General features: G+C 40.1%; 3 protein-coding genes and 2 long non-coding RNA genes across 9 annotated transcripts; 3 read left to right on the top strand and 2 right to left on the bottom strand.

Annotated features, from left to right (window-relative positions):
* Positions 1-29,780: 29,780 nt before the first annotated feature.
* On the bottom strand, positions 29,781-74,141 carry LOC118019896. 3 transcript variants are annotated; one of them, XR_004681779.1, is made up of 6 exons: positions 74,099-74,141; positions 70,666-70,736; positions 55,647-55,787; positions 52,495-52,644; positions 51,657-51,781; positions 29,781-31,014 (listed from the first exon to the last, which is right to left on the bottom strand). It is a non-coding gene; the product is annotated as an uncharacterized LOC118019896 (long non-coding RNA). The 3 variants fall into 3 exon arrangements; XR_004681776.1 differs by lacking the exon at positions 74,099-74,141 and having other exon boundaries at positions 70,666-71,033; XR_004681780.1 differs by lacking the exons at positions 70,666-70,736; positions 74,099-74,141 and adding an exon at positions 56,330-56,652.
* Positions 74,142-74,215: 74 nt separating this feature from the next.
* On the bottom strand, positions 74,216-96,143 carry LOC118019855. The gene is made up of 6 exons (XR_004681767.1): positions 95,948-96,143; positions 95,322-95,480; positions 82,719-82,808; positions 78,292-78,464; positions 74,790-74,932; positions 74,216-74,248 (listed from the first exon to the last, which is right to left on the bottom strand). It is a non-coding gene; the product is annotated as an uncharacterized LOC118019855 (long non-coding RNA).
* On the top strand, positions 85,864-86,193 carry LOC118019795 (60S ribosomal protein L35a-like). Its single transcript, XM_035019360.1, has one exon. It carries the CDS (start codon positions 85,864-85,866, stop codon positions 86,191-86,193), a length of 330 nt encoding a protein of 109 aa, XP_034875251.1.
* Positions 96,144-125,129: 28,986 nt separating the features above from the next.
* On the top strand, positions 125,130-127,470 carry TCEAL4 (transcription elongation factor A like 4). The gene is made up of 3 exons (XM_035018971.1): positions 125,130-125,284; positions 125,869-125,938; positions 126,269-127,470. Exon 3 carries the CDS (start codon positions 126,296-126,298, stop codon positions 127,292-127,294), a length of 999 nt encoding a protein of 332 aa, XP_034874862.1. The 5' UTR covers positions 125,130-125,284; positions 125,869-125,938; positions 126,269-126,295; the 3' UTR covers positions 127,295-127,470.
* Positions 127,471-134,152: 6,682 nt separating this feature from the next.
* TCEAL3 (transcription elongation factor A like 3) lies at positions 134,153-139,346 on the top strand. 3 transcript variants are annotated; one of them, XM_035019155.1, is made up of 3 exons: positions 134,153-137,145; positions 138,023-138,092; positions 138,458-139,346. In XM_035019155.1, exon 3 carries the CDS (start codon positions 138,486-138,488, stop codon positions 139,086-139,088), a length of 603 nt encoding a protein of 200 aa, XP_034875046.1. In that variant the 5' UTR covers positions 134,153-137,145; positions 138,023-138,092; positions 138,458-138,485; the 3' UTR covers positions 139,089-139,346. The 3 variants fall into 3 exon arrangements, with proteins under 3 accessions (XP_034875046.1, XP_034874963.1, XP_034875123.1); XM_035019072.1 differs by lacking the exon at positions 134,153-137,145 and adding an exon at positions 137,379-137,493; XM_035019232.1 differs by lacking the exon at positions 134,153-137,145 and adding an exon at positions 137,379-137,505.
* The last annotated feature ends 4,833 nt before the right edge of the window (positions 139,347-144,179 follow it).

Here is a 144,179-nt window from a genome sequence, read left to right as displayed (position 1 = left end):
GTAGGAATCTCTGCCTTTCATTCCCAGGCTGGTTTTGCCATGAATTGTTCCTTCTTTTCCTGAGTGGCCTCCTGTCTAGGCCTGTGCCCTTCTCCAGGGATGCAGACAGCTCCCTTGTCAAACCACAGTTCTTCCTGTGGGCAAGCCCCCCCCCTTCCCTCCCCCCCCCCCCCCCCCCCCGGCTCCTGCAGCTGTAGAACTGTCCACATGCATCCAGGTAATGGGGTGACTGAAATCCTTCATGCGTCTTTACTCCTGTTGACGGTGGGAAGAAGAGATGCTTCAGAACCTTAGGTTCTTCAGTTTGAATCTTTAATAATATCTAAAAAACTTTTCTAAAATACCAGCTTTACATAAGTGACTGTTGACCCTGCCCTGTTTCTGACAACCTTTCTAGGAAAAAGTCAGTTGCTCAGGTACAACCAAGCGGAAGAAAGTTTGCTTAGCTGCTCTTTATAAAGCTTTGCAGAACCTCTGGACCATACTCAGTTTCCAGAAGAAACCTGGAGACATTGGCCCAGAAAATTAAGTAGTTTGACATCGAAGTCTCAACTAGCCAATTCCATGATGCTTGTCGGCACAGAGAACGGGCTGGCCAGAGCGCTGTTGCTTCGGTCCCAGCAGGCAGAGTCTCTCCTGGTTGGCCCTACAGGGCTCAGTCTCAGACCTTGCACCTCACTCGTGTTGGACCAACAGTTAACAGAGGACAGGCTTCAGATCGGGGTACATTTTGGTGTGAGAGCCTACAAAGCCAATGCTAGGTACTAAAAATACGTGCATCATGACTGAAATTTAGAAAAGCAACAATGCTGTGTTTCATCGTACCCACAGTGGCCTAGACACTTAAGTGCCTGCAGGAGTTATCTGCTGAGCTCCGCCTCTTACACCTGGCACACTGGGGGGAACTGCACGTGGCTTTGTCAACCAAAGACCGTTTGTTTTCCCCCTTTCAACTGCCCTGTTCACTCAGGAGGCAAGAAACTCTTTCCATGTGACTCTCTCAAGTACTTCCTGTGTCCACCCTTCAAATGGCCACTTATAGGAAAGTTGTTTGGAATTCAGAGCATTTTTTTCCCCATTAAAAAATGTCATAAACGGTAGTTAGGGTTTAAGCCCAAACACACTAACTTTTGTTTAATGCAATGTTCTCATGGTAGAAGTGAACTTCCATTTATGACTGTGTTTTGTTGTGGTTTTTAGTATGCAAGAAAATGATCCGTGCATGCCAAATTGGATTGCCAGGAACCCTGACATTGTACTGCTGGGCCCTGTGGCTTCACCCCTGCCCTCGCTGTCCACCCAGTTCTGTCCATCAGCAGGGATATTGGGTGGAGATGGGGAGCAGAGGTGGGGATGCAGGCAAAGGAGAACTGTAGCAGGAGCCTCTGTGCAGTGCAGAGAGATGCCCTGCCTTCCTTCTCTCCCCAGCCTTCCCTCCCTGGGGCTGTAAAAGTGGGTTTAGAGTGCCTGGTAGTCTGGTCACTGGGAAAAGCAGGAGAGGACTTTCTGCTCCTGTGAGCTGGATGGAGGTGGCCATTTATATTTGGAAAATGCTCTATACATCAGGGACTGCCTGTATTTGGAAATTCATTAACTCAGCATCCTGTTCTCAACCTCTAAGCTGCATTTTGAAATTATTAGTCTGTATTTTTATTAAGCCTTAAAACTTTTTTTATGTGCATTTGGTGCCAAATTTTTTCTAGAGCTGTATCAAAAACAAGAAGCCTGTACTCACATCAGAATGTAGTTTTGATAGGGGCATTTTGTTGTTTTTACAAGGCAGGATTGGGTATAACCGTTGAATTAAACTTAGCAATCATGTACTCGGAAAAAAAAAAGTGTATCCTCTAAAAACTCTGCTAGTTATGAAATATCTGATAAAAGATGTAGTGAAGTAAGTTGGTTAACATCTGCCTCCAGCTCAGGTCATAATCTCAGGGTCCTGGGATCTAGCCTTGGGTCGGGCTCCCTGCTCAGCGCGGAGTCTGCTTCTCCCTCTGCCCCTCCCCCTGCTCTCTCTTTTTTTCTCTCTCAAATAAATAAATAAAATCTTTAAAAACAAGCAAACAAACAAAAAAACAGTGAACTAGGAAATTAACCCAGTTTATAAAAATATTTACATTTCCTTGTTTCTTCCCTGGAGATAGTCACTAACTAGATGAGATGATTATCATTCCCGCACATTACTTTGTCCTTTTACTCCAAATGAGAGTTTCCCTGAACAAAATATAGTATTGCTTTGTATGTTTACATTACACAAGCACACACACATACACACACGTAAACACAGTAGGTGTCCTCATCCTCCAACTTCTTAATTTAACATTGTGTATACGTACATGCATTCATATAAACACATATAATATATAACATGTGTATATATATAATGTGTATGTGGGCACACTATGCCTATAAATAATGTATATCTCTGTAGTATGTATACACAAACAGAAACACAGACACACAAATGTACATACACATACACAGAAAAACCTGATCTTTACTGTCAAAAAAGCTTTGTGAGGCGTTCAAAGGGAACCCTCCCTCCAGATCCTAGCACAGTATTTGGTGCATCACTCACAATGCCAAGTTTTGCTTCTTTTACATCCTGACTACTGTGAGCTTTAACAGGAATACTATTTCTTAACCCATTTATTTACCGTTATATATTCTTCCCTTCTCTTTCTCATAGTTTAAATTATGATCCTTTATCATGCTTTTTTTTTTTAAAGATTTTATTTATTTTTTGACAGAGAGAGAGACAGTGAGAGAGGGAACACAAGCAGGGGGAGTGGGAGAGGGAGAAGCAGGCTTCCCGCCGAGCAGGGAGCCCAACGCAGGGCTCGATCCCAGGACCCTGAGATCATGACCTGAGCCGAAGGCAGATGCTTAACAACTGAGCCACCCAGGCGCCCCTATCATGCTTTTTCAATTGAACAGTTAATTCATTTATTTTCATTTTTATTTATGTAGGTTTTGTTTCATTTTCTCTAGTTTATTGGGATATAATTGAAAGATAACATGTTAAGTTTAAGGAGTACAACATAATGACTATATATATATATTGCAAAATGATTACTAGAATAAGTTTAGTTAATATCCATCACCTCACACAATTACAATTTTTGTTTTTGTGATGACTTTTAAGATACGCTCTCTTAACAACTTTCAAATATACGCTACAGCATTGTTAACTATAGTCAAAATGCTGTGCAATACATCTCCCAAATTATAACTAGAAACTTGTAACTTTTGAACACATCTACTCATTTCTTTTTTTATTGAGGTATAATTGACATATAACATTATGTTGTTTTTGGGTGTACACCACAATAATTCTATATTTGTATATTTTGCAAAATGATCACCACAATAAGCCTAGTTAGCATCAGTCACGATACGTAGGTACAAAGAATTTTTTTCTGATGCGAGCTTTTAAGATCCACTCTCTTAGTAGCTTTCCAATATACAATACAGTGTTACTAACTATAATCACCAGGCTGAACGTTACATCCCAATGACTTATTTGTTTTATAAATGGACATTTGCAGCTTTTGACCCCCCTTCAGCCATTCTGCCCACTCTTCACCCTTCATATAGGTATCTAATGCTTCAAAATATCTTCTGACAGTTGCTTTACCCAGACTCTGATATGTTGTATTTTCATTATCATTATCCTCATCAAATTAGGCCATTTTAATCTCTATGTCCATTTAGACCCAAGATTTGTTCAACAGTCTCTGATTGAATAAATTTTCATGAATGTTCAATGTTCTGAAAAGTGTCTTGTCTAATAAGGTTCACAATTCAGAATCTCTATCTGTAAGATCTGTCCTTGGGATTATGTTGTTCAGTTCTTCTCTATAATGACTAAATATTTCTCCACTTGACCATTTTGGATTAAGGGAAGTGTGTTAGAATCATCTTTATTAGTGTGTTTCTTCCTGTTTCTCCTTGTATCTAATGTAGTTTTTGCTCTATGAATACTTTTGCTATGTGATTGGGTGTATAAGTATTATCTCACATCTTCCTTATGAATTTTAGCCTTCAGCATAAGAAACTGTGCTTTTTCTGCTTGACTCATACATGAAACATAAGGAATAGCATGGAGGACCATAGGGGAAGGGAGGGAAAACTGAAGGGGAAGAAATCAGAGAGGGAGACAAACCATGAAAGACTCTGGATGGACTCCGGGAAACAAACTGAGGGTTACAGAAGGGAGGAGGGTGGGGGGATGGGGTATCTGGGCGATGGGTACTGAGGAGGGCACATGTTGTGATGAGCACTGGGTGTTATATGCAACTAGTGAATCGTTGAACACTACATCAAAAACTAATGATGTACTATATGTTGGCTAACTGGACATTAGAAAAAAGAAACTGCTTTTTTGGTCTTTTTAAATTCATTTTGTTCTCAATTTTACTTACTAATATCAAGGTTATATATAACCCTCTTCTTCTTATTGTTGGCAATTGCCTGATATATATTTCCTTATTTAAAAAATTCTAACCTAACTGAACTATTTTGTGTTATGTATATGTCTGAAAAAGTATAGCTTTGGATTTTCTTTTAATAGGCAATTTGGAAATATTTTTTTTTCTTTTACTAGGTAATTCAGACATATTTACATTAACTTATATAATCAATGTATTCTGTCACTATGGATAAATTTTCTTTCCTATAATTTTATGTGAATGGGGCGCCTGGGTGGCTCAGATGGTTAAGCGTCTGCCTTCGGCTCAGGTCATGATCTCAGGGTCCTGGGATCGAGTCCCGCATCGGGCTCCCTGCTCCTTGGGAGCCTGCTCCTCCCTCTGCCTCTCTCTCTCTCTCATGAATAAATAAATAAAATCTTTAAAAAATAATAATAATAATAATTTTATGTGAATGGAATTATATGTGTATTCTTTTATGTCAGTCTTCTTTTCCTCAACCTAATTATATCTAGATTTATCACTTTGTTGCATATATGAATATTTTCTTCTTTTTTATTGTTGACTAATATTACATTATGTGGGTACACCACTATTTGGTCTTTCATTCACCTGGTAATGGATATTTGGGTTGTTTCTAATTTGGAGTTGTTATAAATACAGCTGTATGAACGTTTAGATATAAGTTTTTGCTTGAACATATGCTTTCTTTCTCTAATACTTAGGTGTATTTACCTAGAACTGTTATAAAATTAAACTTGTTAGAAACTGAGAAACTGTTTTCCTCAGCGGTCACATCATTCTTCATTGTCATTAACAGTGTAGGAGAGTTCTATCTTCTACACCCTGCCATAACTTGGTACAGTTTTTTTTTATTTTAGGCATTCTTAGAGGGGCGTAGTGTTATTACATTTCCTTAATGACTAATGATGTTCAGCATCTCTTCATGTGTTTATTTCATGTTTCCATATCTTCTTTAGTGAAGTATCTTCTCAATTGCTCACTTATTTATTAGAGGGTCTGTTTTCTTCTTATTGACCTTTGTGAGATTTTTTTTTTATTCTGGATACAAGTCCTTTATCAGATATATAATTTACAAATATATTCTCCAAGTCAGTGGCTTGTGTTTTAATTCTCTCAACAGTGTCCTTGGAAGAACTTTTTTTTTTTAATTTTTAGGAAATCTGGTTTTTCAATTTGTTTATTTACAGTTTGATTTTGACATTGATGTCATATCTACAAAATATTCAGTTAAACTGAGGTCACAAGTTTTTTTCCTGGGTTTTCCTCTAAAAGTTTAATACTTTTAGGCTTATATTAGGTCTGCAATTCATACTGACTTGGTTTTTTTATATGGTGCAATACCTGGATCATAGTTTGTATTTGTGCATATGGAGATCCGCTTGTCCCTGCACTGTTTTGTTGAAAAGACTATCATTTATGCACTGAATTGCTTTTGTACCTTTGTCAAGATCCAGTTTTCCATATATGTGTGGGTCTGTTTCTGGACTCTTCATTTTGTTCCTTTGACACACATTTCTACCTTCATCCTAATACTACACTGTTTTGGTTGCTGTTAGTTTATAATGAGTCTTGAAATAAGGAAGTGCTTATCCTTCAGCTTTATTCTTGTTTTTCATTTGTTTTCATAGTCTAGGCCCTTTGAACTTTTCACATGACTTTTACAATAAAGCTGTTATTTTTTTTTAAATATATGGTAGGTTTTTTACTGGGATGGCATTGCATCTATAGATCAGTTTGGGGAGAATTGACATCTTAACAATATTGAATCTTCTGATCCCTTGAAGATGGTATTTCCCTTCATTTATTTAGGTTTTTTAAATTTCTCTCAGCAATGTTTTGCAGTGTTCAAAATACAGGCCTTGCACATCTGTGGACATAGATATGATACATAGATCACTTCTGTGTAGTTCATACTTTTTACGCTATTGTCAATGGCAATAATTTTTATATAATTTCCAGGTATTATATTTTCACTGAACAATCAGTAGCCAATTGTTGCTGTGAATCTTTTTGTTTGAAAACACAAGTTACCCTAGGATGGAAAAGATAATTGCTGCTTAACACCTGTATTAGTCAGTGTTCTCCAGAGAAGCAGAACTAATAGGATGTTGGCATATAGATAGAGATTTATGTAATTGACTCTTGAGATTGTGGAGGGTTGGCAGAATCTGATAGGGGAGGCTAGCATACTGAAGACTCAGGAAAGAGTTACAGTTGGACTCTGAAAACTATTTTCTAGACAACCACAGGGGCTGATGCTATAGTGGAGTCAAAGGCAATCTACTTGAAAAATTCCCTTTGGCTTAGGGGAGATAATCCCTCCTTCCTAATAAGATCTTCACATGGTAAGATGAGGCCCACCAACATTATAGAGAGCTAACTCATTTACTCAAAGTCTACACATTTGAGTGTAAGTCTCATCCAACAACATTCTCACAGAAATATCCAGAATAATGTTTGATCAAGTATCTGGGTGCTATGGCCTTGCCAAAAGGATTCATATAATTTATCATCACAATATTCATTTGCCTAGACTTTAGATATGATTGGCACTATACTAAATCCAGGGATGAAAATGACCTACAGAAAACCCTACAGGTCATCTTCAGAAACCCACTCATTGTAATTGTTTAGTAGCTTTCAACTTTGTGAGGTTAGAATTGAATTAGGGATTTTTCTTGTTTATCCTTAAACAAAGGTACCTCAATGAATTCCTGGATTTTTTGGTGGTAAGAAACATTGAGAGAACATGTTTGAGTGTGTGTGTGTGTGTGTGTGTGTGTGTGTTGGTGAAGCTCTGAGAAATATTTCTTGCGAGGAATATGTGAGGTGAATTACTGTGGGTTATGTCTGTCCTCCTCAGTTCCGAGCACATGTTAGGAGACAAGTCAGAGTGGTTGCTGTTTGTTTTCTCTCAGCTTTCCTTGGCCAGCCAGCATGTTTACCATGGTGACTCAGTGACTGCTGTGAAACTTGGTACAAACTGAAAATCCATTTATAATTCTTGCCTGACTCACTCATTATTCTGATAGTTGTTAAGTGTTGTTTTTATAATGCTGTCATTCCTTCTAGATTAAAAAATTGACATTCAAATGTTGAATAGAGCTTTTCACTTCTCCCTTATCATTTACTTATTTATTCATGTATTATTTTATTGGTATGATGCTTGGATTCCTATTTTGCTCAAACATTTACCATCTGACATTATACTTATGTATTTTGATGCTCAAATTGTCACAGACAAGTGGTATACACACACACACACACACACACACAATATTCATTTGCCTAGATTTTAGATAAGATTGGCACTATACTAAATCCAGGGATGAAAATGACCTACAGAAACTTCTACAGGTCATCTTCAGAAAACCAGTCACTAATATGTAATAGCTTAGGAGACAAGTCAGGATTGTTGCTATTTGTTTTCTCTCAGCTTTCCTTGGCCAGCATGGTTACCATGGTGACTCAGTGACTGCTGTGAAACTTGGTACAGCCTGAAAATCCATTTATGATTCTTGCTTGAATCACTCATTACTCTGATAATTGTTAAGTTTTTTTTTTAATAATGGTGTCATCATTCCTTCTAGATTTATTCATTGGCATTCATGTTGGGTAGAGATTTTGCCTTCTCCGGTATCATTTATTTATCTCTTCTTGTAGTTTTTATTTAAATTCCAGTTGGTTAACATACAGTGTAATATTAGTTTAAGGTGTACAATATAGTGACTCAACACTTCCTTACAACACCCGGTGCTCATCACAACAAGTGCACTCCTTAATCCCCATCACCTATTTCACCCATCCCCCACTCACCTCCACTCTGGCAGTCATCAGCTTGTTCTCTATAGTTAAGAGTTTCTTGGTTTGCCTCTCACTTTTTTTCCCTTTGCTTATTTGTTTTATTTCTTAAATTCTATGTATTTATTTTAATAGTATGACTCATGGATTCCTATTGTGCTCAAATAGTTATCATCTGACATTATAATTATGTATTTTGATGCTCAAATTGTCACAGAATTGGCCAGTGTTAGCCCCCTCAAATTGGCTTCTGTGTCTATTGTCACCTCCCTAAAATTCTTCGAGCATGTACTTTCCTCTGTGAGCCTGAATATCCCCAAAACTGTATAAGGAAAGTAATGTTGCGAGCTTCAGAGCAATGCTTTGAGGGTATAAAGGAAAAAAGTCTGAAAATAACAAACTACACTCTGTAGCATCTAGAAAGCTCTCAACATGTTAGCTGCCCATTCTAGCTTTGCCTCCTTCATTCTGTCAATATGATGCCTCTGACATGAACATCATAGCATAATTACCAGAGAGAATACTTGGACATGAACAACAAGAAGGGGTGAGCCCCCATTTCCATGATGTGAGCTTCAGTGTCACTGCTGTGTGCAGGAGGGGACTGGGAGATGGACATAGGGAAGAGGCACAGTGTCATTGCATAGCTTCCAGTGACCTGAGTAGGGACAGGCAAGCACATGCTCACCCTTTTCCCCTGTGTTTCATGTGTTTTCCCTTCCTCTCACTTTCTACTCTATTCCATGTGCTAGCTGATCTTCTGACTCTCCCTTGTAGTGGAACAGCAGAGAAGGTGTGCACTCTAAGCCGCAGAAATGAGCCAATAGAAAACCAAGTGTGACATCCAGTGTACTAGACATTTTCCTCAAGCAAGAGTGAAGAAATCAGGGTCCCATCATTTAAGTCACTTCTCTTTTTCCAGTGGGGACACAAGGGGATAACAATACCCAATTCTCTAACAACACAGGGATATTGTGGAGTTTAGTGTGAATCCACAGAGGAAAGCAACCTGTTGTCATAGTGGAGAGGTTAGAATAGCTATAACTTGAGGTGAGCATAGCATAACTTATAGACCAGTCAAATTACTATATTTATACCTGAAACTAATGTTGTGTGTCAACTATACTTCAATTAAAATATATATATTAAATTCTAGTCACAAAGATTTCAAACTGATAATTTGGAAAATTTCTGGCTCACTCAAAAATTTATTATATGATGGAAAAAACCATGGGCACCAGGGAAGAATCTAGTTTACAATGTCAAATTGCTAGGAAGATCTAACACCTGCATAACCACACCCATCTATGAGATACATGGAATTGCAGATTATTTATACAGTGAGAACAATTTAGGTCTATTTATTGCAAACGCATGGTAAAGATCAACTTTTGAACAATGTATTGCTTTTCACTAAAAAAAGGCATCCTAAGATGGGCCTCAAGTGTTACTACACAGGCTGTAGCTGCTAATGGAATGACATTCCACCTGCTGAGCCTCTTCCATGATGAGATCAACGCAGCTTATGTGGGCACCTGGGTGGCTCAGTTAAGCATCTGACTCTTGATTTCAGCTCAGGTCATGATCTCAGGGTTATGAGATTGAGCCCTGTGTCAGGCTCCATGAGCCTGCTTAAGATTCTCTCACTCTCGGGGTGCTTGGGTGGCTCAGTTGTTAAGCGTCTGCCTTTGGCTCAGTCATGATCCCAGATCCTGGGATCGAGCCCCGCATCAGGCTCCCTGCTCCGCGGGAAGCCTGCTTCTCCCTCTCTCACTCCCCCTGCTTGTGTTCCCTCTCTCACTCCCCCTGCTTGTGTTCCCTCTCTCGCTGTGTCTCTCTCTGTCAAATAAATAAAAAAACTTAGAAAAAAAAAAAAAAGATTCTCTCACTTGCCCTCTGCTCCTCCCCCACTGTCTCCCTCTCAAAAAAAAAAAAAAAAAAAAAGCAACTTATGTACTTTTGGGCTAGTTTGTTGAACCTCACAGGAGCTATTCCACAGCATACTTTTATTCAGATCTATGAACTCACTTGAATCAACTTCAGTTCCACTAAGCATGACAAGTGATGGGGTCTCCTGAGAACTGCTGCTCTTGAATCAGGAGTAGAAGCTTCAGCAGCCATTAGGACACAGATCCTCAGAATCTGTCTCCTTCAGGCACTTGATATGAGCTTGGCCACCACCATGAAGAGCTACACAAAGAGAGAGCCATGCTTTACTGGTGAAACTATGTACTCAGTGCCATGTCAGGCACTTGGTTACTGACAATGACACTGAAACAACTGGGTCATGATCATACCAACCACATTAGAATGGACTTCTCACAGGATCTTTTTCTTTTCCTTTCCTTGTCTATCCCCTAATAAAAAAGATGAAAAGGAGTAAGAAGTGGCCTGAATTCATACAGGCATTCATGATCCCACAGTAATCACAAGGCCATGGGCTTGCTCATGTGTATTACTGAGTGTTCTCAGTGATCTTGTGGGTGAAGCATTCTCATCCTAATTTTACAGAGGGGGAAGCTGGAACTCAGAGAGGCCATTACCCGTCTTCCCTCCTGAGTCCCTACTTTTAGAGGAAAGCAGCTCCAGGACACCCCTGGATCTGGACCCCACACTCTCTGGCGCCTGAGACCCCAATGGCTTCTTCACCTCCGAGACAGCCTGGGTACAGAGCTTCAAAACATGAAAGGGGTGTCTAGGATCTGGATTCCTCTGTCTCCCCGTGCCCCAGGGCAATTCATCCCTTACAGTGGGGACCCACACCCTCAGCTGAGACCCAAACACCTGAAGGCGGAATCCTGCAATCCCCACCAAGGCATGCATATCTCTATAAAAAGTCATCACCATCACCATGATGACATCAGGTCTATGGCAACCAGTACGTGTAAGGGGGTCCTCCACACAGAAAGGGCTCTGAACCCTCAACCAGCCCCTGACTTTTGCTGAAAGCAAATAGCCTTGCTCTTCAGGTCACCATGTGATGAAACATAGTAGTCAGAGGTACCAGACTGGGATCCAGGCAATTGGCAGAACTCTGCCCAGGTAGATGCAATGAAGAATGTCCCTGCCATCAGGAATTTTATTTGTTTCAAAGAGACAGTAGGGGAGTATTATCAGTACACAGAGTCCCAGGGAGGTATCCTAGTGTCCATGGAGATGTGCTGTCCCTCAGAGGGTGAACATGTGAAATCAAAGCTATGCTAAGCAGTTATCCATCCATGGCAGAAAATTAAGAGACTGTCCATAATCATGGGACTGAATCACCTAGATACAAACACAAAAAAAATGTCATTTAAGAAGTCTCGGAGTTAATTTAGAGAGGCAGGCCTAAACTATTACAGTCAGGAGGCAGAAACCCAGTCAGTTGAATCATACATTAGTTGTCCTGATGAATTCTATCCTCCATTCCCAAGAAAATACTGGTGTAGGAACACCCATAGTGTAGAAATACCCATGACCAAACACATCTAACCTCTCTCTACACTCACTCCTCTACCAAGAAAGTCACTTACCTGGTTAGTGAGGTTGGAATGACAAATGGGTTGCACAGTCCAGGCGTCTCCCTTCAAAACTCTTGTAGCAAGCTGCCCTCATGGAGCACGTTTTTGTCTGCCCTCAGGGGTGAGTCTAAAATGCATCCACAGTTCTTCTTCCCTCTTCTATGTCTTACTGGATCCCAAACTCTTCCTATCATCTTGCCCAAAAATCCTTGGGCCTCTAAAAGCCCCCAAACACACCCTTTCTCCCCATCTGGTCTTTATTTTTTTTTTAATCTTTTAAAATCTTTTTTAAAGATTTGACAGAGAGAGACACAGCGAGAGAGGGAACACAAGCAGGGGGAGCGGGAGAGGGAGAAGCAGGCCTCCCGCGGAGCAGGGAGCCCAATGCGGGGCTTGATCCCAGGACCCGGGGATCATGACCTGAGCCGAAGGCAGACGCTTAACTGGCAGAACTCTGCCCAGGTAGATGCAACAAAGAATGTCCCTGCCATCAGGAATTTTATTTGTTTCAAAGAGACAGTAGGGGAGTATTAACGACTGTGTACGCTTAACAACTGAGCCACCCAGGCGCCCCAGCCCATCTGGTCTTTAAACCGACTATGAAATATGACAAAAGAAAAAGAAGTAAAGTGCATTGACTTTATTCCTTATAAAGGTGATGTTTGAGAACGTGGCTTAGATTTGCCACAATGCAAGTGGGCTTCCTGTTAGTGAGCCCCAGAGTTGGACAGACTCTGCCACTCAGCAGTGCTGCACAGGGACAGTCAGAAGGGTCAAGGACTGCAAAAAATATGTGTCTGCTGTCTGATGAAATTGTCCTGTTTATGTGGCTTCCTTGCAAGCGTATCCCAGTAGTTAAGAAATTTTGTATACCCTTTTTGAGAAAACTTCTCAAAAAGTATAATATTCCATGTTCTGATTGTGTACACACCAAGCCATCTTCTGAGGAAATGGCTTTCAGTGTGTCTCACAAAGCAGTTGGAAGGAAGGTTCATCACATGGAGGGGGATTGGAGTAAATTTCTAACTTACAGGAGTAGGATGAAAATGACACGTCATTAAAATTCCTCCTCAAATCCCTTTGAGAAACAATGTTTGGAAATGTTTAAAATCTATACCTACACATAAATCCACACAAAGACTATAGCCAGACAACTACAGATAAAATGTGGAAGAGAATAATAGAATATTTCATGTAGGGATACATACATATGTAACAAAGCTATAAAGAAATGTATTAAAATGGAAAATCCATATTCTTGTGAATGGTGACCTCTGGATAAGGAGGAAGCTAATGCAGTTTATTTAATAGGATATAGAAATGTGTTATATTATTTTTATAATTTCTGTCTAAAATAGTTTACAACAAGCAATGATTCTATGAGCTTTAAATCTGCTTTTTAAAACAATTCATATTAATTTAGAAATTGTGGAAAAATATTTAAGTCCAAAATGAAATATGTAATTATTCAGCAATCCTACCTTTTATTAATTAAAATAAGAGAATCACAGTTGTGCCTTTCCTCCCATTACATTTTCTATGGGTACGTCTATAGTGGATATTCATTACATGATACATATGTATTGTGTGGCACATATGACTCAACATTTGCGAAAGATCGTGAAAACAGTATTAAATTCTCCCAAGTTGACAAGCTAGACTGAATCCAAACTCCTTGTCCTTAACCATTAAGTTTTACAGTCTTTGTTCTGTGTTAGGGCTGAATCCAGCAGAGGGAAAGTGACTACCCATAGTACTATAAGCAAGGACTGAATTGGTATTTGGGACCCAGGTCTCTCCTGTACTCTGTTGTACAGCAGACTCATCTTTATACACAGTTATTCTGTACCATCTCCTTTCTGGGGATCAATGGGAAGCTCCTATTCCAATGTCAAAATGGGAGGAAAAAAGATGCGAAATCACATCAAATAAAAAGTAATAATATCTGATAAGAGGTTAATGTCCAAAATATGAACGCAACTCATGGAACTCAATAGCAAAAGAACCCCAAACAGGGCACCTGGGTGGCTCAGTTGGTTAAGCAACTGCCTTCGGCTCAGGTCATGATCCTGGAGTCCCGGGATCGAGTCCCACATCGGGCTCCCTGCTCGGCAGGGAGTCTGCTTCTCCCTCTGACCCTCCTCCCTCTCATGCTCTCTGTCTCTCATTCTCTCTGTCTCAAATAAATAAATAAAATCTTAAAAAAAAAAAAAAAAGAACCCCAAACAATCCAATTTAAAAATAGACGGTAGAGGAGGAGGAGTTAAGATGGCAGAAGAGTAGGGGACCCTAAGTTCGTCTGGTCCCTGGAATCCAGCTAGATAGTTATAAAAATCATTCTAGGGGCGCCTGGGTGCCTCAGTCTTTAAGCGTCTGCCTTCGGCTCAGGTCATGATCCCCGGGTCCTGGGATCGAGCCCCGCATCGGGCTCCCTGCTCGGCGGGAAGCCTGCTTCTCCCTCTCCCACTTCCCCTGCTTGTGTTCTTGCTCTCGTTATCTCTCTGTCAAATAAATAAATAAAATCTTTAAAAAAAATTTTTTTTTTAATTAAAAAAAATCATTCTGAACACCTGCAAAATCAATCGGAGATCTGAGAAAAGAAATGCTGCACTTCTACAAATAGAGAAGCGACCACTTTTTGGGAAGTAGGAGCTGTGGAGACTCGAATCCAGGGTGATATATTGGAGCATAGGGTAGCAGGGAGGCAGCCAGCTTAAGGAGGCTACCACAAAGTATTATAAGCCATGAAGCGCAAAATCAGGACTCTTCGAGGTCTGCTACAGTGGGGGACGTCCCTGGCTTAAAGGTGCTCAGGTGGAGAAGCAGGGTGGATCCCAGGTGGGACAGTGTAGTCTCAGAATTCCTGGGGTCACAAGAAGAATGGGAGGGGGGAGAGGGGGGCTGAGCGCAGCAGAGTTCCCAGGCACTAGGGCGGGGAAGCTGGCTGAAAACGAGTCTAGGTGCAGGCTTTCTGCTCCGTGTTGCCATAAACTACGAACCACTGCATAGTCATGTCACAATCATCCTGGCGGGGCCCTGCTAAATGCAAAAGCATGGCAAGACCCCAGGCCATCTTCCAGGAGGAACAGCGTGGGTCTGCACCACAGGAGTCCATAAAATTTGGAGAGGTGAATCTCAGTAATGTGCTTAAGATAAAAACGCTCGGTCACAGCCTGGGAGGACACAGAGTAAAGACGGAAACGAGGGAGACAAAAATTATTGACTGCTTTTCTGTGAGGGCTCACTGAAGAGTCGGGGGTGCGAACCTTCAGCTCAGGGGACAGAGTGGGGTGCCACCATTTTCATCCCACCCATATGTGCCTAAAGTTTTCAGGGAGCAAAACAGCGCCACATAGTGGAATCCGGAGCCACGTACACTGAGCCTGGCCCCCCGGCAAGGGAGGCGCAATTCCACCAGGGCAAGGGCACCTGAGGATCAGTGCAACAGGTCCGTCCCCCAGAAGACCAGCAGGAACAGCTGGCTAGCACCAATTTACCCATCACAGAGAACTGCAAACCTTCAGCTTTTGGGGAAAAGAGTATAGCATTTATGGGTTTTTCTTACTTTTTAGTCTTTCACTTTTATTTTTTTGTGATGTTCTCATGATAATTAGTTAGGTATCCAACTGTGGTTATAGTGAAAGTTAGTGATTTAAAACATGCATCAGTTGGTGAATAAGATTCAGTTGTAAGATTACTAAGCTTTATTAAAGACGCTTGGAAAACTTTTGTAAAACCATCAACACTGTAAGAACCTGAAATTGCATGTATTTGTAAAAACATCTTGCATTTATTGAGCACTTACTGTGTGCCTCGCCCAGTTCTAAGTGTGTTCATGTATTAAGCAATTATTAATCAATTACAGTTTAAACCTTTCCCAGAAATGTTGCCTTAACTGATTGCTCAGAAATTTTCTGGTCAGCATCGGTAGGGTCGTCTGTCACATGGGAACTAGAAATGCTCATTGCTACTGGTTGGTCATTGTTCTTGTCCTATTCGGTCCATGAAACTTATAAATATGTATTATAATTTTTATGAGACTATCCATCATCTCTTTCCATCCTGAGCAGTACCTGTGTCAACTTATTGATAATCATTTTTATCAGTTTTCATGTTAACCTTCCAGTTTTAAAATATAATCAATTATAACATGTATATTAGTTTTCTCTCCTTTTCATAGGTAAAAGGTGGCATATTCTACACAAGTTCTACACCTAAAATTTGGGTACTGTGACTGAGTAATTTTAATTTTAATTTCATTTAGAATTAAATAGCTTTGTGTGACTATGGCTACTATTTTGGACAGAAGCAGCTCTATACATTTTTCTGCACCTTACATTTTCACTGAACAACGTATCCTGGAGATCACTCCATAGCAGTACAGAGAGGGAGTGCTCATTGCTTTTCTAGCTGCATAGTACACCAGGATGTAGATATGTCATACTACAGTCATCTAGCCTGCTAATGCTGTCTAGATTTTTTCCATCACAAATGTTTCTGTAAGAAATGACCTTGTATTTATACGTTTTTGTCTTTTGCATTATTTCATTAGAATAGATTCTTAAAGAGATGTTACCGGCTTCAAGAGGAAATACATCTGTAATTTTACTAGATAACATCAAATCCTATCCACAGAGTTTGTACCATTTTACATCATCTCCAGCAATTACATGGGAATGCCGATTTCCTCACAGACTAATTGGTAAGAAGAAGTAATTTTTTTTTTTCCTTGCATGTCCTTCAAGAGTTAGGCTGAGGGTGCCTGGGTGGCTCAGATGGTTAAGCGTCTGCCTTCGGCTCAGGTCATGATCCCAGGGTCCTGGGATTGAGTCCCGCATCGGGCTCCCTGCTCCTTGGGAGCCTGCTTCTCCCTCTGCCTCTCTCTCTCTCTCTCTCTCCCCCCCCCCCGCCCCGTCTCTCATGAATAAATAAGTAAAATCTTTAAAAAAAAAAAAAGTTAGGTTGAGCAATTCTCACATCTTTAAGGAATTTTTTTTTGGTAAATATCTGTTTGTATCTAGTGCCTATATTTCTTTCCTGGTGTTTTTTGGGGAGTACTTTTGCCTTCATTTTTTCATGACACTCTATATATTAGAGATGCAACCTTTTCTTTGCGATGTAAGTTGTAAATATTTGTCCTGATTTGTATTTTTTTATTTTACTTTGTTCATGTGTTTTGCTTTTGCCATTTAATTTTTAAATGAAATTAAATACATCACTCTTTTCCTTAATTGCTTCTGGATTTTTAATCATAGCTAAAAAAGTTTCCTCCACCACCAGGTTACAGAGGAATGTTCACTGGGTGTACTTCTGTGAACAGGAGAGAGACGAGAGACAGAGGGATCATACTGGGGTGTCAGGCATAAAAGGAACAGCTGGGGAGGTGACCAGTTTGTGAGAAACCTGTGAAAATCATGTCACTAAGTCAGGAGAATTCGATGTTGAGATCAGGCCTCCAGTCTTGTGCTTATCTTTGAGAATCTGGTCTCTCCTCTCTCTCCCATGGATGTGGGTCCAGTCCCCCACAACCGGCAGATGAGGTCTTAAATGAAGCAGAAACGCCATGTCACCTCAGATGGACTCCTCTGAGGACTCAGTGGGAGGGACAAACCTTTTAGGGATAATACAGACACGAAATCATTTCTGAAATCTATCACACAACCTGGCCATGGACTAAAGAGAAAGTAAAATCTCTAGTTCACACCCATAAAAGAACCAAGACTAAAATTAACCACACATAAAATTAACCATCACTGCTAGAACTAATAAGATGAAAATATAAACCCCAAGTAGAATATTAAGTGGAAAAGACAATATGCAAAAGATTAGAACTGTGATTCCTTTTCTGAGAGACCCTGTGTGTGTGCGCAGGTGTCTATGTTCATGTAACTCTTACCTACAGGGACACATCTTATCGACAACAGGTCAGAGGGTGGCAGTTGGGCCAGTGAGAGATGCAGATTAATTTACAATATACTTTCATATATTGTTTGAAATGTAGTATTCAGGAAAAAAGTATTTGGATAAAAATATGAACACAATATATTTGTGAACAAATTGACTACAGTAATATGCACATATATTTATTAATTTGAAAAACATTCACTGTATTCATTTACGGGGTAATTAAGTAAATAAAAATTGAATTGACAGTGTATCTGTGGGTGTGGGGGAGTATGTGTGGTCTTGTGTTTTTCTCCTCTAGCTAGATCACCCCCTAAATACAAACTCACAAATACAGCTTTATCTTCAGTTTGACAAGGGCTGGACATCCAATTGCAGGTTTAGATATCCCAGAAAATGATAGCTGCAGAGGAGTTGTCCCCTTTGAAGAATAATTCCAGAAAACTGGCTGATACCATTAAACCAAGATCCCAAACTCCACCACTCCTCCTTGCTTAGCCCCCAGGTATGACTCTCTGAACCGCAATCCTGGATATGGCCACTAGGTGGGAGCCTGCTCCATTTTTTAATGAAAAGGAGCACATTTTACAAAGAATAACATGTCTTGTGTTAGATAACAACAAAAATTCAACCACGTAAATTTTTTTAAAGATTTTATTTATTTATTTATTTATTTATTTATTTAAGAGAGAGTGAGAGAGAGAGAGAGAGAGAGAGAGAGAGCGAGAGTGCACGAGCAGGGGGAGGGGCAGAGGGAGAAGCAGGCCCTTACCGAGCAGGGAGCCGGATGTAGGGCGCCATGCGGGGCTCAATCCCAGGACCCTGGAATCATGACCTGAGCCGAAGGCAGACGCTTAACGACTGAGCCACCAAGGCGCCCCTCAACCAAGTAAATTTTAAAGATCTAATTGGCTTTATTAATCTATTCATGAATCAGGCAGTCTCCCATCTAGCAAGTAGAGGGAAATTCCAAAGGGCTACAAAAAAGGGCAAGCTTTGTGAAAGGGAGAGAGAGAGAGCAAAGGAAATTATTAGTGAAAAATGTATTGTTGGGATGCCTGGGTGGCTCAGTCAGTTTAGTGTCTGCCATCAGCTCAGGTCCTGATCCCAGGGTCCTGGCATCTAGTCCCTCCTCAGGCTCCTTGCTCAGCAGGGAGCCTGCTTCTCCCTCTGCCTGCCGGCTCCCCCTGCTTGTTCTCTCTCTCTCTCTCTGACAAATAAATACATAAAATCTTTTTTAAAAATGTATTGTTTTAGGCAAGGTCGTCTTCCTAAGGGAACAGAAGGGGTCTATCAATAAATTTCCTAGTGCTGACCCAGAAATTCCCATGTTTACTGGTTAAAGCTTACCTTTCTGGGAGGTTGAAAATGCAGTTAGGTTAGGTATTAAGTCTTGGTTTACTGACTTGAGACCTTAACCTAAGTGACACCATTTGGGGCCTGTGGTTTTCTTTAATACTTCAATGGTTTATTCACTGTATTACCAATTTGGTGTAGAAAATTCACATGTTTATCGTAGCAATTCCATCTGCTGTTGACCCCACATCTACATCATATTTATTGATTTTGCTCTTCCCTGAAGGATGACTCATCCATTCTGTAGAAGTGGTTTCCTCCAAGAGGACAGGGTATTCATCTTCCATTACCCCACCCCTCTACAAGCTGCCCATTTCTTCTCCCAACCCCGTCTACCATTCCCTGTCCTGGACACAGCACCCCAGATAACACTCTCATGCCCCATCTTTTCTGTCACCTCCTGCCTGCCCTGCACGGCTCTTCACCTACCTGCTTCCCATTGCCAAGGTGCACTATTTCATCTTCGGCAGGTCCCGGAGTATATGTTTTTGTTTGTTTTTTTTAAGATTTTTTTTTAAGATTTTATTTATTTATTTGAGAGAGAGAATGAGAGAGAGAGCATGAGCGGGGGAGAGTCATAGAGGCAGACTCCCTGCTGAGCAGGGAGCCCGACGTGGGACTCAATCCCGGGACTCCAGGATCATAACCTGAGCCGAAGGCAGTCACTTAACCAACTGAGCCACCCAGGCGCCCCGGAGTATATGTTTTTACAGTCTTCTTTTACATCCATCAGTTTTTTCAGAATCATTCTGTACATAGGCTCTTAGGCTGGGTCTTAAGGCAGGTTATTATTATTTTTTCTTTCTTTACTTTTGTTAAAGATTTTATTTTTTTACTCCTCGCAGACAGGGCTTAGAAATTTGATGATGGTAGTGCGTTGGTGCCATCTTGTGACAGAAACCTGAACTGCAGTTTGAACGTAGCAGGAAAGTGGGAGAGGCTCTCACCCAAACCCACCAGACAGAGCCTTCTGGAAGGAAGTATGGGTGGAAAGGGGACATTCGCAGCCTAATGGGATACTAACAGTTTTCTCAAAATCTGGGCGGAAAGGGAGAATTCCTTGGGTACAGCTATACTGATTGGCCTCTTTCTGGTCATATAAATGGAATCATACAATATGTGGTCTTTTGCATATTCAGCTTCTTTCATTTGGCATCATGTTTTCAAGTTTCATCCATATTGTAGCATGTATCAATATTTCATTCCTTTTTATTGACCAAGAATATACCACATTTTATTTATTCATTAATTGGTGGACATTTGGGCTGTTTCCACTTTTGGCTATCATGAATAATAATGCTCCATACATTCATGTACAAGTTTTTATGTAGACATATGTTGTCATTCCTCCTAGGAATGGCATTGCTGGGTCATTTGGTAACTCTCTGTTGAACCATTTGAGGAGCTGCCAGACTGTTTTCATGCCTGTGACAGTGTTGAGGAGTGCAGACATAGTCTGTTATTTTTCTCCTGATTGGACTGTGGCTGTTGGTTTTGAGAAAGAAAACCAGAGTTGAAGTGCCCTTCTCATCACATATTTAGGAGGATGTAATATTCATGTAACATCACTGGGTCATTGGAGATGTTGACCTTCGTCACTGGGCTAAGATGGTATTTGTCTAGTTTCCCCAGTGTACAGTAAGTGTTTTTCATTCACCTACTCTGTTCCTTAGAAGCGAATCACTAAGTATTCCCTGCCCTCAGGTGTGGAAGGCAGAATGTTTCAACTCATGGAGGGAAAGTATTTATACATATCATTTTGAATTGTCTGATAAAGAAAATGTATCTCCAGTAGCAAAATGGAGTAACAAATAATCTGATTAAAAATGGACAGAGGACCTAAAAGCCCATTTTTCCAAAGACGACATCCAGATGGCCAACAGACACATGAAAAGATGCTCAACATCATTAATCATCAGGGAAATGCAAATCAAAACCACAATGAGATATTATCTCAACAAGAAATAGCAAGTGTTGACAAGGATATGGGGAAAAAGGAATACCTGTGCACTTTTGGTGGGAATGTAAATTGGTGTAGCCACTGTGGAAAACAGTATGGAGGTTCCTCAAAAAATTAAAAATAGAAATACCACACAACCCAGTTATTCCATTTCTTGGTAATTACCTGAAGAAAATGAAAACACTAATTTGAAAAGATACATGCACTCCCATTTATTGCAGGATTATTTACGATAGCCAAGATTTGAAAGCAACCTAGGTGTCCATCGATAGATGAATGAATAAAGATGTGGTGTGTGTATATAATGGAATATTACTCAACCATAAAAAAGGACTAAATCTTGCCATTTGCTACAACACAGATGGACCTAGAGGGTATTATGCTAAGTGAAAGAAGTCAGACAGAGAAAGACAAATATTATATTTCATCTATCTGTGGAATCTAAAAAAACAAATGAACAAACAAGCAAAAAAACAGAAATAGACACAAATACAGAAAACAAACAGGTGATTGCCAGAGTGTGGGTGGGGGGGAGTGGTATGGGCAAAATAGGTGAAGGGGATAAAGAGGCACAAACTTTCAGTTATAAAATAAGTCACAGGGATGAAAAGTACAGCACAGGAATATAGTCCATAATATTGTAATAACTTTGTATGGTGACAGATGGTAACTACACTTATTGTGGTGAGCATTTCATAATGTATAGAATTGTCAAATCAGGGGCACCTGGGTGGCTCAGGTGTTGAGCGTCTGCCTTCGGCTTGGGTCATGGTCCCAGGGTCTTGAGATCAAGGCCCGCATCTGGCTCCATGCTCCTCGGGAGGCCTGCTTCTCCCTCTCCCACCTCCCCTGCTTGTGTTCCCTCTCTCGCTGTGTCTCTGTCAAATAAATAAATAAAATCTTAAAAAAAAAAGAATTGTCAAATCACTGTTGTACACCTCAAACTAATATGTTAACTATACTTCAATAAAAAAGAAATTTTTAAAAATCTCCTCTCCCATTTATTCATTTATATTAATATGGATTCATGTATATCTTTATTATAAAGGTATTATTTTACTGAAAGGCTATATCCCAAAAATGTGATCTCTGTGGTGAATGTAAGTATTTTAGAGTCAGGAACCTGCAAAAGAGTTATCATCACTATTATATTTCAGAACCATTATATTGTCTAATTGTGATATATTAATGTTTTTAGACAATACATTTAACCACAGCAAAGTTTGAGACATAATTTTAGATGTTTTTATTGCATACTTGGAAATCAGTTGAGAAAGAAATAACAGATAAGACAGTTTAATAAAGTGACCATAAAAACTTATTGTGACATATATGCAAAATTTTTAATGAAACAAAAATATGGGATGTAAGGAAAAGTTTGAAAAGCTTTTATTTGAAATCCCACTGTCTAAAGCACAGCCTTCACATCATCTGACTCTATGGAAGGTATTTTACAACTTTTTTGGTAACTGGTAGCACTGCAATATAATCCTTGTCTATAAACAAGCAAATGAATTCTGTCCTTAGGATGGAAATACCTCCTGGAGAAGTACCTACTTGTCTCCTTTGAATCTTCATTTCAACAATCTTGATCTATAAATGTGACAAAGAGTGGTTGTTGACCTTGCCAAGGTTAATGTCTGTGGAAGCATGGTGGAACACAGCTCTGTTAGATGAGGGATAAAGATTGAATTGGGGGCAGGAAAAGATTGAATTGGAGGAGAAGTGTAGGGGCATGTGTCAAGATTTCTTTGTAGAGGGGGCACTTGGGTGGCTCAGTCCGTTAAGCATACAACTCTTGATTTCAGCTCAGGTCATGATCTCATGGGTTGTGGGATCAACTTCTGAGCTCAGTGTGGAGTCTGCTTGAGATTGTCTCCCTTTCCCTCTGCATCTGCCCCTCCCCCCAATGCTCGCACGTGCTGCGCTCTCTAAATTAAAAAAAAAAATTCTTTATAGAACTTTGGGGCAAAGGGGAGAATATATGTAAAGGGGGCAGTAACTAGAGATGTAGAGAGGGGTTCAAAGCATTAAACTGTGTTTTGAAATCATCAATTATAGATTTGAGCAGATTGAAAGCTTACTGGGAAGGAGCCATCTTTTCTTAAATTTACCATCTGAAGGGGCACCTGGGTAGCTCAGTTCGTTAAGCATCTGCCTTTGGCTCAGGTCATGGTCCCAGGGTCCTGGGATTGAGCCCCGCATCAGGCCCTCTGCTCAATGGGGAGCCTGCTTCTCCCTCTCCCTCTGCTGCTCCCCCTGCTTGTGCTTTCTCTCGCTGTCAAATAAATAAAATCTTTAAAAAAAAAAAATGTACCATCTGAATTTCCCACTCGACCCTTTCCACATTTTACTTCCTTGTTTCTATTCTGGAGAAGCCTGAAACTTAACCAAAGGAATGGTGTAGAGTTTGGTGTTAATGCCTGTTGGCTGGATGCATGGATGGATGCAGATGTCAAATGTATGCTGGGAAGTTAGAAATTTTTGTCTCAGGACAGAACTCTTCATTCAACTGATAAACCGGTCGTGTTGGGTAGCTGAGCGGATACAGCTTCTCATGACTCTGCAAGTGATGGTGCAAGATGGGAGCCCTCAACTTCAGTGTTCAGAAGCAGATTTAGGCAGACTGCCACACAAGTCCTGGAGGGCTCCTGCCCCAAGCAGGAAGACAGGCTTGCCTTCCATCAAGGGTATGGGATGACAGTCTGCTCAGAAACATGCTGTGGTTCGGCTCTTGTGCCATTCAGAAAGTCTCAAGGAAGAGCAGATCCAGCTCCTCCCCAAACTTGAACTCAACATGTATCACAGGGAGATTTCCTCATCTCCTTCTAGGCATACATGCTGTAATTAGGAACCCCCAGAGGCTACACAAACATGCACACACAGACCCTGGAGCCTACAAGCCCGCAGTAGTCCTAGAACCTGCAGGCTTATGTGGCTGTCACTCGTTGTTAGGCTGCATATGTAACTGGACCTGTTCGCATTAAAAGAATAATGACAATGGCGGTTAACAGAGTCTTTTGTGTGTGTGTGTATATATATATATACATATGTATATATATATAGTAGGAAAGCTTTTTATTTTAAATAACCTTAATATTCAGTTAAATATGATGATGATAGATTTTCCATTTATTATGTTAGCAAAGTATAACAAACTGTTGAGGATTCCCAGTGTGGGTATGCATGTGGGGAAGCCTACAGCCCTGATACCGCTGGTGGGGATGTCAGTAACTACAACCTCTTTTTTTTTTTTTTTTTTTAAGAATTTATTTATTCATTTGACAGAGAGAGATAGCGAGAACAGGAACACAAGGGGGAATGGGAGAGGGAGAAGCAGGCTTCTCGCTGAGCAGGGAGCCCGCTGTGGGGCTCGATCCCAGGACCCTGGGATCATGACCTGAGCCGAAGGCAGACGCTTAACGACTGAGCCACCCAGGCGCCCACTACAACCTCTTTCTAGGTTGAGCTGTCAATGTCCATTCAAAGTCTGTGTACTCCCAGTCTGTATTTGGGGCTTGCTCCTTCAAGTATTAATCCTTAGCATGATGCCTGTCCCTCTATTAGAGAATGCATATTCCTTACCATATAGGTTGCCTGAGCACTCTACCTTCAAGAAATGTCTTAAACATATTCACTTGGGTTTTTTTTTTTTAGCTTTATTAAGGTATAAATGATATATAAAATTTACACACATTTAATGTGTACATTTTCATGAGCTTGGACCTATGCATATACCCATAGCACAATCACCACAACCAAGGGCCTAAACATACCCAGCACTTCCAAAAATTTCCTTATGTTCCTTTCATATTCCCTTGTTTTTACAGAATAGGAAATTGAGGTCGAAATAGCTTCACTGACTTGCAGAAATACAGACAAGACTAGCATCTTGGAATCAGAAATAAAAATACAGGTTTCAGAAGTGAAACAGATTAACAGGAAACCAAGATTTTCTTGATGGTGTGATGTGCAGCTGAGCATCATGTAGTCTGCATTTGCACATATAAGGTGGTACTCTCTGCTTTTAGTCTTAGCAGCAGTGGGACCTCCAACCAGGTTACTTAACCTCTGAACAGTGTCATTTTACTAGGTCCAAAATGGTGTGAAAATCACATCCTCAGCCTCCCCAGAATGTTGTGGGAAAAACATGAGACAAAATGGTAGCTTGCATTCAGGACCACTGAGTCCTCCATGGTTTCCTGAGGGCAGGAGTCCTGCTTTTTGTGAGAGTTTAAGTTCCAACCACTCTATGACCGTGCACAAATGGTCATTCAATTATAAAACACTATGAGAACTTAACTGAGTTCATCCAATACAGAGTATGATAATAGCTGCAGTGAAGACTGGAAAGTAATCACCTGGAAATCACTGCTCCTTCCTTCCCAACTAAGGTCTCAAATTTAAAAAAAAAAAATTTTTTTATTTATTTGACATAGAGAGAGAGAGTACAAGCAGGGGGAGCAGCAGGCAGAGGGAGAAGCAGGCTCCCCGCTGAGCCAGGAGCCCGATGTGGGACTCGATCCCAGGACCCTGGGATTGTGACCTGAGCTCAAGGCAGACGCTTAATGGACTGAGCCACCCAGGTGCCCCAAAAGTGCTTTCCTAAATGGAATTCCATTTACCTCTATTCCCATCTGAAAGGTTTCATCCAAAAAACAGGGGAAATGACTTACCCAAAGAGTTCCCAGTGTTCTATTACAGGGTCCTTTTGCAGAGCCTCTTCTTTCAGAGTTATGTTGTATATACTATTCTTGAGGAACTAACACAGAAGATGGTAAGTGGGATGGGAGGGGCGCCTGGGTGGCTCAGTCCATTAAGCATCCAATTCTTGATTTCTGCTCAGGTCATGATCTCAGGGTTGTGAGATCCAGCCCTGCATTGTGCTCTGCACTGGGTGTGGAGTCTGTTTAAGATTCTTGCTCTCAGCGCCTAGTTGTGTTCCCTCTCTCGCTGTGTCTCTCTCTGTCAAATAAGTAAATAAAATCTCTAAAAAAAAAAAAAAAGATTCTCTCTCTCCCCCTCTCCCTTTGTCCCTCCCCCGCTTCCATCTCTAAAAAAAAAGAAAGGTGGGATGGGAAAGTATATGAAATAAAGTGAAATGGGGTGATGGTTTTGATTTTGCTCTTTTGCTCCTCAACGATGATCTCATATCAGCTATAAAGGCTTTCCATTTTATACATGACAAAAGGCAAACTCAGAAATATTATGTAATTTCTAAAAATCTTGCCATATGTGTAAAGATCACAGAAATTCTAATCCTGAGGTGGTATTCTCCTCATATAACACAATGCATCCTTTTTTTTTTCTTTTTTCTTTTTTTTTTAAATATTTTATTTATTTGACAGAGAGAGACAGAGCAAGAGAGGGAACACAAGCAGGGGGAGTGGGAGAGGGAGAAGCAGGCTTCCTGCTGAGCAGGGAGCACAGAAATTCTAATCCTGAGGTGGTATATTCTCCTCATATAACAAAATGCATCTTTTTTTCTTTTATTTTTAATAGCAGGAAGGGAAAAATGAAGGGGGGGAAATCGGAGGGGGAGACGAACCATGAGAGACTATGGACTCTGAGAAACAAACTGAGAGTTCTAGAGGGGAGGGGAGGGGAGGGGGGTGGGGGGATGGGTTAGCCTGGTGATGGGTATTAAAGAAGGCACGTACTGAATGGAGCACTGGGTATTATACGCAAACAATGAATCATGGAACACTACATCAAAAACTAATGATGTAATGTATTGTGATTAACATAATAAAATTTTTTAAACATTAAAAAAATAAAAAGATTTTATTTATTTGACGGAGAGAGACACGACGAGAGAGGGAACACAAGCAGGGGGAGTGGGAGAGGGAGAAGCAGACTCCCCGCTGAGCAGGGAGCCCGATGCGGGGCTTGAGCCCAGGACCCCAGGATCATGACCTGAGCCAAAGGCAGATGCTTAACCCACTGAACCACCCAGGCGCCCCCACAATGCATCCTTTTTACTTTGTGGCCATGCAAAGCTTAGAGTAAGTATTTCTGAATTGTCTGTAGGTGCTCTCCTTGACAAGCTGTGCATGTATGGATGGGCACTAATACTTTCTCCAAGTGGACATTTCCAGTAAATATAAGCATTCGGATCTCAAATGAGGGATCTGGGACATGGATTTTCACTAGAATTTCTGGCAAATAGTATTCATCCAATAAAAATTTATTGAAGTCAGAAATCCATGAATCAGTAGAGTATTACCCTTAATGCATGTAGAGTTCCTATAACAAAATAGCAAAATGGACAAAATGTATAAACAGTTCACAGATGAAGCAATGCAAATGGTCAATAATCAGAAGAAAATATGTTCTAAATCACTAATAATTTAAAGAACACAAATGAAATCATCTAAATATTCTTTTATTACCTACCATCTGAAATATATTAAATACAGAAAAAAAATCTATACCTCTTAATCCCCTTCATCTATTTTGCCCATCTCCCCATTCACAGTTATAAAACTTCCAGTTATAAAATAACCTAAAGATGAGACAGGAAATCATTAAAATCTTAGAGGAGAACACAGGCAGTAACCTCTTTGACACTGGCCATAGCAACTTCTTGCAAGATATGTCTCTAAAAGCAAGGGAAGCAAAAGCAAAAATAAACTATTGGGACTTCATCAAGATAAAAAGCTTCTGCACAGTGAAGGAAACAACTAACAAAACTAAAAGGCAGCCTATGGAATGGTAGAAGATATTTGCAAATGGCATATCTGATAAAGGGCTAGTATCCAAAATATATAAAGAACTTGTAATACTCAACACCCAAAAAACAAAGAATCCAGTTTTAAAAAATGGGCAGAAGACACGAACAGACATTTCTTCAAAGAAAACATACAAATGGCCAAAAGACACACGAAAAGATGCTCAACATCACTCATCATCAGGGAAATACAAATCAAAACTACAATGACGTTATCACCTCATCCCAGTCAGAATGGCTAAAATTAACAACACAGGAAACAACAGATGTTGGTGAGGATGCGGAGAAAGGGGAACCCTCTTATACTGTTGGTGGGAATGCAAACTGGTGCAGCCAGTCTGGAAAACAGTATGGAGGTTCCTCACAAAGTTAAAAATAGAAGTGCCCCCTGATCCAGCAATTGCACTACTAGGTATTTACCCAAATGATACAAAAATACAGATTGGAAGGGACACATGCACCCTGATGTTTATAGCAGCATTATCAACACTAGCCAAACTATGGAGAGAACCCAAATGTCTGTTGACTGATGAATGGATAAAGAAGGTGTAGTATACGGGCACCTGGGTGGCTCAGTTGGTTAAGCGACTGCCTTCGGCTCAGGTCATGATCCTGGAGTCCCTGGATCGAGTCCTGCATCGGGCTCCCTGCTCGGCAGGGAGTCTGCTTCTCCCTCTGACCCTCCCCCCTCTCATGTGCTCTCTCTCATTCTCTCTCTCTCAAATAAATAAATAAAATCTTTAAAAAAAAAAAAAGGTGTAGTGTATATATATACAATGGACTATTACTCAGCCATCAAAAAGAATAAAATCTTGCCATTTATAATAATGTGGATGGAGCTAAAGGCTATTTTGCGAAGCGAAATAAGTCAGAGAAAGACAAATACCATATGATTTCACTCATATGTGGAACTTAAGAAACAAAACAAATGAACATGGGGGGAAGAGAGGCAAACCAAGAAACAGACTTTTTTTTTTTAAGATTTTTTTATTTTTATTTATTTGACAGACACAGCGAGAGAGGGAACACAAGCAGGGGGAGTGGGAGAGGGAGAAGCAGACTTCCCGCTGAGCGGGAAGCCCGATGCGGGGCTCGATCCCAGGACCCTGGGATCATGACCTGAGCCGAAGGCAGACGCTTAACGACTGAGCCACCTAGGCGCCCCAAGAAACAGACTTTTAACTATAGAGAGCAAACATGGTTACTGGATGGGGGGATGAGTTAAATAGGTGATGGGGATTAAGGAGTGCACTTGTGATGAGCACTGGGTGTTGTATGTAAGTGATGAATCACTAAATTCTACACCTGAAACTAATATTACAGTGCATGTTAACTAATTGGAACTTAAATAAAAATTTGGAGGAAAAAACATAAAAAAATAAAATATAAAAGTCACAGAGATGAAAAGTACAGTATAGGGAATATAATCAATAATATTGTAATAACATTGTATGGTGACAGATGGTAACCACATTTAATGTGGTGAGCACTGAGTAATGTATAGAATTGTGGAATCAATGTTGTATACCTGAAACTAATATAAAATTGTGTGTCAATTATACTTCAATAATAAAAAATAAAAGTGAAAATATATAGAGAAAAATTAATAAAAATTTAAAATTCACATATAAAAATTTGAAAACTGGCTCTGTGTGTGTGTGTGTGTGTGTGTGTTAGAGGGAGATTCAATTTCAGGAGTCAAGGAAATGGAAACACAGAGACCAATATAATTATTAAGAACAAGTATAGAGGTGGGTAAGAAATGAGAACACTTGGGGCACCTGGGCGGCATAGTTGGTTAAGCCTCTGACTCTTGGTTTCAGCTCAGGTTGTGATCTCAGGGTCATGAGATTGAGCCCTGCCCTGGGCTCCATGCAGGTCTGTTTGAGATTCCCTCTCCCTCTCCCTCTGCCCCTAGCCCCTACATGTGCTCTCTCTCTTAAATAAATCTTTTTTAAAAAAATAAGAAATGAGAACACTCAGACACTTTTTGAGGGAGTTTAAACTACTGAAATCAAGTTCCAGGGAAGACCACTAAGCATGTAATGCAGAGAAATTTTTTCATATGTGCAAAAGGAAGCAGGTAAGAGATTATTTGCTACAGCATTGCATGAAATAGAAAAGAAAAATATAAGCAATCTAAATGTCCACCAGTACAGAAAAACTATGTGAGTAAAGTTAACAAACCATTTATACTTCCCTATGGGGTTCAAGGCAAAATGGAAAAACATTTTAATTCCAGAGTGAGCTGCTGATCAAGACATAACAAAGTTATCTCTCTAACTAATTAGACTCCCCAAAGTCAGTACCCTGATCTGAATAATGGTCATAATGATAAGTAACTTGAATAGCTGTTAGGATTAAAGGAAATGAAATATAACGTGTATTTGCCTAATGCAGTTCCGTACCTATCACTTTCCTTTCCTCTAGATCACCTGTCCCACCTGTGCTTCTGACCCAGCCTGATTCAGCACTTCAAGGATTAGCCAATGCATGTAGCCTGACACCCAGATCTGTGGGCACGAGGCATGGGATTTCAACTCCTCCATCATCTTCACTACCCAAAGGGGTTGCTGCTTGGGTTCCCCAGGGTTCACAATAGCAGGAAATTGTGACCAACCATTTCTCCAGCCCTGAAAGCCCATCTTCTAGAGGGAGGCTGCTGCATGTCCTTTAGGGAGGGCAACGAATGGAACGTCATTCCCACCCTGCCACTGATCTGGAGTGACGACTTAGGCTCTGTCAGCCTGAGGTTGGTCATCTGTGAACTGAGACTCATGATACCAGATTCCTTTGTCACAGAGCAGTCCCAAGGGGTGAGAAAACCTGCCCAGAGGATACAGTATGTAGTGGGATTTCTCGGCCCTTTAAATGTTGTGATCTGCCAGTAGGCGTTGGCTGAGCCTCAGGGCTAAGTCAGGCTTCATGAAAAGTTGTTTCTCATTGTTTCCCCTAATGAGGTTACAGACATGTAAAGGAGAGGAGCAAATACCTCTCTGACATGGCCTGAGGTCAAAGGTTTGGCGACAGAAGGTGCTCTACTTCCCCGGATGTTTCTGAAGCTCCTAACAGCTGCTCACCATCGTGCTTGTGAGCAGAACCTAAAGCAGCTCCCCATGCTGGGAAAACAGGCTTGTCTTTGATTCACCTGGTGAGCTCAGGGGGCGATGGCACCAGGGCAGCAAGCTGTGGTGTTTGCCGAACTGCTGCTCCTGGATGGCTCCATATCCTAATACATTTATGGAAAAATTCTGGACCCATCTTGAAGTCACCAGTGCAATATTCCGCCACCCATTTACTGCTTTCCTAGGAGACAAAAATTCAAGAATTATTAGCATTTCTTTGACATACAATTATCCATTCCTCCATTCACTAATAACTAATAAATATATATACTGAGCTTATGAGTATATGAGCAAACTCAAGGGTTAAATCTGAGATGAGATAGCTCCTTCCCATTAACTTTTAAACTTGCTCGAATTTCAAGGAATTGAAGATTTTAAAAAATCCCTCCTTGGTCTCCTCATCAAAGTTCCAGAAAGAGTTTCCTACATTTCTTAACATTCTTTACTTCCCTCTAACTCTTCCTTCCACTGCACTATGGCTCTGTCCCCATGATTGCAGTGAACATGGTCTCACCAAGGTTACAAGCCACTTTTTGTCACTAGGTCCACTAATTTTGTATAAAACTATAAATATATGAATATTACTTTTAATGACCACCTAAAACACTCATGCTTGTGCAAACTGCTTCTGTCACTTCACAAATCTGAGTTTCCAGGCTCTAGACCATGAAGTACTGTACAAACCCAAGCAGTACTACTCCCTAACTGTGCAGGCCTGGGCCAAATCCTTATTCTCTCTGTACCTCAGCTTTTCATCTGTAAAATGGGGATTAACAACATATCTAACTCTTAATAGTTCTGTGACCATAAGTGACTCAATACATATTAAGTACTTGTTACATAATACCTTTTAGTCATTTTAATGTCTTTGTCTCTATCTTTATTGGCCATTAGTATCTCTACTATCCCTATGATATACACTAATGTTTATTAACAATCAATGACCTCAGAGGTACGTAGTTAGAAGATGAGCAGGTCAGGGCGCCTGGGTGGCTCAGTCGGTTAAGCGTCTGCCTTCAGCTCAGGTCATGATCCCAGGGTCCTGGGATCGAGGCCCGCATTGGGCTCCTCTGCCCTCTCCCTCTGACTCATGCTCTCTCTCTCTCTCTCTCTCTCGTGCTCTCTCCCTCTCTCTGTCAAATAAAGTCTTAAAAAAAAAAAAAAGATGAGCAGGTCACAAAACTAAATGTAGGATGAGACCTTTTGTACATGAATACATGCATATGTGCATAAATGTGTAAGTACCAGCACAAGAGAATTTCTGAAAGGATATAATGCAGATGAAAACCTTAGCAGAGCTTTTCTTCTGGTGGTTATGTTTGAGGGTAAAATTATTCCCTTTTTATGTTAATTGTTAGTATTTTTTACATTATCTAATTTTTACCTTGCAATAAATACTCTTGCAATTATACAAAACAATGAAACAGCAGTAAAATTTAAGCATTCTCAGCCCACCTACAGGAAAGCCATCAGCTTAAGAACAGGGACATCCCCAAGGCACAGGACATCCCCAAGGCACAGGATGGGAAAGAAGATACTGGGGGAGCCCCTTCTACAGTAAAACAGGACATAGTTCCCCAAATTCCAAACTATGGTAATTATGATCAATACTTTAGATCTCTGCTTAGTTAACTGAGGAAAAACATGGTACCCTAATTTGTTTCATTTGTCTTCGCCCTGATTAAAAGTAAGGTTGACAGTCTTATCATATGAGAGGCAGTATCGTTCACTGGTTAGATGAAGTGACTCAGGAGCCACAAGCCCGTGTTCTAATGATTTACTAGCCCTATCCTCGCTGTGCCTCAGTTCCCTGATTTCAAAGTCCAGCAACAGTAGCTCTACTTCATAGGTTGTGGTGAGGATGAAATAAGTGAAAGCTTAGCACTGACACCAGTATGGGGCACTGAGGGAGTCAGAAATATTAATCTTTCTTATCATTATTATCATATCAGAACGCAGTAGAGATTCTACTGACATTTTTATTACTATATGGATGTACACCAATTGGCATGGATTGATCTTCGTAATATATTTGTTGTAAAAAAGCAGTTTACAAAACTGTTAAGTAGGATATTCTTTCATTTCTGTTATTAAATATACAGTGACATACCATAAAATTTCTGAAAAAACATATATTCAAATGATAACAGTGGTTACTCATGAGTAGACTTTTAAGGGTTCTTAACAATCTTTTTATCTCCTGCATTTGCATTTTTATCTACAACAAAAATGTCTTGACGGGCACCTGGGTGGCTCAGTCGGTTAAACATCCAACTCTTGATTTCGGCTCAGGTCATGATCTCAGGGTCATGAAATCAAGCCCCAGGTCAGGCTCCATGCTCAGCAAGGAGTCTGCTTCTCTCTCTCTCTCTCCTTCCTTCTCCCTCTGCCCTGTCCCCCATTCATGCTCTCTCTCTCTCTAAAATAAATAAATAAATCTTTAAAAAAAAAATGTCTTGATTTTGGAAGTAAAAGAAATATATATCCTTAGCCCTTCCCATAAGAAAGTGGTCCAGGATCAGAATGGGTAATATCACTAAGCCAAGGGAATTAGGTAATAGGATGGTCTTAGAACTAATTTAGTAATCTACCACATGACAGTTCCAATAGGGTGTCTTTGGGAAAATTACAGATGCCTAGGGGAAAAGCAAGCATGTTACTCATATAAGCCTTTCATTCTACACACAGACAAGGTTTCTACTTTTATTTTCACAACATGCTTCTCTTATCTCCCAAATAAAGCCCCCTGAGTGGAAAGCAGGCCCATGTGTTTAACCTCCCAGTTAGGGAAGCATTAAATAGTAAAAGGAAAGGAAAATATACAGGTGTCCAGCACTTGTAATAGAAATCAGCCCAAGTTCAAAATGGAATGCATCCCTAAACCAACCTAGGGATTTGGTCATTAGTCTGTACACAGGAAAACAAACTCCCTACAATCACTGTCTTCTTTCACCAGAGTGGCCCAGATTAGATTCCGATCTACAGGCCTAGATGAGTAACAGTGTGAATGAAAGCCAGAAAATTAGGCCTGGATAAACAGGAAGATGCTTTGCATTTAGGATACATTCAGGTACTGTTTCACAGTAGCTGGCATCTAACAAACTCTAAGACTTTGAACATAACACACAAAAAAGTAACTGAAAATATTATGTCCGAAATCTATTCATGCTCCTTATAACATATAATCTGAGAAAATGAGTGTGTCTATTTTTAGAAGCTTGGAAAGAAAATACATAAATACATATAGCAAGGAGGCTTATAAGGCAGGTCACACTGTTGAAATGTGAATGTGGATTAGTTTTTCTCGTATTTCTTCCTTTTTACTTTCGATGAGACAGCCAAGCATCTATGGATAAACATATGCAACAATACCATATTTTTTGTAAAGAATATATACATATGTAATAAAACTATAGAGAAATGTATTAAGAATGAAAAATCCAATGTTTTGTTAGTAGTTACCCCTAGGTAAGAAGGAGACTAATGCAATCAGAAAAGAATTCAAATGAGATATGTAATGTTTTATTTCTTAGTATGAGTATACTGAACTCCATTATATAATTTCTATAACTTTTTGTATGTGGGAAATACCATGACAATCACTGTTCGATGAGTTTATATATGCTGTAAGCAATGATCCATACTAATTTGAAAATTTTGGCAAGCACGGTTAATGCCAGTGATACATACGTAATTAGTCAGCAAACCAACCACCCATTAATATAAAAAATATTGTCAGGGGCACCTGGGTGACTCAGTGAGTTAAGTGTCTGACTCTTGATTTTGGCTCAGGTCATGATCTCAGGGTTGTGAGATCGAGCCTAACATCGGGCTCCATGCTGGACATGGAGTCTGCTAAAGATTCTCTCTGCCCCTCCCCCCGCCCTCTCTCGCCCCTCCTCCCTCTCTAAAAAAAGATATTGTCACATTTGTTCATTTCCTCCCATTATATTCTCTATGCATGCATATATAATGTATATACATCACATGTGGGTTTCCTAGATATGAAGACTCATAATTTGCTTTATGAAGATCATGAAACCAGCAATTAAACATGCCCAAGCTTACATCACACTCCACAAAGCCCATGTCCCTATCCATTGGGACATATAATCTTTTTCTGTGTCAGGGCTGAGGTCGGCAAAGAGGAAGTGACTACCGATGGTCCTGTAGGCAAGAATTTAACTGATATTTTGGATGCAGGTCTCCTGTTCCCAGTCAGTTGTGTTGCAGACCCATCTTCATACTCTCTTATTCTGTACTGTTTCCTTTCTGGAGATCAATGGGGCCAGCTATTCCAATGTCAAAATGGACAATAAAAAAGAAAATCAGAAAGTAAAGATCAAATAAAAATTTGATGAGAAGACGAAGTAAAAAGTAAAGAGAAGATGATATGCTTCCTCTTTCCCATCATCCCCAAGTAATTCATCCTACAAGAAATGGTACCAAATCCTACACATAACATAAAGAAAATTAAAAAATATCTCATTACTTCAAAAACCATGAAAATTTCAACTTGAATGAGAAATGACAGTCAACATATAAAAACAAGATGCCACAGATGTTGGAAGTACCTGATAAGGATTTTAAAGTAGTCATTCTCAAAATGCTTCAAAGAGTAATTATAATTATACTTGAAATAAATTAAGGAACAGAAATTCTCAGGAAAGAAATAGAAGATACATAGAAGAATAATATCAATATTTTAGACCTGAAACACACAATAACTGAAAATTTTAAAACTCAGTGGATGGACTCAACAACTGAATGGAGAGGAAAAAGAAAAGAATCAATGAACTTGAAAACAGAACAATAGAAAGTACCAAATTTGAGCAACAGAGAGAAAACAGATTAAAAACAAAAAAAGACAATGACAACTCAGGGACCTGTGGGACTATACAAAAATCTGAAATTAGTGACATGGTTATCTTAGAAAGAAAGGAGAAAAGGTACATGGATAAAAAGTATTTGAAGAAATAAAGGCTAAAACCATGTAAAATATTACAATTCATATTAAGGGGATTTGATACTATCTAGTAAAATTACTAGAATATTTGCTCTTGGAACCAGCAATTTATCTTCTAAGAATCTATCCCAAAGATAATGCAAAAAGACAAAAAAGCGTAAGTACAAGGCCATTACTAGCAAAACAATCATAATAGTAGAAGATAAGAAACAAGACAAATGTCTACCAATAGGGGACTGGTTGAATAACCTATAGTACGTCTACATCCTAGAGTACAATGCAAGTATAAAAAACATGAGGGAGGGCGCCTGGGTGGCTCAGTCGTTAAGCGTCTGCCTTCGGCTCAGGTCATGATCCCAGGGTCCTGGGATCGAGTCCCACATCGGGCTCCCTGCTCGGCGGGAAGCCTGCTTCTCCCTCTCCCACTCCCCCTGCTTCTGTTTCTGCTCTCGCTATCTCTCTCTCTGTCAAATAAATAAATAAAATCTTTAAAAAAAAAAAAAAAAAAAACATGAGGGAAAGATGTGGCATATATATGTATATATAATGGAATATTATTCAGCCATTAAAAAGAATGAAATCTTGGGGTGCCAGGGTGGCACAGTCAGTTAAGCACCCAATTCTTGGTTTCGGCTCAGGTTGCGATCTCATCGTCATGAGATCGAGCTTCTTGTCGGGCTTGTCTGGTTCAGATTCTCTCTCTCTCTCCCTCTGCCTCTCCCATTCGTGCTCTCTCTCTAAAATAAATAAATCTTTTAAAACAAGAATGAAATCTTGCCATTTGCAATAATGTGGATAGTGCCAGAGAGTATTATGCTAAACAAAATAGTCAGAAGAAGACAAATACCATATGATTTCACTCATATATGGAATTGAAGAAACAAAACAAATGAGCAAAGGAAAAAAGAGAGAGAGAGAAAGAAAAACCAAGAAACAGACTCTTAACTATAGAGAACAAACTGATGGTTACCAGAGGGTATATGGGGTGGGTGGATGAAATAGGTGATGGGGATTAAGGAAGGCACTTGTCATGATGAGCACTGTGTGATAAATGAAATTGCTGAATCACTATACTGTACAACTGAAACTAATGTAACACTATATGTTAACTAACTGTAATTAAAACTACATAAAAAGTTAAAATTAAAAATAAAAAGCATGAGGGATTCCTCCTGGCCAAAGGTAACAGAATACAAAGGCCCAGACCTTGTTTCCCCACAGAGACAATAATGTAACAATATGCACTCCAAAAGGCCTTTATGAGAACCCCAGAAACCAGTTAAAAAGTTGTTATACCCTAGAAATCACAAAACCAAGAAGAACTTCATTAATACAGGTAAGAAAAGCCACTGCATTTTACCCACATTAGCCCCTCACCCAAGCCAGCACAGCTCAGAGCAACTGGGGGAAAATACCCAATTTGCAGTTTCTCCTTCAAGAGCAAAAGAGAAGAGTGATACGTACATCCAAGGTTCTGGCGTTTTAGGGGCTTCCCAAGGGACTGATTTCTGTGTCATCTGACCCAAAATGCTGACAGGGGCCAATGAGAGCAAATGAGAGCTCTGTAGCCAAATGAAGAACCAGAGAACCTGCAGTACCACAGACCAGAAGGAACAAGAGATTCCGAGCTCAGAAAAAAAAAAAAAAGCCAACAAGTCACTCTGACTGGGAAATTACATGAACAAGCCCAGAGAAAATGCACCCCCAAAGAAGATTTGAGAGGTTCCCCACAATTTCTAGCCAGGCTGACTGGTAAAGATCTTCCTCTGTAAAAAACCAGTCCATAAAGACTGGGAAAGGAGGCTGCTTTTTCAAATGTATAAATCTCATCAAAAAGTAACAAGGCATACAGAGAAATATGACCCAATCATATTTCCAAAATAAATCTTGGAAACTAATCATAAATACATAAATAGCTATGAATTATTTGACAAAAAAATTCAAAATAATCATCTGAAGGAAGTTCAGTGAGTTACAAGAGAACACAGACAACTAAACAAAATCAGAAAAAGAAACATGATCAAAATGAGAATACCAGTACAGAGACAGAAACTACACAAAAGAACCAAACCAAAATTCTTTGGCTGAAAAACACATGAATTGAATTGAATTGAATTGATTATGGTATTGCATAGATCTCCTTTAATTCTAGTATAATATTTAAAAGATAAAAGAATAAAAATAATTATAACTATAAAACTACATTAATGGATACAAAATATAAAAAGATGTAATTTGTGACATCAGTAACAAAGTGGGGGGGGACATAAAGGAGTAGAGTTGTTATATGCAATTGAAATTAAGTTTTTATCAGTTTAAAATAGACTGTTATAACTATAAAGTGTTTTATATAATCTCCATAGTAAACACAAATAAAATACCTAGAGAACATACACAAAAGGACAACAGAAAGCATATCACAATAAAAAAATCAATAAAACACAAAGAAAGCCTGGGAGAGAGGAAAAGAGGAACAGAATAAATGTAAGATACACACAGAAAACAACAATGTGGCAATAGTAAGTCCTTCCCTATCAGTGATTATTTGTTTAAGATTTTATTTTTAAGTAATCTCTACACCCAATGTGGGGCTCAAACTTAAACCCTGAGCTCAAGAGTCGCACTCTCTACCAACAGAGCCAGCCAGGTGCCCCAGTAATGATTTTAAATGTAAATGGACTAAACTCCCCAGAACCGATTAAAAAAAAAAAATAAGCCCAACTGTATGCTGTCTTTAGATATAAGGATACCCATAGGCAGAAAGTGAAAGGATAGAAAAAGATACTCTGTGCTAATTGTAACCAAAAGGGAGTAGGGATGACCACAGTTAAATAAGAAAAAATAGACCTTAAATCAAAATTGTCACGGGAGATATATAAAGATAAAAGGGTCAACAGGATGTTATAACAATCATAAATATCACAGCACTCAAATATATGAAGCAAACGTTGACAAAACTAGAGGAAGAAATACACAGAAGCACAATAATAGTAAGAGATTTCAATAGACCACTTTCAATAATGGATAGGAAAACCACACAGAAGATCAATAAGGAAAGAGGATTTGAACACTATAGATTAATTGCACCTAACAGATATATTAAGAATACTCCAACCAACAACAGCAGGATACACATTCTTCTCAAGCACATATGAAACATTTTCCAAGACAGATTATGTAGTAGGCCACAAAACAAATTTTTAACAAGTTTAAGAAGGTTGAAATCATACCAAGTATCTTTCCTGATCACAATGGAATGAAACTAGGAATCAATAGCAAAAGGAAAACTAGAAAATTCCCATTATGTGGAAATTAAACAATATACTCCTGAACAGCCAATATGCCAAAGAAGAAATCAGAGGAAATTAGAAGATACCTTGAGACAAATGAAAATGAAAACAAAATGGGATGCATCAAAAGCAATACTAAGAGGGAGGTTTATGGGAATAAAGGTCTACTTCAAAAAAGAAGATCTCTAATCAAAGACCCACCTTTACACCTCCAGGGAATGGAAAAAAAGGAACAAACTAAACCCAAAGTTAACAGAAGGAAAGAAATAAAGATTAGAGCAGAGATCATTGAAATAGAAAATAGAAAAACAGTATTAAAAAATCAATGAAACTAAGAGTTGGTGTTTTGAAAAAAATCAGCAAAGTTGACAAACCCTTAGCTAAATTAACTAAGAAAAAGATAGAGAAGACTCAAATAAAAATCAGATATGAGAGACATTACAACTTATGCCACAGAAATAAAAAGGATCACAAGAGACTTTTTTTGAGAGAGAGAGAGTATGAGCAGGGGTGGAGGGGCAGAGGGAGAGAGAGAATCTTAAGTAGGCTCCATGCCTACCGTGGAGCCTGATGCAGAACTCGATCTCACTACCCTGAGATCATGATTTGAGCTGAAATCAAGAGTCAGACACTTAACTGACTGAGCCACACAGGCACCCTGATCATAGAGACTTCTATGAATAATTATACAACAACAAATTGGATAACCTAGAAGAAATGGGTAAATTCCTAGAAACATACAAACTACCAAGACTGAATCATGAAGAAATAAAAAATCTAAACAGATCTATAAATAGTAAGGAGATTGAATCAGTAATCAAAAAACTCCCAACAGGGGTGCCTGGGTGGCTCAGTCGGTTAAGCATCTGCCTTCAGCTCAGGTCATGATCTCAGGGTCCTGGGATTGAGTCCCACATCCGGCTCTCTGCTCAGTGGAGAGCCTGCTTCTCCCTCTCCCTCTGCCTGCCGCTCCCCCTGCTTGTGCACTCTCTTGCTCTCTCGCTCTGTCAAGTAAATAAATAAAATCTTAAAAAAACAAAACTCCCAACAACAACAACAAAAAGCCAGGACCAGATGGCTTTGCAGGATAATTCTACCAAATATTTAAAGAAAAATTAACACCAATCCTCCTCAAACTTTTCCAAAAAGTTGAAGAGGAGAGAATATTTCCAAACTCATTGCATGAGTCCAGCATAACCTTGACACCAAAACAAAACACAGACACAAGAAAACTACAGAACAATATCTCTGATGAACATTGATGTAATGTTGTTTTGTCCTCAACAAAATACTAACAAACAAAATTCAATAGCACATTAAAAAGAATATACACCAGAGAGGAAAATATATATATATACCATGACCAACTGGGATTTATTCCCAGAATGCAAAGATGTTTCAACATATGATAATCAATCGGTGTAATACACCACACGTTAACAGAATAAAGGAGAAAAAACCTCATGTGATCATCTCAATTGATGCACAAAAAAACATGAGAAAATCCAAACCCTTTCATAATAAACTCTCAACAAACTATGAATAGAAAGAAATCACCTCAACATAATAAAGGCTGTATATAAAAAGCATACAGCTAACATCAAACTCAGCATTGAAAAATTGAAAGCTTTTCCTTCAGTATCAGGAAAAGGCATGGATGCCAACTACTACCACTTCCATTCAACATAGTATTAGAAGTCCTAACCCGAGTAATTAGGCAAAAAAATAAATAAAAGCCATCCAAATTGGAAAGGAAAAATAAAATTATCTCTGCTCACAGATGACATATCTTACATGTAGAAAATCCTAAAGATTTCACCCAAAAAACCTGTTAGAATAAACAAATTCAGCAAGTTACAGGATATAAAATCAACGCACAAAAGTCACTTGCATTTTTATACACTAACAATAAACAATTAAAAGAGGAAATTAAGAAAACAACTCCATTTTAGATGGTATCAAAAAAGAATAAAATACTTAGGAATAAATTTAACCAAGGAGGTGAAAGACTTATACAATGAAAACCACAGGACATGGATGAAAGAAACTAAAGATACAAATTAATGGAGAGACATCTTGGGTTCATGGAGAGGAAGATTTAAAATTGTTAAAATGTCCATACTTCCCAAAGTGATCTACAGAATCAACACAATCACTATCAAAATCTCAATGCCATCCTTTGCAGAAATAGAAAAATTATCCTAAAATTCATTTGGAGCTTCAAAGGACCCGCTAATAGCCAAAACTTGGGAAAGCCTATCTTGAGAATGAAAAACAAAGCTGAAGGCCTCACACTTCCTGATTTTAAAACATATTACAAAGTTACAGTTTTCAAAAACAGTATGGCACTGGCATAAATGCAGGCCTATGGACCAAACAGACTAGAGAGCCCGGAAGTAAACCCTTGCATATATGGTTAAGTGATCTTTGACAAGGATGTCAAGGTGACATAATGAGGAAAGGATAGTCAATTCAACAAATGATACTGGGAAAACTGGATACACAGCTGCAAAAAAAAAAATGCTGGACCCTTACCTTACACCATATAGAAAAATTAACTCAAAATGTATTAAAGACCTGAAACCATAAAACTCCTAGAAGAAACTATAGGGGAATATCTTCATGACAATGGATTTAGCAATGATTTCTTGGACATGACACTGAAAGTACAGGTAACAAGCAAAAATAGACAAATGAGACTACATCAAATTTTAAAACTTCTGGGACACCTGGCTGGCTCAATAGGTGGAGCATGATTCTTGATCTCGAGGTTGTAAGTTCAAGCCCCACACTGGGTATACAGATTACTTAAAAATAAAATCTTAAAAAATTTTAAAAACTTCTGTGCAGCAAAGGAAATAACAGACTGAAAAGGCAACCTACTGAATGAGAGAAAATATTTTCAAATCATATCTGATAATGAGTTAATATACAGAATATATAAAGAGTTCTTATAAGTCAACAACAACAAAAATAACTAGATTTAAAAAATGGCCAAAGGACTTGAGTAGACATTTCTTCAAAGAAGATATACAAATAGCCAAGGAGCCTATGAAAAGATGTTCAACATCACTGATCATCAGGGTAATGCAAATCAGAGCCACAATGAGATATCATCACTGATCATCAGGGTAATGCAAATCAGAGCCACAATGAGATATCACTTCACACTCATTAGGATGACCACTATTAAAAAAAACAGCAATAAAAAGTACTGATACAGATATAAAGAAATTAGAACCCTTGTGTGAATATAAAATGGCATAGCCCCTATCATAAGCAGTATGGAGGTTCCTCAAAAATTAAAACATACAATTAGGGGTGCCTGGGTGGCTCAGCCTGCTTCTCCCTCTCCCTCTGCTGCTCCTCCTGCTTGTGCTCTCACTCTGTCAAATAAATAAATAAAATCTTTAAAAAAACATACAATTAATGTATGATCCAGCAATTCTACTTCTGGGTATATATACAAAAGAACTAAAAATAAGATCTTTTTTTTTTTTTTTTTGACAGAAAGAGAGAGTGAGAGAGGGAACACAAGCAGGGGGAGTGGGAGAGGGAGAAGCAGGCCTCCCGCTAAGCAGGGAGCCCAATGCGGGGCTCGATCCCAGGACCCAGGGATCATGACCTAAGCCAAAGGCAGACGCTTAATGACTGAGCCACCCAGGCGCCCCTGAAAACAAGATTTTGAAGAAGTATTTGTACTCTTGTTCACTGAAGCACTATTCACAATAACCATGAGGTAGAAGCAAACTATATGTTCATCCATAGATGAATGGATAAACAAAATGTAACGTATCCATACAATAGAATATTATTCAGCCTTAAAAAAGGAAATCCTGTCATATGCTACTACAACATTGATGAACCTTAAAGACATTATGCTAAGTGAAATAAGCCAGTCACAAAAAGATAAAAATACTACATGATACCACAGATATGAAGTGTCTAAAGTAGTCAAATTTGTAGAAACAGAACACAGAATGGTAGTTGGAAGGGTGCTGGGGAAAGGAGAAAGTGTTCAATGGGAACAGAGTTTCAGTTTTGTAAGATGAGGAAGTTCTACAGATCTGTTGCACAACAATATGCATATAGTTAACACTACTATACACTTAAAAATGGTTAAGGTGGTAAATTTTATGTGTGTTTTAACTTAACTCAAAAAAATTATTTAAATAAAGCAATGAAGACTCCCTCTCTGTAGGGCTATAGCATGATATCCAAGATATGTCATTGAGTGAAAAAAGCAAGTTGCATTTAGAGCATTAAGATGGCAGAGGAGTAGGGGTCCCTAAGTTCACCTGGTCCCTGAAATTTTGCTAGATAGTTACCAAATCATTTTGAAGACCTGTGAAATCAATTGGAGATCTGAGAAAAGAAATGCTGCAATTCTACAAATAGAAAAGCGACCACTTTTTGCAAGGTAGGAGGTGTGGAGACGTGAATCCAGGGCGATATGTGGGAGGATACTGCAAGGGGAGGGAGCCTTCTTAAGGAGGCTATCGCAAAGTATAATAAGCGGTAGAGCACAAAATCAGAACTTTTAGGTCTGCTACAGTGCGGGACGTCTCTGGCTTAAAGGTGCTCAGGTGGTTAGCAGGGCAGAATACCAGGTGGGAAAGCAAGGTCTCAGGATCCCTGGGGTCACAAGAAGCAGGGGGGGGCAGAGGGGTGCTGAGTGTGGCAGAGATCCCAGGCATCAGAGCGGGGAAGCCGGCTGAAAACAGCGAGTCTAAGCAACAGCTTTCTGTTCAGTGTTGCCATAAACTGCCAATCAATGCGTGGTCATGTGACCACTCTCAAGGCAGGGGCCCAGCAAAAGGCAGAAGTGCAGCGAGATCCCTCCCCTCCCCCAGGGAGGAACAGTGTGGGACTGTGCCACAGGAGTTGTAAAGTTGTAAAGTTTAGAGACTTGAAACTCAGTCACATGCCTGATAAAAATGTTCAGTCACAGGCAGATGAACACAGAGTTTGGATGGAAACCAGGGAGACAAGAGTGATGGACTGCTTTTTTGTGATGACTCACTGAAGAGTCAGGGGCACGAACTTGCAGCTCCTGGGCTAGAGATCAGGGCATCACCATTTGCACCCCCCACATTAGTGCTGAAAGCCTTCAGGGAGCAAAACAGCACCACATACTGCAATCTGGAGCCTCTTACACTGAGCCCGGCCCCCTGGCAAGGGGGGTGCAATTCCACCAGGGCAAGGGCACTGAGAATCAGCACACAGGCACCAGCAGGAACAACCAGCTAGCACCAAGTTTACTGATCATAGAGAACTGCAAAATTTCAGCTCTTAGGGAAAAACAGTATATAACACTCATGGTTTTTGTCTGGTTTGGCCAGCAAACCCTGAGGTGGTGAATGAAAAGATTACTCCAGACACCTAAGCAGAAGACAGGAGAGGGCGAGGGGACCAGATGCTCTAGTGGTAAAAGGTCCCGAACCAAGCTCTGCCTCTAATTTTATTGTGAATGTTATCAATACATCAAGGGAATAAGAGAAACAAAAAGGAGTGCGAAGTTTTAATAATCAGGACAGTGACATAAGTAGTATCTTGTGATTAGAATGAGCTGTGCTCGTGATGCACATGCAGGCAGGGAGTACGTGACCACCAAAGATAAATGTTTCTCCTAAGCATTTACTCCGTGGATGAGTGCATTGAGTCATGACAAGGATCCGGCTGCTTTCAGCCCAGAAACCTTAAAAGAGGCCTAGTTTTCTGGACACTCCTTTGCTTTTCAACTAGTCTTACCCAGGGAAGCATATGCTTATTAAATCTTATCTAGCCAGGCATTACGAATCCCCACAGGTTTTATTATTATTCTTTAGTCTTTCAGTTTTATTTTTTTTTTACCTACTTACTTAATCAATTCTATTTCTTATTCTTTTTTAATTTTTATTTTTACATATACACTATATATATTCTTTTATTTTTGGTTTCCATTCATTATATTTTATTTGTGTGTGTGTATATATAGATATATATTTTTTTTTTCTTTATTTTATTTTCTATTTTGAGATCTAGCTTCTCTTAACAAACAGACCAAAATATACCCAAGATCTAGTTTACTGTTTTGTTCTGTTTTACTTCTTGTTTGATTTTTTTCTTTTCTTTTTTTTTTTTTTAATTTTTTAATTTGAGAGAGAGAGAGAGAGAGAAACAGCATGAGAGGGGATAGGGTCAGAGGGAGAAGCAAGCTCCCCGCTGAGCTGGGAGCCCAATGTGGGACTCGATCCCAGGACTCTGGGATCATGACCCGAGCCGAAGGCAGTCGCTTAACCAACTGAGCCACTCAGGCGCCCTGATTTTTTTCTTACTTTGTTTTGTTTCTGTTCTCTTCTAGTTAGTTTTGTTTCTTTTCTTCTGGTCTTGTTGTTGATATTTTTGTCTTTTCTTTCTCTTTCTTCTATTATTTTCTGGACATAATGACGAGATAGAGAAACTCACCCCAAAAGAAAGAAAAGGAGGAAGTACTCACTGCCAGGGATTTAATCAATATGGATATAAGTAAGATGCCAGAGCTAGAATTCAAAAATTCAAAACAATGATTAAAAAGATACCAGCTGGGGGGCTCCTGGGTGGCTCAGTCATTAAGCGTCTGCCTTCGGCTCAGGTCATGATCCCAGGGTCCTGGGATCAAGACCCGCATCAGGCTCCCTGCTCAGCGGGAGGCCTGCTTCTCCCTCTCCCACTCCCCCTTCTTGTGTTCCTGCTCTCGCTATCTCTCTCTGTCAAATAAATAAATAAAATCTTTTTTTAAAAAAAAGATACTAGCTGGGCTAGAAAAAAAAAAGCACAGACGACATGAGAAAATCCCTTATTATAGAAACAAAAGAACTAATATCTAATCAGGCTGAAATTAAAAATGCTATTACTGACATATAGTCAAAAATGGAAGCTCTAACAGCGAGGATATATGAGGCAGAAGAGTGAGTCAGTGATCTAGAAGACAAAATGATGGTAAATAAGGAAGCTGAGAATAAAGGAGAAAAACAACTACTGGATCACCAAGGGTGACTGCAAGAAATCAGCGATACCATAAAGTGAAATAATATCCAGATAACAGGGGTCCCAGAAGATGAAGAGAGAGAGATTTGAACAAATTATAGCTGAGAACTTCCCTAATCTGGGGAAGGAAACAGGCATTCAAGTCCAGGAGGCACAGAGAACCCGTCTCAGAATCAAGAAAAACAAGTCAACACTTCAACATAAAACAGTGAAGCTTGCAAATTTCAGAGACAATGAAAAAATCCAGAAGGCAGCTTGGGACAAGAGGTCCTTAACCTACAAAGGTAGAAACATAAGGCTGGCAGCAGACCTATCCACAGAGTCCTGGCAGGTCAGAAAGGACTGGCACGATATATTCAATGTGCTAATGGGAAAAATATGCAGCCAAGAATACTATACAGCAAGGCTGTCATTCAGAATAGAAGGAGATAGTTTCCAGGACAAACAAAGACTAAAGGAATTCATGAGCACTAATCCATCCCTGGAAGAAATATTAAAGGGGATCCTTTGAATGAAGAGAAAGCCCAAAAGTAACAAAGACCAGAAAGGAACAAAGACAATCTACAGGAACAGGAACTTTATAGGTAATACAATGGCACTAAATTCATCTTTCAATAATTACTCTGAATGTAAATGGACTAAACGCTCCAATCAAAAGACACAGGGTATCAGATTGGATAAAAAAACAAGACCCATCCATATGCTGTCTCCAAGAGACTCATTTTAGAGCCAAAGACACCTCTAGGCTGCAAGTGAGGGGTTGGAGACTATCATGCTAATAGACATCAAAAGAAAGCTGGAGTAGCAATCCTTATACAGACAAACTAGATGTTACACCAAAGACTGTAATAAGAGATGCAGAAGGACATCATATCATAATAAAAGAGTCTATCCAACAACAAGATCTAACAATTGTAAATATTTATGCCCCCAACTTGGGAGCAACCAAACATATGAATCAATTAATAACAAACTTAAAGAAACTCATTGATAATAATACAATAATATTAGGGAACAGCAACACCCCACTCACAGCAATAGACAGATCATCTAAGCAGGAGATCAACAAGGAAACAACGGCTTTGAATGACACACTGGACTAGATGGACTTCACAGTTATATCCAGAGCATTTCATCCTAAAGCAATAGAATATACATTCTTTTTGAGTGTATATGGAACATTCTCCAGAACAGATCACATACTGGGTCACAAATCACGTCTTCACCAGTACCAAAAGACTGAGATTATACCAGGCATACTTTCAGACCACAGTGCTTTAACATGAACTCAATCACAAGAAAAAGTATGGAAGGAACACAAATACATGGAGGTTAACGAGCATCCTACTAAAGAATGAATGGGTCAACCAGGAAATTAAAGAAGAATTTAAAAAATACATGGAAACAAATGAAAATGAAAACTCGACAGTTCAGAACCATTGGGATGCAGCAAAGGTGGTCCTAAGAGGGAAGTATATAGCAGTACAGGCTTTTCTCAAGAAAGAAAAAGGTCTCAAATACACAACCTAAACCTACACGTAAAGGAGCTGGAAAAAGAATAGCAAATAACACCTAAATCCAGCAGAAGAAGAGAAATAATAAAGATTAGAGCAGAAATCAATGATACAGGGGCGCTTGGGTGGCTCAGTCAATTGGGAGTCTGCTTTCAGCTCGGGTCATGATCCCAGGGTCCTGGGATCAAGCCTCGCATCAGGCTTCCTGCTCAGTGGGGAGTCTGCTTCTCCCTCTCTCTCTCCCCTTGCCCTTACCCCGTTCATGCTCTCTTACTTCCTCTCTCACTCTATCTCAAATAATTTTTTTTTAAGAAAATCAATGATACAGAAAACATAAACAAAAACAAAAAAACAAAACAAAACCCAGTAGAACAGATCAATGAAACCAGGAGATGGTTGTTTGAAAGAATTAATAAGATTTATAAACCCCTAGCCAGATTTATCAAAAAGAAAAGAGAAAGGACCCAAATAGCCAGATTTATCAAAAAGAAAAGAGAAAGGACCCAAATAAAATCATAAATGAAAGAGGACAGATCACAACCAACACTGCCAAAATACAAACAATTATAAGTGAATATTATGAGCAATTATATGCCAAAAAATTAGGCAATCTAGGAGAAATGGATGCATTCCTAGAAACATATAAACTACCAAAACTGAAACAGGAAGAAATAGAACACCGGAACAGACCCATAACCAGCAAAGAAATTGAACCAGTAATGAAAAATCTCCCAACAAACAGGAGTCCAGTACCAGATGGCCTCCCAGCAGAATTCTACCAAACATTTAAAGAAGAACTAAAACCTAGTCTTCTGAAGCTGTATCAAAAAATAGAACTGGAAGGAAAACTTCCAAACTCATTCTATGAGGCCAGGCTTAATGATCCCAAAACCAGACAAAAACCCCACCAAAAAGGAGAATTACAGACCAATATCCCTGATGAACACGGATGCAAAAATTCTCACCAAGATACTAGCTAATACGATCCCACAGTACATTAAAAGGATTATTCACCACAACCAAGTGGGATTTATTCCTGGGCTGCAAGGTTGGCTCAACATTTGAAAATCAATGCAATATACTACATAAATAAGAGAAAGGACAAGAACCATATGATCCTCTCAATAAATGCAAAATAAAGCATCTGACAAAGTACAGCATACCTTCTTGATTAAAACTCTTCACAGTGTAGGGATAGAGGGAACATACCTCAATATCATAAAGCCATATACGAAAGACCCACAGTAAATATCATCCTCAGTGGGGGAAAAACTGAGAGCTTTTCCCCTAAGGTCAGGAATACGGCAGGGATGTCCACTCTCCCCACTGTTGCTCAACATAGTACTAGAAGTCATCGTAGCCTCAGCAATCCGACAACAACAACAACAAAATAAAGGCATCCAAATCGGCAAAGAAGTCAAACTTTCCTTCTTTGCATATGAAATGATGCTCTATGTAGAAAACCTGAAAGACTCCACCAAAAAATTGCTAGAAGTCATACAGGAATTCAGCAAGTTGGCAGGATATAAATTCAATGCACAGATGTCAGTTGCATTTCTATACACTAACAATGAGACAGAAGAAAGAGAAATTAAGGAATCTATCCCATTTACAATTGCACCAAAAACCTTAAGATACCTAGGAATAAACCTGACCCAAGAGGTAAAGGATCTGTACTCTGAAAAGTATAGAACACTTATGAAAGAAATTGAGGAAGATGCAAAGAAATAGAAAAACATCCCATGCTCATGGATTAGCGGAACAAATATTGTAAAAATGTCTACGCTACCCAAAGCAATCTACACATTCAGTGTAATCCCTATCAACATACCACCAACATTTTTCACAGAGCTGGAACAAATAATCCTAAAATTTATATGGAACCAGAAAAGACCCCAAACAGCCAAAGGAATGTTGAAAAACAAAACCAAAGCTGGAGGCATCACAATTCCAGACTTCAAGCTGTATTACAAAGCTGTAATCATCAAGACAGTATGGTACTGGCACAAAAACAGACACATAGATCAGTGGAACAGAATAGAGAACCCAGAAATGGACCCTAAACTCTATGGTCAACTAATTTTCAACAAAGAAGGAAGGAATACCCAATGGAGAGGTGCCTGGGTGGCTCAGTCAGTTAAAGCATCTGCCTTTGGCTCAGGTCATGATCCCAGGGTCCTGGGATCGAGCCCCATTTTGGGCTCCCTGCTCAGGGAGAGTCTGCTTCTTCCTCTGCCCCTCCCCCTGCTCATGCTCACTCTCTCTAGTAAATAAATGAAATCTTAAAAAAAAAAAAAATAAAGAATACCCAATGGAAAAAAGACAGTCTCTTCAACAAATGGTGCTGGGAAAACTGGACAGCCACGCAGAAGAATGAAACTGGACCACTTTCTTACACACAAAAATAAACTCAAAATGGATGAAAGACCTCGATGTGAGACAGGAATCCACCAAAATCCTATAGGAGAACACAGGATAGCAACCTCTCTGACCTCGGCCGCAGCAACCTCTCTGACCTCGGCCACTGCAACTTCTTGCTAGACACGTCTCCAAAGGCAAGGGAAACAAAAGCAAAAATGAACTACTGGGACTTCACCAAGATAAAAAGCTTTTGCACAGCAAAGGAAACAGTCGACAAAACTAAAAGGCAACCTACAGAATGGGAGAAGATATTTGCAAATGTCTTATCAGATAAAGGGCTAGTATCCAAAATCTGTAAAGAACTTATCAAACTCAACACCCAAGAAAACAAGAAATCCAGTTAAGAAATGAGCAGACAGCACGAACAGATATTTCTCCAAAGAAGACATACAAACGGCCAACAGACACACGAAAAAATGCTCAACACGACTTGGCATCATGGAAATACAAATCAAAACCACAATGAGATACATCACACCAGTGAGAATGGCTAAAATTAACAACACAGGAAATAACAGATGTTGGCAAGGATGTGGAGAAAGGGGACCCTCTTACACTGTTGGTGGGAATGCAAACTGGTGCAGCCAGTCTGGAAAACAGTATGGAGGTTCCTCACAAAGTTAAAAGAATTACCCCATGACCCAGCAATTGCACCACTAGGTATTTATCCAAAGGATACCAACGTAGTGATTCAAAGGTGTACATGCACCCCAATGTTTATAGGAGCAACGTCCACAATAGCTAAGAATGGACAGAGGCCAGATGTCTATGGACTGCTGAATGGATAAAGAAGAAGTGGTGTATATATATATATATATATATATATATATATATATATATATACATATATATATATATATACACAGTAGAATATTACTCAGCCATCAAAAAGAATGAAATCTTGCCATTTGCAACAACTTGAATGCAACTAGAGGGTATTATGCTAAGTGAAATAAGTCAGTGAGTGAAAAACAAATATCATATAATTTTACTCTTATGTGGAATTTAAGAAACAAAACAGATGTACATAGGGGAAGGGAAGGAAAAATAAATTAAGATATAAACAGAGGGCGCCTGGGTGGCTCAGTTGGTTGGGCGGCTGCCTTCGGCTCAGGTCATGATCCCGGAGTCCCTGGATCGAGTCCCGCATCGGGCTCCCTGCTCGGCGGGGAGTCTGCTTCTCCCTCTGACCCTCCCCCCTCTCATGTGCTCTCTCTCATTCTCTCTCTCTCAAATAAATAAATAAAATCTTTAAAAAAAAAAAAGATATAAACAGAGAAGGAGGCAAACCATAAGAGATTCTTAACTATAGGTAACAAACTGATGGTTGCTGGAGGGGAGGTGGTTGGGAGGATGGCGTAACTGGGTGACAGGCATTAAGGAGGGCACTTGAGGTAATGAGCACTGGGTATTATACGGAACTGATGAATCACTAAATTCTACCTCTAAAACTAATAATACACTGTATGTTAATTAAACTGAATTTAAATTAAAAATTTTTTTAAAAAAAGGAAGGTCAGAAAAATGTATAGAGACACTGTTGTCCAATACAGTAGGCACCAGCCACACGTGGCTATTTAAATTTAATTTAAATGAAATTAAAATTGACCTCGTTCACACTCACCAGGTTTCAGGTGTTCAAAAGGTATCTAACGGCTACTTTACTGGAAAATGTAGACACAGAATATTTTTTCATTTCCACAGAAATTTCTATTGGACTTTACTTGTGTAGAACATGCCACGTTTTACCTATGAAGTGGGAGAAAAAAATACACGTTATATTTGCTTATATTTTAAAAACTGGAAAGTTAAAAAAATGATAAAAACCTAAATGGAAATGGGAAGCAGCCCAGGATGGAAGCTAATGAAGTATATTCTCTTAAAAATATTATATTTACTGACTTCATGTAAAAATGGCAAGAAACAATGACCAATCAAATAGCAATGCATGATTCTAGCACCCAGATTAAACACTCTAAACACATTTCCCACTAAAAGGGTCCAGACTCCTCTAGAGAAATGACTGATTCTAGCTCCACAGAAGAAATTGTACCAGATGTGTCTGGACCAAACTCTCCTACAAGAAAACATGTCAAAATGACTCAGAAGCCAATTTGAAGTGTCTCCCACAGGCCAGACAGAACAATTTGATGCCAAGTAAAATAAGGACTACAATGGACTAGTTAGTATACATCAAATATACAAACATCTATGAGTCATGATGACATTCTAAAAGGAAAGCAACAGCTGGTTAAGCAGCTGACTCTTGATTTCAGCTCAGGTCATATCTCAGGGTCCTGGGATGGAGCCCTGCATCAGGCCCTGTCCTCAATGGGGAGTCTGCTTGAGATTCTCTCTCTCCCTCTCCTTCTGCCCCTCCCACCGCTCTCTCTAAAATAAATAAATACATCTTTAAAAAAAAAAGGTAAGCAAAACACAAATAAAACCAACTCATTTCTCACCTTTGAAGAATCCTAGGGAAACTCATTATTTTGAAAGGTGGAAATATTGCAAAAGAATTAAACATTCCTCCTTCCCTTCCTGTGCAAACCGTACCTCAGCATAGTGTAATTGTTGATGAAGGGTAAGTTCCTCTTATAGAAGAATTCCAGCTAATAAATGCAGAAGAAATTATAGAATTAGAACATCACCCTTTTACAACATTTAATGAAATGCAGATCTAGGCAATGATCTTCAAGGCTGCAAAAAATATGAGGTGAAAAGCAGATGAAAAATTTTGTAATGGATAGATCAGGCTAATAACACCTGATCTCAGTGATCAATCTTAGTGCCATAAGAGAGACCATTAGACACAATGAGTCTCTTGGTGTAATGTTATGAGAAGTATAATACCACATCTGAGGTACTGTTGCCAAAAATATGAATTAGATCAAGTCCCTAAATCTACTCGATTTAAAGGAAATAGGGTAGAAGGGACAAAAATACATAAACAACACAACAGGGATACAATCAACACAATCTAGAATGAAAACTCCACAAAACAAAAGATGCAGTTTCTTAAGCAGATAATTGGAAGGTTAAAAAAAAAAAGAAGAGGAAGGGGACCTTCGTTACATTAAAAGCCACTGAAGACATCAGAGAATTAAGATTAAAACCACAATGAGATACTACCACATGCTTACCTAAATGACAAAAACGGAAAAGATGGAAGATACCAAGTATGGTGAGATTGGGAATATAGCCTGAAACAACCACTTTGAAAAAGTGTTTGGCAATACTGAGCTCAGCATACACACACACTATGACTCCGAAATGCCTGAAAGGAAAATAAGTATCCATCCAAAAGGTAGGTACAAGTATGAACATTCATAGCAACATTATTAAGTAAAAAACTAGAAAATACCCAAATCCCCATAACAGATATATATATTAGAATACCTACAATGTAATACTACACACCAATGAGAATGATCTGCAACCACAGACAATGATGATGTAAATCACAAACTCACACACACACACACACATACAAACACACACATATTATGTTGATTTGAAGGAGCCAGACACAAAAGAGTACATAACTGTATGATTCCAGAAATTTTTTCTTCTAATCTCCCAACTGAGTTTAAGAAAGAAGAGGAAAATCAACACCTCATTTTCTTTCATTTGAAGGTATTTACTGTCCCCTTATATTACCTTCAGAATAACCTCAGAGAAGGACATATCCTCTGAGCTCTTGAAAAGTGGTTCACTACATATAGTACCATGTCTGATGGACAGAAAACTGAGTATAAGACAGGAGATATACCTGGCCCTGCACCAGACCTAACCCACTAACTCTAGGTGACCTTGGGTAAATCACCACACCTCTGCTTGCCTCACCTGTCAAAAGGGGTCAAATCATATCTGCCACCCAACCGGAAAGGCCTCAGACACGAAATAATGTCATTCTCATCTAAAGAGCACTCTGAGTTCATAAAAAGAATTCATAGTGGAAGTCCAAGGAATTATTTTAATAGACAAGTTGTCTAATGTATAGTAACCGTGATAATTATTTTTTGTTTTTTAATAATTACCTTCTCATTTTTCTTAAATAAATACCCTCTGTATATTAAAAAAAAAATGCATCCTGAAGCATAGCTTTCACCCAAAAAGATATGGCCCTGGGGGTACCTGGCTGGCTCAGTGGGTAGAGCATGTGACTCTTGATCTCGGAGTCATGGTTTCGAGTCCCACATTGGGTATAGAGATTACTTTAAATAAATAAATAAATAAACTTTAAAAAAACACCATATGGCCCTGGCCTAACATCACCCACTGTGGGCTGACATAGTTCAACACATGTTTTTTTGTTGTTGTTGTTTAGATTTTATTTATTCATTTGAGAGCATGAGCAGCGGTTGGGGGGGGCACAGAGGAAGAGAGGGAGAAGCAGACTCCCCACTGAGCAGGGAGCCCGACACACGGCTCAATCCCAGGACGGAGAGATCATGACCTGAGCTGGAAGGCAGGCACTTAACCATCTGAGCCACCCAGGAGCCCTCAATACATGTTTTTTAATTCTTCCTAAGTATAGTGGTTAGGAATGTGGCCTGTGGAGACAGACCAGGGCCAAACCCTAGTTCTACCACTTACAAAGTGTCTGATTGTGAATATTTTACTTCTCCTTACAGTCACTGGATTGGCTTCCGTCCACCCTTTTGACCTCACTTCCTACCATCTGTACTCTGTCTGCCAGGCTCCAGCCACTCAAGCTCATCATCTGCTCCTGGAACAATTGATGCTACACACATCACAAATCAAAAGGGCAGCCTAGGCCAAGTTGCCTCTTGTCCTTCAGGACTCAGCTCAAATGTCACTTCCTGAAAAAGAACTTTATGGACAGCCCAATCTAAGTAATCCCTGGCCCATCATTTTCTATTCTATTTATGTGTTTATTTTCCTAAAGCCCATATGGTTGACCCACTTATGATTTAACTGTGTACTGCCAGTTTTCCCAAAGCTGAATGAAAGCTCCAGGGACTCTGCCTGTCTTGTTCTCTGTGCTATGTTCCCAGCACCTAGTTCAGGGCCTCACATATAAATCACTAAAAACATGACCTAAATGAAGGAATTATTACCTATTTGACACACAGGAGCAGATGCAGATATTTCACAAAGAAATTAGACGCCAAAGATTCAAAATTTTAGGAACACTTTGTTGCAAATCTAGAGTTCTTTTCAAATTGGAATGAGCCAGAACCAACTACTTGAACCAATTTATTCAAAATGTAAACCCTTCCCACCTACCTCCCTGTTTGGGATACAGGAGACCTAGGCTGAGCCCAGGAATCTGCAGTTTCCACAAACACTCCTTGATGATTTTGATGAAGTGGTCCATGAACCACATTTGGCAAAATCCTGACCTAAACATCGGACATTTGTGGAACTTTAATTTAATGCCTACCATGCAGAGTTACATGATATGAGGGGCATCTCCATTAACATAATTACTCAAAGGGGGCACTGGTCCTTCCCTCCCACCTATGACCACAGATTGCTTTCCCACATGGAATCACACTTAAACTCAACAATATTCCTGCATAGTGGAAGGAATTGTGTACCACTTCACTATTGTATAGATGAGGCTGGTGGAAGGGTAGTGACTTACCTAACATTTGCCAATGATGGGAATCCGATGGCTTCATTATTGCTCCAGGAAACTGTCTAGGACACTGGACATTATACTTGGTTCTTCTCTATCAGCTCCTATTTGGAGGGCTCACAGTCCACACCTTTCTCTGATGTTCTCCTAGAAGGGAGACAGAGGGGGATCAGACAATACATGGAATAGAGAGGAAAGAGAGTATGGCAAAGAACATAAACACAGGGAGAAAGGGTGAAGATGTACTTCTCTGTCCCCACCCAGGTCACTGGAAATTGTGCAATGACACTGTGCCTCTTCCCCAGCTCTGTCCCACAGCCCCCTCCCACAAACACAAGTGACACTGAAGCTCTCACATCATGGAAATGTGGCCTCATCCCTGCTTGCTCTTCCATGTCCAAGTATTGTCACTAGTAGTCATACTATGATGTTCATATCAGAGGCATCATCACATTGACAGAATTAAGGAGGCAAAGTTGGAACAGGCGACTAGCATTTTGAGGGCCTACTAAATGCCATCCAGTATAGGTTGTTATTTTTAGACTTTTTTTCCTTAAATCCTCAAAGTAATGCTCTGACATGGGTAATGTTACTTTCTTTCCACAGACTGGGAAATACTCAGGCTCAGAAAGTAAAAAGCCCATGCTCAAAGAACTCTAGGGAAGTGACAAATGGACAGAGATGCCAACCTGAAGGAGCTTCCGATGGTGGGACCTTAGCTTCAGCAGCAGTGGGGGTAGGTCTCATTTTGCAAGCAGACCACTGCACAACTTGCTGCCCAAAGTAAGTAAAGAGAGCCTCCACAGACAACTGGACTAAAGGAAAAAGAGGCCAAGACTCAATAGCAGAGCACACGCAATAGACACAGGAGAAACTCCCTGAAGCGCCAGGTCCTGGGAACCAGGGGACACTACTCTGCAGGGCACTACAGGACCTCTTCTTTTTAAGGCTATTATCATTCAGAACAAGAGAATTAGTGGACTTTCCTAACACACAGAAACAGACAGAGAAAGTCAGACAAAAAGAAGAGATAAAGAAACATCTCCCAAATGAAAGAACAGAACCAAACCACAGCAAGAGACAAAAGCAAAACAGATACAAGTAATATGCCTGATAGAGAATTTAAAGTAATAATCATAAAGATACTCACTGGAATGGAGAAGAGAGTGGAGGACGTCAGTAAGACCCTTTTTTTTTTTTAAGATTTTATTTATTTGACAGAGAGAGACACAGCAAGAGAGGGAACACAAGCAGGGGGAGTGGGAGAGGGAGAAGCAGGCTTCCCGTGGAGCAGGGCGCCCAATGTGGGGCTCAATCCCAGCACCCTGGGATCATGACCTAAGCCGAAGGCAGACGCTTAAGGACTGAGCCACCCAGGCGCCCTGTCAGTAAGACCCTTAACACAGAGATAAAAAAGAACCAGAGATCAAATGCACAATAAATAAAATTAAAATTAAAAATATACTTGATGGAATAAATAGCAAGCAAGATGAAGCAGAGGAATGAATGAAATTAATGACTTGGAAGACAGAGTAATGGAAAATAACCAAGCTGAGCAAAGGAGAGGAAAGAAAATTATGCAAATTGAGAATGGTCTTAGGGAACTCACTGACTCCATCAAGCATAATATCATCTTCATTATTAGGATCTAAGAAGAAGGAGAGAGAGATAAGAGGGCAGAAATTTTATTTGAAGAAATAATAGCTGAAAATTTCACCAATCTGAGGAAAGAAGCACATATCAAGATCCAGGAGGCACAGAGATCCACCCCCCCTACCAAATTCAACCCTATGAGGTCCACACCAAGATACATAGTAATTAAAAGGTCAAAAAAGAGCAATAAAGAAAAAAATTTAAAGCAGCAAGAGAAGACAGTTACATAAAAGGGAATCCCCATGGGGTACCTGGGTGGCTCAGTCGGTTAAGCATCTGCCTTCCGCTCAGGTCCTGATCCCAGGGTCCTGGGATTGAGTCCCACGTCAGGCTCCCTGATCTGTGGGGAGCCTGCTTCTCAACTGCCTCTGCCTCCCTCTCTGTCTGTCTTCCATGAATAAATAAATAAAATCTTAAAAAAAAGGGAATCCCCATAAGCTTATCAGTGGATTTTTCAGGAGAAACTTTCCAAGCCCGAAGGGAGTGTTACGATATATTCAAAGTGCTGAATGGGGAAAATATGCAGGTTTATATGAAAATATTCATGACCACTAACCAGCCCTTCAACAAATATTAAAGGGGACTCTGGGTACAAAGGAAAACCATAAGTGAGAGTATGAAAAGTAAGAAACACAAAAGCAATAAAAATAAATATTTCTATAAAAATCAGTCAAGGATTCATAAAACAAAAGGATATAAAATGTGACACCATATACCTAAAACATGGGAGGAAGAGGAGTAAAGAATGAGCTTAAACTTAAGCAACCATCTACATAATATAGACTGTTATATGCAGAAGATATTATATACAAACCTAATGGCAAACACAAATCAAAAACCAGTAATAGAGACGCAAAAAATGAAGGAAAGGAATCCAAGTATATCACTAAATAAAGCCAACAAACCATGAAAGAGAGCAAGAGAAGAAAGAATCAAAGAAAATCTATAGAAAAAAAACACAAAACAACAAAATGGCAATAAATACATATCTACAGATAATTACTTTGAATGTAAATGGACTAAACACTCCAATCAAAGGCAAAGGGTGACAGAGTGGATAAATAAAACAAGACCCGGGGTGCCTGGGTGGCTCATTCAGTTGAGTGTCCAACTCTTGATCTTAGCTCAGGTCTTGATCTCAGGGTCGTTGAGTCCAGGCCCCACATGGGGTTCCATGCTGGTGTGGAGCCTACTTAAAAAAAACAAGACCCTGCTAGAAACATCACCAAAAGCAAGGGAAGCAAGGGCAAAAATGAACTATTGGGACTTCATCAAGATAAAAAGCTTTGGCACAGCAAAGGAAACAATCAACAAAACTAAAAGACAACCAACAGAATGGGAGAAGATATCTGCAAATGACAATCAGATAAAGGGCTAGTATCCAAAATCTATAAAGAACTTATCAAACTCAACACCCAGAGAACAAATAATCTAATCAAGAAATGGGCAGAAGACATGAACAGACGTTTCTGCAAAGAAGACATCCAAATGGCCAACAGACACATGAAAAAGTGCTCAACATCCCTCAGCATCAGGGAAATACAAATCAAAACCTCAATGAGATACCAACTCACACAAGTCAGAATGGCTAAAATTAACAAGTCAGGGAACGACAGATGTTGGTGAAGATGCAGAAAAAGGGGAACCCTCCTACACTGTTGGTGGGAATGCAAGCTGGTGCAGCCACTCTGGAAAACAGAGTTTTTCAACTCAAAAAGTTGAAAATAGAGCTACCATATGATCCAGCAATTGCACTACTGGGTATTTACCCCAAAGATACAAATATAGTGATCCGAAGGGGCACGTGCACCCCAATGTTTATAGCAGCAATGTCCACAATAGCCAAACTATGGAAAGAGCCAAGACGTCCATCAACAGATGAATGGATAAAAAAGATGTGTTTTATATATATATATATAATATACACACAATGGAATATTATGCAGCCATCAAAAAACCCGAAATCTTGCCATTTGCAATGACGTGGATGGAACTGGAGGGTATTATGCTAAGCGAAATAAGTCAATCAGAGAAAGACAAGTATCACATGATCTCACTGATAAGAGGAATTCTTAATCTCAGGAAACAAACTGACAGTTGCGGGAGTGGTGGGGAGTGGGAGGGATGGGATGGCTGGGTGATGGACATTGGGGAAGGTATGCGCTATGGTGAGCGCTGTGAATTGTGTAAGACTGTTGAATCACAGACCTGTCCTCTGAAACAAATAATACATTATATGTTAAAAAAAAAAAAAGAAGATAGTAGGAAGGGAAAAATGAAGGGGAGAAATTGGAGGGGGAGACGAACCATGAGAGACTATGGACTCTGAGAAAGTAACTGAGGGTTTTAGAGGGGAGGGGGTTGGGGGGATGGGTTAGCCTGGTGATGGGTATTAAGGAGGGCATGTATTGAATGGAGCACTGGGTATTATATGAAAACAATGAATCATGGAACACTACATCAAAAACTAATGATGTAATGTATGGTGACTAACATAATAAAATAAAATTTAAAAAAAAAGAAGCAAGAAAAATCTCAAATAAACAACCTAACCTAGAGCTAGAAAAAGAAGAACAAACAAAACCTCAAACCAGCAAAAGGATGGAAATAATAGATTAGAGTAGAAATAAATGATATAGAAACTAAAAAAGAAAACAATAGAACAGATCAGTGAAACCAGGAGCCAGTTCTTTGAAAAGGTCAACAAAATTGATAAACCTATAGCAAAAGTCATTTAAAAAAAGAGAGGACTCAAACAAAATTACTAATGAAAGAGGAGAAATAACCAACAACACAAAAATATAAACAATTGCAACATAATATGAAAACCTATATGCCAACATATTGGACAACTTTGAAGAAATGGATAAATTCCTAGAAACATATAAGCTACCGAAAGTAAAGCAGGAATAGAAAATTTGAACAGAGGGTGGAAGGGATGGGGTGGCTGGGTGATAGACATTGGGGAGGGTATGTGCTATGGTGAGTGCTGTGAATTATGCAAGACTGCTGAATCACAGATCTGTACCTCTGAAACAAATAATACATGTTGAAAAAAAGAAGAAGAAGAAGATAGCAGGAGGGGAAGAATGAAGAGGGGGACATCGGAGGGGGAGATGAACCATGAGAGACGATGGACTCTGAGAAACAAACTGAGGGTTCTGGGGGGGGGGAGGATGGGTTAGCCTGGTGATGGGTATTAAAGAGGGCACGTTCTGCATGGATACTGGGTGTTATACGCAAACAATGAATCATGGAACATTACGTCAAAAACTAATGATGTAATGTATGGTAATTAACATAACAATAAAAATTTTAAAAAAAAAAGAAAATCTGAACAGAAAGATTGAATCACTGATCAGAAAACAGCCAAAAAACAAAAGTCCAGGACCAGACAGCTTCACAGGCGAATTCTACCAAATATTTAAAGAAGAGTTAATACCCATTCTTCTCAAACTATTCCAAAACATAAAAAAGGAAGGAAAACTTCCAAACTCATTCTATGAGGCAAGCATTACCAGAAACCAGATAAAGACACCACAGAAAAAGAGACTACAGGCCAGTATCTCTGACAAACATAGATGCAAAAATCCTCAACAACATACCAGCAAACCAAATCCAACAATACATTTCAAAAAATCATTCACCGGGGTGCCTGGGTGGTTCAGTCGTTAAGTGTCTGCCTTTGGCTCAGGCCATGATCTCAGGATCCTGGGATCGAACCCCACATCGGGCTCCCTGCTCAGCGGGAGGCCTGCTTCTCCCTCTCCCACTCCCCCCTGCTTGTGTACCCTCTCTCGCTGTCTCTCTCTGTGTCAAATAAATAAATAAAATCTTTAAAAAAAAAATCATTCACCACGATCAAGTGGGATTTATTCCTGGGTTGCAAGGGTGGTTCAATATTCGCAAATCAATCAACCTGATACATCACAACAATAAGAGAAAGGATAAGACCATTACGATCATTTCAATAGATGAAGAAAAGCATTTGACAAAACACAATATCATTCATGATAAAAACCTTCAACCAAGTCAGTTTATAGGGAACATACCTCAACATAATAAAGGCCGTCTATGAAAAACCCAAGGCTAACATCATACTTAATGGGGAAAAACTGAGAGCTTTTCCCCTAAGGTTAAGAACAAGACAAGGATGTCCACTCTCACCACCGTTATTTAACATAGTACTGGACGTCCTACCCACAGCAATCAAACAAAAAGAAATAAAAGGCATCCAAACTGGTAAGGAAGAAGTAAAACTTTCACTATTTGCAGATGACATGATACTATATATAGAAAATCATAAAGACTCCACCAAAAAACTGCTAGAACTGATAAATGAATTCAGTAAAGTCACAGGATATAAAATCAATGTACAGAAATCTGTTCCATTTCTATACAGCAAAAACAAAGCAGCAGAAAGAGAAATTAAGAAAACAATCCCATCTACAATTGCACCCAGAATAATAAGATACCTAGAAATAAACCTAACCAAAGAGGTAAAGGATCTGTACTCTGAAAACTAAAAAACACTGATGAAAGAAATTGAAGATGACACGAAGAAATGGAAAGACATTCTATGCCCGTGGATTGGAAGAACAAATATTGTTAAAATGTCTATTATTACCCCAAGCAATGTACACATTTCATGCACTCCCTATCAAAATACCAACAGCATTTTTCACAGAACTAGAACAAATAATCTAAACTTTGTCTCAAACCGCAAAAGATCCCAAATAGTCAAAGCAATCTTGAAATAGAAAAGCAAAGCTGGAGGCATCACAATTCCAGACCTCAAACTATATTACAAAGCTATACTAATCAAGACAGTACGGTACTGGGGAGCACCTAGCCAGCTCCATCAGTAGAGTGTGGGACTCTTGATCTCAGGGTCATGAGTTCAAGCCCCATGTTGGGCATGGACCCCACTTAAAAAAAAAAAAAAAACCGTATGTACTGGCACAAAAATAGATACATACATAGATCAAAGGAACAGAACAGAAAACCCAGAAATTAATTCACAATTACATGGTCAATTAATCTTCAAAAAAACAGGAAAGAATATCCAGTGGGAAAAAGACAGTGTCTTCAACAAATAGTGTTGGGAAAACTGGACAGCAACATCCAAAAGAATGAAACTGGACCACTTTCTTACACCATACACAAAAAAATAAATTTAAAATGGATTAAAGACCTAAATATGAGACCTGAAACTATAAAAATCCTAGAAGAGAACACAGGCAGTAACTTCTTTGACATTGGCTATAGCAACTTCTTTCTAGATATGTCTCCTGAGGCAAGTGAAACAAAAGTAAAAATAAACTATCAGGACTACATCAAAATAAAAAGCTTCTGCACAGTGAAAGAAACAATCAACAAAACTAAAAGGCAACCAATGGAATGGGAGAAGATATTTGCAAATGACATCTCTGATAAAGGGTTAGTGTCCAAAATATATAGAGAATATATAAAACTCAAGACCCAGAAAACAAGAAATTCAATTAAAAAATGGGCAGAAGACATGAACAGATATTTCTCCAAAGAAGACATTCAGATGGCCAACACACACATGAAAAGATGCTCAATATCACTCATCATCAGGGAAATACAAATCAAAACTAAAATGAGGGGGCGCCTGGGTGGCTCAGTCGGTTAAGCATCTGCCTTCGGCTCAGGTCATGATCCTAGAGTCCTGGGATCCAACCCCGCATCGGGCTCCCCCTGCTCAGCGGGGAGCCTGCTTCTCTCTCTTCCTGCTGCTGCCCCTGCTTGTGCTCTTTCTCTCTCTCTCTCTGTCAAATGAATAGATAAAATCTTTAAAAAAAAAACTACAATGAGATATCACCTCACACCTGTCACGATACATGAAATCAAAAACAAGAAACAAGTGTTGGTGAGGATGTGGAGAAAAGGGAACCCTCCTGCACTGTTGATGGGAGTGCAAACTGGTGCAGCCACTCTGGAGAACAGTATGGAGGCTCTGCAAAAAAATTAAAAATAGAGCTACCCTACAATCTAGGGATCACACTACCGGGTATTTCCCCCCAAAAATACAAAAACAGAGGCACCTGGCTGGCTCAGTCAGTAGATCATCTGACTCTTGATCTCAGGGTCATGAGTTCAAGCCCCACGTTGGGCGTGGAGTCTACTTAAAAAGCAAAAAACCAAAAAACAAAAAACAAAAAAAATCCCACTAATTCAAAGGAATACATGTACCCCCTATGTTTACTGCAGCACTATTTATAATAACCAAACTATGGCAGCAGCCCAAGTGTCCATCAATATATGAATGGATAATGAAGATGTGATATATAGATGCATATACAATGGATATTATTCAGCAATAAAAAGGAATGAAATCTTGCCATTTGCAACATGGATACAGCTAGAGAGTATAACACTGAGCAAAATAAGTCAGAGAAAGACATACACCATATGACCTCACTCATATGTGGAGTTTAAGAAACAAAACAAAAGAGGGGCGCCTGGGTGGCTCAGATGGTTAAGCATCTGCCTTCGGCTCAGGTCATGATCTCCAGGTCCTGGGACTGAGCCCCACATTGGGCTCTCAGCTCACTGGGGAGTCTGCTTCTCCCTCACCCTCTTCTTGTGCTCTCTCTGTCTCTCTCTCACAAATGAATAAATAAAATCTTAAAAAAAGAAACAAAACAAATGAGCAAAGGAAGAAAAAAGTGAAAAAAAACAAACCAAGAAATACACTTGTAAGTATAAAGAACAATCTGGGAAAAATGGCGGAGGAGTAGGGGACCCTATTTCAACTGGTCCCCGGAATTGAGCTGGATATCTACCAGACCACTGAGCACCCACAAAACCAGCCTGAGATGTAAGAAGATCTGGATCTCTACAAGCAGAATATCACAGGCAGTTGGTTTTGAGGTACGAAGCGGGGAGCCCTGATTCCGTGGGCAGATATCGGAGGATAAATGGCAGCGGGAGGGAGCCTGGCTGTAGGGAACCTACACCGCCGGTGAGTGACAGCCTCGCTCGCTGCAGACGGGGCACAGACTCGCAGATCGGTAGCGGTGGGGAAAGGACTTCAGGGCAGCCCCCGGACGGAAACCCGGAGCAGCGGGGTCGCGGGGGCGAACTGCAGCCCCTGGGGCGGAAACCCGGAGCGGCGGGGTCATGCGTGCAAACTGGGAGCGGCTGGCGGTTTAAGAAGCACAAAGGGCAGAGACGTGCCCCGACCTGGAGGCAGGACTGGGGGCGCTGCGGAGGGGCGCACAACCCAGGAGGCTGCAGTTTATAGCAGCACGGACAGAAATGGAGAGAGTGTGGCCTGGAGAGCTCACTGAAGAATAAACTGCGGTCTCTCTGCTCTGAGGCAGAGGGTTGGAAACGGTCTCTTCTGCTCTGACTCGCGGAACAGACGTGGAAAGCTGCCAGAGAAAGCCGCCAGAGAACAAAAGCCCCCAAAACTGATTCCCACTGAGACCATCCCTGCCACAGGGGGGGCAGGGCAACTCCGCCCAAACAGGGTTGCCTGAGTAACAGCACAGCAGGCCCCTCCCGCAGAAGACAGGCTGGGAAAACAAGAGGCCAGCAACCCTAAGGTCCCTAGAAAACAGGCACATCTTGCTTGGGTTCTGGTCAATAATTTGGACTCTATACATTCCCTCAAACACCCATCAACAGAATGACTAGGAGGAGGAGCCCCCAAAATAGAAAAGACTCAGAGATTATGACTTATGCTGCAGATTTACAAACGGATGCAGATATAACCAAGATGTCGGAGATGGAATTCAGGCTAGCAACTGTGAAGACAATGGCTAGAATGGAGAAATCAATTAATGGCAACATACAGTCTCTAAGGGCAGAAATGAAAGGTGAATTGGCAGAACTTAAAAATGCTATCAGTGAGATCCAATCCAATCTAGATAATCTAACAGCTAGGGTAACTGAGGCAGAAGAGTGAATAAGCGACCTGTAAGACAACGTAATAGATAAAAAGGGAAAAGAGGAGGCCAGGGAAAAACAACTCAGAATCCATGAAAATAGAATCAGAGAAATAAGTGACACCATGAAGCATTCCAATGTCAGAATAATTGGAATCCCGGAGGGAGTGGAGAGAGAGAGAGGACTAGAAGATGTATTTGAGCAAATCGTAGCTGAGAACTTCCCTAATCTGGGGAATGAAACAAACATTCGCGTCCTGGAGGCAGAGAGGACCCCTCCTAAGATCAAGGAAAACAGGCCAACACCCCGGCATGTAATAGTAAAACTTGCAAATCTTAGAACCAAGAAAACCATCTTAAGGGCAGTTAGGGGGAAGAGATTCCTTATGTACAGAGGGAGGAACATCAGAATAATGTCAGACCTATCCAGAGAGACCTGGCAAGCCAGAAAGGCCTGGCAAGACATATTCAGGGTACTAAATGAGAAGAACAAGCAGCCAAGAATACTTTATCTGGCAAGGCTTTCCTTTAGAATGGATGGAGAGATGCAGAGCTTCCACAACCGGCAGAAACTGAAAGAATATGTGACCACTAAGCCGGCCCTGCAAGAAATATTAAGGGGGGTTCTATAAAAGGAGAAAGACCCCAAGAGTGATCTACAACAGAAATTTACAGGGACAATCTATAAAAACAACGTCTTCACAGGCAACATGATGACAATTAATTCATATCTTTCAATAATCACTCTCAACGTGAATGGCCTAAATGCTCCCATAAAATGGCACGGGGTTGCAGATTGGATAAAAAGACAGGACCCATCCATATGCTGCCTACAAGAGACTCATTTTGAACCTAAAGATACATCCAGACTGAAAGTGAAGGGATGGAGATCCATCTTCCATGCCAGCAGACCTCAAAACAAAGCTGGGGTAGCAATTCTTATATCAGACAAATTAGATTTTAAATTAAAGTCTGTAATTAGAGACATATATCATTCTTAAAGGGTCTATCCAACAAGAAGATCTAACAATTGTAAATATCTGTGCCCCCAACATGGGAGCAGCCATCTACATAAGCCATCTGTTAACCAAAATAAAGAGTCATATTGATAACAATACGTTAATTGTAGGAGACCTCAATACTCCACTCTCAGCAATGCACAAATCATCTAAGCAGAAAATCAACAAGGAAACAAGAGCTTTGAATGATCCATTGGACCAGATGGACCTCATAGATATTTACAGAACATTCCACCCTAAAACAACAGAATACTCATTCTTCTCGAGCGCACATGGAACTTTCTCCAGAATAGACCATATACTGGGTCACAAATCAGGTCTCAACCGATACCAAAAGATTGAGATTATTCCCTGCATATTCTCAGACCACAATGCTTTAAAACTGGAACTCAATCACAAGAAAAAATTTGGCAGAAATTCAAACACTTGGAAGCTAAAGACCACTCTGTTCAAGAATGTTTGGGTCGGGCGCCTGGGTGGCTCAGTTGGTTAAGCGACTGCCTTCAGCTCAGGTCATGATCCTGGAGTCCCGAGATCGAGTCCCGCATCGGGCTCCCTGCTCAGTGAGGAGCCTGCTTCTCCCTCTGACCCTCCCGCCTCTCATGTACTCTCTCTCATTCTCGCTCTCTCAAATAAATAAATCTTTAAAAAAGAATGTTTGGGTCAACCAGGAAATCAAAGAAGAACTTAAACAATCCATGGAAATCAATGAGAACAAAAACACATCGGTCCAAAACCTATGGGATACTGCAAAAGCAGTCCTAAGGGGGAAATACATAGCCATCCATGCCTCACTCAAAAAATAGAAAAATCCCGAATTCACCAACTAACTCTACACCTTAAAGAACTAGAGAAAAAGCAACAAACGATGCCTAAGCCATGCATTAGAAGAGAAATAATTAAGATTAGAGCAGAGATCAATGAATTAGAAACCAGAAACACAGTAGATCAGATCAACGAAACTAGAAGTTGGTTCTTTGAAAGAATTCATAAGATCGATAAACCACTGGCCAGACTTATCCAAAAGAAGAGAGAAAGGACCCAAATTAATAAAATTATAAATGAAAGGGGAGAGATCACGATTAACACCAAGGAAATAGAAACAATTACTAGAAATTATTATCAACAACTATATGCCAATAAACTGAGCAATCTGGATGAAATGGAGGCCTTCCTGGAAACCTATAAGCTGCCAAGACTGAAACAGGAAGAAATTGACAACCTGAATAGGCCAAGAACCAGTAACAAGATTGAAGCAGTGATCAAAAACCTCCCCAAAAACAAGAGTCCAGGGCCTGATGGATTCCCTGGGGAATTCTACAAAACATTCAAAGAAGAAATAATACCTATTCTCCTGAAGCTGTTTCAAAAAATAGAAACAGAAGGAAAACTTCCAAACTCATTCTATGAGGCCAGCATTACCTTAATCCCCAAACCAGGCAAAGACCCCATCAAAAAGGAGAATTTCAGACTGATATCCCTGATGAATATGGATTCCAAAATCGTCAACAAAATCCTAGCTAATAGGATCCAACAATACATTAAAAGGATCATCCACCATGACCAAGTGGGATTTATCCCCAGGATGCAAGGATAGTTCAACATTCGCAAATCAATGTGCTAGAACACATTAATAAGAGGAGGGAGAAGAACCATATGGTCTTCTCAATTGATGCAGAAAAAGCATTTGACAAAATACAACATCCTTTCCTGATTAAAACTCTCCAGAGTAGAGGGATAGAGGGAACATTCCTCAAGTTCATAAAATCCATCTATGAAAAACCCACAGCGACTATCATCCTCAGTGGGGAAAAGCTGAGAGCCTTTCCCTTAAGATCAGGAACATGTCAAGAATGCCCACTCTCGCCACTATTGTTCAACATAGTACTAGAAGTCCTAGCAACAGCAATCAGACAACAAAAAGAAATAAAAAGTATTCAAATTGGCAAAGAAGAAGTCAAACTCTCTCTTTTTGCAGACGACATGATACTTTATGTGGAAAACCCAAAAGACTCCACCCCCAAATTACTAGAACTCATCCAGCAATTCAGTAATGTGGTAGGATACAAAATCAATGCACAGAAATCAGTTGCTTTCTTATACACTAACAACACAACTGTAGAAAGAGAAATTAGAGAAACGATTCCATTTACAATAGCACCAAAAACCATAAGATACCTCGGAATAAACCTAACCAAAGAGGTAAAGGCTCTATACTCTAGGAACTACAAAACACTCATGAAAGAACTTGAAGAAGACACAAAAAGATGGAAAAATATTCCATGCTCATGGATCGGAAGAATAAATATTATTAAAACGTCTATACTACCCAGAGCAATCTATACCTTCAATGCCATCCCGATCAAAATTCCAATGACATTTTTCAAAGTGCTGGAACAAACAATCCCAAAATTTGTATGGAATCAGAAAAGACCCCGAATCACCAAGGAAATGTTGAAAAAGACAAACAAAGCTGGGGGCATCACGTTGCCCAATTTCAAGCTATATTACAAAGCTGTGATCACCAAGACAGCATGGTACTGGCACAAAAACAGACATATAGACCAATGGAACAGAATAGAGAACCCAGATATGGACCCTCAACTCTATGGTCAAATAATCTTTGACAAAGCAGGAAAAAACATGGAATGGAAAAAAGACAATCTCTTCAATAAATGGTGCTGGGAAAATTGGACAGCCACATGCAGAAGAATGAAACTCGACCATTCTCTAATACCATTCACAAAGATAAACTCAAAGTGGATGAAAGACCTCAATGTGAGACAGGAATCCATCAAAATTCTAGAGGAGAACATAGGCAGTAACCTCTTTGACATCGGCCACAGCAACTTCTTTCAAGATACATCTCCAAAGGCTAGTGAAACAAAAGCAAAAATGAACTTTTGGGACTTCATCAAGATAAAAAGCTTCTGCACAGCAAAGGAAACAGTCAACAAAACAAAGAGGCAACCCACAGAATGGGAGAAGATATTTGCAAATGACACTACAGATAAAGGGCTGGTATCCAAAATCTATAAAGAACTTCTCAAACTCAACACCCAAAAAACAAATAATCCAGTCAAAAAGTGGGCAGAAGATATGAAAAGACACTTCTCTGAAGAAGACATACAAATGGCTAACAGACACATGAAAAAAATGTTCATCATCATTAGCCATCAGGGAAATCCAAATCAAAACCACACTGAGATACCACCTTACACCAGTTAGAATGGCAAAAATGGACAGGGCAAGAAACAACAAATGTTGGAGACATTGTAGAGAAAGGGGAACCCTCTTACACTGTTGGTGGGAATGCAAGTTGGTACAGCCACTTTGAAAAACAGTGTGGAGGTGCCTCAGAAATTTAAAAATAGAGCTACCCTATGACCCAGCAATTGCACTCCTGGGTATTTACCCCAAAGACACAGATGTAGTGAAAAGAAGGGCCATATGCACCCCAATGTTCATAGCAGCAATGTCCCCAATAGCCAAACTGTGGAAAGAGCCAAGATGCCCTTCAACAGATGAATGGATAAAGAAGATGTGGTCCATATACACAATGGAATATTACTCAGCCATCAGAAAGCATGAATACCCAACTTTTACATCAACATGGATGGGACTGGAAGAGATTATGCTAAGTGAAATAAGTCAAGCAGAGAAAGTCAATTATCATACGGTTTCACTTATTTGTGGAAAAGAAGGAATAGCATGGAGGACATTAGGAGAAGGAAGGGATAAATGTGGGGGGGGAATTGGAGGGAGAGATGAACCATGAGAGACTATGGACTCTGAGAAACAAACAGGGTTTTAGAGGGGAGGGGGGAGGGGGGATTAGTTAGCCCGATGATGGGTATTAAGGAGGGCACGTACTGCACGGAGCGCAGGGTGTTATACGAAAACAATGGATCGTGGATCACCACATCAAAAACCAATGATGTATTGTATGGTGACTAACATAACATAATAAAATTAAAAAAAAAAAAAGAACAATCTGATGGTTACCAGAGGGGAGGTGGGATGAGGGTGGGGGAAATAGGGGATGGAAATTAAAGAGTACACTTATCAGATGAAAAAAAAATAAAATGAAATGATAAAAAAGATAAGTCTTACATAAGGTATGAAATTAATAAAATTTAGCTTGTAAAAACAAGGAAAGAAACACTTGATAACTATCATAGTAACAAATGATTCAGGCAACAGACCTGAGTGCATCAGTCTGCACCAAATCCCACAGCAGTCACTGAGTCACCATGGTAAACATACTGGCCAAGGAAAGCTAGGAAAAATCAAACAGCAACCACCCTGATTTGGTTCCTAACATGTGCTAGGAACTGAGCAGGACTGACATACACACAGTAATTCACCCCTTAAGTATTCCTGACAATATATTCCTGGCAGCTTTAGCAATACATACATACGTGCATACATACGTACCCACATTCATATATGCTTCTTCCTCTTCTCTCCCCAACTCAAGATCCCAGGAATTCATTATAGTGCAATAGCTGGGGAGTAAAAAAAGAAAAACACTACAATTCAATGGATTTAATCCTAAACACACATATAAACTTGAAAACTACTAAACTATTTTAGTGATGGATTTTTTTTTTCAGATGAACTGCAGACTTGTCTCTGGAACATTTTTCTCCCTAGTTTCAATACATTGCCAATAACCTCTAAAAGCTGATATAGAAATATAAACAAATGCATGTTATGCATCAAGTACTTTTTCCATTGTAGAGTAAATAGCCTGAACTTTCAACCAAAAAGATTCCTCAATGGCTATTTTTTGACATTCTGGCTGCTGACAATTTAGTGAAAATATATGTGTAAATTGCAATTAAAAAATACTGTCATGGGGCACCTGGGTGGCTCAGTCGTTAAGCGTCTGCCTTCGGCTCAGGTCATGATCCCAGGGTCCTGGGATCGAGCCCCGCATTGGGCTCCCTGCTCCGCGGGAAGCCTGCTTCTCTCTCTCTCCCACTCTCCCTGCTTGTGTTCCCTCTCTCGCTGTGTCTCTCTCTGTCAAATAAATAATAAATAAAATCTTTAAAAAAAAAAATACTGTCATTCATGATAGGACCAAAAAGTACAAAATACTTAGGAATAATCTCTCCACATATGTGTAAGGTAGGTACACTGAACACTATGAAACATTGCTGACAGAAATTAAAGATCTAACTAAACGGAGGGACATACCATCTTCATGTGTCAGAACACTAGTATTGTTAAGATGTCTGTTCTCCTCAAACTGATCTATAGATTAAGTGTAATCCTAATAAAAATTGTAGCACACATTTTGTTTTTGAAGAAACTGAGAGGCTGATTCTAAAATTCATATTGAAATGAAAGGACCTAGATTATAAAAACAACTTTGAAAAAGAACAAATTTGATTGTGCTATCTACAACAACATGGATGGACCCAGAGGGTGTTATGCTAAGTGAAATAAGTCAGACTGAAACTGACAAATACCATATGATTTCACTCATATGTGGAATCTAAAAAGCAAATGAATAAACAAAAAGCAGAATCAGACCTATAAATACAGAGAACTGATGGTTGCCAGAGGGGAGGGGGCTGCGGGATGGACAAAATGGGTGAAGGGGAGTGGGAGATACAGGCTTCCAGCTATGGAATGAATAAGTCACGGGCATAAAAGGCACAGCACAGGAAATACAGCCAATGGCTTTGTAATAGTGTTGTATGGTGACAGATGGTAGCTACACTTGTGATGAACACAGAATAATGTATAAACTTCTTGAACCACTATGTTGTACGCCTGAAACTAAAGTAACATTGTGTGTCAACTTCTCAAAAAATTTTTTTTAGAAAAGAACAAAGTTGGAGGATCAAAACTACCTGATTTCAAAAGTTATGATAACCTTCAGTAATCAAAACACTGTGGTATTGGCATCAAGGTAGACAGTAAGTAGATCAAAGGAACAGAATAGAGCCCGGAGTTCACACCTATATGAACAACTGATTTTTGACAAAACTGCAAAGGCAATTTAGTGGAGAAAGGATAGCCTTTTCAACGAATGGAGCTGAGACATGTGAGCATCCATATGCACAAAGAGTGATCCATGTATCATACCATATACAAAAGTCAACTCAAAATGGATCACAGACCTAAATATAAAACCTAAAACTTCTAAAAGAAAACAAAGGAGAAAATCCTTGTGACCTTGGGTTAGGTGAAGATTTCATAGATGTAAAATCAAAACTATAATTAATAAATAAACAAATCAATAAACTGGACTTCCTCAAAGTTAAAATTTTCTGCTCTTCCAAAGACACTGTTGAGAGAATTAAAAGACAAGCCACTGACTGGGAGAAAATATTTGTAAATCAGAACTCTGATAAAGGACTTGTTTCCAGAATACAGAACATCTCACAAAGGTCAATAACAAGAAAAGAGTTACTCTAACAAATAAATGGGCAAAAAATTTGAATAGACACTCCATTAAAAAAGATACATAAATGTTAAATAAGCACATGAAAAGATGTTAAACACCTTTTCTCAGATATTCAAATTCATTAGGGAAATGTAAATAAAACCTACAAGATACCACTATACCCCTCTAAGAATAGCCAACATTAAAAAAACTGACCATACCACATCCTGGCAAGGCTGTGGAGGATGGAACTCTCATACACTGCTAGTGGCAATGAAAAATGGTGCCAACACTTTGGAAAACAGTTTGGCAGTTTCTTAAAATGTCAATCTTACAACTACTCTATGTCCCAGCCATTGCACTCCTAAGTATTTACCTAGAGAAAGAGAATATATGTCCAAATGAAGACTCATATACAAATATTCATAGCAGCTTTATTTATAAGAGCCCCAAATTGGAAACAACCCAAATATCCATGACCAGGTCAATGGACAGAACAATTGTGGTATACCCATATAATGGAATATTAGTCAATCATAAAAAAAAAGAAGAAACTATTCATACATGCAACAAATGGATAAATCTAGAAATAATTAGGTTGCAGGAAACAAGACACAAAAAATACACACTGTATATTCCATTCACATAAAATTATAAGAAAAGAAAACTAACCCATACTGAAGATCAGTAGTTGCCTGGGAACGGGGTGGGGTGATGTGGAGAGAAAGAGGCTGGAGAGAGGTAGGTGGGGGCATTACCAAGGGGCACAAAGAATGTTTTTTAAGGTGATGGGTATGTTCATTAGATTGACTGTAGTATTGGAGTCACAGGTACATACATATATCAAAACTTATCAAAGCATATACTTTGGGGCGCCTAGGTGGCTCAGTTGTTAAGCGTCTGCCTTCGGCTCAGGTTGTGACCTCAGGGTCCTGGGATCAAGCCCTGCACTGGGCTCCCTGCTCAGCGGGAAGCCTGCTTCTCCCTCTCCCACTCCCCCTGCTTGTGTTCCTTCTCTCCCTTTGTCTCTGTCAAATAAATAAATAAACCTTTAAAAAAAGCATATACTTTAAATATGCAGTGTATTATATGTCAGTCATATATCAATAAAGTATTTTACATATATTTATATATTCATAATTCTCTAATGCAATTAAATAAATCAGGTGAAAGATTCCCACAATTGTGTTCTTGTAGCATTAGCAGATCCACACTATGTCTCATCAAATTGGTCCATGCTGCATATAACCAAAATAGAAATAATCATTTCTAATGACATATATCCAAATATTTAGGGAAAAGTGATGTCTGTTTCCTTCTAAAGTATGGAAATAAAAATATTCTATTCTAGGAAAATAATCATAATGACATTTAAGAGTAACCCATTTTAGGGAATGTAGCTGAGTATCATTATAAGCGGGAAAACTCTGGAGTAATAATTATCTTTTTTATATTAAGTTCTAGGGGCACCTGGGTGGCTCAGTCGGTTGAGTGTCTGACTCTTGGTTTCAGCTGGGGTCCTGGTCTCGGGGTCCTGGGATCAAGCCCCACGTTGGGCTCCGCATTCGGTGAGGAGTCTGCTTGTCCCTCTCCCTCTGCCACTCCCCTTGCTCTCTCTCTCTGGAACAAGTGGATAAAAATCTTTAAAATAATAATAATAACAATAACAATAACAACAATAATAATTTCTTGTCACTGATATTTTTAACTAACACTTGGAAATTTTCTGACTTTTTAAAAAATTTCATTATATAATAGGAAAAAATCATGGGCACCAGAGAAGAATCTGTTACAATGTCATATTACTAGGAAGATCTAATAACTGCACATTTCCACACCCATCTGAAAGACATGGGAATTGCTGATTATTATTTATATGGTGAGAACAATTCAGGTATATTTATTGCAAATGTATGTTAAAGACCAAGTAAGTTTCCTTCCTAAACTGGATGATTCATTGCTTTTCAGGAAAAAAAGAAGTGTCTCTAAGATGGGCCCCAAGGGCTACTACACAGGCTATAGCTGCTGATGAAATAAAATTCCACGTGCTAAACCTCTTCTCCCATGATGAGATCAAAGCAGCTTCTCTACTTTTAGGCTAGTTTGTGAACCTCACCGGAGCTATTCCACAACATGCTTTTGTTCAGATCTATGCACTCACTTCAGCCAGGTACCATATCCCACCAGGGATGTAAGGTGATGGGCTCTCCTAAAGACTGCTGGAGTAGAAGCCATCCAGACACAGAACCTCAGAACCTGCCTCCTTCAGGCACATGATAGGAGCTGGGCCACCACCATGAAGAGCTATACAGGGAGAGACAGAATCAGCAATCAATGTGTTTTACTGGAGTAACTATGTGCCTAATACAACGCTAGGTCCCCTTTCGCCAAAAGCAAAACACCTTCACTCTTCAGACCACCACCACTAGCTGCCTGTGATCACCCTTCCAATGGAGTAAGTCTGGGGATATGAGCAACCATATTAGCAATAAAGACATAAGATGGTAACACCTGGTGTTGGATGAATGGAGGGGAAATAGACTCTCACATACAGTGTTATGTCAAATGGGCATATCTGTTGTCTAAGGCCCATGTTATGACAGCTGAGTAACTTGAAAGGCCTTTGATATGGGAAGTCCCATTTCCCTCAACCAGAGAGTTTCAGGTGAGAGTTTAGAAAAGGATTCCAAGGTGATTCTGACCTGTGTCCAGGTTCAGGGGCCCTATCTGAGGGAGCAGATAAAGGAGCTACCTGAGTTATCTGATCTGGGGGGTACAGACAGCTAGTATTTATGTAGCATTTAGTTAAGTAGGACCTAGGGATAGGTTCTTCATGTTGTTGACTAGATTTAGTTCTTTACCACAAACTTACTATGAGGTGTTACTATCCTCCCTTCGTGGATGCTTGCAATTCCAAGCATGTGTTCCTAACCAGAGACAGATGGCAAAAAAGATAAAAGTTCAGGTTCCTACTCAGCCTCCACTGACATGGGGGAGGTGGGTACGCATGGGAGTGGAAGGGAAGGGGTGCCTTGTTACTGCTTGGTAGAAGTAGGATTTGATGCCCCACCAGGCCTCCATTGACACCACCCTGGCAGGTGGGGAAGACACTTCCTTACTGCCTTCCATGTGGTCTCCCCTGATGCTGTGGAGGGGAGGAGGCCTCCTCCTCACTGGATGGTCATGAAACTTCCAAGAGAAGAAAAGAAGGTACCTCGTGACCACTGAGTGTGGGTGGAAGGTAGGCTCCCACATGATCTCCACTGCCACCATGAGGAGGGGTGCTCATTACCCCCAGGCTGGGATGAAAGTCACTGTTCTACATGCAGTTCTTCTCTCATATCCCCCAAGGGTAAGGATGGATGCCTAATTACAATCATGTGGGCATGGAATCCATGCTCCCCACTCAGCCTTTGCTGGTATGGTGGAGGTAGAGCTATGCTTCAATTCTATGGTGTAAGAGCAGTTGTTGTCTAAAAACTTTCTTTCTTGCTAGGTTTCCCCTTGTCTGGTTCTTTGTCCAGAAAAAGATTTTCTCGGGGCTCTTGTCTTTTCTGGTTGGCATTTTTTTGGTTCCCTACTCCTCCAGCACCCAGTCTGGAGTATATGGTGTATCTGGTGTATATGAGGCAAAATACAACCAAGAGAATTCACTGTGTGTCATTAGTTGGGTCCCAAAGTCCCAAGTCAGTCTGCCTTTTTCCTCTCCACCTTTCAGAGTCTTGTATTGGTTGCCCATATAATATCCAGAGATTTCAGCTGCACCTAGCAGGAGTAACAGGAAGAAGTGTATCTACTCCTTCTGGTCCCCAAAAGAGAAGTCCTTTGACTTTTAATACAAGTAAAACATTTTTACATTTGCAGTCCCCCTTTCCTAGATAAAAAGTACCATGCTATTTACATCTTTATATACACTGACTTTTTCACTTAACATTATATTCTGGAGATCCTCCACAGCCTTATGTGGAGATTTTCATTAGTCTTCTTTATACCATACTTAGTGTACACTTTGTGTGACTGTGTGATAGTTTCTTCATCCATTACACAATTGAAAAATATTTAAGTTGTTCCCATTCTTTTGCTATTTAAATAGTACCAGAGTGAATATCTGTATCTGTATTTATTATTATATCTATATCAAAAATATTTTTGTGTCACTGCCAGTATATCTTTAGGATAGTTCTGAAAATCGGATTTCTGAGTCAAAAAGTAAGGCCATATATAACATTGCAAGAAATTTTCAAATTCCCCACCATAATGATTATATTAGTTCCCTATGGTTACTGCAAAATTTACCACATACTTGGCGTCATTAAATAGAAATATTCTGTCACAGTTCTGGAGGCTAAAAGTCCAAAATTAGTTTTATGGGGCCAAAATCAAGGTATCAGCAGTGCTTCACTCCTGGAGACTGTAGGGAAGCTTCCCTGCTTCTTCCAGCTTTTGATATCTACCAACATTCTCTGGCTATAGCTGCATGACTCCAACCTCTGCATCCCTGGTCACACTGCCTTCCCTTCTTCCGTCTGTGTCAACTCTCCCTTTGTCTCTCCCTTATGAAGACAGTTGGGTTTGCATTTAGGGCCCATTTTGATAATCCAGGATAACCCCCCATTAGGTTGTTCCCATTCTTTTGCTATTCAGATAGTGCCAGAGTAAATAGCTATATCTATATTTATTATTACATCTAAAAGCATCAACTTCATCACATCTGCAGAGAACCTTTTCCATATAAGCAATATTTATAGGTTCCAGGGATTAGGACCTAGTATCTTTGGGGACCACTATTAAGCCTACTCCAGTGATTATACCATCTTGCACCTCTGTGAGCAGGGAGTGAAAGGACATCTTTTTCCACATTCTCACCAACTGAGTATATTGACAAACATTTGGATCTTTGCCAATCTAACAGTTAAGAGATAATATCTTAGTGTAGTTTTAATTGCATCTCTCTTAATTAAAGCAAGCTGTAGACTTTTCATACATTTAAAGACAACTTGTTTTCTGTTAACTGTTAATTTCTTACATGTCTCTGATAGGGCTGTTGTTTTTTCATGCCTCTATATTGATAAGCATTTATATAGGAGGGATATCAATGCTTTGTTAAAGATGTTAGCTGCAAATGTTTCTTCCAGTGTTTTTAATTGGCTAGCATGTTTTCGCCATGCAGAGTTGTCATTGTTTTTTTTTTTATGTTGTCAAATATATCAATCTTTTTCCTTAATGCTCCTGGATACTGATTCATATTGAAGAAACTTTCCTCCATCCAGGTTATAGAATAATTCACCTATGTTTTCTTCTAATACTTGTATGGATTTTTTTTATATTTCATTCAGAATCGTTTGGAATTTATCCTGTTGTTTCAAGATAGAGAAATGGGACCCTATCTGTTTTTTAACCTTCTGGTTATCTAGCTATCTCAATACCACTTCTTAATCATCCATTGTATCTGCACAGATTTGAAATGCTGCTTTAGTCATATTCTAGTTTTTTAAATGTAATTGGGCCTATGTCATATTTTCTATTGTTACTTAAATCTTTCTGTCAATTCATGGGCCAATAAAATAAAAATTAAAAGGATCTTCTACCTCCACTCACATAGAGCTTTTTCTTCAACACAAGAGGCTACACTTTCTGCCCGAAGGTCCTCAGTACCCCCATACCTTGGAAATGTCCCCTTTCCACGCAGACTTCCAGAAAGCTCTGGTTGGTTTGGGGCCACAGGCCCTCCCTCCCACCTTCCTGCTCCGCGAAGTTCAAGCTGCAGTTCAGGTTTTTGTCACAAGATGGCACCAACTCACCACCATCATTAAACTTCTCTACAAAGAAAGGTCAGCTAGGAGCAAAAAAAAAACACAATACCGTCATTTAAAATACAGCCTTTGAATCCATGTTCAGAATGATTCTAATTCTGGGGCGCCTGGGTGGCTCAGTCGTTGGGCATCTGCCTTCGGCTCAGGTCATGATTGGGATCGAGCCCCGCATCCGGCTCCCTGCTCCACGGGGAGTCCGCTGCTCCCTCTCCCACTCCCCCTGTTTGTGTTCCCTCTCTCGCTGTGTCTCTGTCAAATAAATAAAATCTTTAAAAAAAAAATGATTCTAATTCTGTCTGAGAAAACTGATGGATGTAAAAGATTCTAAAAACATACTCCAGGGCCTGCAGATGATGAAACACTAGGTGGCAGTAGCGTGCCTTGGCAGTAAGCAGCACGTGAAAAGGCAGCTGGGGCAGGAGGGAGGAACCTGAGAGGATGGGGCCTCTGGGCAGGCTCTGGACAGCTGTGTGCTGTGTCATGGACAGATGACAGGGGGTGGAAGAAGGCCTGGCAGCCTTACAAGGATGGGATAATGGAGGGTGAATGCCCTGCTCTCTGGGAGAGACCCTCTACAGTGTGGACATGTCAACCCACACTGAGGAGGGAAGAAATACATCAATGAACATGAAGTAGATTTAGGGTCAACTGTGGATGGAATTGTTTTAGGATTCATATGAATTTTCCTAAAAGATTTTATTTATTTATTTGAGAGAGAGATAGAGAGCATGAGCAGGGGGAGGAGAAGCAGACTCCCCACTGAGCAAGGGGGCCGATGCGGGGCTCAATCCCAGGACCCCGGGATCATGACCTGAGCAGAAGGCAGATGCTTAACTGAGCCAAGTGGTGTGTCTTAGTAAATAAACCATCTGATATTTCTTCCCCTTTGCTAAATGCACTCCTTTCCTTAAAAAAGCAAAAAGAAAAATGGAGATGGATGCCACCAGGTAGCCAGATCCAGGATGTCAGCTCTGAGAGTCTCAAACCTGGGGGCTCAGCAAGGGGAAGAAAGGGATGGAAGTTTGAATCTCGATCTAATGGTTTCAGCCAGAGTTTAATGGAATTTTTTTAACCTACGCAGCCATCCAGCTGTATCACCATCATTTTCTGGGCTGTCTAGACCTGAGATTAGCTGTCCAGCTTTGGTTTGAACTGAAGATAAAGATGCACTTGTGAATGTGAGTATTTGGGGTGATACAGCTAGAGAGACCTATAAACACACACAGGTATAGGGAGAAACTCTTTCAATTCTATTTTTTCCTACTTCATTTTTTTAATTTAATAAGATGAAATGCTTTTCCAAAGTAATGAATACATGTGTACATTACTTTTCTGAATCTGTTTATAAGTATATTCTGCTTTCAAATTTTCATCAAATTATTTTTCCTGAATACTATATTTCAAACAACATATGAAAGTACATTTATAAACTGAAACTGTCCCGCATTTCTCACCAGCCGCGGTCCTACTGCCTGACTCAAAGGGGTCTGTTGTCATAGAATGGTGCCTCCTCTCCAGATGTGTCCCTCTAGGTGAAGGGTACATGAAAATAGGTGTTTGCACACGTACACACACATGCACAAACAGGGTCTTTTCCAAAAAAGGAATCACATTTCTCATCTTTTGCATATTATATTTTCCACTCAATATGAATCTAAGTATTTATACTTGCATCTTATTAATGCTTGTGGTTTGGGCATATTTTGACATTTTGACATATTTATTGTTCATTTAGAATTTTACATGAATTTACTGTTTAAATTATAAGCCAATTTTTGTTTGTTACTGTGTTTCACAAACTATGGACACTAATCCAGTAGATGAGTTGTAGCTTGCAAATGATTTCTCCCATGTTTACACACAATTCTTAATGTATTTTCCATTTAGAATGTGTTTTAAATTTCAAAACTATTGTGACAAAAACTACGTAGCACACAATTCTAAAAATTAAGTAACACATAGAGACCATATAAGGCAGCCCCTAGGGTTTAGTCATTCAGAACCCAGGAGGATTCAAGACAAAAGGTGAAAAACTTTAAAATAATACCACAGTTAGCTGTTGATCCTAAGAAAGTAAGTTGTTTGCCTAATTCATTTGAAGTCCCTTAAAGTCAGTACCCTGATTTGAATAATGCATATTTTGAATAGCTATTAAGATTAAAGGAAATTAAATATAAAATACATTTGCTTAAAGTAGCTCTGTACATATTGCTTCCCTTCCCTCTAGATCACCTATCTGATCTGTGCTTCTGCCCCCAGCCTAAGTCAGCACTTCGAGGATCAGCCAACACATGTGGCCCGATACCCAGGTCTCTTAGCACATAGGGTGAGATTTCATCTCCTCTGTTATCTTCATCAACCAGAGGGGTTGCTTAGTGAGTACCTGTAGGGCCACAATAGTAGAGCTGATCTAATCAGTTCTCTAGCCCTGGAAGCCCATCTTCTGCAAGGGAGGCTGTTCTGTGTCCTCCAGGGAGGGCAAGGGATGGAACCTCATCCCATCCTGTCACTGATCTAGAGAGGTAACTTAGGTAGGCTCTGTCAGTCTGAGCTTGGTCACCCGTGAAATGGGACTCACCAGACCTTTGTCACAGAGCTGTCCCAATGAGTAAATAACAAAACCTGCCTAATTAAGGAGGGCACGTGATCTGATGGGCACTGGGTGTTACGCAACTAATGAATCATTGAACACTACGTCAAAAACTAATGATGTACTACAGGTTGGCTAATTGAACTTAATAAAAAAAAAAAGAAAAGAAAAAGAAAACCTGCCTAGAGTATATGGCATGTAGTGTGACTTCAGTGGCCCTTTAAATGTAATCGACAGTAAGACTGAGGGTCAATGCACACTGGTTAAATGTAGGGCCTCAGCAGCCACACCGAATCTGTTCAAATCTTGGTCTTGTGACCTGCTAGCCCTGCCCTCACTTCGCCTCAGTTCCCTGATGTTTAAAGTCAGGCAACAGCAGCTCCTCCTCACAGGCTGCGGTGATGATTAAGTACAGGTTTATCACGTACAATAGCATGGGGCACAAAAGGGGTCAGTAGCAATATTGACCTTTCTTATCATTATTATCATGCCAGAATGGATCAGTAGAGATTTTAGGGCCACTTTTATTATTATGTGGACTTATACTGACTGGCTTGAATTGACTTTAATAATATGGTGTTTATCATAAAAAAGTAATTTACAAAACTATAAGTAGATGGTCATGTCATTGCTAATCTTAAAAATGCATGATTATACATGTATGGTAAAATTTCTGAAAAAAAAATATACAAATGATCACAGTGCTTATCCATGGGAAATAGACTTTCAAGGGTATTTAATGATTTTTTTTCCTTTTGAGCAGTATCCATTTTTAACTACCATAAAAGTGTCTTGGTTTTGAAGGTGAAAAATAATAAGAATGAATAAATTTCCCTAGACCTCCCCATAGGAGAGTGGCTCAGCATCAGAATGGGGAACATCACTAAACCAAGGGAATTATGCACTAGTTGGTCTCAGACTAATTTTTGAATCTACACGACAGTGTCAGGGACACCGCAGATGCCTAGGGGAAGGGCAAGCATGCTGCTCAAATAAATCTTACACTGGAGAAGTCCTCCGGTGTCTCCATTCCCCAGGACTTAGTAAAGGTCATGAGAGGAAAGTAGTTTCACAGCATGCTTCTTTCTCTTCTCTCTAAATAAAGCCCCTTGAACTGAAAGCAGGCTCATGGGTCAAACCTCCCACTTAGCTAAGCAGGGAACCTACAGTGGAGGGAATTTGGGAGGGAGCAGGAGATTGCTCAGTGCTCTCAGCCCACAGCTTCCAGAAGTGAGATGCTTCAACAGCGGGTTTCAGGGGGAAGTTTAGTCACAGGCTCCTTCAGCCCAGGGCCCAGGGCAACCAACACACGTGGATTAAAACACCTCTAACCCTCAATGAACGTAGGGATGTGGATGTTAGTCTGGACACAAGAAAATGAACTCCCTGCAGTCACTGTCATCTCTCACCAGGATGGCCCAGATCAGGTTCCAGATGTACAGGCCTAAATGAGTAACAGTGTGAATAAAAGCCAGAAACTTAGGCCTGGGAAAAAGGAAGATGTTTCAGGTTCAGGAGACACCTGACAATGTTTGGGGCTAGCTGGACCCTGGGAACTCTAAGACTAAACAAAGCTGATTTTTAAAAAAATGCCTGAAAATAATATCCTATCTGCCAATTCTGCTATAGCATGTAAAGTGAGAAAATGGGTGTGTCTATTTTAGAAGCTCTGAAAGAGAATACATACCGGATATATACTTGTAACATATATATTTGCTTCCATGCTCCTCCAAATCCCAGTGGGCTCTATGAGTTGTTCATGGTAAAGTCATCTCCTCTGTTGGGGATAGAACACAGGAGAGATGATATATATATGTGTCAAAGTTTTACAGTATTACATACCAGATACTTCCTGTTGGTTTCTTCATTTCTCCTCACAGCAGCTCTGTGAGGTAAGTACCAACTTGCCCATTTTACAGATGACCAACTACAGGATCACACGCATCTACTTAGAAGCATCGTTCTTCATTTTCTACAGCTTATTTTTTCCCAATGAAAAGACATAATTTTTAGAAACAGAAACATAGATGTTTCCTTCACAGCAGATTACAAAATCAGTAACTGTGTTGTGATCCCAATGCTCCTCGAAAAACATTTATATAAAAACAATGAAAGGACATGCATCATTTTATATCCTACTCATGCCTTTATATCTACATCTCATGTTTACTAAATGTGAATCAGATGTCTGCTGTGTGACAGACACTGTCCATCCAATTCCACATCTGCATCCACATCTTCCCTCTCTTGATATCTAGACTGGAGATCTAGAAATATCCACAGGCCACAAGGTGAATATTAGTGTCAAACCCAGGGATCGTGAGGTATGACATTACAAGCAACTTTAGCCCAACCCTGACCCTGAGTCAAGATGAAAACCCAGCATCTAAGCAGGAAATAAGGTGGTTGAGCAGGGAGATGCTATACCCTGGGAAAAGGCAACTTGTAACACACACCTCCATCATCTTGAATAGCACTAAGAGGCTATGACCTTCTCCTGAGGAGACCTTATTCCCAGAAAGAGAGTGAAGGACAAGGTAACAATTGTGTGGTTTCAGTCTTGGTTCTCTCATGGTTGTAAACTAAAGGTTTTACTTTCTCTTTAGTCTGTGGCCAAGTTATGTGGAAGATTTTGGAAATGATTTTGTGTTTCTCCTTATCACTAGGAGGGTGGTCCTCTCATTTAGACCTGAGAGGGATCCATCTAAGGTGACGTGGAATTTCCACTTCATAAAAGACCTCATCTCCCAGTTGTGTGGGTCTGGACTCACATCCACAGGAGAAAGAAGAGAGACTGAGTTCTCAAGACAAGCCCAAGACCAGGATCCTGACCACCATCTAATTCTCCTGACTTAATGACATGGTTTTCACAGATTTCTCACAATATGGTCACCTCCCCAACTGTTCCTCCTATGCCTGACACCCCAATATGGTTCACTTCTCTCATCTCTCTCCTGTCCACAGAAGCACACTCACTAGAATCCCTCTATAACCTGGAGGCGGAGGAAACTTTTCAGCTATGCCTAAAAATCTAGAAGCAATTAGGGAAAGAGTTATGTATTTAATTTCATTTAAAAATTACATGGCAAAATCCAAAAAAAAAGCAAAGCAAAATGAAAAATTACAGATTGGGAAAAATATTTACAACTTACATCACAAATGGTTATATCCATAATATACAGAGTTATGAAAAAAAATGAAGACAAAAATACTCCCAAAAAACACCAGGAAAGAAAAAGGGGCAATACATACAAACATGTTTTTCACCAAAAAAAAAAAAAGGTGCCTTAAACATGTAAAAATTGCTCAGCCTAACTCATAATAAGACATTCAAAGAAAAAAATAACTACTTCTTCTCACCAGTCTGTGAAGAAATCAGCATTCCCATGCATCACTGAAGGTAATATGAAATGGTTCAAACCCTGTGGATGGGATTTGATGCTATCTAATAAAATTACATATGTATTTCCTCTTAGAACCAGTAATGTCTCTTTTAAGAATCTATCCTAAAGCAATAATACAAAAAATGAAAAGGTATAAGTACAAGGTCATTCCTTAAAGAAAACTTTGTAACAGCAGAAAACTAGAAACAAGACAGCTGTCCACCAATAGGGGGTTGGATGAATAAGCTATGGCACATCTACATCCTGGTGTACTATGCAGCTTAAAAAGCAATGAGAAAAAAAAGAAAAGCAATGAGGACTCCCTCTCTGTACTGCTTTGACTATATTGTTCAGTGAAAAAAGCAAGGTACAGAAAAATGTATAGAACTGTTTCTGTCCAATATGATAGTCATAGACACACAGAACCATTTAAATTTATCTTTTTAAGATTTATTTATTTTAGAGAGAAAGAGCAAGAGCAGGGGGAGGGGCAGAGGGAGAGAGAGGGAAAGCAGACTCCCCACTGGACCCAGTGTTTGGTCCCAGGACCCTGAGATCATGACCTGAGCCAAAACCAAGAGTTGGACATTTAACCAACTGAGCTACCCAGGCGCCCCTAAATTTAAATTAGTTATATTAAATGAAATCAAAAATTCAGTTCCTCAGTTGCAGTAGCCACATTTTAGATGCCGAACACCCACATGTAGCTAGTGACTACCAAGTTGGATAGCGCAGATACAGAACATTTTCATTTCTGCAGAAATTTTTATTACAGAGCACTGGTGTAGAATATGCCACCTTTTACAAATGAACAGGAGAGAAAACTAATATATATATTGTAAATTATTGTATGTTTTAAAATTGGAAGGTTAAAACACAACTGATAAAAATTATTACCTATAAGGTGACAGAGGAACCTATAAGCCCAGGATAGAAGGAGATGATGTATATTCCCATAAAAAATATAATACATATTTACAGGCTCCAGGTAGTAGAAAGGACAATCAACAGTGCAACACAGTAGCAATGAGCATCTCTAGTTCCCAGACTGAATCCTCTAAAAAAATATTTCCCCCTAAAAGAACCAGGCTTCCTTGAAGAAATAGCTGATTCCAGGGCTGAGTAGGGATTGTACCAGATGAGCTGGACCAAACAGCTCATGCCAGAAAGGATATCAAAGACACAAAAGCCAACCCAAATGGACTCCCACAGGCCTAAGATAGACCAATTGAACATCAAAAACATTAATGGCTGCAACAGATCACAACCTCAAGTATATAAACATCTAGAGCTCATGATGACACACTTAAAGAAAAACAACACACAAAACAAACTCACAGTTTGTTCCAGGCGAAACAACTCTTTATTCTAAAAAGTGGAAATAGCTCTTTCTGCCATCTTGGAGCCTGTGGAGGCCTGCTGGGAACAGGACTCCTAAAACGCCAAATAATGTCTGGAAGGCTGTGGTCCAAGGCCATTTTTGCTGGCTATAAGCAGGGTCTCCGGGACCAGAGGGAACACACAGCTCTTAAAATCAAAGGTGTTTATGCTCAAGATGAAACGGAATTCTATCTAGGCAAGAGATGTGCTTATGTGTACAAAGCAAAGAACAACACAGTGACTCCTGGTGGCAAACCAAACAAAACCAGAGTAATCTGGGGGAAAGTAACTCGTGCTCATGACAACAGTGGCATGGTTCGTGCCAAATTCCAAAGCAACCTTCCGGCTAAAGCCATTGGCCACAGAATCTGTGTGATGCTGTACTTCTCAAGGATTTAAACTTAATGAAAAGTAAATAAATAAAGGCATACATTTGTTCTCTTGTAAAAAAAAATGTGGAAGTAGTGAAAAAGAAATAAGCAGTCATCCTTCCCTTCTGTGTGGACCATACCTCAGTGTAACCATGTAGTTGTTGAGAGGAAGTTTGTTTCATAGAAGAATTCTAACTAATAAATGAAGAAATTATAGAATTAAAACATCACTCCTTACAGCTGTTAAAGAAATGTAAATCTAGGCAATTACCTTTAAGAAGCTACAAAAAAACCTGAGTTAAAAAGTGGATTGGAAATTTAATAATGGGTGGATCAGGCCAACAACACCTGACAGACAGCACATGGAATAGAGAGGAAAGTGAGAGAAAGGGAGAGCACATGAAACACAGGGGCAATGGGTGAGCATGTGCTTGCCTGTCCCCACTCAGGTCACTGGAAGCTGTCCAATGATGCTGTGCCTCTTCCCCAGCTCCATCCCACAGTCCCCTTCCGCACACAGCAGTGACACCGAAGCTCTCACATCATGGAAATGTGGGCTCATCCCTGCTTGCTGCTCCATGTCCAAGTATTGTCTCCGGTACTCATGCTATGATGTTCATGTCAGAAACACTGCCTTGACAGAATGAAGGAGGCAAAATTGGGAAGAGGAACTAACATTTTGAGGGCCTACTAGATGTCCCATGCTGTACGTTGTTATTTTCAGACTTTTTTACTTTAAATCCTCTAAGCAATGCTCTGAGGGACATCATTACTTCCTTTCTACAGACTGGGAGATATTCAAGCTCACAGACCAAAGTCCATGCTCAAAGAATTCTAGGGAGGTGACAAATGGACACAGAAGCCAACCTGAAGGGGCAAACACTGGCCAATTCTGTGACAATGTGACGAACAAAATAAATAATTATAATGTTAGGTGGTAACCCTTTCAGCAAAATAGGAATCTATGAGTCATAGTAGTTAAATAAATGAATGAACAAATAAATAAACCATAGGGGAGAGTGGGAAGCTCTACCCAACATTTGAACATCAACTAATAAATCTAGAAGGAATGACAGAATTATAAAAGCAACACTTCATAACGATCATAGTAATGAGTGATTCAAGCAAAATCATAAATGGATTTTCAGGCTGTACCAAGTCCCACAGCAGTCATTGAGTCACCATGGTAACCATGCTGGCCAAGGAAACCTGGGAAAAAGCATATAGCAACCATCCTGATTTGTCTCCTAACATGTGCTGGGAACTGAGGAGGACTGACATAACTCACAGTAACTCACCACACATATTCCTCACAAGAAATACTCCTTCCAGCTTCAACAATACACACATACACACATGCACACGCACACATGCGCACGTGCACACACATACACAGAGTTATACATATGCTCTCCCTCTTTTTCTTACCACCCAAGATCCCAGGAATTCATCGAGGTGGATTTATTTGGGGATAAAGAAGGAAAACACCACAATTCAATTTTAACCACACATATAAGGCTGAACGCTACTTATCTATTTCATTTTAGTGACTATTTTTCTGGAGGTGACCTATAGAATTTTCTCTGGAACATTTTTCTCCCTAGATTAAGTACTTTGTCAATAATATCTAAAAGCTAATATGGAAATCTAGGCAAATGAATATTATGGTGATAAATTTTATGCATCAACTTCGCAGGGCCACTGTGACCAAATATTTGATCAAACATCATTCAGGTTGTTTCTGTAAGACAACTTTTGAATGAGATATACATTTAAATGGGTAGTCTTTCAGTAAAGCAGCCAGCCATAAGGTGGGTGGTCCTCATTCAATCACTTGAAGGCCTGAATAGCATAAAGGGCTGATCTCCCCTGAGCCAGAGGGAATTCTGCCAGGAGACTTGTCTTTGGAATTTATCCACAACATCAGCATCTCATGTTTCTCTAGCCGACAGCCTTCAGACTCCAACTGTAACTCATTCCAGAGTCTCCAGCCTGCCAACCTCCCCTATCAGATTTTGGACCTGCCAAGCCTCCACAATCTCATGAGTCAATTCCTTAAAATAAATCTCTGTCTATATATAAATATGCTATTCGTTCTGTTCCTCTGGATGACCCTGGCTAATACAGGTGCTAAGCATCAAGTATCCTCTCCATCCCAGAGTAATTTGTGCTTTCAACTGAAAAGATTCCTGGCAACATTTGAATATTGACAGTGCAGTGAAAATATAATACTTGAAAAGTATAATAAAAATATTACCACTGGGGTGCTTGGGTGGCTCAGTCCGTTAAGCATCTGCCTTCGGCTCAGGTCATGATCCCAGGGTCCTGGGATCGAGTCCTACATCAGGCTCCTTGCTCAGCGGGGAGCCTGCCTCTCCCTCTGCTTGTGCTCTCTTTCTCTCTCTGACAGATAAATAAATAAAGTCTTTAAAAAATATATTACCATTGAGGGGCACCTGGGTGGCTCAGTCAGGTAAGCACCTGCCTTAGGCTCACATCATCATGATCCTGGGGTCCTGACAGCAAGCCCCCCCCCCGCGTTTGGCTCCCTGCTCAGTGGGGAGTCTGCTTCTTCCTCTCCCTCTGCTCCTCCCTCTGGCTTGTGCTTTCTTGCGATCTCTCTCTCACTCTCTCAAATGAATAAATAAAATCTTTAAAAAAAATTACCATTGAGACAACCTACTGAATGGAAGGAGATATTTGCAAATAATATATCTGATACGGGGTTGATATCCAAAATATATATAAGAACTTATACAACTCAACAGCAAAAAAAAAACAACCAAAAACACATAATTCAATTAAAAAACAGGCAGAGGACCTGAAAAGACATTTTTCCAAAGAAGACATACAGACGGCCAACAGACACATCAAAAGATACTTAAAGTCATTAATCATCAGGGAAATGCAAATCAAAACCACAACACAGTATCACCTCACATCCATCAGAATGCCTAGTATCAAAAAGACAAGAAATAACAAGCGCTGACAAGGATCTGGAGAAAAGGGAACCTTTGTGCACTGTTGGTCAGAATGTAAATTGGTGCAGCCACTGTGGAAAATTGTAAGGAGGCTCCTCAAAAAATTAAAAACAGAACTGCCATACAATCCAGGAATTCCACTACTGGGTATTTATACCCCCAAATGAAAATACTAATTCAAAAAGATATGCATCCCTATGTTTACTGCAGGATTATTTACAATAGCCAAGATATGAAAGCAACCTAAGTATCCATTGATAGATGAATGGATAAAGAAGATGTGGTATACAGTGCTCGCTTCGGCAGCACATATACTAAAAAAAAAGAAGATGTGGTATACAGAAACACACACAAACACACACTCAATGGAATATTACTTGGCCATAAAAAAGAATGAGATCTCGCCATTTGTCAAAACACGGATGGACCTACAGAATATTATGCTAAGAGAAATAAGTCAGAGAAAGACAAATACCAAATGATTTCACTTATATGTGGAATATAAAAAAACAAAACAAATGACCAAACAAACAAAAGAAGCAGAAACAGACCCATAAATACAGAGGAAAAAAACTGGTAGTTGCCAGAGGGGAGAGGGATGAGGGGATAGGCAAAATTTGTTTAAAATATACTGCCACTGACAACAGCATCAGAAAGTATGAACTACACAGAGGTAATCTATGTAGCACAGCTATGTCCAAAGATGTGTAAGGACTACACTCTGAACAGTGTAAAACATTGCTGAGACAAATTAAACAAGGCCTAAAAAAAGGAGGGACATACCATCTTCAAGGGTCAGAAGACTCAGTATCATTAAGATGTCTATTCTTGGGGCACCTGGGTGGCTCAGTCATTAAGCATCTGCCTTCAGCTCAGGTCATGATCCCAGGGTCCTGGGATCGAGCCCCATATCGGGCTCCCTGCTCCATGGGAAGCCTGCTTCTCCCTCTCCCACTCCCCCTGCTTGTGTTCCCTCTCTCGTTGTGTCTCTGTCAAATAAATAAATAAAATCTTTTAAAAAAAAAAAAGATGTCTATTCTCCCCATGGTGATCTATAGATTTGATGCAATTCTAAAAAAATCCTAGCATACTTTTTTTTAGAAGAAATTGACAGGCTTTTTCTAAAACTCATGTGGAAATGCAAAGGGCCTAGACTATGAAAATAACTTTGAGGGCGCCTGGGTGGCTCAGTCGTTAAGCATCTGCCTTCGGCTCAGGTCATGATCCCAGGGTCCTGGGATCGAGTCCCACATCGGGCTCCCTGCTCGGCGGGAAGCCTGCTTCTCCCTCTCCCACTCCCCCTGTTTGTGTTCCTGCTCTTGCTATCTCTCTCTCTGTCAAATAAAAAAAAAAAAAAAGAAAAAGAAAAAGAAAATAACTTTGAAAAAGAAGAAAGTTGGAAAATAAGCACTACCTTATTTCTAGACGCATTATGAATCTACAGTAATCAATATAGTGTAATATTGGGACAAAGGTAGAAATGTATATCAAAGGAACAAAATGAAGAGTCCACAAATACCCACACATATATAGATAACTGGTTTTCGACAAACCTACAAAGGCAATTCAGTGAAGAAAGGACAGTCTTTTCAACAAATGGTTCTGGGACAAGTATGTATCCATATACACAAACATAAATGGTGATCCATATATTGTACCATATGCAAACATCAACTCAAAATGAATCACTAACAAAAGTACAAGAGGTAAAACTATAAAACTTCTAGAAGAAAACACAAGAAAAAATTCTTGTGGCCTTAGGTTAGGTGAAGATTTCCTAGATATGACATCAAAAGCAAAATCAAAACCATAAATGAAAAATTAAAAACTAGAAATCCTCAAAATCAAAAATTTCTGTTCTTTCAAAGACACTGTTGAGAGAATTAAAAGACAAGCTTCTGACTGCAAGGAAATATTTGCAAATCTTATATCTGATAAAGGACTTGTATCCAGAATAAAAAACCTTACAAAATCAATAAGAAAACAGACACTCCAGGGACACCTGGGTGGCTCAGTCAGTTAAGTGTCTTCCTTTGGCTCAGGTCATGATACCAGGGTCCTGGGATTGAGTCCTGCATTGGGCTCCTTGCTCAGCAGGAAGCCTGCTTCTCCCTCTGCCTGCCACTCCCCCTGCTTGTATGTTGTCTCTCTCTCTCTTTCTCTCTCTCTCTGAAAAATAAATAAGATCTTTAAAAAAAAAAAAAGAAAGAAAACAGACACTCCAGTAAATAAGTGGGCAAAAGATTTGAAAAGATGCTCCACCAAAGAAGGAATACAAATGTCAAATGAGCAAATGAAAAGATGCTGAACATCATTAGTCATTAGGGAAATGTAATCCCACTACATCCCTCTGAGAATGGCTAAAATAAAAACAGTGACCATACCAAGTCCTGACAGAGTTGTGCAGGATGGAACTCTCATACACTGCTGGTGACAATGAAACATTGTGCAACCATGTTGGAAAAACAGTTTAGCACTCCTACAAAGTTAATTTTACAAATTCTTTAAGTAAATACACCTCAGTATTAGAGAAAGAAAACATATGTCCAAGCAAAGACTTATACCCAAATATTCATAGCAGCTTTATTTATAAGACTGAAAATAATCCAAATATCCATTACCAGGTCAACAGATAGAACAAATTGTGGTATATCCATAAAGCAGAATATTAGGCAACAAAAAAGAAGGAAATATTAACACATGTAACAAATGGATAAATCTAGAAATAATTTGGTTGAAGGAAAGAAGATTGGCAAAAAAGAATACACAATATATGATTCCATTCATATAAAATTATAGGGAAAAAAATTAATCCATAGTGACAGAAGATCAGTGGTTGTTCCAGGAATGGGGTAGAGTAACAAGGACAGAAATACTGGAGAGAGATGGATGGGGCACTACAATGGGGTATGAAGAAGCTTTTTAAGGTGATGGATATGTTCATTATCTTGACTGTAGTATTGGATTTACAGGCACATACATATTAAAACTTATTAAAAGCAAAAATTTTAAATATGTATAGTATATTGCACATTAATCATACCTGAATTATTTGTAGAATATTTATATATTCATAATTCTGTGATGCAATTAATTAGATGAAAGATTCCCACCATTATGTTCTTACAGTATTAAAAGATCCACACTATGTCTTGTCAAATTGGTCCATGGTACATAGAACCAAAAGAGAAATAATCACTTCCAATGAAATATATCCAAATATTTAGGGAAAGTTGATGTCCATTTCCTCCCAAAATACAGAAAAGAGTATATATTAGGAGAATGATTGGGGCGCCTGGTGGCTCAGTCGTTGGGCATCTGCCTTCGGCTCAGGTCATGGTCCCCGGGTCCTGGGATCGAGCACCACATCAGGCTCCCTGCTCGGCGGGAAGCCTGTTTCTCCCTCTCCCACTCCCACACCCCCTGCTTGTGTTCCCTCTCTCGCTGTGTATCTCTCTGTCAAATAAATAAATAAAATCTTTAAAAAAAATAAAGATCATAATGATATCTAAGAGTAACGGGTTATTTTAGGGAATGTGGCATGGCTGCGTATCATTATAATAGGGCAAACTCTAGAGTAACAAATAATTTTTAAAATATTAATTTCTAGGAGCTCCCGGCTGGCTCAGTTGGTGGAGCATGTAACTTTTGATCTTAGGGTGGTGAGTTCAAGCCCCACCATTGGGTTTGGAGCCTACTTAAAAAACAAAACAGGGTCACCTGGGTGGCTCCGTCTGTTAAGCATACAACTCTTGATTTCGGCTCAGGTCATGATCTCAGGGTCATGAGATTGAGCTCCATGTCAGGCTCTGTCCTAGGGGTGGAGCCTGCTTAAGATTTTTTCTCTCCCTCTTGCCCCTCCCCCGTTTGCACTCTCTCTCTCAAAAACAAAACAAAACACACACAAAAAAATAAAATATTATGTTCTAGTCACTGACATTTTAAACACCTGGAAAATTTCTGGCTTCTGGCCCATTAAAAAATGTCATTACATAATGGGAAAAAAACTATAGCCACCGGGGGAAAAAAATCTATATTACAATGTCAAATTGCTATGAAGATCTAACAACTGCACATTTCCACACCTATCTATGAGGTACATGGGAATTACCAATTATTATTTATATGATGAGAAAAATGTTTATATTTATTGCAAATGCATGTTAAAGATCAACTTCGACCTATAACTGTATGGTCAACTAATCTTTGACAAAGCAAGAAAGAATATCCAATGGAAAAAATCTCTTCAACAAATGCTGTTGGGAAAACTGGACAGCTACATGCAGAAGAATGAAACTAGACCACTTTCTTACACCATGCACAAAAATAAGTTCAAAATGGATGAAAGACCTAAATGTAAGACAGAAAATTATCAAAATCCTAGAGGAGGACACAGACAGCAACCTCTTTGACTTTAGCTGTAGCAACTTCTTACTAGACACATCTCCAGAGGCAAGGGAAACAAGAGCAAAAATGAATAGGACTTCATCAAGATAAAAAGCTAAAGTGAAGGAAACAATCAACAAAACTAAAAGGCAGCCTGCAGAATGGAAGAAGATATTTGCAAATGACATATTGGATAAAGGGTTAGTATCCAAAATCTATAAAGAACTTATCAAATTCAATACCCAAAAAACAAATAATCCAGTTAAGAAATGGGCAAAAGACATGAATAAACATTTTTCCAAAGAAGACATTCAGATGGCCAACACACACATGAAAAGATGCTCGGGGCGCCTGGGTGGCTCAGTTGGTTAAGCGACTGCCTTCGGCTCAGGTCATGATCCTGGAGTCCCTGGATCGAGTCCCGCATCAGGCTCCCTGCTCGGCAGGGAATCTGCTTCTCCCTCTGACCCTCCCCCCTCTCGTGTGCTCTCTCTCATTCTCTCTCTCTCAAATAAATAAATAAAAATCTTTAAAAAAAAAAAAAGAAAAGATGCTCAACATCACTCATCATCAGGAAAATGCAACTCAAAACTACAATGAGCTATCACTTCACATCAGTCAGAATGGCTAAAATTAACAACACAGGAAACAACAGATGTTGGTGAGGATGCAGAGAAAGGGGAACCCTCTTACACTGTTGGTGGGAATGCAAACTCTGGAAAACAGTATGGAGGTTCCTCAAGATGTTAAAAATCGAACTAACCCTGAGATCCAGCAATAGCACTCTAGGTATTTATCCAAAGGCTACAAAAATACTGATTCAAAGGGGTACATGCACCCCAATGTTTATAGCAGCATTATCAACAATAGCCAAACTATGGAAAGAAACCAAGTGTCCATCAATTGATGAACGGATAAAGAAAATGTGGCACGTATATACAATGGAATATTGCTCAGCCATCAAAAAGAATGAAATCTTGCCATTTGCAATGACATGGATGGAGCTACCGTGTCTTATGCTAAGCGAAATAAGTCAGTGAGAGAAAGACAAATACCATATGATTTCACTCATATGTGGAATTTAAGAAACAAAAGAGATGAGCGTAGGGGAAGGGAAAAAAAGAGAGGGAAGCAAACCATAAGAGACTCTTAATGATAGAGAACAAACAGGGTTGTTGGACAGAGGTGGGTGGGGGATGGGCTATATGGGTGAAGGATATTAAGGAGGGCACTTGTGATGAGCACTGGGTGTTGTATCTAAGTGATGAATTAAATTCTAAATTCTATTCCTGAAATCAATACTACACTATATGTTAACAACTAGAATTTAAATAAAAATTTGAAAAAAGGGGCGCCTGGGTGGCTCATTCGTTAAGCGTCTGCCTTCGGCTCAGGTCACGATCCCAGGATCCTGGGATGGAGCCCCGCATTGGGCTCCCTGCTCCACGGGAAGCCTGCTTCTCCCTCTCCCACTCCCCCTGCTTGTGTTCCCTCTCTCACTGTGTCTCTCTGTCAAATAAATAAATAAAATCTTTAAAAAATTTTTGAAAAAAAAGAGCAACTTCCTTCACCAACTAGACAATTATTTTTCAGCAAAAAAAAAAAAAAAAGCCTTCTCTAAGATGAACCTCAGGAGTTACTACACAGCCTGTAGACACTGAAGGAATAAAATTCCACCTGTTAAACCTCTTCTGCCATGAGATCAAAATAGCTCTCTATTTTTAGACCAGTTTGTGAACCTCACAAGAGCTATTCCACATCATGCTTTTGTTCAGATCTATGCACTCACTTGAGCCAGGCATCAATTTCCACCAGGAGAGTGGAACTTCTGTTGGGGTCTCCTGAGGACTGCTGCCCTTGAATCTGGAGTAGAAGCTTCTACAGCCATCAGGACACAGATCCTCAGAACCTGCCTTCTTCAAGCACCTGATATGAGTTGCATGAAGAGCTGCACAGGGAGAGACAGATCCAGCAATCACTATGATTTACTGGCCTAAGTATGTGCTCAGCACCATGCCAGGCACTGGGTTAGTGGCAATGACACTGATACAAACTGCATCGTGATCGTAACCACCACGTTTTAATAGGCTTCTCACAGAGCCTTTTTCTCCTCCTTTCCTAGTTTATCCTCCAACATCAAAGGTGAAAAGGAGTGAGAAGTGGCCTGAATTCATACAGACATTCATGATCCCACAGTAACCACCGGGCCATGGGCTTGCTCATGTGTATCACTGTTCTCAGCGATCCTGTGGGTGAAGCTTTCTCGTTCCCATTTTACAGACGGGAAAGCTGGGGCTCAGGGTCGTTATTTGTCTTACCTCCTGCGCCCCTGTCTTTAAAGGAAAGCATCCACAGGACACCCCCTGGAGCAGAACCCACACTAACTGGGGCCGGGCGAGATCCCAATGGTTTTACCTACGAGACAGCCATGGCACCGACTCCCAACGCGGGTAAGAATCAGCTTGGATCTGGATCCCTTTGTCTGCTCACACCTCAGGGCGGTTCAGCCCCCAGCGCGAGGACCCACACTTTCAGCAGAGCCCCAAACACCTGAAGGCGGAATCCTGTTGTTCTATCGAGGGCACGTCCGTCTCTATTAAAAAGTCGTCACGGTCGCCATATTGACGTCAGGTTTCTATGGCAACCGCGAAGCGTGGGCTACTCCGCATCTGCCTGCTTCTACACACTCCTCCACCCCTCGCCCATAGCTGCAAGCTAGCGCCTGACTCTTCAGGCCGTCACGTGAGAAAGCATAGTAATTAGAGGCACCAGACTTGGTTGGTCTCGAACAATTCGTGGAACTCTCCCCTTGTTGATGGAACAAAGCATGTCCCTGTCTTCAGGAATTTTGCTGCTTTTGAAGAAACACTGGGGGAGTATTATCAGTACACAGAACCCCTGGGAGATATCCTAGGGTTCTTGAAGATAAGCTAGAGCTTGGAGGGTAAACATGAAAATCAGGGCCACGCTAAGCCGTTAGCCATCTGTGGCAGAAAACTGAAAGACTGTCTATAATAATGTGACTGAATGATCTAGATACATATGCCAATAATGTCATTTCCGAAATCTCAGTAATTTCAGGGAGGCAGGCCTAAACTATTACAGTCAGTTAGTAGGCAGACATCTAGTCAGTTGTACCATGCATTGTTTTTCCTGGAGAATTCTTATCCTCCATTTCCCATATTTTCTTCCAGGTGTAGGGACATCTATAACCAAACACACTTGCTTCTGTCTCAAGAGAATCACTTACCTGATTAATGAGGTTGGAAGGACAAATGGGTTGCACAGCCCAAGCCCTCTCCCTTCAAAACTCTTGTAGCAAGCTGCCCTTATGGAGCACATATTTTCCTCTGCCCTCAAGGATGGGTCTAAAAATAGACTCCCAGCTCTTCTCCCTTTTCTGTGTCTTGTCTCTCCAGGTGTTCCTATGGTCTTGTTCCAAAATGTTTGGGCCTTTAAGGGATCTCCAAAATACACCCCTTCTCCATATCTGAGTTCTAAACCACCTAAAAATGTGATAAAAATAATAAGGATAAAAGCATATCTACTTTATTTTTTATAAAGATGATATTGGAGAATGTGGCTTAGATTTGCCACAAGGGAATTAGGCTTCCTATTAATGAACCCCAGAACTGGGCAAACATTACTATCCAGCAGTGCTGCACAAGGACAGTCAGAAAGGGCAAGGACTGCAATGCATATGTATCTGCTGTCTGATGAAGGAGTTCTATGTGTATTCAAGAAGAGTGGCTTCCTTCTGAGGCTCTCTCTGTAGCAGGAAAAAGTATTTCAGGACAGTTTCTTTGAGAAAACTTCTTGAGATGATTAAATAGTCCTTGTTCTAATTACGTACTCACCAAGCCACCTTCTGAGGATATGGTTCTCCATGTGTCTCAGGGAGCAGCTTGAAGCATTACCCTATCATTTCCTTGACAAGCATGATTGCAGGGGAATCTCTTCTTGTAGAAGGGGATTGGAATAAATTTCTAAATTCCAAGAATAGGATGACAATCATACATCATGAAAATTTTTGTTGGAAATCCCTTCAAGAAGGAATTGAGGAAGTGTTCAAAATCTATACCCACACTTAAACTCACACACTAACCATAGCCAAAATTATAACTAAGTCCTACCAAACTTTCAAGAATAACCAAATCCCTGTCATATCCAATGATTATAGACCACAAAAAAAAAAAAAAAAAAAAAAAAAAAAGAGAGTGAGTTCACTAAAAGCACGTTTTGGATATCCATTTCTGTTTAACTAACACCACCAATAGCCAATTTTTATCCCTCAGGATTCTGTGGGCTAGGTTGTTTTCTGCTCCATATGATATTTGTCACCCGGGGCTGCAGTCATCCGGAGGCTCCACTCAGCTGGGACATCCAATCACTCACGTGGGCCATTGGTGTTCATTGTTGCTGGGGATTCAGCTGGGGCTGTTCACTGGGGCACCTTGGTTCTCCTCCACAGAGTCTTACTTGTGCACGGTTGCCAGATAAAATCAGGACACCAAGTTAAATTTGAATTATAGATAACTAACAAATAATTTTTGTGTAAGTATTTCACATGCAATGTCACTTTGTTTACCGGAAATTCAAGTTCAACTGGGCATCCTGTACATTATTTGCTAAATCTGGCAACCCTAGGAGAGGAGCCTATGTCAAATGAGCATATTCATTTTCTGAGGCCCATATTACTATGACTTAATGATTTGAACGGCCTTAATACAGAAGTCTTATTTTTACCAACAAGGGAAATTCGTGTGAGGGTATAGAAAAGGATCCCCACAGTGATTCTGAGGTACAATCTGGTTAAGGGGCCTTGGGTGACAGGGAAGGTCAGGACCAATTCCCTGTTTCAAAGAGGAAAGATAGTTACTATTTATGGAACAGACTGTTTTGAGGGGCCAAGATCCAGGTTCTTCATGTTAGTGGTGGGATTTAATCTCACAATAGCCCTGCTAGTGAGGTATCACTATTCTCTCTTCATAGATGTATGTTATTCCAAAGCACATGCTCCTAAGCACAGACACAGATGACAAAGAGATTGTTCCCCATGCCCACTGCCAGAGTCAGGGATGGGACCTGGCAGTCTGGGCACTGTTAGTCGCTGGTGGCAAGTTTTAGCAAAGGTATCAGGACACATTCTGTTGAGGTGGTTAATCTCTGTTCTCCTGGTGTTTACCCTCCTTGCTGCAGGGAGCCAGGCTTGGTGCCTCTTTCCCCTGCTTCAGGGGAGGTTGGTGAGGGGACTGGAAGCAGAAGCTGTCTGAAGCCTGTGTTTCTTTCATCCTTTGTGAAAAGTTAAATTTATGGAAATGATTGGGCTGCTTGTACCTTGTAGGGAGGAAAAGGCCTGTGAGGACACGGAGAAGGAAGTATTCTCTCAGAGAGGGAAGAGGTTGGAGGTCTACAGGTCTTTTCAGGAGTAGGTACACAAGCTGTGCTCCATAAACACAGGGTGTGACTCTGTGGATGGTCCATCAAGGCTGGGCATCTAGATGTGATAGATTTTTCTAGTATGGATCCAGAGATAGATGAAGAAAAAATGGGATTCCAGCTTTTCTCCTAATTACAATATATCATGCATTCTCAACAGAGGTGACATCACCCCCCAAGGGGCTCAAGATTGGTTCTTGGGGGTAGAATTTTCATAGATATTACAATGGTCTGTGAACCTTCAAGGGACCACAGTATACAAACAGATAAACTACATTTGTGGTCTTAAAAATGTCATATTCCACTGGGGAGTGGGGTTGCAGGTGATTCAGCAAGAAAATGTCTGAAAAGACTCCTTGAGGGGGGCGATAATGAAAGAAGGTTGACGAACACTTCATATACACAGTGACCTTTTATGTATCTGATGGGCCACCAGGAGTTAGGGACAGGTCATTTAAACTTCCCCATGGGTATTCACTCAACAATCACTCTTGGTGGTGACAACGATGGTAACGGTGATGGTGATGGTGATGATGATGATGATGATGATGATTATAGAAATGAAATCCTGCACCAAAGATCAAGAGAATTGGCTATGTGGATTGTTTTTGGTTTTTAAGATGATAAATAGAAAAGGATCAGTCAGAACAGGTGTTTTCTCTGGGAAAGAGGATATGGAGGGTACGAAATTAATGTTTATAAAATTAATGTAAACAAGTGGTATTCTAAACTGTAACCTCCTTTAATCTTTTTTTTTTAAATAGGCTCTACACCCAATGGGGGGCTTGAACTCAAGACCCCAAGATCAAGACTGAGCACCCTGTAGTTTCTCCTTTAATCTTAACACTTATTCAAGTTACCAATTTAATCCTGTAATTCAGATCATGATAAGAAGTTAGGAGAGGTTAAGTAAATCGGGGAAACTGCTCTGAAAGCCTGTTCGGTAGTGGAACCTGGAATTACTCTAAAATTTTCCCCATTGTGTCCTGAAGCTGCCAAGGCTCTGAATGCTCTAATCTCTCTGGGCACTGACATTTGATGCTGCCCAAAGTGTTGTTTAACTTATTAATAACGACCTCTGTTACTTTTAAATTATACTCTTATTGTGAATTTTATTTGTTTTTTTTTAAAGGTTTTATTTATTTATTTGAGAGAGAGAGAGAGAGAACAGCAGGCAGAGAGAGAGGGAGAAGCAGGCTCCCTGCTCATCAGGGAGCCCAACGTGGGACTCTATCTCAGGACCCTGGGATCATGACCTGAGCCTAAGGCAGATGCTTAACCTTCTGAGCCACCCAGGAGTCCCAGATATTATTGTGAATTTTAAACCACTGTGAAAGGCAAGTCTTCATCCCCACTGCTTACTACCCCAATTTGGGTCTCTTGGAGATCTTGGGAGGAAGTGAATGTGGAGATACTGCTCTGTGGGCTTCAAAAAACATGGTAAATATTAGAAAAATACAGCAAAATATAACATTGGGGAGTTTTCAATAACGTAGGTATAATTGATAACTGTGTAGATTTCAGTGTAGATATAATAAATAAAGCTAATATAGCATAAAGGGGGAGGGTAAGGGGACCATTAAGGTGAGGTTTCTATTATCAGTTGAAGTGGTAAAGTATTGATTCTAAATAGATTATGAGAAATTAAGTAGGTAGTTTGTAATCCATAGAACATCCGCAAAAATGTTATACAAAGATATATTCAACATCACAATACTAAAAAGCATTCAAATAACCCAAAAGGCAAGAAAGAGGAAACAGGATAATGAAAAACAGAGAGGACAAAAAAAAATAGAAATGTAATAGATCTAAATTGAAACATCAATAATTACATTATTTGTCAATGGTCTAAATACATAACCAAATGACTGAGACTGTCAGAATGGATTTAAAGAACAAAATAAAGAAGACCCAACTATATGCTGTCTACAAGCAACTCTTTTCAAATATAAGGATACAGGTAGCTTAAAAGTAAGAGGATGAATGAAAATATACCATGCAAACATCCATCAAAAGAAAGCAGGAGCATCTACGTTATCAGACAATTTAGACTTGAAAGCATACACAATTACCAGAGACAAAGAGGGTCAGTCAATTCACCAAGAAGATATAATAATTTTAAATGTGTACTGTATTATATCTAACAACAATCTCAAAATACATGCAGCAAAAGTGATAGAATAAACACATCCACAATTATAATTGGCGTCTTCAACATTTCTCTCTCCGAATTAGCAGGCAAAACATCAGCAAGATTATAGATGAACTGAATACCGCCATCAACCAACTGGATCTAATTGACATTTATAGAACACCCCAAAACAGCAGAATACACACTCTTTTTTTTTTTAAGATTTTTATTTATTTATTTGACAGAGAGAGAGAGCGAAAGCAGGAACACAAGCAGGGGGAGTGGGAGAGGGAGAAGCAGACTTCCCACCAAGCAGGGAGCCCGATGCGGGGCTGGATCCCAGAATTCTGGGATCATGACCTGAGCCGAAGGCAGACGCTTAACGACTGAGCCACCCAGGCACCCAGAATACACACTCTTTTCAAATGCACATGGAACATTCAACAAGATTGACTATATCCTGGATCATAAAACAAACCTTAACAAATTTAAAGAATTGAAGTTAAACAGAATGTGTTATCTGACAATAATGAAATGAAACTCTCGAAATCAGTAGTAGAAAGATCACAGGAAAATCTCCAAAAACTTGGAAACAACACATATCTAAATAACTCATGGGTCAAATAGTAAGTCTCAAGAAAAATTAAAAAATATATGGAACATAATTTAAATGAAAAGACAAAATGAAAACCTACAGCTATCAAATTTCAGGGTCAGAAAACAAATTGTTGTCAGGGTTGGGATGGGGAGAATGGGTGACTACAAAGGGAACAGGGGAATTTTTTGACAAGATGGAACTCTTGTATATCTTGATTGTAGTGATGGTTACACAACTGTATGTATTTTTCAAGACTAATGGAACTGTATACAAAAAGGAGTGAATTTTTTTCTAAATCATAACTTAATGAAAATAATTTTAAAAATAGTCACTGGGGCACCTGTGCGGCTCAGTTGTTAAGCATCTGCCTTCAGCTCAGGTCATGATCCCAGAGTCCTGGGATCGAGCCCCTCATCGGGCTCCCTGTTTGGTGGGATGCCTGCTTCTCCCTCTCCCACTCCCCCTGCTTGTGTTCCCTCTCTCACTGTTTCTTTGTCTGTCAAAAAGATAAATAAAATCTTTAAAAAAAATAGTCATTTGTTAAATGAAGAACATAAGTAGATCTGTGTTAATTCTGTGATTCCAACTTCATATCTGAAAAATAAATCAATTGATGAAAAGAGCAATGTATCTATTCATGTATGTATATTTCAGTATGCATAGAAAAATGAATACCAAGTAAAATCAAATGATAGCAGTGACTACCTTTGGGAAACAGGATGGAGGAATACTGGTCAGGTAAGAGACTTTCACTGTGGCTATGAGGCATTTTAAACTGCACATAAATTATTTCTATTTATAATCCATTATGAAATAGCATATGTGGAAGGTATTCTGATAGGCAGTAAGGGTACTGAGGAGAAGTATAAAAATGGTATTCAAAATACACTTAAAACATATTTGTCTAACACTTTGTTCCACTAAAATTAATGTAGGAATGATAACTAGCTTCACATAGTTTATGATAGAAAAAAATGCAAAAAATACAATGTTCAGTGGATATAGCTAAAATTTAAATAAATGTGCTCTATATTCCTTCTGAATTATAGTTCATTAAGGGAAAATGTTATGCCCTGAGTGAATAATAATAGTATCTTTTAAAGAACATCAAATGATCAGGAACTGTGCCTGAGTATTATTATTATAATAGAAAAAATGTCATAAAGGAATATGGGTCTCTTGTCATGAACATAAGAATTTCTAGGTGTTTCAGGTGCACCTGGGTGGCTCAGACGGTTGAGCGTCCAACTCTTGATTTCAGGTCAGGTCATGATCTCAGGGTCATGGGACTGAACCCCACTTGGGGCTCCACACTCAGCAGGGAATCTGCTTGGGAATTCTCTCTCTCCCTCTCCTTCTGCCCCTCCCCACCTCTCTCTCTCTCTCTCAAATAAATAAATAAATAAATCTTTTTTTGAAAAAGGAATTTCTAGGTGTTTCCGACCCAGACAAGGAAAGTGGGCTGTGTGTCTCAGTGACCTCTGTCCTCCCTTAGCAAGGCTTATAGACTGATGAAGGATCAGCAGCCCCCCAGACCTCTTTACCTTATGCAGTACATTCACAGGGGTGGGAGAATCAGCAGTCTCACTTGCCAGCCCACAGCCTGTCGCTAGCCATACATCAGGTTTCCATAGTAACAGGGACACAGTCCTGTCACCTCAGCAACACAGGCTCTATCCACAAGCCTGCTCTTCATGGCTGCTCTGCTCTGTTTGCAAGGAAGGATGGTATTTCTACTCTCAGAGTCCAATAACTTCCTGGCTACCAAAAAGCAAGTGGACTCTCACCCGGTTCCAAACTCTCCAGTGCCTTGCCAGGGCTCTGCAGGTAAAATGCAAACTCCTGACCATGGCCTAGAGGGCCCTGTGTGCTCTGGCCCCCGCCTTCCTTACTAGTCCTATCTGGGGCCACTCCGTCTCTCACACTCACTCTGCTACACTGGCCTCTCTCCATTCCAAAAGGGCCAAACTACTTCCCACCCTAGGGCCTTTGCACATGCTGCCCCTCCCCGCCTGGAATTCTCTCCCACCCTAGCTCTCTCCTACTCACACTTCAGGTTACCCTTTAAATGTAATTTCTCAGAGAGGATTTCTTTACCTCCTTACCATCTAATTTAGATCCCCAATATTGTTCTTTCACAAGATGCTGGATTTTGCACCATGAAGGCCACTTGAGCAAAAGTGCTTGACAAAAAGGGAAAAATGCAAGTAAAGCAGATGGCATAGTGCCTGGAATATAGTTGTTACTCAATCCAGGTACCATACCCTCTTTGACCTGGCCCCCTGGTACAATTCTCTTTGGTAGCTAAGGAGGGAAGAGAGGCGATAACTCACACAAGGTCCTGTCAACGGTGAAGGCTCAGGCACTGAGACTCAGACAGCGCTTCTGACTCTTGCCCCAGGTCCCTCCCTGTGGATCCATTGCCACCAAATGCCTCATCTTTCTGGAGCTCCAAGAAGGTCCCAGCCTCCCAGCTCATGAATACACCTGAACTGAACCTACTGGACCCAAAAAGGCCACAGCAAAGGCATAATCATTCAGTAGAAAATACTAAGTCTTTTTCTCTGACTCCAACAGACAACTCATTCTATAGCATTCTTTATCACAGAAATGACCCTAAATCTGTTATATAATGTAGCTGAGGGTGTCTGTTTTCCTTTTTCTTTTAACATTCTCAAAATTCTCTCTAAGACATAGTGACAATCTTAAGGAAAATGAAATTTCTCTTAAAGAGGGGAAAAGATGGAATGAGAAAGAAAGAAACATGTGCTGCCAGTCTCTTCTATACATTCTAGATATTCTGATTGGTATCAGGATATCCTTTTACAGATTATAAGAGTGAGGCTCAGAGAGGTTAAGTACATGCCAGGGTCAGACAACTACTAAGATAAAGAAATGCTATCATAATCCCCATGTGCTTGATTCAAAGTCCTGTGTTTGAAACCAGGCACTCCACCTCCTCTTTAGATGGACTATGCAGAGCAATGGGGACTCTCATACACAATTTGTTGGATTATGATCTTGCATCAATTTACAGAGCAATTTGATCATATCTAGCAGATTGTGCCTATCTGATGACACCTCAAAGGGACCCAGAATCACTGTCATGTGTGCCCAGGGAGGCCCGTACAGGAAAGGCCTTTACACCACTCTTTTTAAAAGCACAAATCTGAAAATAACTCAAACATCCATCAACAGGTTATTCTGGATAAATAAATCATGGTACAATCAAAAATGAAATACAATATACCAGTCAAAAATAGAATGTAGGTGAATCTCAGAAACAAAATATGTGGTGGAAACTGCAAGTTATACAATACCTAGGTAAACCCACATACATATGTTACCAAAACTCAAACTCATTTGTACACCCAGTGTGCAGTATGCCAATATTTGAGACACTGGTTTTGAGGTAAAGAAAACTTTATTATCGGAAGGGCAGCCCAATGAGAAGGCAGGGGATCATTCCCAAGGCTGCCTTGCCTTGAGCCTAGGGACAGCTTATATACATGAGAAGAGGGGTTTCTTGAAACTTTGAGGGTGGGGAAAGACCTGGAAACAATCTGGAGGTAAGCATTCTTGCAGACAATGAGATGATATTTGGGACCTGGTATGATCAGATTCGTCAAGACAGATGTTACTGTCCAGTCCCCACTAGGTTTCTACAATCAGTGGGTAAACAGGGACTAGGGGTAAAAAAGGCAAAATTAATGATTGGTTGTGCATGAGGTTAAGAGGTGCATAAAGCATAAGTAGGGAACAAAACAAAATGTGGAGCTAAGTTAATAATGCAACTAATACAACTATAGTTCTGTTTATGCTTTCAAAACAGGTTCAGGAACTAAGCATCAGGTCTCACATATAGTAAGGAACGTAAAGACTTACCTATGAATTTTTATTAAAATATAGATGTTTAGGGGCGCCTGAGTGGCTCAGTTGGTTAAGCGACTGCCTTCGGCTCAGGTCATGATCCTGGAGTCCCTGGATCGAGCCCCGCATCGGGCTCCCTGCTCGGCAGGGGGTCTGCTTCTCCCTCTGACCCTCCTCCCTCTCGTGCTCTCTGTCTCTCATTCTCTCTCTCTCAAATAAATAAATAAAATCTTTGAAAAAAAAATAAATAAAAATAAAATAAAATATAGATGTTTAGGACCTACTCTAGACTTACCGAATCTATTAGACATCCCCTTGATGTATATTCTTACTGCATGCTTGGTATATTCATGGTATATTGTGTATGTTATGTCCTGTGGTTATTATATATCTTTTTTTTTTGAGAGAGAGAGAGAACATGTACACGAGCAGGAGTGCAGGTGTGGGGGAGGGGCAGAGGGAGACGGAGAGAGAGAATCCCAAGCAAGCTCCACACCCATCTTGGAGCCTGACATGGCTTGATCTCACAACCCTGAGATCATGACCTGAGCTGAAATCAAGAGTCAGACACGTAACCTACTGAGCCACCCAGGTGCCCTGGATTATTATAAATCTTGAGATTTTTGTTCCTTTATAAAAATTATGTTCATCTATTTTTTGCAAATCAGATGTAACATTCATTGTCTTCATTGAAAATATGCATAATAAGGATCCTTAAACACATTCTGTCTAAAACTTTGTGAATTGTCTTTGTTATCATTGTTTTGTATGCCACAAAAACAAAATTTCCTTGTCAATTATATTATTCTTGTTATAAGCTCCTCAGCTTTTTCCCTTTAGAAAATTACCATCAATAAATTAACCACAGGGGCACCTGGGTGAATCAGTGGATTGAGCGTCCGACTCTTGGTTTTGGCTCAGGTCTTGATCTCAGGGTCCTGGGATGGAGCCCTGCGTTGGGCTCCTCACTCAGCAGAGTCTGCTTGGGATTCTCTTTCTCCCTCTCCCTCTGCCCCTCACCCCACTCGCACTCTCTCTAAAATAAATAAAATCTTTAAAAAATAAATAAAATGAATTACCACAGCCATTTTAAGCCTCTGTCATGTACTTCAATTCCGACTCCAATTCCCGTGTTTTTTCCACACCATGAAACAATTCTCCAACACCAGCTGGGTGTCCTACATTTCAATTCAATTCTGACACTATCTACCTGGAGTAGATAGCCCCCCCCACCCCACTTCAGACATCAATCTCAAGTCCAGGTTGCCACCTATGCCTCTGACTAATAAGCTATAGATTTGGAGGTTCCAACCTCCAAAGTAACATTTTATTTACTTATTTTACCTACTCATTGTACTTACTAGATTACTGGTTTATTATAAAAGGATATAACGCAGGAACGCCAGATGGAAGAGATGCATAAGGGATGGTATAGGGAAAAGGGTGCAGAGCTTTCTTACCATCTCCAAGGGCACCACCCTCTCCAAATCTCCGTGTGTTCACCAAACCAGAACAGCTCTGGGCCCCATCTTTTTGGGTTTTTATGGAGGCTTCTTTATGTAAGCACGATTGATTAAATCATTAGCCATTGGTTATTTTTTTTTTAAGATTTATTTTTTTTTTAAAGATTTATTTATTTATTTGAGAGAGCGAGAATGAGAGAGAGAGTACATGAGAGGGGGGAGGGTTAGAGGGAGAAGCAGGCTCCTCGCCGAGCAGGGAGCCCGACGCGGGACTCGATCCCGGGACTCCAGGATCATGACCTGAGCCGAAGGCAGTCGCTTAACCAACTGAGCCACCCAGGCGCCCCGCCATTGGTTATTTTTTAAGGTTTTTTTTTTCAGCAATCTCTACGTACAATGTGGAGCTCAAATTCACGACCCCAAAATCAAGAATCTCTTGCCCTACTGACTGAGCCAGCCAGGAACCCCTGGCCAATGGTTATTGAACTCTTATCTCCAGTCCCTCTCCCTTCCCCAAAGGGTGGTGCGGGGTGGGACAGAAAGTTCCAACTCTCTAATCACAAGATTGGTTCCCCTAGCAACCAGCCCACCCTTAGGTTACCTCAGGTCTTTCCAAATTGACTCATTAACATAACAAAAGATACTATTATTGCTCTCTTCACTTAGGAAATTCCAAGGGTTTTAGGAGCTCTGTGCTAGGAACAGAGAGGAAGACCAAATATATATTATAAATCAAAATGTCATATCTGTAAATAGTTTTTTTTTTTAACTCTGATGCTTGCCCAAAGACTCTGAAATCAGCTACAGGCCAGAGTTCACGTCTTCAGGAAAGGACTGCTTCAGAGCTTGGCGGAAATCGATTTCAACACAAAGAGGATGAAAATTTGCCTAGTAAAGAAAACTATGAGTGAGCCCTTTTAAGATTCAGACAGTGCGTTACTTACATAGACTTTAAAAGGATGAGTAGCCAAAGGTAACAGTTCTTCTTGTCCCTGGTATTGGGGGAAAAAAACGCAAAAAGGGGCCAGAAGACTGCAACATGGATTATAGGACACCCTATTTCTGGGGAGTCAATACTGTCCTGCAGCTCCACAGTTTTATAGCCTATAGCTGTACCTCAAAAGAGAGAGGCAGAAAGACTCACACCTCATCAGAATCCAGGAGGCAACAAGGAACTCTTAGGATAACCTCCTGCTAGATAAGAAGGCAAGTGAGAAATGCTGTGGTAACAGCTTCTCAGAAGGCTTCCATGCTCTCATGCTCTGGAAAACCAATAAAACGCATTCTTCCATGACTCAGATGAGCTGAGGTTTGAGTCTTAGCCTACATGGCCGATGTGGATACATGCAAAGTTGTTGTGGTGCTAGAAAGGAGCTGTTTCCCCAAAAAGGACTATTTTAGCCTACTGAGACTTGAAAGAGTACATTTGTGGATATGGACTTCTGAAGTCTTTGTTTCAGCAACTTAAACCATACCAATGGACTGAGTCCTGATTTCCAGAATGCTTTTTTAGTTCAGAAGCAGATGGGTCCATGAGACTACTAACCCAAGATCCAGCAGAACAAGAGTTAATTATATAGGACTGAATGACCTGATGAGGGATGCTTGTAGTTTTTGTTTGGAATATTGTTGATACTGTTTTCATCTATGTTCTGGATATATAATGTGGCCCTACATCTTTCTGACACTATCTATAACCCTTAACAATTTACTACATCCTGCATTTGTAAATTGAAATAAAACATTTGTAAATGACTTTTTTTCTCACTGACCCCCAACCCTCTGTAGAATTTACAAACTTTAATTGGGTCTTCTTACTTTTAATTGCAATATAATGATTTGCACAGATTCAGTAATAGTGTGTGCTCCTTGGAGCATGGTAGCAATGAAGATGAAATAGGACATGCCCCCGCCAGTGGGCAAGGGGGGGATGGGCTATGGCCCCATTGACTACAAGTAGAACCTGTTGGGTGACAGGATGTTTGCTGTGGGCATTGGGACACTGCTCTTAGGATACTAGAGCAGGATGAAGTGGAAACGTGAAGGCAGGTGACTGCAGATTGAGGACTTGGAGGCCTCTGTTGCAAGTAGAGAAGGATGGGATGGTCCTGAAGATGCTTCTGGAGAACCTGGAGAAGGAGGCCGTCATCATGAAGGACGTGCCTGACTGGAAGGTGGGTGAGTCTGTGTTCACACAGTGCACTGGGTGACCCCCCCATGATGGGTGAGCTCATGGGCTGGGCATGAACAAGGAGATACTCAATGCCAACTATGGCTTCATGTGGTACATGTAGGGGCCTGGACCCCTCAGACCACTGGACCCCTGCACCCTTCCTACTGGGAAAGAATAAATGCTCTGGAGACCAGCCAAAAAAAAATGCATGCTTCTTTTTAACAGGATATAATTAGAAACTTTGGTTATGCAACTAAGGCCTTGCCTGAAATACCATATTTGAGAATGATATTCATTTAATCAGGTATGGCCAGCTATAGTTAGAGAATTAAGGTTGACCCTAAAGAACCCACTGAAGAAAACTGGTTTGATACTTGGCTAACAGGGTCTCCAGTCTTTTAGGTAAGAAAGGAACTCTGCCTTATAGGCTGGCCAGGAACTCTGAGATAGTTTGGTAACCCTGAGAAAAGAATTTCCCCCAATTTACACACCTTGGAGGTGAAGTCTGGGGGAGAGAGTTTCTTGGCTTTTCTTGCTAGCCTTAGGATAGGTAAATAATAAGAGGCTTTTAAAAGTACAATGTGGAAACCCACAGCTAACCTTGTACTCAGTGGTGAAAGACTAAAACCTTTCCTCTAAGATCAGGAACAAGACAAGTTTGCCCACTTTCACCACTTCAATTCAACATAGTACTGAAAGTTCTATCCAGGACAGTTAGGTAAGAAAAATAAATTAAAGGGCGCCTGGGTGGCTCAGTCCTTAAGTGTTTGCCTTTGGGTCAGGTCATGATCTCAGGGTCCTGGGAAGGAGGGAGCCCTGTATCGGACTCCCTGCTTGGTGGGAAGCCTGCTTCTCCCTCTCCCACTCCCCCTGCTTGTATTCCCTCTCTCGTTGTCTCTCTCTCTGTCAAAAAAATAAATAAAATCTTAAAAAAAAGAAAAATAAATTAAAAGCACCCAAATTGGAAAGGAAGAAGTAAGATCATCTCTGTTCACAGATGACATGCTCTATTATGTAGAAAAACCTAAAGATTCCACAAAAAAACCTGTTAGAACTAATAAACTAATTCAGCAAAGTGGTAGGATATGAAATCAATACATAAAAATCAGGTTTGGAAGACTTAATATTGCTAAGATGTCAATACTACCCAAAGTGAACTATAGATTGATGAAATCCCTATCAAAATTCCATTGATGCTTTTTTGCAGAAATAGAAAAATTTATCCTAAAATTATTATGGACTCTCAAGGGACGTAAAGAACGAAAATAATCTGGAAAAAAAAAAAAGTTGGAGGTCTCACACTTCCTGATTTTAAAACTTACTACAAAGCTACAATAATCAAAACAGTGTAGCACTGGCATAAAGACAGACCTTTAGATCAATGAAATAGAACAGAGAACCCAGAAATAAAGCTTCGCACATATGATCAATTGATTTTTGACAGGAATGCCAAAACCGTTCAATAAGAAAAGAATGGTCTTTTCAACAAATTGTTCTGGGGAAACTGGATATCCATATGCAAAAAAAATGAAGTTGGACTCCTACCTTATACCACATACAAAAATTAATTCAAAATGGATTTAAAACCCAAATTTAAGACCTGATGTTATAAAACTCCTGGAAGAAAACATAGGAGAATATCTTCATGGCACAGATTTGGCAATTATTTCTTAGAGATGACACCAAAAGCACAAGCAACAAAAGCAAAAATAGACAAATGAGACTACATCAAACTTAAAAATTGTGCAGCAAAGGAAGCAATCAACAGAGTGAAAAGGCAACCTACTGAATGGGAAATAATATCTGCAAGCTAGATATCTGATAAGAGGTTAATATCAGGGTATATAAAGAACTCTTACAACTCAACAACAACAAAAAACAAGTAACCAGATTTAAAAATAGGCAAAGGACTTGAATAGACATTTCTCTAAAGAAAATATACAGATGGGGGCACCTGGGTGGCTCAGTCAGTTAAGCATCTGCCTTCGGCTCAGGTCATGATCCCAGGGTCCTGGGATTGAGTTCCACATCAGGCTCCCTGCTCTGTGGGGAGCCTGCTTCTCCCTCTCCCTCTTCTGCTCCCCCTGCTTGTGCGCGCTCTCTCTCTGACAAATAAATAAATAAAATCTTTTTAAAAAAAGTTTAAAAAAAGAAAATATACAGATGACCAATAAATACATGAAAAGATGTGCATTACAAATCATGGGGGAAATGCAAATCAGAACAATAACAAGATACCACTTCATACCCATTAGGATGGCTATTATCAAAAAAACAGAAAATAACAAGTATTGTTGAGGATGTGAAGAAATTGGAAACCTTGTGTATTGCTTACAGGAATGTAAAATGGTGCAGCTACTGTGGAAAGCATCATGGTGTTTCCTCAAAAATTAAACATACAGGGGCACCTGGATGGTTCAGATTGTTAAGCGTCTGCCTTCAGCTCAGGTCATGATCTCCAGGTCCTGGGATCCAGCCCCGAGCTGGACTCCCAGTTCAGTGGGAAGTCTGTTTCTCTCTCTCCCTCTGCCTCTCTCCCTGCTTGTGCTCTCTCTGTCTCTCTCTCTCTCAAATGAATAAATACAATCTTAAAAAATTAAACATACAATTAATATATGATCCAGCAACTCCACTTCTAGGTACATACCCAAAAGAATTGAAAGCAGGGGTTTAGATAGATATTTATACACTGATGTTTATAGCAGCATTATCCACAATAGCAAAAATGTGCAAACAACCCAAGTATCTATCAAGAAATGAATGGATAAACAAAATGTGGTATGTACATACCATAGAATATTATTCAGCTTTAAAAAGAAATAAAATTCTGACACATAATACAATATAGATGAACCCTGAGGACATTATGATAAGCCAGACACAAAAGGAAAAATATTGTGTATTTGTATACCACTTATATTGTATATTGCATACCACTTATACATGGTACCTGGAGTAGTAAAATTCATAGAGATAAAAGTAGAAAAGTGGTTACCAGGAGCTGGAAGCGGGGATAATGGGAAGTTACAGTTTCAGTTTGGGAAGATGAACAAGTTTTGGAGATGGATCATTGTGATGGTTTTACAACAATGTGAATGTTCTTAATGCCACTGAACTGTACACCAAAAAAATGGGTAAAATGTTAAATTTTATGTTATGTCTATTTTACCACAATAAAAAAATATCTAATGTGATAATTAGCATGAAAACTTTCAGCAAAGATAACTAAAGAAGGGCTACATAGTAAATTAGCATTCTTGCAGCAACTAAGTAAACAATAAAGTCAAATCTAATCAGGTCAGCCTTATTTTGTGATCAAGAATAATTTTTGAGATTATTGTTTATCAAAACTGGAGAGATGATAGGGAAAAATTGTTCTTCAAAGGAAAATTATATGTACACCATTCTGTGTTATTTGACTTTGATTCTATGGGAGCTATTTTATAACTGCCAGCTTTGGGCAACTTAGAGCAGTGGAAATAATTCCTGTCTACAAATATGCAAATAAACTTTGTCTTATGAGGCAGGGAAGGGACAGCCATCTCCTCCTGCAGAAAAAAACACTGAAAAAGAGGCCAGTTATTTTCAGGTGATATGATTACACTGCAAATACCTGGAGCAGTTTTGGTTTCAGAGCACTTTAAGATTTAAAAATTATGGAGTTTAATTTTTTTTATGTGGGTCGTATCTGTCAAAATTTACTGTATTAAATATTAAAATGGAGAATTTTAATGTATTTATTTTGATTAATTTAAAACTTACAATAAAAAACCCATTATGTCATATAAAGCTAAATTGTAAATTAATATGAAAAATATATATCTCAAAAAAAAAGTCATGAGGGGGCATTTTATTTATTTTTATTTGTATATAGTTGACACACAATGATACATTAGTTTCAGGTGTACAACACAATGATTCAACAACTCTATACTTTATGCTATGCTCACCACAAGTGTGCCTACCATCTGTCACCATACAATGCTATTATAAAACCATTAACTAAAAAAATAACAAACCATCAACTATATTCCCTATGCTGTACCTTTTATTCCCATGACTTATTCATTCTCAAACTATAAGTCTCTATCTCCCACTCCTCTTCACTCATTTTGCCATCCCCCTACCTCCTCCCCTCTGACAACCATCAGTTTGTTTTCTGTATTTATAGGTCTGATTCTGCTTTTTGTTTGCTTATTCATTTGTTTTGTTTTTTAGATTTCACATATAAGTGAAATCACATGGTACTCATCTTTCTCAGTCTGACTTATTTCTCTTTTTTTAAGATTTTATTTATTTATTTGACAGAGACACAGTGAGAGAGAGAACACAAGCAGGGGGAGTGGGAGAGGGAGAAGCAGGCTTCCTGCAGAGCAGGGAGCCCGATGCAGGGTTCAATCCCAGGACCCTGAGATCATGACCTGAGCCGAAGGCAGATGCTTAATTACTGAGCCAACCAGGCACCCCTCAGCCTGACTTATTTCACTTATCATAATACCTTCTAGGTCCATCCATGTTGTTACAAATGACAAAAATCTCATCCTTTTTTATGGCTAAGTAATATTCCACAGTATATATATACCAGATTTTCTTTATTCATTCATCTATCAAACCCACACTTATATGGTTAGTTAATCTATGACAAAAGAGGCAAAAATATACAATGGGGAAAAGACAGTCTCTTCAATAAATGCCACTGGGAAAACTGGACAGCTACATTCAAAAGAAAGAAACTGGACCACTTTCTTATACCACACACAAAAATTAAATTCAAAATGTATTACAGACCTAAATGTAAAATCTAAAACCATAAAACTCCTAGAAGAGAACATAGGCAGTAATTTCTTTGACATAAGCCATAGTAACATTACTCTAGATATGTCTCCTAAGGCAAGGAAAACAAAAGCAAAAATAAACTATTAGGACTATCTCAAAATAAAAAGTTTTTGCACAGTGAAGGAAACCATTGACAAAACAAAAAGGCAACCAAATGAATGGGAGAAGATATTTTCAAACAATATATCCAAGAAGGGGTTAATACCCCAAAAATATAAAGAATTTATAAAAGTTAACAGCAAAAAAACAAATAATCCAATTTAAAGTGGGCAGAGGACCTGAATAGCTATTTTTCCAAAGACATACAGATGGCCAATACACACATGAAAAGATGCTCAACATCACTCATCATCAGGGAAATGCAAATCAAAATCACAGTGAGATATCACCTTACTCCATTCATAATGGCCAGAATTAAAAAGACAAGAAATATTAAGTGTTGGTGAGGATTTAAAGAAAATGTTTACAAATATATGTGCATATATCTGATAAGGGACTTGTATCTACAATATATAAAGAACACTTACAACTCAGTAATAAAGTGACAAATAACCAAATGAAATAATGGGCAAAGGATCTGAACGCACATTTTTCCAAAGAAGATGTGCAAATGTCCACTAAGCACATGAAAAGATGTTCAACATCATTAGTCACTGGGAATGCAAATCAAAAACACAGTGAGGGGGTGCCTGGATGGCTCAGTCATTAAGTGTCTACCTTCCGCTCAGGTCATGATCTCAAGGTCCTGGGATACAGCCCCGCATCGGGCTCCCTGCTCCGCTGGGAGTCTGCTTCTTCCTCTCCCACTCCTACTCCTCCTGCTTGTGTTCCCTCTCTCACTATGTGTCTCTCTCTGTCAAATAAATAAATAAAATCTTTAAAAAAAAAACACAGTGAGATAGCACTTCACACCCACTAGGATGGTTACAATCAAAAGCAGAGGCAATAGCAAAGTGTTATTGAAGAGGAAGAGAAAGTGAGACTCTCCTTTGTTGCTGATGGGAAAGTAAAATCGTGCAGCCATTTTGTAAACCAGTCTGACAGTTCCTCAAAAGGTTAAACATAGGGTTAACATGTAACCCGGCAATTCCTTCTGAAATATAGACCTAAGAGAAATGAAAATCTATGTCCACATAAAATCTTATAAAAGAATGGTTATAACAGCATTGTTTATAATATCCAAAAAAGTGGAGGGAAACCCAAATGGCCATCAACTGATGAATGGAAAAACAAATGTGGTATAAATTAAATATTATTCAGCAATAAAAATGAATGAAGTACTGGGGTGCCTGGGTGGCTCAGTCAGTTAAGCGTCTGACTTTTGGTTTCAGCTCAGGTCATGATCTCAGCATCCTGAGATCAGGCCCCACGTTGGGCTCGGTGCTCAGCACAGACTCTGCTTGTCCCTCTCCTTCTGCTCCTCCCCCCCACCGCCCCCCTCGTAAATAAATAAAATCTTTTAAAAAAATGAATGGGGGGGGGCGCCTGGGTGGCTCAGTCGTTAAGCAGCTGCCTTTGGCTCAGGTCATGATCCCGGGGTCCTGGGATCGAGCCCCACATCGGGCTCCCTGCTCAGCGGGAAGCCTGCTTGTCCTCTCCCACTCCCCCTGCTTGTGTTCCCTCTCTCACTGTCTCTCTCTGTCAAATAAATAAATAAAATCTTTTAAAAAAATGGAGTACTGATACATGCTGCAGCATGGACAAAGCTGAAGATATTATGCAAGTGAAAGGAGCCAGTCAGAAGACACTACATATTGTATGATTCCATTCTTATGAAATGTCCGGAACAGGCAAATCCATAGAGACATAAAACAGAAATAGCGGGTGCCCATAGTTGGGGAGATGAGGAGAATAGGGAGTGATGTCTCCATTGCTGTGTTTGGAGGACTGCTGCCCACCTCAGGGACCTCCTTCTGTCCATGGCTACAGGGGGAAAGACAAACTTCAGGTGGATTCAGCAGCAGGCTTGCAGGGGGAGCAAGTCCTTCCGTACCTGGAGTAATAAGCCCCTCCTCAGATGCTCACACTCAGATGAGCACCCTTCAGGCAAGTCGCTTCATCTTCCATCACCCCTGGGCTGGTGCTGATCCACAAACTGTTATCTTCCCACAACAGCATAAACACAGAAATTGGAAGAAACATTTACAAACCTCGACAGCAATCTGACAGAGTGGCTTTATGGCTGCTGAATTTAAGAATAAACAGGTTGAGCTCATTAAAAAAAAACTCGGAGGCGCTTCCCTCTCAATCTCCCAGGTGGAATAACCAAGGAAGACACGTATTGGCTCATCTTGAGACACCTCCTCACGTATAGGGCCAATGGCTGTGGCTCAGAGGCTGCAGGTCCATCAGAGGCTGATTCAGAAGCGTGGGGCTGCACTAATCGGATGCTCCACAATACCCATAGGGTTGTAAGTAACTAAGTTCTGACCTTTCAAGAACAAAAGGTTATGCCTGAAAAGAACAAAGTCAGATAAATCTGAATTAAGAGTGGCAGCCTCAGTTGGGAGGGGTCCTGAATACTTGTTGTTTCTTGAACTTTTGGATTTAGATATTTCTGTACTGAGTTTGGGTCCTTGCTTATGCTTTTCAAAGAATTTCACAATATGAATAGCACTGAAAAGGTTTCATTTGTATATGCCTGTCCTATTACTGCTATTTCCCCCGTGTTGTTGCTTATACTTTGTTAGTGAAGCAGGAGCCATTCCCTTACTTCATCTCGGTAACCACAGCATTACACCATGATTGCTCACTAGGTACCTTTTTCCTCAATCACCAGTGAAGGGAATAATCACATGTATTCAATTCCCACTCTGGTCTTCAACATCGAACCCCACTTTCCTTTCTCCTTCCCAGATTTCATGTGTATCTCTCACACTTCCACTCCGAGTGTCCCATCCACAGCCCAATTATGGTGCATTTTAATGTTGTTCTCCTAGTGCTCCCATTTGAAATCTGAAATTACAAATGCAAAACATCCATAGCGGGCACACACACACACATACACACACACATGCACCCTCCCCTCCCCCCACACATATCCTAATGGATTCAAGTTCTTAAAATGACTTTTTATATAATACAATGTGTATGAGACCAATATGTCCAGATAACTTTGAAAAACATCTGTATGTCATATTGACAAACATGGGCATTTTATTTTATTTTATTTTTTTAATGAGAGACAGAGAGCATGAGAGGGAAGCGGGTCAGAGGGAGAAGCAGACCCCCCGCTGAGCAGGGAGCCCGATGTGGGACTCGATCCCGGGACTCCAGGATCATGACCTGAGCCGAAGGCAGTCGCTTAACCAACTGAGCCACCCAGGCGCCCCCAAACATGGGCATTTTAAAGCAGCAGTAATTAGTATGATAGAAATTAAATGACTTAGTAAAATGCAGTTCTGTTTTTCTTTTTTTAAAGGTTTTAGTTATTTGAGAGAGAGACAGAGATAATGAGAGAGAGCACGGGGAGGAGAGAGAGAGAAGCAGGCTCCCCGCTGAGCAGGGAGCCTGATGCAGGACCCTATCCCAAGACTCTGGGATCATGACCTGAGCCAAAGGCAGATGCTTAGCCGACTAAACCACCCAGGCACCCCAAGTTCTATTTTTGTATGGTCTACAGTTCTTTCTCTGAAAAGGCTATCTTTGTGTGTGTGTGCGTGTGTTCACTGGAGCAATGTTAATAGTGAAAGTATGGAACATTTTTAATGTTAATCGATGGGGGTTTGATTAAATAAAATGTGATAAATCTAAAGAGTAGAATCATATGCAACAATTGAAATGCATAGGTAGTTCTATGTATACTGACATGGGAATGTGCTGAAGATATACTTTTTTTTCCTATAAATACTTCTTAATTTATTTTAAAAAAATGTGCTGTTAACCCTTTTACATGGCAACAAGCTATGTGAAAAGCACAAAACTTTTTGCCAAATGTAATATTGAGAGTGCTTTTGACATAGTTCACTGGTTTATCAGCTGGATCAGTATATACTGTGCAACGGGCAAGGCTGGAATCCATGAACCAAGCTGCAAAGACCTCAAGCTAAATAAGGCGGAAAGATTTTAGAGAAACAAAAGAAGGAAATTCTTTCCTATCCAATGTATACTCTTCAGACTAATGCACTCATTCTATCAAGCCTTCTAAACTATTACAGTAGTGGCGGTGAGGATCACAAGGTTTACATCTAGCACAAACGTAGCGAGCTGCCAATTGTGGAGCCGACAGCACACGTGCACAGTGAACTGTGTGAGCTGAAGATACACTTTTAAGTGGAAGAATCAAGTAGTCGAACAATATATATGGTATAATTCCATTAAATATAGAAATTGTGTGTATGAAATAAGCATAGAAAAATTTAATACATAGCATACAGATCTACTTTCTACATTATATATGTTTATATTTTTCTGAAGATTTTTTAAAAGATTTATTTATTTATTTTAGAGAGAGTGCACGAGCAGGGGGAGGAGCAGAGCGAGAGGGGAAGCAGACTCCTCGCTGAGCACTGAGCCCCACACAGGGCTCAACCTTAGGACCCCGAGATCATGACCTGAGCTGAAATCAAGAGTCAGATACTTAACTGACTGAGCCACCCAGGTGCCCCCTGAAATTTTTATAATTAACAACATAGTTAAATTTTAGCTATGTGTATTAAGAAACCTTAAATTATTCATAACTTTTGATCTGCCAATTCAATTTCTTAGACTAAATCCAAAGATGGGGTGCCTGGTTGGCTGAGTTGATAGAACATGTGACTCTTGATCTGTCGGTAATGAGTTCAAGCCCCAAATTAGGTGTAGAGTTTATTTTATTTTATTTTATTTTTTAGAGTTTACTTTTAAAAAAAGAATAAATCCAAAGAAAATGACCAGAGAAATGCACCAATATATAAATACAAAAACATCCCTAATAGAGAAAAAAATTATGTGAGCTTAATTCAATCTGTTGAATAGAAAATCTATATAATAAAATACTTTGAAATCATCAAAATTATGACAGATTTTTTATAACAGCTTTGATTCTCATAGCATATAATTCATCCATTTAGAGTGCATAATTCAATGGTTTTTAGTTATTCACAGAGTTGTGCCACTATCACCATGATCTATCTTAGAACATTTTCATCACCCCAGAAAGAAACTATATTCATTAGCAGTCACTACTCATTTTCCCCTAACTTCCTCCAGCCAGGCCCTAAGCAAATATTAATCTTTCTCTCACTAAGAATATGCCTAGTCTAGATGTTTCATATTAATGGAATCATACCATATGTCGTCTTTTTATTTTATTTTTTTAGTGTGGAGTGTCTGGGAGGTTATAATTATCTATCTATCTATCTATCTCCAGTATAATTAATGTACAGTGTTATATTAGTTTCAGACATACAATATAGTGATTAAACAATTCTATACATTACTCGGTGCTCATCATGATAAGGTATTCTTTCTTAATCTCCTTCACCTCTGCCCCCACCTACTTCCCCTCTGGTAACCACCAGTTTGTTCTATATATTTAAGAGTCTAGAGGCGCCTGGGTGGCTCAGTCAGTTAAGTGTCTGCCTTCCGCTCAGGTCATGATCCCAGGGTCCTGGGACCAAGCCCGGTGTCAGGTTCCCTGCTTAGCAGGGAATTCTGCTTCTCCTCCTCCCTTTGTCCCTGCTCATGTGCTCCCTCTCTTGCTCACTCTCTCTCTCTTGCATAAATAAATAAAAAATCTTTAAAAAAAGTCTGGGTTTTTTGTTTGTTTGTTTGTGTCTTTTTTTCTTTGTTCATTTGCTTTGTTTCTTAAATTCCACATATGAGTGAAATCACCATATGTAGTCTTTTGTGACTGGGTTCTTTCACCGTTTTCTACAGTGCTTGCACCATTTGACATTTCCACCATCAGTGTGTGATGGTTCCAATTTCTCTACATATTTGTCAACACCTGCTATTATCTGTCTTTTTGTGAGTATGAAGTGTTATTCATTGTGGTTTTGATTTGCATTTCCGTGATGGCTAATGACGTTGAACACATCGTGCTTATTGGCCATATTTATATTTTCTTTGCATAAATGTCTATTCAGATCCTTTGCTCATTTCAAAATTGAGTTGATGGGCACTTAGGATGTTTCCATATCTTGGCTATTGTAAATAATGCTGTGATAAACAAGTGAGTGCAGATATCTCTTTAATATCCTGTTTTCATTTTCCTTTTTTTTTCTAAGATTTTATTTATTTATTTGATGGAGAGAGACACAGCGAAAGAGGAAACACAAGCAGGGGGAGTGGGAGAGGGAGAAGCAGGCTTCCCGCGGAGCAGGGAGCCGGACATGGGGCTCAATCCCAGGACGCTGGGATCATGACCTGAGCTGAAGGCAGCCGCTTAACGACTGAGCCACCCAGGCGCCCCCTGTTTTCATTTTCTTTAGGTATATACCCAGAAGTAGAATTGCTGGATCATATGCTAGATCTATTTTTAATTTTTTAGAAAATATTTGAGGAACTACCACATTGTTTTCCATAGTGGCTGAACTGATTTACATTTTCATCAACAGTGCACAAGTCTTTTCTTTTCTCCACATCTTCACCAACACTTATCTCTTGTCTTCCTGATGATAGCCATTCTAACAGGTGTGAGGTGATATCTCACTATGGTTTTGATTTGCATTTCCCTGATGGTTAGTGATGCTGAGCATCTTTTCATGTATCTGTTGGCCATTTGGGCTTTTGTGAAAATGTCTACTTAGTTCCTCTGTCCATTTTTATTTTTTATTTTTTAAAGATTTTATTTTATTTATTTATTCATGAGAGACAGACAGAGAGAGAGAGGCAGAGGGAGAAGCAGGCTCCCCGCTGAGCAGGGAGCCCGATGCGGGACTCGATCCCAGGACCCTGGGATCATGACCTGAGCCGAAGGCAGACGTTTAACCATCTGAGCCACCCAGGCGCCCACCTCTGTCCATTTTTAAATAAGATTGTTTGAGTTTCTTTGTTTTTGAATTGTATGAGATCTTTATATATTTTGGATATTAACCCCTTATCTGATGGATGGCTTGTGAATATTTTTTTCTCATTCTGTAGGCTATTTTTTCTTTTTGTTGTTTTCTTCTTTTTCTGTGCAGAAAATGAATGGGATAAAGAAGATGTGGTATATTTATACAATGGAATATTATTCAGCCATGAGAAAGAAGGACATCCTGCCATTTGTGACAACATGGATAGATCTTGAGGACATTATACCAAGTGAGACAAGTCAGACAAAGACAAATATTGTACAATATCACTTATATGTGGAATCTAAGACAGCCAAACTTGCAAAAATAGAGAGTAAAATGGTGCTTACTAGGGGCTGGGGGGTGAGGGGATAGGACAGATGTTGTCTAAGGTTATAAACTTACAATGAATAGTAATTAAGTCCTAGAGATCTAATGCACAGTACAGTGAATATAGACAATAATATTAGATTATAATCATTAAACTTACTAAGAGACTAGATTGTAATTATTCCAACCACTAATAAGAAATGATAATTATGTTACATGACACAGGTGCTAATTATCGCCACAGTGGCAACCACATTATAATATATACTTTACTAAATCAACGTGTTGTACACCTTAAATTTAAGTGATGTTATAGGTCAAATATATTTCAATTTTAAAAAGCCTCAAAATCCCCAAAGTAAAATTGGGTTATCTGTTTTCTTATCGGGTTGCAACAGATGTTTATATATTCTAGATATAAGTCCCTTATCAGATATATTACTTTCGAAATTGTCTTCCATTCTGTGGGTTGTCTTTTCACTTTCTTGATGTTGTCCTTTGAATTACAAAAATTTTTCATTTTGATAGAGTCCCATTTATTTATATTTCTTTTGTTGTTTGAGATTTTGGTGTTATATCTAAGAGACCATTGCCTAATCCAAGGTTATGAAGAATTACATCTCTATTTTCTTCTAAGAGTTTAATAGTTTCAGTTTTTACATGTATGACTTTGATTTATTTTATTTTTTTAATTTTAATTTTTTAAAGATTTTATTTATTTATTTGACATAGAAAGAGACAGTGAGAGAGGGAACACAAGCAGGGGGAGTGGGAGAGGGAGAAGCAGGCCTCCCGCCGAGCAGGGAGCCCGATGTGGGGCTCGATCCCAGGACCCTGAGATCATGACCCAAGCCGAAGGCAGTCGCTTAACCAACTGACCCACCCAGGTGCCCCTTATTTTATTTTTTTAAGTAAGCTGTGCGCCCAAAGTGGGGCTTGAACTCAGGACCCTGAGATAAAGAGTTGCATGTTTTACTGACTGAGACAGCCAGGTGCCCCCAGGACTTTGATTTATTTTTGAGTTAAGTTTTGTATATGGTGTGAAGGGGAGGTCCAAATTCATTTCTGCATGTAGATATCTAGTTGTCTCAGCACCATTTGTTGAAAAGACCATTCTTTCACCATCGAATTTTCTTTGGACTCTGGTTGACAATCCATGACTATAAATGTGAAGGTTTATGTCTGGATTCTAAATTCTATTTTGTTGATTTATATGTCCTTATGCCAGTACCACCTTATCTCGATTCCTATAGTTTTATAGTGTTTTAAAATCTGGAAGCGTGAGGCCTCCAACTTTGCCCTTCTTTTTCAAGATTGTTTTGTCTATTCTGGGTTTGTTGCATTTCCATGTGAATTTTGGGATCAGCTTGTAAATTTCTGCAAGCAAGGCGGCTGAGATCTTGACAGAGATTGTGTTGAATCTGTAGATCAATTTGGGAATCTTTATATTAGGTCTTCCAATCTGTGAACATAAGATGTCTTTCCATTTATTTATTTTTTAATTTCTTTGAACAGTATTTTATAGTTTTCAGTGTACAAATCTTAGACTTTTTAATAAATTTATTTCTAAGTGTTTTGTTGTTTTTGATGCTATTTTAAATGGAAATGTTTTCTTACTTTCCATTTTAAATCATTCACTGCTAGCATATAGAAATATAATTGATTTTTATGTATTGATCTGAACTCATTTATTAGTTCTCATAGTTCTTTAGTGGACTTCTTGGGATTTTCTACATACAAGGTCTTGCCATCTGCAAATAAAGGAAGTTTTCTTTCTTTCCTTACAATCTGGATGCCTTTTATTTCATTGTACTGGCCTATAAGAACTTGATAGTATGTCAGAAAATAAGGATCTTCATTTTTCTTTAACTATTTAATTATACAAATATAATTTCCATAATAACCTATTTTTCACTACTGACCAGAGATGGATTCTTATCACATACTAAAAACCTTTATACTTGGGTATGTTAGTGGGATCTCTGTGTTTCATTCCTCCTGCTATGCTTATTCCAATATCACACTGAGTTAAGCTTATAGCTTTATAAATCATTCTGCTTCTTTGAAGTGTGAGTTCCTTTATCAGGTATAAATGAATTCTGCACCAGGTAAGATAAAGTAGCTAACACAGTTCCTGGCACATAGGTGGCATTCTCTAGAGGTCAATGCCACATCCTGTGGTTATCCTTTGTGTCCCAACACCCATAGTAATTGGGGATTATAAATAGTTAATAATTTCCACTGTGTATTTAGAACCCAACATTTTAATTATTTTTTTAACCAAATGTAAACAAATGTATTAATAAGATTATGTAACTAAATTTGTACTGATAGACAATTGTGATATTCCATTTTTTCCATTGTAAACAAAGCCTACATAATTAATACTGTAGCCCTAGTTCCAGCAAAGAATAAATGCATAATAAACAGCTATTATGGGAATTTTTATAATACAAAACATTTTTTAAAACATAAGATTATATTTTAGCACATTATTAATTCTCTCCACGGGTAAATATTAGAAGTGGAATTACTGAACCAAAATATCAAACATTTTTATTTTAAAACAATTTACCAGCTTACTTTTCAGAACACTTTTTTACCATCCCACTCACCAAGAGCAGGGAAGAGTGCATGTGTCCCCAATCCCTTAAGAAATTGGTACACATTTTCAGGTAGTCAAATCTATCAACGTTTTCCTTAATTGTTCATGTCTTTATTATATTTTTAAAGGCCTTCCACACAAAAAACTTAAACAGAGACTACTTATTCAGAACTTGTTATAACAAGGGAGTAGGCCACCATTACTTGTGTTTGGCAGAGACTGAAAGTCTCTGGGGAGTGGAAAAGCTTTAGCTCGGACCAAAGAGAAGACTTTAAGTATTCTCTAACTGGAAGTTGTTGGCGTGGGGAAGCTGGAAGCAGGCTAGCTAAAAGCAGTCCATCTTATATGATTGGTTTGGAGAGGATATTTGGATTTCTCTTGCGGGGTGGGGGGGGTGGGAGGCAAAAATAGGGAGGTTGGCAGTCATTGATCAAGTCCTGAAGATTGCTTCAGAGGCTATGGTTTGGTTTCCTGGCCTGCTTGCTGCAGAGGTTGTGGGTCCCAGTTCTATTGTCATGTATGGTCAGGTCATTGTCCGTTGTATATTTAGTCTCTCCCTTATAAAAAAAATTAATTGTTCCTTTATTCTGCTTCAAATATAATTTTATTTTTAGATTTAAATAATTAGAAAATTTATGTTTGCGCATGTCAGGAAAAAGGAACAATTTTATCTCGAGGGGAACATTTTTCCTAATTTTTTCTGAAGTGTAATATTCTGGGGCACCTGGGTGGCTCAGTCCGTTAAGCCTCAGACTTGATTTTTGCTCAGGTCCTGATCTCAGGGTGGTGCGAAGGAGCCCTTCATGGGCTCGGAGCTCAACCGGGAGTCTGCTGGAGATTCTCTTTCCCTCTGCCCCTCCCTCCCCAAATAAATAAATACATCTTTAAAAAATTAAAATAAAAAATAAAGTGCAATATTCTATGTACCACATTAAAGTTCACAGTCATACGATTTCATTGGCTGGCTCTAGTTCTTTCAATGGAAATTAAGAGCAACACGGTCAAGACTCCTCCCCCGACCGCCCAACCCATTAAAAAAAGCCTCTGTGGTTTTTATTAAAATTATTCCTTTGACCACCTCAAGAAGAGAAAAAGGACAAAAGGGCCCAGAGAGGTGAGAGGGGAAGCGCTCCAGAGAGCGGTGGGGTGACTGGCAGTCGCCGGCCGGTGGGCGGGGCGGCGGGGGGAGGGGGGCGAGCTCGGGTGACGCGGCGCTCACGTGACCGCCGGGGCGCAGATGTGGGCACCACTCCGCGGGCCCGCCCTCTTCCCCTGCGGTCGGATCCGGAGCGGTCTGCGAGCTCCTAATTGTTGCTCCAGGTTCTTTCAGGTAAGTGTGAGGGCCTTCGTCGCCGCCTGCGGAACCCTGGAATGGGGGGTGAGGCACGAACACGGAGAGGAAAAAGGGTGGGGATGGGGTCCGGGTTGAGGGAAGCTGGCCGGAGTGCAGATAGAGATGGCGGTGGGAAAATGGCTAAGGGGGAGCTAGCGACCAATCGGCGGAGGGGGGGGAAGAGTGGACACCCCTAGTGGCCGTGGCCCCTTTTCGCCTCACCTCCTTCTCGCTACCCTCCGTCCATTTTGGAGCCGGAGCTGGTGAGCTAAGGGGCGCCCCGCCGGTGAGACCGTGGAAATAAACCCCCTCTACCACTCCATGCGTAGAGAAAAAAAGTTGACCTCGAGGGTGGGGAGGCGAGTTGCCTCCGGGGGAGAAGGACACAAGAGATCCAAAATTAGTTTGGAAAACATCCTGGTCTGGCGCCCGAGGCGTGAAAAGAAATGGCGGCTGGGGTGCGGGGGGCGGAGGAGGTGGGGGAGGGAAACGTTGGATGAGGGGGGCCGGGATGCAGGAAAGGGGCCGAGTTGCTGTGCATCCACCCAAACGCGCAGCCCCTGTCTCCTGTCTGTCTGCAGGTCTGCGTGTCTGTTCTCAGCACTCTGCAAAGCTAGAAAAGGAGGAGGAATCTGTTCAGAATCCCTGCAGGTCAGTGAAGGAAGGGGGTCTCTGGATAGGGACCCAGAGGGGTGGGGAGTGTGGAGGGTACAGCACCCACAGAATATGGGGCGCCACTGCCCACCTCCTAACGCGTTTATACACATTCTGCCGTGCTGAGCAAACGTAGAGAAAATGGCAGGGCCTGCCAGAGAAATGGTTGGCTCACGTGTGTGAGGGGAGAGGGTGGGCAGAAAGCACACTTAAAGGCGGGCCAGGTCAGGGGAACCCTGACAAGGGGAGAGATGCCTGTACTATCCAGACTTGCATTCCACCCCCAAGCCCTCAGTTTCCCTTGTCTCCTCTTCCTCCCCACCCCAGGACAGGAAAAGGAGGGGAGAGCTCAACATGGAAAAACTCTGCAGTGAAAATGAAGGAATGACTGAGAACGAAGAAAAGATGGAATACAAAGAACAGTCACAGGATGCGGAAAAGCCAGAAGTAGCTTGTACTTTGGAAGACAAGGAAAAGTTAGAAAACGAGAGAATGACAGAAGATGAGGAAATACTAAAGGATAAAGAAAAGCCAGAGAGTATGACAAAGCCAAAAGATGGAAAGCCAGAGAGCGAGGGAAAGCCAGAGAGCGAGGGAAAGCCAGAGAGCGAGGGAAAGCCAGAGATGGAGGGAAACCCAGGGATGGAGGGAAACCCAGAGATGGAGGGAAACCCAGGGATGGAGGGAAACCCAGGGATGGGGGGAAAGCCGGAGAGCGAGGGAAAGCCGGAGAGTGAGGGAAAGCCAGAGAGTGAGGGAAAACCAGAGAGCGAGGGAAAGCCAAAAGAAGAAGGAAAACCAGTAAGTGAGGGAAAGCCAAAAGAAGAGGGAAAACCAGTGAGCGAGGGAAAGCCAAAAGAAGGAAAACCAGTGAGTGAGGGAAAGCCAAAAGAAGGAAAACCAGTGAGTGAGGGAAAGCCAAAAGAAGAAGGAAAACCAGTGAGTGAGGGAAAGCCAAAAGAAGAAAAATCAGAGAATGAGGGAAAGCCAGTGAATGAGGAAAAGTCAAAAGAAGAAAAGCCAGCCATCGAATCAAGGGTTGCAGGAAAGCGCCCAGCTGGGGATGATGTACCCAGGAAGGCCAAAAGAAAAACCAACAAGGGGCTGGCTCAGTGCCTCAAGGAATATAAGGAGGCCATACACGATATGCATTTGAGCAATGAGGAGATGATAAGAGAATTTGACGAGATGGCCAGGGTGGAGGATGAGGTGAAGAAAACCAGACAGAAATTGGGGGGGTTTATGTGGATGCAAAAAAGTTTACAGGACCCCTTCCACCCGAGGGGCCCAAGGGAACTCAGGGGTGGGTGCAGGGCCCCACAGAGGGGCTTTGAAGACATTCCTTTTGTGTAGTGCCCCTGGCAGGTATTTGCCCAGGCCCTGTGCTTTAACCTTATGCTGATACTTGCTTTAGCTATCACCCTGTTATCCAACTGCAGCCTTCGATGTTTCAGTAGCAGATTTTTGTCCATTGCATGGGAAAATGTTTATGGCATATTATAAAATTAAAAAGAAAAAAGTTCACCATATATAGCATCAGTCCATTTTTGTAAAACTACAAAGGTATTTACCTAGTGATTTATGTACAGAGAAAACTCTGAAAGCTATGTCCTGGTGATCTGTGGGTGATTTTTTTTTTCTATTCTTTTTTGTTCCTTGTATATTTTCTCCTAAAAAACATAGATTACTTTCATCATGAAAACAGTATATACCAAGCAATCAAAACAACTGTTCAGATTGCTCATAAATGCAGTGGAGACACCGAAAATTCTTGGTCAGGATATAAAATGTTTCAAACTTGTCTTTGAGACTGGAAGCTAGAAGACTCAACCTGGCCGATACTAATCCATTGCTGTAACAAACAGTCTTGTCATCTGTCGAATGGGGTAAACTTGCCTTCCAGGGTTGTGGAGAAGATCAGATGAGGAAATGAGTATGAGCTGTGTTGAGTTGGCTCCTACCCTTTGCCTTGCACTAGCAGAACCAGAATTCTGTTAGATGTTTGGGGGAGGTATAAGAGGTCTCACTTGTGTCTAGGAATAAGTCAGATAAAAGGTGGGTGCCACTCTCCCCTGGGTAATGCCATGTGTCTTGGGCACTGTGCCCGTTCTCAGGGGCTCTGTACCCTCCTGAAGCCCCCCTGCTACTGGTGGGCTGGAGACCATGATGGACTAAAGCAACACTGTCTCAACAGAAAGGTGGAGAATTCTTCTCTACCTACGGCAGAGTTACCCTAATTCAGGTGGGTAGTACCCAGTTGTCACTGGGCCTTGATATAAAGTTTTTAGAAAACACTCCTTTCCAGAATTTTTGTCAGTTTGTGTGTGTTTTTCCATACAACTATCTTCACTGGATTTTGATACTGGAGATTGAGCCAGAAAAATCTGAGTGGCCAGATGCTGTGCTATTCTCACCTGTTAATCTCTTGTCTGCTGACACTTTTTTCTTAGGAGGAATTGTCTCTCAGGAAGTTCCTGTTAAGCCCTGCCTTACCATTTCAACAGATCCATCTACCTATGTGATTCCTCCCCCCCCCCCCCCCCCCCCCCCCCCTTCATTAGCCTTTTATTTGCTTTTAGTGTTTTTTTTTAATAAACTTTTATTTTAGGAGTTAATGACTTTCAGAATTATTGCAAAGCTAGTACAGAGTTTCTGTATACCCCATTCACAGTATTCTTTATTAACATCTTACATTAGTATGGTGCATTTGTCACAACCAATTTTGATACATTATTATTTACCAAAGTACATATTAAATTCCCTCAGTTTTTCCCTAATGTCCTTTTTCTGTTCCAGGATCCTATCCAGGTTACCACCTTACATTTAGTCATCTTGTCTCCATAGGCTCCTCTTGGCTGTGACAGTTTCTCACTTTCCCTGTTTTTGACACTTTTGAGAAGTACTGGTCAGGTATTTTGTATAATGTTCCACAATTCAAGTTTGCTTGATTTTTTTCTTGTGGTTACACAGGCATTAAGTGCTTTTGGGAAGAGGACCAGATAGGTAAGTGCCATACTCACTACATTATATAAAGGGTACGTGTAAACAGGGTGCCTGGCTGGTTCAGTCCATGGAACATGTGATTCTTGATCTTGGGGTCATGAGTTCAAGCCCCACGTTGGGTGTCTAGTTTACTTTTTTTAAAAAGGGTACATACTATCAATATTACCACTGTGGTTAACTTTCATGACCTGGCTGAGGTAGTGTTTGTCAGGATTCACCATGGTAAAGTTACTCTTATTTCTCCCTTTCCATACTGTACTCTTTGGAAGAAAGTCACTATGCACAGCCCATACTTGAGAAGGACTGAGTGGGATGTTAGGTTCCACCTACTTGAGGGTATCAGTATGGACTCTTTAAGTTTTAATTTTAATTCCAATTAGTTACCATACAATGTTATATTAGTTCAGGTATACAACATAGTAATTCAACAATTCCATACATCACCCAGTGCTCATCATGACAAATGTACTCCTTGATCCCCATCACCTATTTAACCCATCCCCACACCACCCTCCCCTCTGGTAACCATCAGATTGTTCTCTATAATTAAGAGTCTGTTTCTTGCTATGTCTGTCTCTCTCATTTTTTTCCCTTTGGTTTCTTAAGTTCCAAATATGAGTGAAAGCATATGGTATTTGTCTTTCTCTAACTGACTTACTTCACTTAGCATTATACTTTGGTGCAAATGGCAAGATTTCATTCTTTTTTATGGCTGAGTAATATTCCATTGTTCCTCAGAAAGTTAAAATATAACTACCTTACGATCCAGCAATCAATATTTTATACTTTGGATTATAATCTAATACTACTTCACATACTTTCATTGCTCTAATTGTTCCAACTTGGCCATTGCGAGCTCTTTCACTTGGCTCTTGTATTTATTTAACATACCTCCTCCCATCACTGTGTGTGTATGTGTGCAGGCATGCACGTGTATGTGTGTGTTTAATACTTTCTGGCACTACAAGATGGTGTAGTCTTGTATAGTTCCTGTCCAAGTCCTAGAATTTGCCATTTCTTCAAGGGGCCCTGGTACCTTTGGTTAGAGAATGGTATCAAAACCAAGATCTGGGTGCTAAGGGTACTCATTACTATTGGGGTATCATTGCTTCTAGGCCCTCGCAGTTGACAGCAAGGAGATCTACTGATACATAATAACCCGTGTGTATATGTGCATGTTTATATATGTTTTCAGCTTCAATTATTTTTATATATTTATTTATATAGAGACAAATTTTTGCCTTTAGTTTTATAGACTCCACTCCCAAAGTTACCCTATGTCAACACCTTATTCCTCCATCCCTTTCAGTGGGGTTGTTTCATAGATTTGTAACACACTTAGATTCTTTAGGCGCATTCTGCATTTGGGGAGTACTTTTTTTTAAAAAAGATTTATTTATTTATTTGACAGAGACAGCGAGAGAGGGAACACAAGCAGGGGGAGTAAGAGAGGGAGAAGCAGGCTTCCTGCAGAGCAGGGAGCCCGATGCGGGGCTCGATCCCAGGAGCCAGGGATCATGACCCAAGCCGAAGGCAGATGCTTAACGGCTGAGCCACCCAGGTGCCCCTGGGGAGTACTATTTTTTATGATATTTTTAAATTTCAAATTCCAGTTCATTGCTGGCATGTAAGAAAGCAATTGACTCTTGTATATTAGCTTTACAGCCTTACAGATCTTGTAGCCAGGAGTTTGTCAGTGCTGTGGCATTTCTACATAGACAATCATGTCATCTGCAAAGAGACAGTATTATTTCCTCCATTCCAATCTGTATATGTTTTATTTCCTTTTTGTGTGTGTGTTATTGCACTAGCTAGGACTTCCAGGATGATGTTTAATAGGAGCAATGAGAAAAGAATACCTTGCCTTGTTCCTGATATTAGGATGAAGCGTCCTCCTCACCGTTAAGTATGTTGTTACAGGTTTCCTGTAGATATTCTTTATTAAATTGAGGTGTTCCCCTCTAATTCTATTTTGAGAACCTTTATCATAAATGGGTGTTGGATTCTGTCATATACTTTTTCTGTATCAAGTGATAAGATCATATGATATATCTTATTTAGTCTGTTTATGTGGTGGATTACACGGATTTATTTTCAAATGTTAAATCAGCTTTGCATGCCTACAATAAATTCCACTTGTTAGGTGCATAATTTTTATACATTGTTGGATTCGATTTTCTGATACTTTGTTGAGGATTTTGTGTTTGTGTTCATGAGAGATACTGGTCTGTAGTTTTCCTTTCTTATAATGCCTTCTATCTGGTTTTGGAATTAGGGTAATGTTGGCCTCAGAGAATAAATCAAACGTTCGCTCTACTTCTGTTTTATGGAAGGCATTGTGGAGAATTGGCATTATTTCTTACCCAAATGTGTGGTAGAATTCCCTAGTGATCTCTAAATGTTTACTGGTGATGCTTAAATGTTTGGTAGAATTTGGTCTTGGTGATTTCTATCTTTGGGAGGTTATGAATTATTGATTCAATTTCTTTAATAGATACAGGGCTATTTAGGTTATTGTTCTCTCCTTGTGTGAGTTTTAGTAGTTTGTATCATTGAAGGAGATTGGTTCATTGTATCTAAGTTATCAAATTTGTAGGCATAGAGTTGTTAATAGAATTCCTTCATTATCTTTTTTTTTTTTTTAAGATTTTATTTATTTGGGGCACCTGGGTGGCTCAGTTGTTAAGTGTCTGCCTTCGGCTTGGGTCATGATCCCAGGGTCCTGGGATGGAGCCCCGAATTGGGCTCCCTGCTCTGCGGGAAGCCTGGTTCTCCCTCTCCCTCTCCCCGTGCTGTGTTCCCTCTCTCACTGTGTCTCTGTCAAATAAATAAAATCTTTAGAATTTTCTGTTTTCTTGATTATCCTGGCAAGAGATTTATCAATTTTTTTTATGTTTTCAAAGAATCAGCTTTTGGTTTTGTTGATTTTTTTCCCTATTTTTTCCTGTTTTAGTTGTATTGATTATTAATATTAATTTCTTTTCTTCTGCTTGCACTAGGCTTAAAATTACCTTTCTTTAGTTTCCTGAAGAGAAAACTTAGGTTATCGAAAACAGAAAGGAGATCCAAATTAACAAAATCAGAAATGAAAGTGAGGTTATCACTAGTGATTCCATGGACATTAAGAAGATAATGAAGGGGGGGCGCCTGGGTGGCTCAGTCATTAAGTGTCTGCCTTCGGCTCAGGTCATGATCCCAGGGTCCTGGGATCGAGCCCCGCATCCGGCACCCTGCTCGGCAGGAGGCCTGCTTCTCCCTCTTCCACTCCTGGGGAAACAGTGAGAGAGGGAACACAAGCAGAAGGAGTGGGAGAGGGAGAAGCAGGCTTAGATTATAGATGTTAGATCTTTTTCATTTTCTCACATACGCATTTAAGCTAGAAATTTCCTTCTAAGCACTACTTTTTCTATATCCCCAAAGTTTTGATAGGTTAATTTTATTTTCATTTAGTTCAAAATATTTTTGCATTTCTCTTGAAATTTTCCTTGACTCATGTGTTTAGAATTGTGTTAATTTCCAAATTTTTGTGTTTTTCCATCTTTCTGTCGCTGATTTCTACTTTAATTCCAATGAGAGCATACTTTTATGATTTCTGTTCTTTTAAATTTGCTAAGGTGTATTTAATGGCCTAGAATATGGACTCTTAGTGAATGTTCTATGTGAACTTGAAAAAAAATGTGTTCTGATATTGGATGGAATGTTCTATAAATGCCATTTAGATCAAGTTGATTAATAGTGCTGTTCAGGTCAACTATATCCGTACAGATATTTTGCCTGCTTAATCTGTCAATTACTGACTGGGGGTGTTGAAGTCTGCAACTCTAATAATAGATTTGTCTGTTTCTCCTTTCTGTTTCATCAGTTTTTGCCTCTTTTTTTTTTTTAAGATTTTTATTTATTTGACAGAGAGAGACACAGCGACAGAGGGAACACAAGCAGGGGGAGTGGGAGAGGGAGAAGCAGGCTTCCCGCGGAGCAGGAAGCCCGATGCGGGGCTCGATCCCAGGACCCTGGGATCATGACCTGAGCGGAAGGCAGACACTTAACGACTGAGCCACCCAGGCGCCCCGCCTCATATATTTTGACACTTTCGTTAGGTACATACGTATTTAGGATTATTATGTGTTTGGTTTTTTCCATAATTGATCCCTTTGTCATTATGTAGTGCCTTTTTTTTATCTCTGATACTTTAATTGTTCTCAAGTCTGCTTTATCTGAAATTATATAGCTATTCCAGCATTTTTTTTGTAGGCTCTGTGCCCACTGTGGGGCTTGAATTCATGCCCCCAAGATTAAGAGTCAAATACTGTACCCCCTGAGCCAGCCAGGCACCCCTCCAGCATCCTTTTTTGTCCATATTTCTTTTGATTAGTATATATGGTGGTATATAATCTTTCTCCATTGCTTTCCTTGTAAACTTTCAGAGTCTTTATTTATTTATTTTAAAGACTTTATTTATTTATTTGTCAGAGAGCACAAGCAGGGGGATCGGCAGGCAGAGGGAGAAGCAGGCTCCCTGCTGAGCAAGGAGCCCGTTGCAAGACTTGATCCCAGGACCCCAGGATCCTGACCTGAGGCGAAGGCAGATGCTTAACCCACTGAGCCACCCAAGCACCCAGTCTTTATTTTTAAAATGGGCCTCTTGTCCAAAACATATAGTTGGATTTTATTTGTCCATTCTGACAATTTCTGTCTTTAGTGGGTGTATTTGGAGCATTCATATTTAAAATGATTCTTGATATATATTTGGATTAATATCAACAATGTGTAACTGTTTTCCATTTGTTTCCAAGGCTTCTTTTTCTGCCTTCTCTAGTTCTGAGTATTTTACATGATTCCATTTGTCTTCTCTTAGTGTATCAATTATATTTCTTTTAAAAAAATTTTTACTTATTTCCCTCAATTTTACAATATATATTTTTAACTAGGTTTACTTTCAAAAAACCATCTTCTGCTTCACTTATATGTAGTATAGGTACCCTATTACAGAGTATTCATTATTCATTTCACTTATTCATATGCTATAATCACTAAATATATTGTTAATATTAGTACTTTAAACATTTATCTTTTGTATCACTTAAGAATAAGAAAAAGGAAACAATTTCATTATACTTTCATGTATTCCCTTCCACTGTTCTTTATGAAGATTTGAGTTGCTGACCTATTTTGAGTTGCTGATCAATTTTCTTTTGCCTAGAGAAAAGTTTTTAACATTTCTTTAAGGGAAGGTTTGCTGGTCATCAGTTTTTGTTTGAGAAAAATCTTTATTTCTCCTTCACTTTTGAAGGACAATTTTGCTGAATATAAAATTTTAATTTGGTGGGTTTTTTTTTTTTTCCTTTCAACACTTTAAATATTTCCACAGTTACAGAGATAGAAGTGTTAATGCTAAAATGGAAAATTTATTTCTCCTTGTAGTTCTGTCAAATTTTGATTTATTTATTTTGAGGTCAATCTAATAAGTGCATATAAATTTTAAAATACCATAAAGTGACACTTGTTATGGTTTGTAATGCTTTTTGCTTTGAAGTCTATTTTGTTATTTAACTACAATGGTTTCCTTTTGGTTACTGTTTTCATGTTATAATTTTCTTCTATACTTTTACTTTCAGTCTTTATGTATTTTTATATTTCAGATGTCTTTTGTAAACAGTATAACATTGTGTTTTTTCCAGTCTGAAAATCTTTCAATTGCTTCATGTAAACCATTTATATTTAATGTACTCACTGATATTAATAGATGTAAGTTAACCATTGTAAGCAAGTTCCTTTTCTATGTCCCATCTGATGTATGTTAGTTTTCTCTTCTTTAGGATTATTTTCTTATTTTTGCCCCTCTATTAGCTTAGAAGTTTTACCTTAATGGCTTTCTGGCAATTAGAGCATACAGTCTTGACTTAATCAAAGGCTAATATTAATTTTGTACTTTTACTTTAGCCTTCTTGACTCATATGTCATTTGTTGATATGAATTAAGATTCTAGTTTTATGTAGTATTGATTTAAGTTTACATACATATTTGTCTTTTTAATTGTTGTTTTTCCCTTTCTTATCTCCAGTATTCCATCTGGGATCATTTTCCTGCCACGTGAAAAATGCCCTGTAGCATTCAGTATTTCCTTTGGTTCATGCCTGCTGATGGCAAACTCTCCTTTTTTGTTTATTTGTAAAGGTCTTTATTTCACCTTTAATTTTGAAGGGTATTTTTCCTGGTTCTTAATTTTTTTGGCTGGCAATTATTTTCTTTCAAGTTGCTAAAGATACCATTCTACTGTCTTCATACCTCCATTGTTGCTCTTAAGAAGCCATCAATCAGCCTAACTTTTGTTCCTTTCAAGGTGTACTCTATTTTTCTGGCTACTTTTATGATTTTGTCTTTGATTCTCTGAAAGGTCACTATTATGCATCTATGTGTGAGTTTCTTCTTATCCTGTTTGGGATATCTTGGACTTCTTAGATCTATGGATCAGTGTCTTTCATCAGTTCTGAAAAATCCTCAGTTGTCTCTTCAGAGGTTGCCTCTGAACATTTCCATTTCTCTTTTCCTTCTGGAACTCCAAGTAAACATTTGTTAGATCTTACCATGCCCTCCCATCTGAATTTTCCATCTTTTTGACTACCTGTACAGCCTTATAGATAGTTTCTTCTGAACATAATTTCTAGTTCTTTACTTCTCGTTTGAGCTGCATCTAATCTGCTGTTAAAGCCATCCACTGGATTTCTAATTTCAGCTGAAGTTTTTTTTTTTTGTAGTTTTAGAATTCCCTTTTTTTTTTTTTTCACTTTTTCTGATTTCTGGCACCCTGTTGAAATTTTCAAGATTGGATTTTATTTATCTGAATACACTAAGCATTGTGTTTTCATAGTCTGTATCTGATGATTCAGATCATTCAAAACTAATGGATCTGTTTGTGTTGGCTGTTGTCTCTACCGCTTCATATTTATGATGTCTTTTTTTATTTGTATTCCTAGTTATCTTTCGTGTGGACTTTGTACATGAACAATTGTTGGTTGAAATAATTTGGGGCCTAGGATGATGGACACTTACTCCAGAGAAGATTTTATTTGCATTGGTCAGGGCTTATAAGGGTTCTTCCTGTCTGGAACCACCATAATCTTTGTTTAAAGCTTAAAGTTTACTAGTCCAATTAGATGTTGCAAGGCCAAACTAAAAGACTTTGTGAGAGCTAGTTTATTTCCAGTTTATAATTACCCTTAAACTGAAACATTTGAGGTTCCCAGCATTATACGGGTGATGGTTTGTTAGGAAATCCCTTCCCTTATAATGAGCCTTGGGTCTTTGATTAGCTGCCTTGAGTCAGCAGTAGATTCAACACAGTTTGGCACTGGTGTATTACTTAACCTCTATTCCTAACCACAGATGCCCTTGGGACAAATACAGTTAACCATATGAGTACTAAAAGAAAAAATGGGTGAATTCCTCTTTGACCTCACAGAGGAAAATAATTAACTATGAATCAAAATCTAGATGGAATAAAAGAAAAGTTTGATAAATTTGACTACTGTTTAAATGTATGGCAGAAATACACCATATACAAAGTAGAAAAGCAACTAACAAGCTGGAAGTAAATATTTGCAACATATATAACATAAAGGCCTAATATTGTTAATGTATAAAGGATACTGAAAATGAGAGAAGGACCAACAACCCAACGAAAATGTGGAAAGACGTGAACAATTTACAGTGATATTTAAATTGTCAAAAAAATGCAAAATAAAATGCCATGAGATACTACTACTCACCTATCATGTTAGTGAAAATGAAAAAGTATTCCAACACATGTTGGAAAAGGTGTGAAGAACCAAGCACTCTCCTATACTGCTGGTGGGAAAGCAAAGAAACGGATCTAAGGCTCGGGGAGGGAACAGCCTGGAGATGGAGATTTGAGAATCATCTGTGCTTAGAGGGAAATGAACAGAAATCTCTCAGGGAGAGAGAACGTGTGGACTGAGAGAAGAGGCCCAGGAACACAGCTACTCAAGGTGGCAGCGCCGCTTCCCGGTGGGCACTACTACCTGGGCTCTGGAGTCAGGCAGAGCCGCTCTTGGAAGCAGCCTGTGGGACTCAGCTGCTGAGCGCTCCTGGCAAAGTCGGGTACCGTCCCTGTGATCAGCGGTCACACCTGGCAATGACGTACCTCGCAGAGGGATGCTGTGCGAGGACCTGAGATGCGCCAGGTGAAGCACCTGCGGTCGGGAAGCCTCCGGGCTCCTGCTCTCGCCTTGATTCCCCCTTTGCCACCCCGCCCCCCACCGTGTGCGGCTGCTCGGTCCCTTGGGGATGGGGGTGAGGGGGCGGGGTGGGGGACCGAGCTCGGGTGACGCGGCGCTCACGTGACCGGCTGGGCGCCGACGTGGGCAGCAGCCCCCGCGCCCGCCCGCTCGCCCGCCCTGCGGTCCGGTCCCTGCGCCCTCCGCTCCCATCACCCGCGCGGAACCAGCTCCCTGAGCTGCCCGGGCGGCGGGCGAGGGGCGAGCGGGCTTCGGCGAGCCCGAGGAGGCGCAGGCCTGCCCCGGGCCCCGCAGGTCAGTGTGAAGGTGGGCGCTGCTGGCGGCCCCGGGCTGGGGTGGAGGTGGATGGCAGTAGGATCCGTGAGCAGCGCGGGGTGGGGAGGGGTCCGGGAGGTCGGTGGGGAGGGGGATGCAGCGCGGACGTGGGCAGGTGGGGAGAGAGCACCCCGCCGCCTCCTCGACGCCCCTCCTGTGCGCCCTCCATGCATTTTTGGACCTGAAATGGGGGGGCGCCCCTGCAGTGCGACAGTGAAATGTAGGCATATTCTAGAAATAACCCCCTCTCACACTCTGCACCTAAAAGGAAATACTGACCTCCGCGGAAAGGGGGTGGGGGTGGGCGGCTTGCCTTCAGGGGAGGGGGATACAGACACCCAAACAGTTTGGAAAGCATCCTGGCTTGGAGCCTGAGGCCTGAAAAGTAATGGCGGCTGGGATGTGGGGGAGGTAGGAGAGGGAAATGTTGCCTGAGGAGGGCCCAGGTTCAGGAAAGAAACTTCAGTTGGCTGAGCGCACAGGCCCTGGCCCTGTCTCCTGTGTATAGGTCTGTCTGTCTGTCCCCAGCACTCTGCAAGGCTAGAAAAGGAGGAAGAACCTGTTCAGAATTCCTGCAGGTGAGTGAAACGGGGGAGGGGCACTGGACAGGAACGGGGGGGGGGAGGGTGCGGAGGGCACAGTTTGGGCAGAATTTGAAGGTCCCACTGCCCATCTCACCACCATGTATATTGCACCCACCCGGCCACACCGAGGGATGGTGCAAAGGGCCTGCCAGGGAAATGGTTGGCTCTCACGTGTGGGATGAATTGTGGGGTAAAGGGTGGGCAAAAGACACCCTTGGAGGGCTTGGGCAGCAGGTCAGGGGAACCCAGCCAAGGGGAAGGATGCCAGTACCATCAGCACCTGCACTCCACCTCCACGTCCTCAGTCTCCCTTGTCTCTTTTGACTTCTCTTAACCCCCTATCCCACCCTACCCCGCAGGACAAGGAAAAGAAGGGAAAATCTCAACATGGAAAAACTCTACAATGAAAATGAAGGAAAGCTGGAAATCGAGGGAACGCCAGAAGATGACGTAGAGCCTGAAGATGAAGGAAAATCAGATGAGGAAGAAAAGCTGGACGTGGAGGGGAAGCCAGGGCATGAGGGAAAGCTCCAGAATAAGGGACAGCCAGATGATGAGGGACAACCAGAAGATGAGGGAAAGCAAGAAAAGCAGGGCAAGTCTGAAAATGAGGGAAAACCACACGGTGAGGGCAAGCCAGAATCCCTGGCAAAGCCTGAGAGTGAGCCACGGGCTGCTGAGAAGCGCCCAGCTGAAGATTACGTGCCCAGGAAAGCAAAAAGAAAAACAGACAGGGGGACAGATGATTCCCCCAAGGACTATCAGGAGGACTTACAGGAAAGGCACTTGGGCAGTGAGGAGATGATGAGAGAATGTGGAGATATGTCAAGGGCTCAGGAAGAGCTAAGGAAAAAACAGAAAATGGGTGGTTTTCATTGGATGCAAAGAGATGTACAGGATCCGTTTGCCCCAAGGGGGCAACGGGGTGTCAGGGGGGTGAGGGGTGGAGGTAGGGGCCAAAGAGGCTTACATGATATCCCATATCTTTAATGCCTTTGGCCTTCAATTTTGTTTTCTCTGATGAGAATATTGCTGCCGCTGCTTTCCCTGGCAGGCATTTGCCAGGCTATGTGCTTTAACCTTAAGCTGATATTTTGCTTTAGGTGTCACTCTTGTTACCAGCAGCCTTTTGATCCAACTACAGTGTTCTCCGTCTTTCAGTAGGGAATTTTCACCCTTGTGCATGGAAGAAATGTTCATGGTACACTGTAAAATAACAATAAAGAAAAAACAGTTTTCAGAACCACATATACAGTATCAGACCATTTTTGTAAAAATATAAATGTTTGCATAATGCATTTGTGCATAGAGAAAGCTCTGAAAATGTGTATACTAAAAAGTAGATGATGGTTTCTCCTGTATGGTAGCCAAAAAAAAGGGTCTCATTTGTATTCAAACATGAGTCCAATTACCTGATGGTTAGGTACCTCCATGCCATTCCTCTGTGGGCCTTACCCATCCCCATGCCTTCCTCTAGTTGTAACCATGTCAGTGGGCACTGCTGCTCCTTCTTCTGAGTTCTCTACCGTCCTATGGCTCCCACCATGTGTGATTTTTTTTTTAAAGATTTTATTTATTCATTTGAAACAGAGAGATACAGAGAGAGAGAGCGAGAGCATGAGCAGGGGAGAGGCAGATGGCGAGGGAGAAGCAGGCTCCCCGCCGAGTCAGGAGCCAGATGTGGGGCTCCATCCCGGGGCCCTGGGATCATGACCTGAGCCGAAGGCAGATGCTTAACCATCTGAGCCACCCAGGCGCCCCTGTGTGATTCTTTCTTTTTGCTTTGCTCACTAACCACTTTTTCCTAAAGGATGGATTATGTTTGTCATAAAAAAAAAAAAAAACACCCTAGAAATCAAATACATGATAAACAACTGAAGTGTTCAGTGAGTTTATGAGGGCAATGAAGACACTTAAAATTCCTGTTGTCAGAATGTAAAATGGTAAGTAAAACTCACATTATCTCTGGAACTCATAGCTCGAGAAATCAACCTGGTGGTTATAGCAACAGATCCAGTGCTATAAGGGTCAGTCTTGTCATCTATGTAATGGGATTAAAACTTAACCTCACATACTGCTGAGTGGATCAGATGAGATACTGAGTATGTGAGCTATGTTGGGCTGGTACCTTGGCAGTAGTAGGACCCTGGCCTGTCAAACACTCAGGGGAAGGCTGAAGGTAGGTCTCACCTGTGCGCAGGAACAAGACCAAGCAGCTGAGAAGAGGGTGCCACCTTTCTCTGGGTACTGCCATATCTGCTGGGCACTCCTGCTCTGCTCTGCCCTGTATCCTCTGCTAACAGCTATTGATACGGAGTCGTGGTGACAAAGCCCCTCTGATTCCCTATCATCCCCGAAAAGGGCCAAAGCCCCTACTTGACTGCTATAAGAGTGTGGATAAAGCGAGTTGTCCTTACTCAGGTGGTACTGCCCCACAGCTCCTCAGGCTGCCCTGTATTCCATAGTTCTTAGAAGAGTCATTACCATTTTTAGTTCATTTTGTATTTGCTTATGGTTCCTTTTCAGAGGACTCGGATATTTGGGGTCCATTGGGGGCTGTGTCCTGAGACTAATCTATGGACCAGACAATGGATGGTGGTTTGAATACTACACCATAGTACCCCAAGGAAACCATATCTAAATTTACATACCTTTTTTTTTTTAAAGATTTTATTTATTTATTTGAGAGAGAGCGAGAGTGAGAGAAAGCATGAGCAGGGGGAGAGGCAGATGGAGGGGGAGAGGCAGATGGAGAGCGAGAGGCAGACTCCCCGCTGAGCAGGGAGCCCAATGCGGGACTCGATCTCAGGACCCCGGAATCACAACCTGAGCCAAAGGCAGCTGCTTAACAAACTGAGCCACCCAGGCATCCCAATTTACATACCGTTCTTAGTCTGAGTTTTCTAAAATCTCCTGGCTGGCTTGCTATACAAAATCAAGGGACCTGTCCACACATAATCAGAGAGGGCTACACAATTGAGTTTCAAGCTGAAAATATCCCTTTCCATTGCAAACCAATTCCAGCTGAAAAGGGTAATAGTGCTCTTTAAAATACTAAAAACTCTCTATGGGGCGCCCGGTGGCTCAGCTGATTGGGCATCTGCCTTCCGCTTGGGTCGTGATCCCGGGGACTTGGGATCAAGCCCTGCATCCGGCTTCCTGCTCAATGGGGAGTCTGCTTCTCCCTCTCCCTCTGTGTGCTCTCTCTTTCTCTCTCTCTCAAATAAATAAATCCTTAAAAAATATTAAAAACTCTCAATGTTAGGTATTTTATTTAACCCACCAGTATTTTCCTTTATCAAAATACTTTCTTATTCATCCTGATATCCCTTACACTGTCCTTGACACATATACTTAATAAATTATGATTGAGTCAGGAACCCTGAGTTTAGAGAGATAACTGTTCATGGATTAGAAGACCTAATAGTGTTAATATGGCAATTCTCTCTAAAATTGATCTATAAATTCAATGCCATCCCAAGAGAAATCCCAGCAAATTGAGATTCTAAAAGTTATATGGAAAAGCAAAGGACATAAGATAGCCAGAATATATTGAAAATGAAGAACAAATCTGGAGGACTCACTGCCTGACTTCAAGACTAACCATAAAGCTACAGTAATTAAGGCTGTGTAGTATTGGCATAAGGATAGACATATAGATCAATGGAATAAAACAGACTTTACAGAAATAGGTCTATATGTATATAGACAATTCATTTTTTAAAAAGATCCCAAAGTAATTCAATGGAGAAAAACAGACTTTTCACCAAATGATTCTGGAACAATTAGATGTTGTCTTAGTTCTGGCTGCTATAACAAAAATACCATGGACTGTGTGGCTTAAACAACAAACATTTATTTCTCACAGTTCTGGAATCTGGGAAGCCTAAGACCAAGACACTGACGAATTTGGTGTCTGGTGAGGCCTGATTCCTGGTTCATAAAGAGGTGTATTCACATGACAGAAGGGGCAAAGGAGCTTTCTGGGGTGTCTTTTATAATGGAACGAATCCCATTCATGGCAGCTCCACCACATGGCCTAATCATTTCCCAAATATCCCACCTCCAAATTCCATCACATTGGATGTTAGGATTTAACATATGAATTTGGGGGTTACACATTCAGTCTATAGCAGACATCCATATACAAAAAAAAGTACCCTTGCCTCACACCATATACAAAATACGAACTCAAAATGGCTCATAGATCAAAATGCAAAAACTAAAATTATTAATACTTCATTTAAAATAGGAAAAATATGGAATAATCTGTAGTTGCAGAGTAAAATATTGCTTATTTAATGTTGTAGTGGTTTAAAGACTTTTGAAATTATTTTTCTGCCACTATCTACTTAATAAGTTCCAGTTTTTCCTATTAAGAAATGGAAAAAGGCAAATGCTAATGATAAAACATTTAAATGCAGACAAAATTTAAAATATTGTTAGATGGGTGCCTGGCTGGCTCAGTCAGTGGAGAATGCAACTCTTGATCTTGGTGTCCAGAACCCAAGGGGTTGTGAGTTCAAGCCCCACATTTTTACCTTAAAAGTACATAAAATAAAATATTAGAAAAAATAGGAATATAGGGGTAATCTTGGATTAGGCAAACCTTTCATGGAAGGACCTAAGTGCTAATAAAAAAATTTATGAATAGTACCACATCAATATTAAAATATTTTCACCCTTGTGCATGGACTCATTAAATGAAGGCTCCTCATTAAATGGCTCCTCAAAAGCCATTAACATGTTAGGAAAATGAAGAGACAAGCTTCCACCTGGAAGAAGATAATTGATAAAGTATCTGTCTCCAGAGTATACAAAGAACTCTTACAACTCAGTAATAGTAAGACAAACAATAAGAAGATAATACAATTTGGGGCGCCTGGGTGGCTCAGTAGTCAAGCGGCTGCCTTCAGCTCAGGTCATGATCCCGGGGTCCTGGGATCGAGCCCTGCATCGGGCTCTCTGCTCAGCGGGAAGCCTGCTTCTCCCTCTCCACTCCCCCCTGCTTGTGCTCCCACTCTCGCTGAGTCTCTTTCTGTCAAATGAATGAATAAAATCTTTAAAAAAAAATACAATTTAAAAATAGGCAAAAGATTTGAATAGACACTTCACCAAAGAAAAGATGAAGATGGCAAATGATCAGATGAAAACATGTTCAACATCATTAATTTTCAGGGAAATGAAAATTAATACTGTAATGTGATATCACTACACTCCTACTCTTGTGGCTAAACTAAAAACAAAAACAAAAACAAAAAGCTGTTATTAAAAAGTCCTAGCAAGGATATGGAACAACTGGAATTCTCACTGTTGGTGGGAATACAAAATGGCATGGCCTGGGGTGCCTGGCTGGCTCAAGTCAGTAGAACATGCCACTCTTGATCTTGGGGTCATGAGTTTGAGCCCCATGTTGGATGTAGAGTTTACTTAAAATAAATGGAAAAAAAATGGCATGGCCACTTTAGAAAAGTTTGGCAGCCATACATTTACCATATGACCCAGTAATCCCACTCCTAGGTATTTACCAAAGAGAAATGAAAACTTTAGTAGCTTTATTCATAAGAGCTCAAAACTGGAAACAATCCAAATATCCCCCAAACGGTGAATGGATAAACAAGAAAAAACTACTGGTTCATGCCAAAACATGAATGACTCAAATTCATTAGGCTAAGTGAAAGAAGCCAGACCAAAAAAGGCTATGCTCTAGTTTGCTTCCACTTATAAGACATTCTGGAACAAGCAAAACTATAGGGACAGAAATCAGATTGGTTCTCAAGTGTAATTCTGGATGTTGTTCCTAACTGCAGGAATTTTAAGCTTTATCATCATCTGCCTCTTCTAGCCCCATCCTCATCCCAAGGCCACCTAATATCCTTTAATACATTGTCTTTCTGCTCAAATTAGCCAGGTTTCTGTGGCTTGTAACTAAGTAACTGAACATCTAATGGCTTGTGTTCCCTCCATTCAATTTTTCTAAAATTTGTCAGAAAGTTCTTTTTCTGTGATCAACTCACAAAATGATTAAGCCAGGCTGTGCCCTCATTAAAAAAAAATGGGGGGGGGGGCGCCTGGGAAGCT

Source organism: Mirounga leonina, unplaced genomic scaffold (assembly GCF_011800145.1).
Source record: "Mirounga leonina isolate KUSES-001 unplaced genomic scaffold, KU_Mleo_1.0 Mir_101414, whole genome shotgun sequence".
NCBI classification, from domain to species: Eukaryota; Metazoa; Chordata; class Mammalia; order Carnivora; family Phocidae; genus Mirounga; species Mirounga leonina.
Note: the sequence above shows the minus strand (reverse complement) of the source record. Positions and strands in the feature narration are given on the sequence as shown.

Coding starts and splice junctions, on each gene's coding strand:
- LOC118019795 (XM_035019360.1), top strand. CDS start 85,864: ATGTCTGGAAGGCTGTGGTCCAAGGCCATTTTTGCTGGCTATAAGCAG.
- TCEAL3 (XM_035019155.1), top strand. CDS start 138,486: ATGGAAAAACTCTACAATGAAAATGAAGGAAAGCTGGAAATCGAGGGA.
- TCEAL4 (XM_035018971.1), top strand. CDS start 126,296: ATGGAAAAACTCTGCAGTGAAAATGAAGGAATGACTGAGAACGAAGAA.